We start from the raw sequence: 124339 nt of genomic DNA on the forward strand, positions 1-124339 counted from the left end.
TCCTCACGGTGCAACAGTTATCATCACCCATTAAAGGAATTGAAACCTTAATAAGTAGCAATGAACGAATAGGCTTCCAAGTCGGATCTTTTGCTGAAGGATATCTAAGAGAGGAACTGAATATTCCAAAATCGAGACTCGTTCCACTTGGCTCACCGGAAGAGTATGCCCTTGCCCTTGAGAAGAGAAGAGTAGCCGCACTAATCGATGAGCGACCATATGTGGACCTCTTCCTGTCGAATCACTGTAAATTCTCGGTTAGAGGCCAGGAGTTCACGAAAGGCGGATGGGGATTTGTGAGTTCTCTCATGTCTATTTTCTTAAACATAGTGTTAAAAGCAGAGACAAATCCAGGGGTTGCAGGAGCCATGGCCACCTAAATTGGTAACATTGTTTAGAGGGATACCTAAATTGATAAAATTGTTGAGAGATCCCTCTAAATATTATTAATTTATAAGTTAGTACATGGCATAATTGCATGTTGGCCCTCCAAAATGATGAAATAGTTATTTAATCCTTCTAAATATTGTAAAGTTCGGTTTAGAGTTTAGAGTTTAGAGCCAAGTCGTGCATTGCATGATATTCAACTAGAGTTCTACTTGAGCTATAAAAAAGCGCAATCCAACTAATTATGGTGCTGTGATCTTTAACACCCCATTTTGATCATGTTACATGCAGAAAATGATCGCCTATGGTTTTTCTTTTTTCTATTTGTTTCAGGCTTTTCCTAGAGACTCTCCATTAGCCATTGACATGTCAACTGCCATTCTTGCTCTATCTGAGAATGGTGAACTTCAGAGGATTCGTGACAGATGGCTGTCGAAACGTGCTTGTAGTTCCGACAATACTGAGGATGATATCGAACAGCTCGACTTAAAAAGCTTCTGGGGGCTATTCCTTATATGTGGTATTGCATGTATGCTTGCTCTCCTTGTCTACTTTTGGTTGATGTTTCGCCAGTTCAGCCGGCAGCGTTCCGAGGAACTTGATACCACCAGCCCTGCTAGCTCCCGTTCCGCTCGTCTTCATACATTTCTGTCATTCGTCGATGAGAAGGTAGAGAGATCCAAAAGCAGCTCGAAAAGAAAACGCGAGAGTATGTCTCGAAATGGATATCATATAGATGATGAATCGACACGGAGATCAGTGAGGATGGAGAGGAGCATTTCCCATGAAAGGCAGAATGGTGAGACTTGAGTTACTAAAGATGTATTCAGTTCCAGCTGTGCAGTACTCTCACATTCGTCTCCATCCTTGGGTCGGAAATGAATCGGCTTTTTCCGGTTTCGGTCAAAAATTTTCCTCCTTTTCTCTGGTCTATCAGTTCTCCTGTGGTTTATGCTGAATTCAATCAGGTATACAAAGGCATTAACTTACAAATGTAGCATATTGATCAATAATTCTTAAGAAACAGTGCAAAGTTTATGGTTTTCAGCTCCGTTTAAACATTTCAGACTTCAGAGTGTATAAAATTAATTACTGCAGTTATTTCTTCAGGTGGTGTTTGGTTCAAGGATTATGGGATTCCCATGGGATGGGAATCCCACATTCCCATGTTTGGTTGGCCGGGAATCTCATTCTCGGTAATGTTTTATTACCAATAGTAGATTTTTTGGGGTATATTACCTGGAATGTCATTACATCCATTTCCTTAGGTATTGTAACATTATCGGCGTTTTGGACTAAAATGCCCTTAAATTTTTATTTTTTTTTCAAAAATATCCTTATTCTGTCATTGAATAATAAAAATTCTACGAAGGTTAAATTATAAATTTATCTTTAAATTATTTTAGATTTATAAAAAAAATCTATAATTAAAATTTTATATGAAGTTTAGGGGTTAAAAAAAATTTACCCTTTCATTAAACCTTTTTTATATTTTTAATTTTGTAAAAAAAAATTATATAAATATTATGAATTTAATTTTTTAAAGAAAATATATAAATATTTTACAATTTATAATATTATACAAATATATAATAAGGACAATTTGGTCAAATATACATTTCAATAATCTTTTATTCCTTTAACCAAACACGATAATCTTATATTCCTGTTAAACCAACAAAACACAAAATACAACATTCACAGTAATCCTATTCCCTGGTAATCTTTTATTCCCACTGGTAATCTTACATTCTGTGAATCAAACGTACCCTTAGAGTTTTATCGAATGAGGTTGGCCATCCCTATTTTTTCACGAACGTGGGCTTCTCTCTACCGAGCTCGGTGTTTCTTCTTGGAGTATGTCTCAAGTTGTGTCCGAACATATAATTTCATTATTTTAATAAATATAAATATTTTTAAAATAAATTTAAAATAAAAATGTTGTTTTTATTGTTGAAACAATAACCGAAGATGAATCAATTCAAAATAAATAAATAAACTATTGCTTAGATTATCAGATGATTGAGTCTATCTAAGTAAAAGTTTATGGGTTAAGAATTTTTTATAATCAAATTTAGTTTCTCTCCTTAATTTTTAGAATTATAAAAGTTAATTATTTTAAAAATGTATAATTTATTTTGTGATCTCTGTAACTATTAGAGTCTATGTTGCAGTTATGAGTTTTATAGAGATATTGAGATATTTTTTTGAAACGTATAATATAAGTTGTGTTACGATGCATTTTTAATTGTAGAAATTCTCAATAAATCCAAAGGTACTTCAGTGAATGTTATTTAAGAATTAGAATTGTTAAATACATATAGGCGTTTCTCTAATAGATATTTGATTTATATAAGAATTGTGGTATTGAAGATTTGAAGCCTAATGCCTCATGGAAATTTGTCTAAAGGGAAAATTTGTTATATATCGACTAAAATTCTATTTGATAATTAAATTAGATTTTATTACAATTATGTATGAATTTGTTACAATTTACTGACTAAAATTCTATTTGATAATTAAACTAGATTTTGTTACAATTGTGTATGAATTTGTTACGATTACAAATATTATAACAATAAACAAACTCGTACAATAAAAAAAAATGGAACACATAACGTGGCCGAATTGATTGGCCCAATAAGGCATTCAAACTTTTAATTTGAGATATACGACAATTGTAATAGTGCCCATGGAACTTGTAACGTCGGCGTGACGAGTTTCATGGGATATAATTTTTTAATAGGCCGTGTCAGGCGGGCCCCTCATTCAGAATAATTTTAATATATATTGAGGGACTCGTCACCCCAGCGTGACGAGTCTCAATAAATAAATATTTTTTGAATTTTTTAAAAGAAAAGTAAAAAAATAATATTTTTAAGCTCATGGAACTCGTCACGCCGGTGTGACGAGTTCCAACGGGTATAAATTTGACTTTTTTACCGTTGTTAAACGGTCAATTTTTTTAAAAAAATTCAATAGAACTCGTCATGTCGGTGTGACGAGTTCCAAAGGAAAAAATACGTCTTCCCTTTAAGTTGTGCGCATCATCTTCAATCTCTTACATAACACACTCATTTCATCTTCAATATCTTACACAACAAACTCATTTCATCTAACCAAAAGCATTTCAATCAATGAGCAACAAATTCTTCAAAGTTGTCCATTATAATGGCGAAATGCTACAAACTGATGTTGGTGTTGTGTTTAAGTCACACATGCCCATCAATATGAGGTTCCATATAGATGTATCTCATCGCCTAATGAAGCAAAAAATTGAGAGAAAACTTGGAGCTTATGTTTCATGTTTAAGTTATCGGAACCTGATCTCCTCAAATCCAATGACATATGGAAAAGTTCAGCTTGATGATGATGACGATGTTGGTGTTATGGTTGGACTTCATCAATCATCAAATAATAATATGGTGGAGATGTACGTCAAAACCTCGAATACAACTGATATTTCGATGTCATCATTATTAGCTCGAAGAACAGAATAAGCAGGACCCTCTGAACTACATGCAAGTTATGGTGATGATAACCTTGTTGGACGGTTCGGTGAAAGCCTTGCTGAATTTAGCGAGGATGATGAAGATATTATTCCGTTGGTAGACGATGACGACACACCATTAGTCGATGAGTCTGATTTTTTTTAGGCTGCTTCAGAGGGACAAGGTTTAGATGTTGAGGCTGATGTATTGGAGGCAGTTGTTTCACGATGTCAAGGATTATAGAATCCTCTAAATGTTTGGGTAAGGACAGACCCTCAACCTGAAATATCTCATCATGATTTGCCTCGGTATCATCATGCAGTTGCAATGCACGACATTAACTACGATGCTATATGAAATCCTGAAATATTTGATATGCCAGAGTTATGTGCTAGCCACTGGGTTCTTCTGACGAGCAATCATCTGAGTTGGCTATTGGGTCTCAGTTTGAAACAAAAAAGAGGCACAACTAGCAATCAAGGAGTACTGCATCAAAGCTCATCTTTAATTCTATGTCACGGAGTCGGATCAAAAGACTTATTTCGTAATGTGTATACACCATGATGTTGGCTGTAAATGGAGGATACGAGTATCATACCTACAACGGAAGATGTTGTGGGAAGTCACAAGGTTCAATGCAGAGCACGCATGTACAATGACCTCATTGACACAATACCACAAACATTTAGATTTGTATATGCTCTTATGTGAAGATGTTGGTAGAAAAAAATCCAAGAGTGCCTGTTTCTGTGTTAGTGGCATCCATTCGGAATACATTTGGTTATATTCCGACTTATTACAAGGCATGGATGGCTAAACGGAAAGCAGTGACCTTATTGTATGGTGATTGGGATTAGTCATATAATGAGCTACCACGTCTGCTGTAAGCAATGAAATTTTTCATCCCTGGAGCCATTGTTAGGTATTATACTCATCTTGCAGTCACGCATGAGGGAGACTTTATCCCCGGGAAGAGAATTTTTAGTGGTTTGTTCTGGGCGTTTAAGCCAGCTATCGAAGGGTTTAGATTTTGCAAACAAATGATTCAAGTCATGACACTTTTTTGTATGGGCTCTACAGACACGTCTTGATGATTGCCATTGCACAAGATGGAGACATAAATATTTTCCCCACTGCCTTCGCCATTGTTAAAAATGAATCAGAGGAAACTTGGAATTTCTTTCTCTCCAACTTATGTTCCCATGTTGTCACTCAATAAGGGGTTTGCATGATCTCAGATCGGTCGCCTGGGTTGTTAAGCACAATTGGTAGACCCAAAAATAGATGGACGCCACCGCACGCATATCATGCATATTGTATACGTCATATCGCATCGAATGCAATGAAGAGGTTTAAGCATAAAAAGATCAAAAAAGAAGATTATCAACATGGGTAAGTACCTTAGCATTTGTCATTAATTATTTATGCTTCATTATTATTTTTTTTCAATAACATTTAATTTATTTCTTTTTAGGGTATACTTTACTTCAACCAAACTTCCGTGCACGACTTGAAAATTTGAGAAGATACGGAGATGATGTGTATAAGTTCAGAGCTGAAATACCTAGGGAGAGATGGTCACAAACATATGATGTTGAGGGTCGACATTACGTCCATATGACTACCAACCTTGTTGAATGTATCAACTCAGTGTTGAAAGTGACTCGACATCTCCCGATAGAAAGTATTGTTATGGAGACTTACTTTAGGTTGGGTAAAGTATGGGCAGACAAAAGTGCACAAATTGATGACATGATCAACGATGGGAGAAATTGAGCTCCAGATTTGGAGAAGACAATGCAAAAGAATCAAACACATGCAACATCAATGTTTGTCCACAATTTTGCCAGACTTGATTCTGATTTCGTTGTTCAAGCACTAGTTCGACCACATGAGGGAGCCAATTCTACAACATACACTGGTTAATTCTACAACATACACTGGTAATCTGAATAGAAGATGGTGTGATTGTGGTCGATTTCAAGCTTTTAGGTTCCCATACACTCACGATGTTGCTGCATGTATGCACATCAATGTTAACCTATACTTATATGTTGATGACTGTTATAGTTTGCACACTATGCACAACATTTACAGTTGTGACTTCAAATACCTCCCAAATGAAGCATATTGGCCTACATGCACAATTTATGAGGAATGATTGTCAAATCCTCAATTGCATAGGAAGTTACGAGGTCGACCTGAATCTAGCTGAATTCATACCGATATAAATGATCCTCAAAGAGAGCCAGGTCAACCTAAACTTTGTGGCCACTGCAGAGGTGAAGGTCATAACAGAAAACATTGTCCACATATTTCAAAATATCGAGCTGGACGCTAAAATAGGTGTTACAAAATATTATGTATTGTAAAACCTCTAGTTCCAAACTATTAGTAAAATTTGTTCTTTCTTTTTCAAGGATCAAGAGTAACCTTTGGAAAACCCCTAGTTATTCAATGATTATCGGTACGATCTTTGTAATTTTTAAATAAATCTAGTTGTTTAAGACCGTTGGGTTGGACAGTATCGGTACTCCTCTTTATGGTATCGAGACTATTGTGTAAAGTAGTATTGATACCCTCATGAGTATCAGTACCTATTTTGCATTTTGGAATTTGACCCATTTGGAAAATACTGGTAGTATCGATACTATCAAGTGAGTATCGATACTTCTTTTACCTTTGGTATCAGTACCAAATGAACAGTTTCGGTATTGTTTTTTAATTGAAAATGGAGATGTCAAATTTGTAATTGATAATTTAAATTTAAAACTTCATTAAAGTTTTTTAATTGAGAATTTACATAAAATTAATTATTTTGATAACTATAACTTCCCATTTTAATGATAAATAAAATTTTTAATTTTAATAAGACAATAATTAATTAATAAAAACAACGACATACATCAACTAAAACCATACAAATCAATATTTGAACACATGTTATTTTTTATTTTTTTTACATCTCTCTATAATTCGATCTTCCTTCGTCTTCTTCTTCTCAATTTCTATACTTCTTTTAATTTTTTTCTTCCCTCTCAACTAGTCGTTTGCTACGCCGTTTCGGTAAATCTTCATACTTCATCTTCTTCTCCTCTTTCATTTTCATTTTATTCTTCTTATGCTCATCAACTATGTACTTTATTTCCTCATTTTCCCACTCTTCATCTGAAGAATAGTTTGAATCCAAATCGTCGATCTCCGAGTTAGTGTTGTGAAACCATAAACACCATTAGCCAAATCAATCCTAAATTTTTCCCACGACCACATATTTGATATTCTCAATTTTTTGTCACTTCTCATACATTATAATCTTCACCCTAAACCCTTATTTATACTAAAATTAAAAAAAAATAGTAGTTAGAACTCGTCACACCGACGTGACGAGTTCCAATTAATTTCAAAACAATTATCGTTCCACAACAGTCACCCTAACTGTAACACCCCCACCCCGTACCCGACCCGATACGATTCTGAGGTGTCACATTGACTTTTCAAACTTTGACTCTGGACAAAATTCAAATAAAATTTAAAACTTCCATTAAAAAAAACGATTTATCTACATAAATTGACCAAAATAACCAAAATCGATCAGACATATTCAACTCAATCAATTAGTACATGCCAACTATATTCAAATTAACCAAGCACATTTAAATCATCTATTTTTTGATCTGAAATTTTGTAAGGGAGATGCTGACCTGTTTTGCTCTTCTTCACTTCTCTTCTCGCTTCTGTAACCTACGTGTGAAACAATCACACACTGAGTCTATGACTTAGTGAGGCAAATAAACATATAATGTAAACTATAACTTGTAATCATGCATGAACTATTACTACTATCACTCATACCCTTATTCATGTAACAAATCCCAATAACACATATGTAATATATCATTACATGTAAGAACATATATACACACATATACTCATCATTTCCATCATTAGCTTCATTCCATTATCAATATCATTATTATTTATCTCACTTCGTACATATCCTCTTGTACCTAGTATTTTAACCAACATTTGACTCATTTAATCATACAATCCATATATCATCATATAAATCATATAATACAATTCATAGCACAAAAGCATACAAGTCACATGTAATATGTTTGTTGTTACTTCTTTATTAGCCCATGTACACAAGTGAGAACTATAGATATGTGAGTATATAGAGGTTATGCACAAATGCTGTCACCACAGCTCGTATAAATGCACCGAAGTGCCACGTAGAATTGCACCGAAGTACCGTGAAGAATTACACCGAAGTGCCATATAAAATGTCCCTAAGGACCACGTAGAAAATTCCTTAAGAATCATATACATATACAAAGGATCAAGTATGTGTCTCAAAAGGCATCACACATGTTCCAAGGAATACATATATGTCCCGAAGGACCGCGTAGACCCTCGACTCTTGGCATGCCAACTATACCCCTAGCTCTCATGACACATAACATGGGCATTATTATTTATGGCATTTCATATTCACACATTCATAACATTTATCTCTTATCGCATGTCTGATCTCTTATAATCATGTAATCACATAGCTCATGTCATTTCTTGTGAAATCATACATATCATGTAAGATATATCAGACATGTTCACACAAATCACTTCTATATAATTCACATGATTTATTATCTCGTAGATCATATCACATTTTCATACAATTTCACAAATCATTATCATATATGGATATCACATAGATAATGTTATATAGCACTAAAATCCCACAGTTCCTATTTCGTAGCTTATATATATTGTTCTTATATCTTTTTTATAGACATATAAACACCTAGATCATAATTCTCTAATTTATTGTACATAATCATATCATCATTTATATTCATAACCCCTAACTCATATTTTGTTCTCTTATGCTTACATAGATCTTATAACATATATTGTAGCATACTAACATATATCACTTATATAAATTCATTTATATACAAATTTCTTATATTCTCTTAATTCAAGTTTACATTACTATTATAACCTTTTCCTATGACTTCATAGATCTTTACCATGTAATTTCTATATCATAGCTCATCTAAGCACATTTATCTTTCTCATACAGCTTATAAGGTTCACATATAGTTACATATTTCGTTTCCATATAACCCATATCATATAAATTTACACCTCATAACATATAATATGAACAAAGCATATATATACATAATACAAACTTAATCATGCTTCTATTCATGCAAACATATAAAATATTGGAAACAGACTTATCACAAGTCTAATTTCCATATATAATATACACAATCTAATAATATGCACTCACCTTGGCCTCACTAAGTTCCAATCCACTTTTATGATTTCCTCTCTTTCGATTGAATCTTAACTTGATAATCGTTCTGGAACTTGTTCATGTTCGATATCTACATAATCATACATTGATACATATCAATATTTAATTGATATACCCTAATCTATCATTTCTTAGACCAAAATAAATGTCTATTTCAATTTCCCCTTGAAGTGCATCGATGCATTCTACAGTGTATCCATGCATCCCTTAACATGTGCATCGATGCACTCCTTATGCATTAATTGCATTCGATGTTTCCATTTTAAGGGGGTGCATCGATACACACTGAACAATTTATGGAAATTTACCCTTGATGCATCAGTACATGATGAATGTGTACCGATGCACACTAGCCCAGAAATCCAATTTATGCCCGAAAATCCACTCTTTTCAGCTTAATTACTTCATACATCCTCCCCTTTCTTATTCTTAACTTACATACTCATATTCAAACTCATTTTTATTCATTAATCACCTCTTTAACATCAAAATCCTATTCTCCATAAGTAATTCAAGAATCATACTCAATTTCTAACATGTTCCAAATCAAATTTTATTACTTCATATCTCTTAATTATATTGATGACAAGTCAAATTTAACTTTCAATTCTAGTTAAGAACTCTATTCCAAGATTTCATCCAAGAACCTCAAATCTTTAATCCCTCCTAACTCCATCATACTTTGATTTTAAGATAACGTAAGTTTTCCTTAAGCTTGTTATCATCTAATAATCAAAACTCAATCTTAAATTTAACCAAAAACTTAATAATCAGAAAACTCACATTTGGCTCTTGGTTTTTACGCATGAAGGAAGAAGAAAGATGAAGAGAATTATGGAACGTGTTAAATATATAATCATATTTAAATATTTTCCTTGCAAATGACCCTTTTGCCCTTCAATTCACCTTATAATTACTAACATCTTTTAGGCAATATTTCAAAATAAATCATTGAACTATTTTATTCTTTTACTTTAGTCACCAAATTCTAAAACTTTACAATTTATTCACTAACCCGATATTGCAGATGTTACAAATCTCCCCTCATTTTTAAGAAAATTCATCCTCGAATTTTCACTGAACATCTTGATAAAGCATATCTTCTAATGTTCTCATATTGCTTCATTTACTTAATCTTTCTTGTCATCATCAGAAAACCTACTTTTCAATCCTTTAGCTTTTCAATTACCTTTTTCCTTTATACATTCATATCATGTCACTTATCATTTAAACAACAACCAGTAACTTCAATCTATTTTCATCACTCAACATCATAAATCCATCTCTAACTACCTTATAATAATGACCAGATTCGTTTTCCATCATCATTTAACCAAGAACACGACATTAAATCTTCTTTAAATATGATTCAACATACACTTTAAAGAATATTTTAACATCACCCTGCACACTTTTTTTACTTTTATATCAAAATTATCATATATACTTCCATATAACCTTTATCGTGTCTGATCCTTTAACTCAATCCCTTTCATTTTTTATTACATTCTTCCTTTATTTATTCCTTATACACAAATCATATATTTCCTTTCATGTTCACATACTCTTGTCTTATCACCTATACTCATCGCTGTGTACCAATCTTCATTGCATCCTCATAACTTTGATAACTCATTTCATGTACAGAACTTCATTCTTTATCATTTCTTATACTTGTATTTTTCTTCCTTAAGGTTCCATGCAAATACTTATCTCCTTTTTTTTACATCATAGCTATCTGATCAGAATACACAACTATATTCAGATTCACATCATAATTGATTAACTCAACTTTATCTTTTCCTCCAATCTTATAACTCTATCACCTTTACTCTGATAGTTAATCAATAACATCTGTTCAATCTAGGGCACAAGCCTAGTCAACCAATCATATACATCCTTTCCAATCGAAATTATCTCAAAATTAGTTTACTTAACTTATCAATTTCACCTCTATTCTCATACATCCTGAAATTTCCGTTATTCAAACTCAACATCACGACTTCCTTTGTCTTATAAACTGATCATCGATATACACTTTCTCAAACTCTTCTTATCAATCCTCAGCTTTACTCAAATACACAAATCCTTATTTCCTTTACTATATCACCTTACTATAATCCAAATATACAACTGTATCCAGATCCATTTTATATTTGGTTATTATATCCTGAAAATATCTTATAATCTTATACTTCCAGTACATTCCCATCACATATTCTTGTTAGCCAACGCTAACTTTTTCCTTCTAGAATGCAAAACAGTATCTATATCACTTGATTCATTTAAAATACTTCTTATTATTCACTTTGTATAATTCCTAGCAAAACTCTGAAGTCATCCCTCCAATTTGATCTTTTAACTTGGAATACCACCAATTCCAACCAAGTTAGTAGTTGAAAATCATAATCTCTATCTCTCTTCGATAGTGTTGATTTATGAAATACTAGTTCCCTTAATCATTCTGAGTTCTCTCCAGAACCTTAACATAATAACCACTTTTTGAAAAGGGAACCATTTCAACACCTATAACACTCCTTTTAATCTAGGCACCAGCCCTCTACACATCACTTGCATGCATCATTTTCATTTAAATTAGCTTCACAACCTTTCACTCTACTCATCAAACTATACTCTTATCCATACACATTACGATTTCCCTCTATATCAAACTCATAAACTCTAGCTTCATATACCTTATACACTTGTCACTGATGCACTTATGCTTGAACTTTTTTGAAATTCTAACCCAATCATTTGATCTCTTAACGTCCTTATGGTGACACTTGTTCACCATATTCTATCTTATTCACTTATAAAAAAACTTCTCCATATCACTTTTTCGATTCGAAATAGTGAAAACCTTTTATCACTATTCAGATATGATTTCAATTTTCTGAAATCAACCTTTAATCTTATAAGACACTTTCTGAGGTTTCTGCTCTTCATCCTGCCTGGCCAGGGCAGGTGAATAGCTATCACCATCAGATTTGTCAGCTATCGATTCACTTTGTCATTTCTTATAATCACATTTCTATTGTATTCTATTAAACTTATTCTATCAGCAAGACAACATATTCCTTATAATTTTATATCAGAAATTTTCTCTATTTTGTTGGCATGTATACATTATACGGCACTCTAGACTCCATTTTATGCCGAGAATCGACTAAACCGTAGCTCTGATACCATTAAATGTAACACCCCCACCCCGTACCCAACCCATATACGAGTCTGAGGTGTCACATTGACTTTTCAAACTTTGACTCTGGACAAAATTCAAATAAAATTTAAAACTTCCATTAAAATAAAAGTGATTTATCTACATAAATTGACCAAAATAACCAAAATCGATCAGAGCATATTCAACTCAATCACTTAGTACATGCCAACTATATTCAAATTAACCAAACACATTTAAATCTTCTATTTTCTGATCTGAAATTTTGTAAGGGAGATGCTAACCTGTTTTGCTCTTCTTCGCTTCTCTTCTCGCTTCTGTAACCTACGTGTGAAACAATCACACGCTAAGCCTATGACTTAGTGAAAAAAATAAATATATAATGTAAACTATAACTTGTAATCATGCATGAACTATTACTGCTATCACTCATACCCTTATTCATGTAATAAATCCCTATAACACATATGCAATATATCATTACATGTAAGAACATATATACACACATATACTCATCATTTCAATCATTAGCCTCATTTCATTATCAATATTATTATTATTTATCTCACTTCGTACATATCCTCTTATACCTAGTATTTTAACCAATATTTGACTCATTTAATCATACAATCCACATATCATCATATAAATCATATAATACAATTCATAGCACAAAAGCATACAAGTCACATGTAATATGTTTGTTGTTATTTTTTTATTAGCCCATGTACACATGTGATAACTATAGATATGTGAGTCTATAGAGGTTGTGCACAATTGTTGTCACCACAGCTCGTATAAATGCATCAAAGTGCCATGTAGAATTGCACCGAAGTGCCGCGTAGAATTGCACCGAAGTGCCATATAAAATGTCCCTAAGGACCACGTAGAAAATTCCTTAAGAATCATATACATATACAAAGGATCAAGTATGTGTCTCAAAAGACATCACACATGTTCCAAGGAATACATATATGTCCCGAAGGACCGCGTAGACCCTCGACTCTTGCCATGCCAACTATACCCCTAGCTCTCATGACACATAACATGGGCATTATTATTTATGTCATTTCATATTCACACATTCATAACACTTATCTCTTATCGCATGTCTGATCGCTTATAATCATGTAATCACATAGCTCATGTCATTTCTTGTGAAATCATACATATCATGTAAGACATATCAGACATGTTCACACAAATCACTTCTATATAATTCACATGATTTATTATCTCGTAGATCATATCACATTTTCATACAATTTCATAAATCATTGTCATATATGGATATCACATAGATAATGTTATATAGCACTAAAATCCCACAGTTCTTATTTCGTAGCTTATATATATTGTTCTTATATCTTTTTATAGACATATAAACACCTAGATCATAATTCTCTATTTTATTGTACATAATCATATCATCATTTATATTCATAACCCCTAACTCATATTTTGTTCTCTTATGCTTACATAGATCTTATAACATATATTGTAGCATACTAACATATATCACTTATATAAATTCATTTATATACAAATTTCTTATATTCTCTTAATTCAAGTTTACATTACTATTATAACCTTTTCCTATGACTTCATAGATCTTTACCATGTAATTTCTATATCATAGCTCATCTAAGCACATTAATCTTTCTAATACAACTTATAAGGTTCACATATAGTTACATGTTTCGTTTCCATATAACCCATATCATATAAATTCACACCTCATAACATATAATATGAACAAAGCATATACACATAATACAAACTTAATCATGCTTTTATTCATGCAAACATATAAAATATTGGAAACAAACTTATCACAAGTCTAATTTCCATATATAATATACACAATCTAATAATATGCACTCACCTTGGCCTCACTAAGTTCAATCCACTTTTATGATTTCCTCTCTTTCGATTGAATCTTAACTTGATAATCGTTCTGGAACTTGTTTATGTTCGATATCTACATAATCATACATTGATACATATCAGTATTTAATTGATATACCCTAATCTATCATTTCTTAGACCAAAATAAATGTCTATTTCAATTCCCCTTGAAGTGCATCGATGCATTCTACAGTGTATCGATGCATCCCTTAACATGTGCATCGATGCACTCCTTATGCATTAATTGCATTCGATGTTTCCATTTTAAGGGGTGCATCAATACACACTGAACAATTTATGGAAATTTACCCTTGATGCATCGGTACATAATGAATGTGTACCGATGCACACTAGCCCAGAAATCCAATTTATGCCCAAAAATTCACTCTTTTCAACTTAATTACTTCATACATCCTCCTCTTTCTTATTCTTAACTTACATACTCATATTCAAACTCATTTTTATTCATTAATCACCTCTTTAACATCAAAATCCTATTCTCCATATGTAATTCAAGAATCATACTCAATTTCTAACATGTTCCAAATCAAATTTTATTACTTCATATCTCTTAATTAGATTGATGACAAGTCAAATTTAACTTCCAATTCTAGTTAAAAACTCTATTCCAAGATTTCATCCAAGAACCTCAAATCTTTAATCCATCCTAACTCCATCATACTTTGATTTTAAGATAACGTAAGCTTTCCTTAAGCTTAGTTATCATCTAATAATCAAAACCCAATCTTAAATTTAACCAAAAACTCAATAATTGGTAAACTCACCTTTGGCTCTTGGTTTTTACGCGTGAAGGAAGAAGAAAGATGACGAGAATTATGGAAACCACTTTGTTTCCTCTTCCCTTCCACGTGTTAAATATATAATCATATTTAAATATTTTCCTTACAAATGACCCTTTTGCCCTTCAATTCACCTTATAATTACTAACATCTTTTAGGCAATATTTCAAAATAAATCATTGAACTTTTCATTATTCTACTTTAGTCACCAAATTCTAAAACTTTACAATTTAGTCACTAACCCGGTATTGCGGATGTTACACTACCGATCCAATTTTTGAATTTATATCCGTTGGAACTCGTCACACCGGCGTGACGAGTTCCATGTCGTTTTTTTTCTTCAGATTTTTTAAAAAATTCTAAAAGTTTGATATTATTTTTAACTTCAAAATTTTAAAAAATTAATATATTTTTTTCAAATTTGTTAAAAATTTCTAAAAGTTTGATATTATTTTTAACTTCAAAATTTTAAAAAATTTAATATTTTTTTGATTTTATTAACTACACTAAATATCAATGAACTTTAAACAATTATAAAATTTTATAATTTTAAAAAAGTACACTTTATTTAATTCTAATTTAAAAAATAAACAAATTTATTACTTAACAATGAATTTTTTATACAATTAAATATTGAGTACAAAAACTTAAATAAATAAATTTATTACTTGTATTTGCACAATTCTTGCCTATGTCGAGACATGGTAAAATGTTAATGATGTGGTGCTCGTCGATTTCATCGTGGTCGTCCACCTTCTTTATTTTCCTCTTCTTCTGATTTCAGTGTGTCGAACACTACTCCACCACTTTGATATACATCTTCAGGTGAAAACGATGTAGTACTCAAGGTATTTGACGCCATCATTGACGTCATCGCCTTAAATTGAGATTGTCCGTGAAGATGAAGATGATCTCATGGACCTCTTTCTTCCGGTTCTGAGGAAAATTGTTGTGAGGGTGGCACTTGATCCCACTCACTTCATTCCCACGCCGCTCGACTCTTCATCGATGTTGATATGCACCATATCCACCATAACTTTCTTGCGATGAATAACAATTGGCGGAAGCATAAGATGAAGATATTGCTGAAGATGATGATTTTTTCCATATTTTGCCTTCATTATTTCCCACTCGGACCGCTCCTCCGACATTGTCAAGTATGATTTCCCAATTTCTTCATAATTTTAGAGGTAGGAAGAACCATTGAAATCAAAATCTTCGGGTTGTACCTCAGAACGATTAAGTAATCGTAAATGTCTATTTTGCCATTGATATATGAATATATCATGCTTCCTCGACCAATCTTCGGTATGCTTCTTACGTGCATCTATTTTATGCAAATCGTCAATGTCATATATTGACATTTCTATCAGTTTGTGAAACCCAAATTGTCGTAAAACTCTATCGGCGACATGGATCTCAACAATTGCGAAATGGAGAAATAGTGTTATGACACACTATGTCTCCGCTCATTCAAAGAACATTGGCGGTAGACACCGTTGGATATCCAACTCATATTAAGGCATCTAATTAAACTGTCAAAAGTATTATGTTAGTATAATTAAATAATTAATATTATAATTTCAAAGTTAATGCAAAAAATACTAAAATTTACCGCATGTCTACCGGCGATATCAATCTTCATCCGAATATCTACTTTGGTTGCACCCGACAACTTTGTATCGATTATTTGGTGTCACCATCTAAAAAAAATTACGTTATTTATTGTCATTTTCAAAATATTTAAATAAATATTATAAATTATCAAAACTTTAAATATATAAATTTACCTTGCGACGAGAGGAAACTCCATAGGAGCGGATGTAATAGGCGTCATAAACGGGATACGATACCAAGCCCATGATTGGAGCAAAACTAAACAACCCGTTATATCCACTTTTTTTCCTCTAACGACTACGGTCGCCTTACATAGTTCACGATATAAAAACGCCAAAATTGCATAACCTCAACTATATTGGCGACATACAACGAAAGCCTCCATTACCGAAAGATATTGGGTGTGCACCAAATTTCCCGATTTATCCAGTAGCAATATCCCTTCAATCAACGTCATAAGATATGTTCAAGCTGCATATATCACATGTTGCTTCGTTGATTGTTCATTTACTCTAAATTCTCTTTCCAATCACGACATCCGTACCGGCAACCCATCAATGACATCGGTTGGAGCCTCATTTCCCAATAAATTTGAAATAACAACATTTACCTTATAAGTGTAGCGAAACACCAATGGCATACCATTAATCAGAACGCTAAGTTGATACGCGACATCTTCCAAAGTTATCGTCATTTCACCATAAGGTAAATGAAACGTATGCGTTTCGGGCCTCCAACGCTCAATCAACGGCAATATCAGTGTCGACATCACCTTAAATCCGCGAAGAATGTCGCTCGATATAATCCGTATTGTGAAAGATATATCACCATCCGCTCATGTTGCTCTTTATTCGTCATTCCTCGATGACGAATGGCTCGTTATTCTCACTACAATTTGAAAATAAATTATTTAATACAATTACATAAATAATTATTATTAATACTATAATTTTGTCAAAACTAAAATGAAATAAAACAAATTAAATTTACCGTTGTCAACTCGATTGACGAAATATGAACATATCCAGACGTAACATTTCTTCTCTTGAGGCCATTTTAACACAAATTCTTCAACACAAAAGTTTTTGCTCTCAGTAGAATGTTTGATTACAAGTGAAAAATCAATCCAACTCAAACATCTATTTATACTACTCTACGCAACGGCTAGTTTTTCAAATTGAAAATAGTCGTTGGAACTTGTCACATCGGCGTGATGAGTTCCATTAAAATTAAAAAAATCGACTGTTGAACAACGGTCAATTCAACGGTAAAAAAAGTCAAATTTATACTCGTTAGAACTCGTTACACCGACGTGACGAGTTTCATGGGCATTAAAATATTTTTTTTTTACTTTTCTTTTAAAAATTTTAAAAATATATATTTTTTATTGGGACTCGTTATGCCGAGGTGACGGTTCCTCAATATATATTAAATTTATTCTAGTTGTGGCCCCACTTGACACAGCTCATTAAAAATTTATATCACATGAAACTCGTCACGCCGGCGTGACTAGTTCCATAGACACTATTACATTTGACGTATATCCCAAATTAAAAATTTAGGTGTCGTATTAAACTAAATAATCCACCCGCCCAATTTGACCCACATAACGTAACATTCCAAAATTTCTTATGATCAAGAAATAACTAAAATAATCTAATTTACAAAGTATAATAAATATTATTGTTTTATCACTAACTTATTTATGATGTATAATAAATATTTTTTGTCTTATCACACCTTAAAAGTCTTCTTTTTTTAGAATAAAAATTATGTTTTCATTAACTGAAAAACGTAGAATATAACAAAGGTAACAGAATCTAAATATGGAAAATAAATAAAGCGAACAAAAATAAAATTAAAATATTTCTTTAAATATTATAATAATAACAATTCCAATTAAATTATGATGATAATGATATATAGCCTACCTCTCTATAAAATTAGAAGGAAAAAAGTATTTGTAAAATGTTTTTTTTTTGCTTTCTATTTCAATGATTTTTTTTATTAATCTATTTCGATCTACATAGCACATTTGATTATGGTGAGTGAACTTATCAACAATGATTTTTTACATATATAAGAATTTGAACTCGATATCTTACTTAAACTATATAAAACTACTTACCACTTAAACTAATAAACACATATTTCATCTAAGTAATTATATAAACTTAAATTTTTTTATTGAAAACAATTCTCCCTTCTTAATGTTCATCCATATAAACATTTAGCGAAATACAGACATTTTTACTTCAAAATCATATGAACAGTAGTACTTATAGTTAGGGGTAACGTGGTAAAATGGGTAGAAGAGATTCTATTAGGGCTTCCCGGGCTTTCCTCATTAATGGCAAGATTCACTTTTTGGTAAACCAGAAAGCGTCCCACAATTGGTTTTTGGACCTTGTATTTTGGAACTGTAAACGTGGAAGCATTACCAGCAAGAAAACACAAACCAAATTACACCAAGTTTTTATTCTTTCAAACCTCTGTAACGTGCAATCAACGCACTCCTTCCTTGCTTCCTTCAATGTCTGGGCATTTTGCTTATACAAAGCTGATCACACAAATGTGGGTTTTTTCCTGACTATTGCACTTTGGGTTTGGAAGTTAAGAGTGAAGGAGAGAAATAGAATAAAAGATGAAAGGGGTTGAAAGGAGGTTTTGTGAGGAGTTTTCACCTGGGTATTATGGGATTTGTACTTTTGGAGGAATGCTTAGTGCTGGGACTACTCATCTTGCTGTTACACCTCTTGATGTCTTGAAAGTAAATATGCAGGTGGGTTTACTTTGATTCTTCTTCTCCCTTTCAAACTGTTGAATATGATCATCTTTTGATATTTTGAATAATGACGGCTTCCTTTTTTGTTTATGATTATATTTGAATGTGTATCACTCACTTGTTTTGATATTCTGAATGATGATGGCTTCCCTTTTTTGTTTATGCTTATATTTGAATGTGTATCACTCACTTCTTTTGATATTTTGAATTATGATGGTTTCTTTGACTACTCATTTCTTGCATATTGTGTAAGTTTAGCAACTATTGAGAAGAAAATCAGACTCCCAAGTTGTCTTTCTTTAATTATTACTTAGAAAATAGTGTTAGGGATAACTAGAAAGATGGAAATTCTTCAAGAGTTTTAAACAGAAAGATGGAGCTTGTGAAGATTTTTAAACAGAAGGCTAACACTCGTCAAGAGTTCTAGCTCATAAAGTTGATCCGTAAGCTGCTTCGACGCAAGTGGCAAGTTGGAATTCAGCATGTGTTGCGTCAAGGAAACGTGGTAGCTGATTTATTAGCTAAGATGGATCGAGATAAAACTATGGAACGAGAGATCTTCGACACGCCCCTTCCCCAGCTGGCTGTGTTGGTGCAGGAAGAAGCTATGTTAGTTTCACCAAATTAAGTGTCCTTGTTAAATAAAAAAGGAAAAAGAAAAAAGAAAGATGGAAATTCTTCCCTAGTTTGAGAGAGAAGGATGTGGAGAAAATTTCAGCCCATAAGGGGAACCATCAACGGACGAGTTGTGTGGCAAGTGTGCTTGCCATGGTAGAACCAGTTCATAGAGCAGTAGAGAAATAAATTTCCTATATGTTGTGTTTTACCTTTATGGCATTTTGACTGTCATCAAATATGGAAACAATAGGTGGGTTTTAACTGTTCTATGTAGTTTCACTGTACTTCATGATCTCCTCAGCTTCCATCCATCTTTTGTTCTTTTAAGTTTGCTTATGTAATTATTTGATTTTATTTAGGTGAATCCAATCAAGTATAGCAGCATTTCATCAGGATTCTCCGCCCTTTGGAGAGAGCAGGGGCCATCTTCTCTTTGGAGAGGTTGGTCTGGCAAGTTGTTTGGATATGGTGTTCAAGGAGGCTGCAGATTTGGTCTTTATGAATACTTTAAGGAGCTTTACTCCAATGTTTTGGTTGATCAAAACAAGACCTTCATATTCTTTCTCAGCAGTGCATCTGCTCAAGTATTTGCCGATGTGGCTCTCTGTCCTTTCGAAGCCATTAAAGTTCGTGTTCAGACACAGCAGACTTTTGCTAAGGGTTTGACTGATGGATTTCCTAAACTTTATAAAACCGAAGGGCTTGCAGGGTACGTGATGCCGATGCCCGAATCTTTTCTGCTTTTCCTTTGTCAGTAATGTTTTATCTATCTCAATTTGATTGCAGCTTTTACAAGGGACTTGGTCCACTTTGGGGCCGCAATCTTCCATGTAATGTTAATACTTCACTGCACTTTCAGAATTTTCAGTTGATTGATCCTAGTAACAAATTTAAGAGGTTGTTTACTGGTGGTTATTGGTACTTGAGAACCTTCCTGTCTAACTTGACATGCCCTCTATTAGTTTGCAATCTTATATTGGACAAATTCTGAGTTGCAAATTATTCTAATGATTTCTTGGTTCAGTATTCTCTATGATCAGTAATTATCTAAAGAATGTCTCGCAAGTACTCTGTCTATTTGTAGTGGGATCATTAGATAATTTTGCTAAACAATGAAGATAATAATATTGACATTGCATGTTTGCTGGTCATCTGTTTGAGGAATTCTTAGAATCACCTTTGTCTCTTTTTCTGGATCATGCAGTTAGTTCTTCTGTGACATTTATGTGTTGCATCGTTGCATGTTTGCTGGTCATCTGTCTGAGAAATTCTTAGAATCACCTTTGTCCCTTTTTCTGGATCATGCAGTTAGTTCTTCTGTGACATTTATGTGTTGCATTGGGTGCATAATTACGGTAATGTCTTCTGGGAAACCAATCTTTAGGGTAAAAGATATGCTTTTTATCTCAAATAGATAGATGATCAATGTACTCGCATCAGGGAAGTGTACAGAAAGCTTATGATGACTAATTTACCAAAATTGTGCTTGTTTTCTGCCTGGCTGGATCATGAAGTCTGGGTTTGAGCTCACGGAACTTGTAATAATCTTGCTCTGATATAAGATTTTGACGCTTTATGTTTCCAAATGAAGTTTAAAACCAAGTTAGAATACTTAGACTTGTAGGCAAAAGGATATTTTCTCAGTTAACATTAGTTTCTGCATGGTCAGCGGAGATTTTAGTGTATGTCAATTCATACTGCAATTTGTTTCTAACCTTGTTTGATATTCTGATGGCAGTCTCGATGATAATGTTCTCAACGTTTGAGCATTCAGTGGACTTCATCTATGGAAGTATTGTTAAACAGAGAAAAGAAGACTGTTCTAGAGCTCAACAACTCGGTGTTACATGCTTAGCAGGGTATGCAGCTGGAGCAGTTGGTACTGTCGTCTCTAACCCGGCCGATGTCGTTGTTTCTTCTCTTTACAACAAAAAGGCTGAAAATGTCTTGCAGGTAGCACCTATTAGTAATGCTTTTTTTTGGCCAAATTTAAGTACAAGCTAAAATGATATAATCGTGTTTTCAATATCATAACTTTTAGGCTGTTAGAAAGATCGGGCTTGTTAATCTTTTCACTAGAAGTCTTCCTGTACGCATCACACTCGTTGGACCTGTCATTACCCTGCAATGGTTTTTCTATGACACCATCAAACTTCTATGTGGACTGTAAGTGTTTTCTTGAGCTCCAAGTTATGAATTCATTAGAAGAAAGACTAGCGTTAGGCTGCATTCACTTTGCTGCATTCACTTTCAGACATGATAAATTCCAATTTTCTGCTTCATGGAATTTATAACTTTTTATCCCACGCATATTGGGATATGGTCATAGTCATAGAGATATGATCCTCTTCATCCATAGAAAAACTTGGAAAAATTGAACAAATTCATCTCAAACATATATTCGTACTTAGCACTGATCACATTCCTTTACGCTTATCCTCATTGTTTGAAAAATGTGAATTTCTCAGGCCTGCTAGTGGAGGATTGAATAGACAACTTCAAGAAGCCAATTTATTAACTTAAGCTGTTGGACACCGGAGGAGAATCTACGAAAGTTCCATCAGAACAAGGTATGGAAACATGAAAAGTTAAAAATCCCTGCAATGTTGGCGTATAATACCTTATCGTCCTGATCATCGATATGCCGGAATGTTAGTCGCTCATGAATCTTCATAAAGGTTCAACAATGTCTTAAAATTCTTCTATCTGTCTCTTGAACAATCCCCTAACTTTTGTTTGTAGCTTGAGGGGTATCATAGCTTGTTTAGTCATGAGAGAATGTCACGAGTTCTACATTTGCAGACATGACAGATTAAAAATGAAAGTAGTCGATATTGCACGATCGTGGCTGACTGCGTTCTTTGGCACATAGGTCATGTATCTTGTGTTTTTTTTAATTATATATTTGGTTCAAGATGAAGTGACTTTGCCAATAGGTGTGCATGCAGAAAGACGTACGATTTTATTTCAAGGGATGAATTTCTAAAGTATTAGAAAAAAATGAACGTATAAAGTTCTAATGATGCAAAAGTGGATTATCAATGAAAAAAATAAAAAATATCTAAAAAATTTATAAAAATTTAAGAATTTCAAGGAATGACCGGAAGGCCTTTATTCATCTCTTTGTGCATGACATAGAAAGTGAAGTGTCAATAGGTTTTTTACGAGAAAATTTTCGTCCCATCATTTTTAAAAAATCTATAAAATGGATAATGAAGGATGGGTGTGAAATAAAGGTAGTTACAAATAATAATATTTATTTGTTGAAAAATGTTTTTTTAATCCTTTTGCTATTAGCACTAAAAAAAATCTGAGACCGAAGCACCCGATTTCTGGGTTTAGAACATAAACTAGATCATTATAATGAAGCATAGTCGGTAAACGTTCCGTCTTTATTTGATAAAATAACCTACATGTAACTTTCAGTCTTTTTCAAACGATCCATTGCATATCTTGCCAATGGCATAAGCTTCATTTCTTCGTTGTTGTTGGGTTCTTTTTCTTTCGAGCAAATGAAATTTGGGCAAAAAAGAAACTAAAGGATAATCAACGTTCATTTACTGGGTCATACATTAGCTCATTTGGGCAAAAAAGATGCAAGCTTCTAAGGAGCCAGGTTAAAGCTGTCAAAATTAGCTCATTCGGCAGATATGAAGATGATGAAAGTTAGCCCTAATATATCATTACCTTTATTAGATTCTAAATGCAAACATCTATTACGACTGAAACTTTCAACTTCCGTAAGTCATCTCAGCATGCAGGGCGAACAAAATCCCCCACGAATCTCAGTTCTTGTTACACGTTGAGATGTAATTGTTCTTTACAAAACTTCAAACCCTGAGAATATAGCGATAGAGTGTCAGACAAATGAATGGGGTCTTCGACTTATGAGAATTCCACATCTTAGTTCAGAGTTCAGAGAGAGATCACATATGCTTATCATTCTATGGCAATGGAAAATTTTCCAGCAAGAGATTCAATTTTCTAGAAACAACAAAACAATGGACCCAAAACATGAATCTAGTTGATCATGGAACGGATTCTGATGGATTCCATATCAACAAAAACTGAAAACATAATAAGCCAAGTAATGACAAAGTGACCATCATGGCAAGCGTATCGTAATTAAGATCAGGACGAAATCTGGAGGCAAAAAATCCGAGTTGAATCTCACAAAGTGCCCAAGAGAAAGAAAGAGAGAAAAAAGGTGCATATTACCATTGTCTCTTTGACATGACATATCAAAAAAATTGCTAAGAAATAGTGACCGTCTCAAATATAGGATTGCAGCTTAATTTTAATATATAAGCTACCTCCCATTCATTTTGATTGTAATTTAATTTTTCTATCTAGAAACCTCATTTATACCTTTAAATAAGATTTAACCGCAAGATGCATTACTACCTCTATGACTTACCAAAATAAGCAAGGCATTAGGATCAAACACAACTCTGTTTTCTATTGCCTAAACATCTACTCCCTTCTACACAAGTTCTTTACAGGTTATCCTCAGGCACTGAGGTATGATGACTGGTAATGAAGTCCAGTCTGATTAGCTTATAGGTTGAACCAAAAACCGGATCCCTCTAAAGAAAACCATCACAACTCCTAACTATAAGCAACATTAATCTCGACAATCAGGAAAAGAGACTACTAACAAAACAAAGGAAATCAGTTAAAATATGCTAATAATATATGCATTTTAAGTTAAACCCAAGGAACAAAACAAATGCTATGAATCTTTCTTATTTTGGTAAGTCTCTAGAAACACTATTATTCCAAGAATCAAGATAAAATGATGAAGCAATAATTAACAAATAAAAGCAGGAGAGACAAATGGTCTGCAACATTAAATGGTCTATAATAATGAAAGCAATTTGCTATGCCAAAACAAAGATACGCAAGTACACACCAAGAAACCTATTCGCTGATATTCTGCATGGAATTTTCATTGTCTTCGTCCTCATCGTCTGTCTCCTCCTCCTCATCATCCTCTTCCTTCAACTTTGCAATTTCTGCTTGTGCCCTATCCAAAATCTGCTTCTTTTGTACCTCCAACTCCTCCTGAAAATCCATTCTCATCTTCTCTAACTCCTTCATATGCTCCCTCTTACTACTCTCAATCTTCCCATATATCTTACCAAACCGCTGCACCGAGTCGGCCAACATCCTCATCGAATGCTCATCGTGTACTTCGGCTTTCATGCTTGACTCTCCATCCTCCTCCTCCTCCTCCTCCTCCTCCTCCTCCTCCTCCTCCATCTCTGACTCAGTGGGACTATCCCTCATCTCATCAAAACCATTGGACCTATCCAAATAAACCTGCGGATTCATAAACACAAACTCCCCGGAATCCACTCCACAAGCCAACCATGATTCTTGTTGCTTATACGAAGAACCCAACCCCATTAACATCTCCATTTTCCTAAAAAACACCCATTTACTCGAATTCAACCCCTTTCTCTCGGCTTTCGACTTCTCTTTCTTAAACTTCCTCTTCAACCCATCGATCATACGCCTACACTGGGCTTCATTTTTCACACTCTTCAAAGCATCACTAACTTTCTCAGCTACATCAACCCAATCTTCACCCCTCAAACTCCTCCTCCCCAATTGCAAAAACCTATTCCCCCAAACTTCTAACAGAACATAAATCTCTTGCTGCGACCAATCATATGCAGTTTTGAAGCTATCTCTATGGTCGGGTGTGTACTGGAAGCTGGGGACTGAAGTTCTCAGCTTTTTCCGCTTTGGGTACCTTTCAAAACGCTCGCTTTCTTTAACACGACGGTAATAAACATCTGGGTCATCATCGTTATCGTCATCTACGTTGTTGTATTCTTGTTCCAATTCTTCTTCATCATCGAGCTCTTCGTCTGGTCCGTAACTGTATACGTGGCGAGTTCTGGTCGAACGAGGATATTGAGGATGGCGATTAAAAGAATAGGGTTCAAGGCCATCCATCACCCCTTTAATGGTTTCTCCTTTTTTTTTTCCTCTTAGGTTTTGATTTTGGGAAGATAGCGATTGGTTTGGTTCAGTAAAGAAAGAAAAGTAATGCTTCTCGGAAATAACAAAACCCTCAATTGAAAATTCTAGGGTTCGGAAACGTTCAAGAATCGAGATTGAGGACGAGGGTGAGTGCAGTAATCTGCAAAGCAACTCGAATTCGGGTATTTCGGATCTTTGATTTTGGGCCTTACTTGGGTTTAAAGAGTTAAGCCCTGAAAAGATTCATCGGTCTATTTTTAGGATAAAATACATATTTAGTATCTCAACCATCACTTTTATTTTATTTTAGTCATCCAATTATTTTTTGTTTTAGGGTGATCAAAACAGAACAAAAGTAATAGTTGAAATATTAAACGTGTATTTTATCTTTTTTTCTTAGTATGAGGTGATTCATTCTCTTAATCAATTGATAATGAACACACTTTAAAATATGTTTTGCATTATATACACTACACAGCCAAATATATTCACAGACAAAACATATTTTGAGAACTTACTACAGGATTACCAGAAAATAAATATAAAAATTCTGCCTTAACATGAAAATTAAGCACATGGTGGTGGGATTTGGGTGCCAATGTATTTAGCCCTAACATTTTTACAAGTGGAAGTGGCTTGTTTCGTCTTGATGCCATCTCCAAAGTGAACATCTTCAAGGTAAATATCCTGATATGGAATCCCTTTGTTATATTCTAGTGCTACTGCCACTGCAGAGGATGATGTTTCATTTATTTTCTTGAAATATATGTCACTCAGTTTCACTTGAGATGGTCCCTGCACTCAACTCGTTTAGTCACTCAGTTTCTTTCCTGGTATATGACAAAGGGTAGGTATTTTCATGGCTTTTATCATTTGGAGAACTTACCATTGTGGAGCAAGATGTGAAGGGATAATACGCTTGATTGATTTTAATCGGATTAGTCACGTTTTCCATGTTGATGTTTTCGAATGTCATGTTGGTTGCAATACTTTAGCCTGGCGAATTAGCCCATGTTTTGATTTTAATGTCGTTTGAGGTCCCTGCCATGGTGCAATCTTTAACCACTAATCTAGTTACATCACCTTCATCCTTGTATCTTCATAGACTTCCTACGTTGTTAAACGGTGTTGATAATGCTCATTATTCCACTAGTATTAAATAGTGGTTATCCCACTAGTATTGGATAGTGGTTATCCCACTAAGTATTGGATGATGGTTATCCCACTAGTATTGGATGATGGTTATCCCACTAGAATTGGATAGTGGTTATCCCACTAGTATTGGATAGTGGTTATCCCACTAGTATTGGATAGTGTTTATCCCACTATGTCTAATAGAATTAAAATATGTTTTGGAAATGGCGATTTTGCCCTCACCATTTAGCCTATAAATAGTGTGCAATTTTATTCATTTTGAGATATCCCAAGCAAAACATTTGGTTTGAAACACTCATCTCTTTTGAGTGTTGTTTGAGTTGAGAGAAGAGCAATACCACCAAGTTCACTCCAATTTTCGGGTGTACGAATTCTTGGAGAGTCGTGTTAACCTTGGGGGAATGATCTGCCTACTGCAGCGATTACACACATCAGGGCGAATTCGTTTCTAAGCCAGTGGTTTTACCACGACACGGTTTATGAATATGTTTCTTTTAAATTACTATTTATCTTTCTTGTCAGTGCTAACGGTGTGATTTTGCAGTCCATATTTCCAACAATTTAGAAACGAATTCCTTTATACTGCAATTATGACATCACATTTGAGTAAATTAATTCCTAATCTTTCCAAGCTCGATGCACTTGAAGGAAAGAATTATCGATGGTGGTCCCAACGAATCCTTATATTCTTCGAGTAGCTTCATCTTGATTATGTGCTACTCAAGTCACCACTTACCATGCCGCCAACCCCATCTGCCAAAAATAATACGAATGCAGTTCTGAATGATGATGCCTTAGCAGCTGCCACTGTAACTCTCGCCACCTACGAGAAATATGAGAAAGGTAACAAAACGGTGCAAGGACATCTGCTCAGTCACATGTCAAATAAATTATTATATGTTTCTTAGAGAAAGGAATGCCAAGGTGATTTTGGAAACTCTAGAGAAAAAGTACGGTGCAGATGATGCAGGCATCAAAAAGTACGTTGTCGGTGAGTGACTTAAATTCCAGATGACAGACGATAAGCCGATAATGGATCAAGTTTATAACTATGAGAACTTGGTTGCTGACATAATCGCCGAAGGGATGCAAATGTGTGAGGTACTGCAAGCCAATGTTCTTATTGAGAAGCTGTCCAAGTCCTGGTCCGACTACCGCAATTCTCTTAAGCATAAGAATAGAGAAATTTCACTTAAAGAGCTGGTGAGCCATATGAAGATTGAAGAAGCCAATCATTTAAAAGATAAGGTTACTAATTCTCTGAGTAATTTATCTTTTAGCGCTAACTTGGTTGAGTCTAGATTCAAGAAGCGTGAGAATCAAGACAAGAAGACAAAATCTCAGAAGGCTACCAACTTCAAGAAGTCAGGAAAGGCCAAACCTGAAGGAAAGAAGATCAAGTGATGTGTTTATGGTTTAGCCGACCACAAAGCTTACGAATTCCAACACCGCTCAGACCGCCAGAATGACAACATTTCACAGATGCATGTTGTAGAAGAAGATGATGAAATCATTGCTACGGTGGTCTCATAAGTTAATCTGGTGGAAAACAATTCGGAATGGGTAGTTGACATTGGCGCTTCGAAGCATTTCTACACTAGAAAGGAGTTATTCACCGAATTCAAAAAATGGGAATATAGGTGAACGTGTGTACATGGGGAACTCTAGCAGCTCTGAAGTGCTAGGAAAAGGTAAGGTTTTACTCAAGATGACTTATGGTAAAACTCTGGACTTAAATAATGTTATGTATGTACCTGCTTTGCGTAGAAATTTGATAAGTGGTGGGCTTCTGAATAAGGCATGCATTAAGTTAATTTTTGAGATAGATAAACTTGTATTTTCTCGAAATGGTTATTATGTTGGAAAAGGTTTTTTAAACAATGGTTTATTTGTCATAGAAACTCAATTTAATGAAAATAAAGCTACCACTTCTGCTTAAATTGTTGAATCCATTGATATGTGGCATGCTAGATTAGGACACTTGAATATTCATGCTTTAAAGAAATTAATGAATATGAAAGTTCTGCCTAAACTAGATATAACTAGCTTTAACAAATGTGAAATTTTTGTAGAAACTAAGCATACTAAATCTCACTTTAAGACTGTTTCTAATAGAAAGACTGAGCTGTTAGAACTCATTCATACTGATCTAGCAAATTTTAGAAACACTGAAAGTAAGGGGGAAACTACTACATAACTTTTGTAGATGATTATTCAAGATATACAAAAGTTTATCACCTAAGAACTAAAGATGAAGTTGAAAATTTCTTTGTTATTTATAAGGCAGAAGTTGAAAATCATTTAGATAGAAGAATGAAATGGGTTAGATCTAATAGAGGTGGTGAATATGGATCTAATTTCTTAAAAGATATTTGTGAAAAGAATGACATAATTCATGAAACTTCAGCCCCCTATTTTCCTCAACAAAATGGTATAGCCGAAAGAAAAAAATAGAACTTTAAAAGAGATGATGAATTCTTTACTGATAAGTTCAGGGTTATCTGATAACATGTGGGGAGAAACCATTCTATCGAAAAATCATATATTGAACCGAGTTCATCGTAAGAAATTAGATTCTACCCCATATGAATTGTGGAAAGAATACGCTCCTAATTTACATTAACTAAAAGTGTGGGGGTGTCTGGAAAAAGTGGGTTTGCTGGACTTTAAGAAATCCACCATCGGACCTAAAATCGTTGATGCAGTGTTTATAGGGTATGCTACGAATAATGCTATATACAGATTCATGCTTTTACAAGATTATTCTATGTGTGAGTCAATGGATGCTGTTTTCTTTGAAAATACTTTTCCTTTAAAGGAACCGAGAATAAATATCGAAACACAAATATAATATATTACATCTACTTCTTCTAGTAGTCCTACTAGGTCTTCTGAACAAATTGTTTTTGAGCCTAGAAGAAGTAAAAGGCAAAGAGTTGAAACCTCTTTTAGACCATACTTTATTACTTCCTTTATTTTTGAGATTAATAATTTAGACTCCATTTCAGATCCTATAGCTCAAATTTTTCTGCTAGATGAGGATCCTAAAACTTTTGAAGAAGCTATAAGATCTATCGATGCTAGTTTCTGGAAAAGCGCTATTAATGATGAACTAGAATTGATAATGTTTAATCATACTTGGGAATTAGTTGACTTACCTAAGGGATTCAAACCAATCTGCAACAAATGGGTCTTCCGGAAGAAATTAAGGCCAAATGCTTCGATTCAATGGTACAAGGCAAGGTTAGTCGTCAAAGAATTCACTCAAAAGTTTGGTTTAGACTACTTTGATACATACTCTCCCATTACGAAAAATCTCAACGATTCGTGCATTATTTGCACTAGCCTCTATTCATAAGTTGCAGGTACATCAAATGGATGTTAAGACTGCATTTTTGAATGGGGATCTAGATGAGGAGATTTATATAGAGCATCCACTAGGTTTTGAAGCACTTGGTATGGAAGACAAAGTCTGTAGACTTAAAAAGTCACTTTATGGGCTTAAGCAGGCTCCTAAACAGTGGTATTAGAAATTCCATAAAACTATTAATAGTTTTGGTTTTGTTGTGAATGGTTCGGATGCTTGTGTGTATTCGAAGATGTTTGGCACTGAATGCGTCATCATAAGCCTATATGTTGATGACATGCTAATTTTCAGTTCTAACATTGAGTCCATTAACAACGTTAAAAGTTTCTTGTCCACAAAGTTTAAGATGACAGATTTGAGAGAAGTCGATGTAATCTTAAGAGTCAAAGTTACCAAAATTAAAAGGGATTTTCTTTAAATCAAGCACATTATATAGAGAAAGTACTAAAGAAATTTGACAGTTTTGATGTCGTCCCTATTCAAACTCCTTATGACCCTAGCATACATCTCTTTAAGAATAAAGGAATTAGCGTTTCCCAAACATAATATGCTAAATTAATCGAAAGCTTAATGTTCTTAATGAACTATACTCGACCTGATATTGCTTATGCTATGAGTATATTGAGTAGATATACTCATAATCCAAGTAGTGAACACTGGATTGCTCTTAAACGCTTACTGAAGTATCTTAAGGGTACTTTGGATTGGAAACTTGAGTTTGTTGGATTTCTTGCGGTACTGGAAGGATATTGTGATGCCAACTGAGTTTCTGATAATGATGAGGTAAGCTCTACGAGTGGGTATATTTTTACTTTAGGCGGAGCAACAATCTTGTGGAAATCATCAAAGCAGACTTGTATTGCTCATTCTATCATGGAGTCAGAGTTTATAGCTCTTGACCTAGCTAGGCAAGAAGCCGAGTGGCTCAGAAGCTTGTTAGCAAATATTCTGTTGTGGGGAAGACCGACTCCTCCAGTTTCCTTGTTGCGTGATTCACAAGCTGCGATATGTGTGGCTAAAAACCAAGCTTACAATGGTAAGAAAAGACACATTCGCATAAGACATGAATCAGTTAGACACTTAATAAAGAATGAAGTACTCTCTTTAGAGTATGTGAAGTCGGAAAGGAACCTAACATATCCACTTATCAAAGGATTAAGTAGGAAGCTGGTCCTAGATTCGCCGAGGGGGATGGGTCTAAAGCCCATTGGTTGAGAAATTCATGGTGGATACCTAACTTAGTTATCTAAGTTCCATATGGTTAAACGAAACCATGGAAAGACTCATAGTGCACATTCCTACTGCCTATCCCTATGATGAACTTAATTGCTCTTAATAAATTAATAGCCTAGACTTTGGGTGGTCTTAGTGAGAAAAACTTGATGAATTTACCAATTTTTTGGCTGAATATCTATTCTTAATAAGTTCATAACCCAGAGTTGAGTGGGTAGTTCTAATCGCAAAGGACTAGATGAACTTACCGCTTAAGAGGATGAGTTTTATTAAACTCTTAATGAATTCAAACCCAAGAGTTTGGGAGTTCCTAGTGAGAAGGACATATTGAATTCATCGAATTTTGAGGTTGAATATTTATTCTTAATGACTTATTATCCCAGAGTTTGGGTGATTCATTAATAATGAATTTGAAGAAAGTCAACATACCCTTTGTGAGGTTGAGCTATTATAAAAGCTCTTAATTATTTCATATCCCTGTTAAGGGTGGTTTATGTCGAGATAAACTTGATGAAATAACTTACGTAAGTGAGAATGATTATCCACCTTCTATGAAAAACGTTGGGTCGTTTTTCTAGTACACTTATTAGAATTCTAAGGAAAGAGGGCTAAACATATATACGTTTTTGTATATACTCTTTGTAGACACATCTAGGAATTTGGTGGATGTAGGGGTTAGTTGTGTGTTATGAGTTTACCCCCATCTTAGAAATTTCAAGACTAGTTTCACTTATCTAATAGAAGGATTGCTCATCATCACTATGTACTAGTTCCAGATACGTTCACTAGTGCTTAAGCAACTAATCTCGCTATTGCTCTTCTCGTGTTTCAACTTTATTGCTCTCATATTTTAGAAGAATTCTTTCGCATTAGTGGGGGAATGTTGATAATGCTCATTATCCCACTAGTATTGGATAGTGGTTATCCCACTAGTATTGGATAGTGGTTATCCCACTAGTATTGGATGATGGTTATCCCACTAGTATTGAATGATGGTTATCTCACTAGTATTGGATAGTGGTTATCCCACTAGTATTGAATGATGGTTATCCTACTATGTTTAATAGAAATAAAATATGTTTTGGAAATGGTAATTTTGCCCTCACCATTTAGCCTATAAATAGTGGGTAATTTCATTCATTTTGAGATATCCCAAGCAAAACATTTGCTTTGAAATACTCCTCTTTTTTTAGTGTTGTTTGAGTTGAGAGAAGAGCAATACCACCAAGTTCACTCCAGTTGTAACACCCCAACCCGTACCCGACCCGAATACGAGTCTGAGATGTCACATTGACTTTTCAAACCTTGACACTTAAAGAAAAACCCCGGGGAATTTAAACCTTGTTTAAAACAAAATACTTTAATTTACATAAAAGAGACCACAAAATACAAACTTGATCAGAGTACTCATAATTAACGACTTATTACATGCCAACACTCTATACACAACAAAATATATACTTTGTCGATTACTTCTGATATGATCTTCTAGTAATAATATTGTCCTTGCTACTTCTATTCTTGCTCTTCACGTTTCTTGGTACCTACGTGTAAATCACTTACACGCTAAGTCATAGACTTAGTGAGGCAATAAATAAACATGTAACAATAGATTCATGAATATGCATTCTTACTATTTGATCATGATATTTCAATATGCATGGATATATTTCCTATGACATATATAATCAAGTCATGCACACATGAATCTTAACTTTTTGCCTCACTTTCACTTTAATTTATATTTTAATTGCTGTTGTTGTTGCCCATGTATATTATTGAGAATAGAGGTATGTGAGTACATTGAGGTTGTGCACTAATGTTGTCACCACAGCTCGTATAAATTCCCTCATGGGGCACCAAACATTTGTTCAGTATTCGTCCCGAATGACTGCTATATATGTCCCGTAGGACCACTACATCCCGAAGGACTACAATACCCTCGACTCTTGGCATGTCAACTATACCTATAGCTCTCGTATCATATACTATGGGCATTTATTATGAATATATTTCTCATCACTTATTCTTTCTCTTCTGTCACATACCACATGTATGTGTAACCATATATTTCATATCATATCACATATTGCATATTCATATGTCATTTCATATATTCACATAGCTTATTTCATTTCACATTGGTCATATCTCATAGCATATATCACATATGCTTATAATCATGTATATCATATCATATATCTTATGTTTCATGCTCTTATGTTTATGCATATCATGTATTCATGTACATATAAGAGTCACATATCAAATAACATTTTAGGAGTCACTTCTTACCGTAATAACTCCATCATTGGCTCATCGCAAGCCAATGTTCGTTCAATAATATAAGTACAATTAAAATTGCACTCACCTTAGCCTTGTTTGATTTGAATCAATTCTAATCCTTTGATTATTCCAGAACTTGTTTAGGCTCAATATCTACATAAATATAACATTTCAAAATAACTATCAGAAGCCTAAACTTTAAACTTGATGTTAATAACTTAAGTCGGTTTAATGAATCAAATTCCATTTTTTCATTTAGGGGGAATCGATACCCCCCTAGGGGGAATCTGTTCCCCCTGCATATACTGGAATTTTCGTCCAAGAGGGGAATCGATTCCCTTTATAGGGTATCAGTTCCCTCTACCCAGAAATTGTATTTTAACCCCGAAAATCATCAATTCTTCACTTAATTCTTCTATTTTAAACCCCTATCATGTCATTAAACTCAACTACCATTACTTAAACCAACTTATATCCATGAAAATCATCTATAACTTCAAAATCCTATTCTTCATATGTAATTCAAGAATCATACTCAAATTTCAATATGTTCTAAATACCATTCTAACACTTCATATTCCTTAATTAGCATGATGACAAGTCAAATTTAACTTCAAATTCAACTTATCAACTCTTTTTCATGATTTCATATAAAAACTCGTTTTCTTAAATCTCTTATAACTTCTTCATCTTTTGATTATAAGACAACTTAAGCTTTCCTTAAGCTTAGTTATCATTTAATGATCAAAACCTAACCTTTAATTTAACAAATAACTAACAAATCAGAAAACCCTTACCTTTACCTAGCTTCCACGGTTGGGAGAAGAAGAAAGGAAGAAGAAAGAGTTTTCAGATAACTCTTTCCCCCACCCCCACGTGATTCATTCATATTATTGGGGGAAAATATCTTTCATGCTAAATGACCATTTTGCCATTTAATTCCTTTGATAATTACTAATAACTTTCAGGAAACATTTCCGAACAAATCATTGGACTATACAAATATCATACTTAAATCACTAAACTCTGAAGTTTTATGATTTAGTCACTAACCCGTATTTTGGGACGTTACACTAGTTTTCGAGTGTACGAATTCTTGGAGAGCCGTGTTAACCTCAGGGGAACGATTCGTCTACTGCAGCGATTACACACATCGGGGTGAATTCGTTTCTAAGGCAGTAGTTTTACCACGACACGTTTATGAATCTGTTTCTTTTAAATTACTATTTATCTTTATTGCCAGTGCTAACGGTGTGATTTTGCAGTCCATATTTCCAACAAACGACACTCAAAGGAATTAAGATTTCTTTCATTTTGTAAATCAGAGTAAAGGTTAATGGGTTACCTGATGCCATGGCCCGGTCTACAGCTGATACGTGTTACGGTGACTTGAGAATTCCGTTGTCCAATTGAGATGCAGTCATCACCTGTACCTATAAGCGATTTCGAAATGTCGATACCGGAGCTCTGCTGAATGTGGATACCATCAGTGTTGGGACTATTTGCTTATGCAGAAATCTTAATCTCAGTGCCCTTAAACCGTTTGCATTCAACAAGAGCCATATGGAAGAACTTGCTGATTACTGATGTTATGCCTCTTACAATAGTCCGATCCATCACCAGAAACTTCACATTCTGTTCGAAACAAATATTTTCGTCATCGATTTGGATCCTTATTCTTAGCCGCACAATAGAAAACCATGGACAATTTTCAAATACGTACGAGCTAATGAAACGTACAGTTAGAAGAAGCTTGCAGTTAATGTCGTTGGAGCAGCTATTGTAAGGCTAAGCTTTGGCACCTTGACCATCAAAGGTCCCTCATCTGGTCAAGGTTAGCCTTTCGACCGATCGAAATCCGACCTAACTGGCACCATCTCCAAATCTAGACAAGTTTGTCGTCACCTTGAGATAACCCTGAAAGCTTCTTTCTCGTTCATGGTCAAAGTACTTATGTGTGAAAAATGCAGAACAAGATGAAGAAAATACCTTCAGATGGACTGTTATTTTAAGATACATTTATGCAGGGGCCTGCAAATTCAACTGGACCAACTAAATACGTCCCTTTCGGAATCACAATGTGTACCTCAACAGTAGCCTGACATGCATTTTCCCATGTTGATATGAAGGCCTGCCAACAAGTTAAACAAAATTATATGCAGCTGTTTAATTAATGGAGGGAGAAAAAGAAAAGAGAAGGAAACAAAACTTTGCTGTCGTCGGTGAGCCCATCGGCTCGAGCACCGAATGTGTTGACATTAAAGAAATGAGAGCTCCTTCCTCCTGCAGAAACGCCATTGAAGCAAACGGAGGAAACCATCAAGAAGAGCAAGTTCATGGGAATGTCAAGGCTCATGTTCCACATCCTTTGCTGAGTGAATGGTGTTAACTGAGTTGGTTCGAGATCACCATAACTGATGTTTACTCCCCCCCAACACTTTTGAAGTTATTAACCATGTTTTTGATCATTTCCAATACATAAACTGGAATTTGCTTTTAACTCCCAATTAACTCTTTTTTGGCCGAATTTCGTCGGATACTTCTAGTACACAATCGTTTGACTTCGAATCTGCTATAATTAGAAGTTAAGATGGTTGATTTTTCTGGCATAATGATAAAAAAAATTCTAACGTTTAGGTAAATAATATTTTCGTCTTTATTTTTTAAAGTATTTTGACTTCATTTTGATGTAAAGATGTTTATTCGTGAATGAAAATCGTTAGTTAATAAATAATTAATACTCTAAAATATAAGTTTTTTTGTCCTAAAATAAAATATTGGACAAAAATACTCTAGGAAAAAAATTAAGATTTACTAACTATTTAGTCAAATATTTCGGACTTTTTAGCCCGAAAATGAAATGGTATAGGTCAAAATACTAAATCATATAGACTAAAATGTTTATTTAACTAAACGTTAAAGGCATTTTTTGAACGTATACTTTTTTTAATTAATCATTGGTATCTGATCTATCTATCGTTTAATACAAATTAGATTTTATAAATACTTATTATGAGATTACTCTTTTAACCTAATTGGCTTCACATTTTCGATTCACATATAATATATTAGAATAAAAGACAAAAGTAATTGGAAAATTAGAAAATTGCCTTCAACAAAAGTGGAGAAATATATTTTGGGGCGATCAAACTGAAATTAGTATAACAATAAAATTTAATATTCAATATATTTTTTAATTGAATTTTATTTATTTATTTATTTAAATTTGGTTTTTAATATTATTATTTTTAGTCAAATTATTTTGATTTGAATGAAAATATGATTGAATCATTTAATACTTCATAAATTAATTTGGCAATTTGCATGACAGTTCACGCATAATTTATTGTTGATATAATAATATTTTATTGTGTATGTGATAACTTTGTCTTAAAATTTATATATTTTTTATAGTTTAAAAATTATTTATTAATATGGATACAATAATATTTAGTAATGACACGCATCCGCCGGCTGGGCTGCTAGCCTTAGACAAATCAAAATAGCCTCCCAAGAATTAGTCATTTGTCCAAATTTAGAAACAAAGGCTTTTTCTCTGATTGCTTCTCTTTCACGCATTTCAAGTTCTGATGCCTTCCTGTTTCAACCAACATCCCGGTCAGATTCCACAGATCTGGAAGTGAAAACCGATCGCCACTGATGTCAGCTCCCCAGACGCTCGGCGGTCCTTCCCGGTGCGGCCGCGTTCTGGGCCCATCTCTCGACAAGATCATCAAAAACGCCTCTTGGCGGAAACACTCTCACATCGTTTCCTCATGCAAATCCGCCCTCGAAAAGCTCGAGACCCTCTCTGATAGGGCCTTACCCGATCCCACTTCTCCTCTACTCGGCCTTTCCGTTTCCGATGCCGAATTTTCCCTCAATCCTATCATTCTCACTCTCAACTCCAATCACGCCAAACTCGCCGACCCCGCCCTCGAATGCGTCTTCAAGTTATTCTGTCTTGGCTACGTTCGCGGCGAGATTGACAGCAATCTCCCCAATTCGATCCTCTTCAAAATTGTCGAAAGTGTTTGCAAAGTCGATGGCATTGGCGACGAATCGATAGAGCTTGCTATGCTCCGAGTTTTGCTGTCCGCCGTTGGATGCCCTTGCGTTTTGGTCCGTGGCGATTGCTTGCTTCTCGTCTTTAAAACTTGCTATAATGTGTATTTAAGTGGTTTAAACGGAACCAATCAGATCTGTGCTAAGTCCGTTCTAGCTCAGATTGTGCTCATTGTGTTCACCCGGGCAGAAGAGGATTCCATGGATGTTTCTATCAAAATAGTTCCGGTTAGTGAGCTTATAGAGTTTACTGATAAGAATTTAAACGAAGGGGGTTCAATTTTTTATTGTCAGAATCTTATTAGCGAGGTTGTGACTACTAGTGAAGGGGTTCCGGATTTGAAGTTTTCACAGCCCAGTATGAGTCCGGAATTGCAGAATGGTGAGTCGAATGGGGAGAAGGAAGAAGTTGGCGAGGAAGAGGTGAAGGAAGGGATGGAATCGAGTTCCATTGGCAATATTAGTAAAATTAGGGAGGATGGATTTCATGTTTTTAAAAATTTGTGTAAGTTATCCATGAAGTTTTCTTCACAGGGAAATCCTGACGATGAGATCCTTTTAAGAGGGAAAACAGTGTCTTTGGAACTCCTCAAGGTCATTATGGATAATGGGGGTTCAGTTTGGCTCACAAATGAGAGGCAAGTCATCATACTATGCTCACGTATGATTCTGATCTTTTATTTCCTTGAAATATCGACTTATTATCTTATATAATTAGTTGTTATGGTTGTTGCATTTAGTTTGGGCTTTATCTTTGGTAGTTATTATCAGATCTTTTTCTAATGGATATTGGCATACTTAGTACTATGATATGATTGTTGTGTTAAGAACTCTAAAATGGTAGTGAACATTTAGGTTTATGTTTACTAATCTTATGAAGATACTGATATCATATAATGGAGCAAATATGAAGATATTTAGGTTTCTTATTCCTAAACACTGGCAGGATACGTCCAACGCCTCAACATGGACATCGTTTGGGGTATTGCTCCTCCAAATATAAACGTAAGAAAAACCTATTGAATTTGTGGCACACAACTTTTTCCAAGACTCAGTCACCCTCTGCCTATTCTGTGCCATACGAAGCCAAGTAAACCCTTTTATCAAGGGCTTATACTGGGTAGTGCAATTTTCATGAATTATCATATATATATATAGGTAGGATCCAATTACACAATGTAAAACTAAAATTTACACTGATTTAGGACCATTGGATGTGTGTACATTGATGGCTGAGATTAATAGTTGAAAATAGGAGATTTTTACGAAAAAGGAAGTGGATAATCTCAGCCATCAATTTGCACTCATCCAATGGTTATTAATCAGTGTAAAAAAAATTTACACCATGTAAGTGGATCCTACCCCTATATATATGTGTGTGTGTTGTGTGTGCACAAAAAATGAAAACCGCTCTAAAACCATTATCTGTTCTTCGTATATATGTTTGTACTATTTATTGTTTATCATGCAAGTTTTGTATGTTATGTACTACTGATATATAATTTGCGTGCTTTTTTATGGTTTTATGTTACATTTATCCTAGTGTTCTTACATGCTGTGATGCGTCATGCAGGTTTCTTAATGCAATTAAGCAGTATCTCTGCTTATCATTGTTAAAAAACAGTGCTTTGTCAGTGATGTCAATTTTCCAGCTCTCGTGTTCTATTTTTATGAGCCTTCTAACAAAATATAGATCAGGGTTGAAAGCTGAAATTGGAATATTCTTTCCCATGTTAATCCTCCGAGTTCTTGAGAATGTTCTCCAGCCAAGTTTTGTGCAGAAAACGACTGTCCTTAATATGTTGGAAAAGATTGTTGAGGATTCACAGATTATCACTGATATATTTGTGAACTATGACTGCGATGTGGATTCACCAAACATATTTGAAAGGTATTTTTTTTCTCCCTAATAATTGTTTGTACAAGTGGTTGACATGAATGCTGGTTCTATGTCCTCAAGTTCGTTGTCAATTTTCACCGAACATATCTGACAGGTATTTTTTACTAATAATTGTTTGGACAGATTAGATATCAGTGCTGATTCCATGCGCTAATAATTGTTTGTACAAATTTTAGATGTTATTCCATGCCCTAAAGTTCGATTACCATGTCAAGTTTTATTTAGAAGTGTCCAACTAATCATATGTGAAATCCTGTATGAATTTGATACATGTTCTCAAGTTCCACAAAACTAAATTTGGTCAACATAAAAAGTAACTCAAGAATCTGTTATTGGTTAATATTCTCAGAGCATCCTTCTGCTTCACATCTCATTATTTTCATTTGGATTTCTCATTTTTTTTAATTTATTATATTGCACTTTAGTTAAATATATTAAAAGGTTAATAATCAAGCCAACTGTTATGTCGTATATGATTTGAAACCTTCTGCAAAATTGCAAAAAGCAGATCAATATAAGAATTAATTATTAGCCAAAAATACAGGAGTTAACTTGAGCACCATTCGTTTGTGATGATCTCAGAGCCTGCTTTAAATTCTTTACTAGTGTTTTTTTTTCAGTTACTCGTTATCTTTCATTTCTTAATGCGTTGCAATTTAGTAAAATGTATTAAAACTCTTATAATTCCATCAGATATTTGCAGGATTGTCAATGGCCTTCTTAAAACTGCTCTAGGGCCTCCACCTGGTTCAACCACAACTTTGTCTGCAATCCAGGATATTACTTTTCGGCATGAATCAGTAAAGTGCTTAGTTGGCATCATTATATCAATGGGAGCTTGGATGGATGGACATCTAAAGATAGGTGACTCCAACATACATAAGAGCTCTGAGAATGACACTTCAGCAGAGAGCTATTCAACCCCGACTGCCGAAGATGGAATTTTTCCTGACTGTGAGTTGCATCTAGAAATGAATTCTGAAGTATCAGATGCTGCTACACTTGAGCAACGCCGAGCTTATAAAATTGAACTCCAGGTTAGTTATTGTTCTGAGTGGGGACAGAGCTCTACTGGTTCTTCGAGTAGCACACTCATTTGGTTCCATATTGTCGCCGAGGCTTGCCTTAATAAGTCATGATAATATGTCATAATATTATTAACTTATATTATTTCATTTACTTTTATGTAATTTTATTGTATGCTAGTTTTCTCCTTTTCTTCACAAGCTTAGTTTTTAGTGATACTTCTACTGTGTTACATGCAGAAAGGTGTTTCATTGTTCAACAGGAAGCCATCCAAAGGCATTGAGTTTCTTATGAACTCTAAAAAAATTGACAACACTCCAGAAGAAGTGGCATCTTTTCTGAGGAAAAACACTACTGGACTGAATGAAGCCATGATTGGTGATTATTTGGGTGAAAGAGAAGAATTTGCTTTGAGAGTCATGCATGCTTATGTGGATTCCTTTAATTTCAAATCTATGGATTTTGGTGAAGCCATTAGGTTCTTCCTACGTGGCTTTAGGTTGCCAGGTGAAGCACAAAAAATTGATCGCATCATGGAAAAGTTTGCTGAGCGCTATTGTAAATGCAATCCAAACTCATTTACTAGTGCAGATACAGCCTATGTACTGGCATACTCTGTCATAATGCTCAACACTGATGCTCATAACGACATGGTCAAAGATAAGGTTTGTTTTTCCAACCTGTTTTTGTCTCTTCAGCACATCACTGGATTGTGAACTTTTACTTTATATGCTTGCTTAGACATGTTCATGTCTCTTCTGGTCTATTTTGGGGTTTGTAAGCCTTTTGGGTGCTTCAAATTTTTCCCGTCAACAATGTGGAATTTTCTTTGAACTATTGTGAAATGTTTTCATAGATAAACTCACAATAGATTTGATTCTGCTCACTTCTGTTATATGTTGCTTCTGCATTCAGATGACTAAGTCTGATTTCATCCGAAACAACCGAGGAATAAATGATGGCAAGGATTTACCTGAGGAGTATCTTGGTGCTCTTTATGACCAGATTGTGAAAAATGAAATTAAGATGAATGCTGATTCTGCTGTTCCTCAATGCAAGCAGGAAAATAGCTTAAACAAGTTATTGGGTTTGGATGGTATACTGAATCTGGTTAGTTGGAAGCAAACAGAAGATAAGCCATTGGGTGCAAATGGGCTTCTTATAAGACACATTCAAGAACAGTTTAAGGCAAAGGCGGGAAAATCGGAGTAAGTTTTTTAATCTAATTCTTATGTTTTGCTCCGTGGAAAATGATTGGTGTGGCAAGGAATAGAAGTGTGGCACTTGTTTAGGTTATATGTTTTTTTTTTTGATAGGAATAATAGGCCTCATTAAAAACCTCCTTCTTGGTTACCTCTTGACAGAAGTATCTATCGGAAGGAGGAAAAGAGTGCCTTAGTTTTATAAATAAAGAGAGTATTACATAACATTACAACAGAGACCTAACAATTAACCTATCCCTTCCTTAGCTAACTTATCTGCTTCCCAATTACAGCCCCTAGGAATCCATCGAATAATAACCGCCCTCCCCCGAACTAAGGCAACAATATCTAAGATCAGGGAACTGAAAAAATTAGGAACAGAAATAGGTGACAATATCCATTCTACTGCAGATTTGCAGTCACTTTCCATGATCAGTCTTCCTTTCTTAGCCCAAACTGATGAAACGAAAAGGTCTAGGCCTTTTTTAATAGCCTTCAGTTCAGCCAACGGTGGAGGTCCTGGACCAATACTAACAGAGAAAGACGATAAAATTATACCATTTATGAGCTGCTTTAGGTGAATTTTTTTAGGCGTATGAGTTAAGATTTTATGGTACATTTTGTTACATGCCCTATGTTGTGACATGTTGGGAAAGGAAGTCATTTAATCTTAGTTGATTCTAGCATAAAAGATTGTAAATGAACTTGCGTCATTAGAAAAAGAGAATTCAGTTCTTGCATGTTCTTCTATATATGTTCCCTCCTTATTGCTTCTATTTTAATAAGATCTTTGTTCTTTTATCATCCCAACATCTCCGGAGGTATATTTGTAAAAAATAACCATTTTAAATTTGTTTTTGCAGGTCTGTTTATCATTCTGTTTCAGATGTTTCAATCTTGAGATTTATGGTGGAGGTCTGCTGGGGACCTATGCTGGCTGCATTTAGTGTTACTCTTGATCAAAGTGATAATAGACTTGCTACTACACAATGCTTACACGGCTTTCGACACGCTGTGCATGTAACTGCAGTACTGGGCATGCAGACACAGAGAGATGCTTTTGTCACATCTGTGGCAAAGTTCACTTATCTCCATTGTGCTGCAGACATGAAACAAAAGAATGTTGATGCTGTAAAGGTTCGTGGTATTTGTATGCTCATGATAACCAGGAATTGTAATGTTCTCCCTTGGCATTCTCTCATAAGCTATATCACAGGAAGTGTTATAACTGCAGCATTGGTCAATTTGAATGTTTTTCTCTTACAGTCTCCCACCAGAGATACCATAAAGTTCACTTGTGTTGTGTCATGTGTGCATTATTCTTTTATGCCTTTTTCTTGACATTAGCTTGTTTCTGGAACATTGATAATCTACTACTTAGAAATCAAGTTCAAGGAGATTAGACTATGTTTAGTATTTGGTTGCTTTTGTGATCTTTGTTTTGACTTTATGGTTTATAATTTTAGTTGTTGTTAGCAAGCATAGGGAATCATAGGCATGATGCTTTTTACAATGAATACAATTATGAGTAAATTTATTGGCCATATGCCTGATAATTGTTTCATCATTTATAAACAATAAATTGAAGTGGGCAACCGTTGCGGTTAAGGGGTTAGTCATGGTATTGCTTGAAGAAGGCAACCTTATGAGGGTTGTGTTTTACGCACCTATGATACTGTGCATAGATAATATCCAGTTACCTTAAACTGTGATGGTTGGATGATAGAAATTCCTATTGTCTGTTGGTAAAATAGATTTAAAATTCAATGCATTAAATTTAGTAATGCCTGTTTCATTTGTATGATATAAGTTTCTTCTTTAAAATATTCTTTTTATATCTCACTACTTGAAACATTTTACTTTATACAGGCAATAATATCTATTGCCATTGAAGATGGTAACCATCTTCAGGAAGCTTGGGAGCATATATTGACCTGCCTGTCCAGAATTGAGCATTTGCAACTGTTGGGAGAAGGTGCTCCAACTGATGCATCCTTTTTAACCGAGTCAAACACTGAAACAGATGACAAGACGCCAAAATCTGCCGATCTTCAATATTTGAAGAACAAAGGAACCCTCCAGAATCCAACTGTAATGGCAGTTGTCCGAGGAGGTTCATATGATAGCACTACTGTTGGAATCAATAGTTCTGGACTGGTATCTCTGGAGCAAATTAATCACTTCATTGCTAACTTGAATTTATTGGACCAGATTGGAAATTTTGAGTTGAACCATGTTTTTGCACATAGCCAGAGGTTAAACAGCGAAGCAATAGTGGCATTTGTGAAAGCCCTTTGCAAAGTTTCTATATCAGAGTTGCAGTCTCCTACAGATCCTCGGGTTTTTAGCCTCACTAAGCTAGTTGAAATTGCGTAAGGTTCTTGCCTATTTTTAGAAAATTTCCTATAATGCTAGTTCTATCAGAATCTCAATTATTTACCTTCAGATAAATTTGCCCTAGCTCTCTCTGGCACATATGTCTCCCTCTGTTGTCTACCTATGAAGAAAACTTATTCTACAATGTCCTATTGCAGGCACTACAATATGAATCGCATCAGATTAGTTTGGAGTCGCATGTGGAATGTTCTTTCTGATTTCTTCGTTTCGGTCGGATTGTCTGAAAATTTATCTGTATCAAGTTTTGTGATGGATTCATTGCGGCAACTTGCTATGAAATTCTTAGAACGTGAGGAGCTTGCAAATTACAATTTCCAGAATGAATTTTTGAGACCTTTTGTGATTGTTATGCGGAAAAGCAACTCTGCAGAAATAAGGGAATTAATAGTTCGATGCATTTCTCAGATAGTCCTCAGTCGTGTCAGGAACGTGAAATCTGGATGGAAAAGTGTTTTTATGGTATGCTAGTGGCTCATGTAAGATTTCTATTATTATGCAGCGCCAATATTTTCTTTTTCACACAATTATGTTCTTTTCTTAGGTGTTCACAGCAGCTGCTGCGGATGAGTATAAGAATATTGTCTTGGTTGCTTTCGAGACAATGGAAAAAATAGTGCGAGAATACTTTCCTCATATAACTGAGACTGAGGCTGCTACATTTACTGATTGTGTAAGATGCCTCATCAAGTTCACAAATAGCAGATTTAACAGTGATGTTAGCCTTAATGCTATTGCATTTCTACGGTTCTGTGCTTTCAAACTTGCTGAGGGAGGACTTGTTTGCACTGATAAGAGGTTGGATGATGGTTCATTTGTTTCAATTGTTAAAGAGGATGATTTAGATGTGCAAAGTTTCACCGACATTGATGATCCTGGATCATATTGGGGTCCTCTGCTAACAGGTAAGCAGTTAATTTAGTTCCTTGCAAATCCTCTAACCTTGTTACATTGTTTTTTTTATAGGAAGTGGAGGCCTCGTTAAAACCCCCCTTCATGATTAACGGAACACCAATCGGTGTTCCTTAATCAGCGGAAGGAGGAAATGAGTGCCTCAAAATTCATTAATAAGATTACATAATGTTTAAAACAAACAACCCCCTTACAAAAACAACCCGAAACACACCAAACAACACATCTATCACTCAATTAAACAACATCCTAAACCAACCAACAATAACTACCCAATACCAGCCTTAGCTAGGCTATCAGCTTCTATATTAGCTGTTCTGTCAACCCATTTGATAGCACCCTCCAATACTCTTATCATGACAATATCTTTCACTAGATGAAGAAAAACACCAGGGAAGCTATCTAAATTCTTAACCCAATCCACAGCAAGTTTGCTATCGGATTCAACAATCCACCGATTCTTAAACGTCTGAAGAATAGGCTCAAAGATAAGTACACCCCTCTTGTTACATTGTTATGCAATATGGAATGCATTATAGGTTTTTTTTTTTAATTTTTTTTATGGTTGAATCCTTAGCAATCAAAACTAAGCCTTGATTATATGGTTCACATTGTTTTTTGATTGATGGATAACATACCCTTATAACTAGTAATTTTTTTTGATAGGAATAGGAGGTCTCATTAAAAACCTCCCTCTTAGAGGATCTTACCCATAAGGTAAGACCCAACTAGCGGAAGGAGGAAAAGAGTACCTCAATTTATTAATGAAAGCCAAGTTACATAAGACTTAAAAACACTTTTACAAACAACATAAGACTTCACACACTCCTCTAGCTTCTAAGCTCAGAAACAGACACCAACTGAAACAGACAAAAAAAAAAAAAAAAAAAAAAAAAAAAATCACCCGATCCCCTCTTTTGCTAGCTTGTCAGCCTCGCAATTACAAGACCTTGGAATCCACCTGACAATAAAATTTCTAAAAGAAACAATAGATACAATTTCCTTAACAAAATTCGAAAGGGAAATAGGAACCAAAGCTTGATCTTTGATCCAATCCACGACCAGCTTGCAATCACATTCAATAATGAGTCTGCCCTTCAACAACCATTCTGAAGAAACAAAGATATCAATGCCTCTTCTTACAGCTTTCAATTCTGCTAAATAGGGATAAGAAGGACCAACATTTTCTGAAAAAGAGATGAGTGTAACCCGATTCCAATCCCTGAGAAGACCCCCTATTCCAGCCACTCTCCCAACTCTACTACAAGCCCCATCCACATTGAATTTAAAAAAATCAACTGGAGGAGGAATCCACCCGCACCCTGATCTGTGAAGTTCCTTAGGGGCAGAGATACTATCTGCCAAGGAAGGATCACCAATTAAAGAATCCACCTTAATATAGGAAAGAGGATATTTTGCTAGAAACCATCTTGCTAGCCTTAAGCGAACAGTGAAAAACAGTGAAAGCTTGTCCAGTTTACCATTATCAAAGATAATTTCATTTCTGATTCTCCAAATTGACCATAGCACTACACCCGGAATAAACTTCCAAATAACCGAAGAAGGCCTCAAATCAGACCAAGAACTAAGTAAGGAAGGAGGGTCAAGTGGAAAAGCTAAACTAATACCCCAATAACAAATTAATTTATTCCACAGCTCCCACGAAACCTGACAGAACAAAAAAAGATGCTGGACAGATTCTTCACATAGATTGCAAAAAGGGCAGAGAGTATCCTCCCCTAAAGTAACCCCCCTTTTCATCAATTCCATTCTAACAGCAACTTTTTGATGAGATAGCTGCCAAAGGAAAGTCTCCACTCTAGGAGGGACTAATCCCAGCCAAACACAGTTTCTCCACTGAAATGTATCCTCATAAACAGAGTCTAGAGATTTCCTGCACTCTTTGACAGAAAACAGCCCGTCCCCCAAGCCATCCCACAGCAGGCAATCCTCCAAAGATTCAATCAGTTTAATGTCTTTAAGGCTGTTCAATAATTCAACCAACTGCAACACTTCCCAATCACAAAGATTCCTCCTTGTTTTAATATTCCACTCCCATCCATTCAAATCAAAACTACCAAAAGCAGCCACATTGCCACCTTTGTTAGTAGAAAGTGCAAAAATCCTAGGAAAAAGTATTTTTAATGGACAATCCCCAAGCCAAGTATCCTTCCAAAAAGAGACAGATTCTCCATTCCCTATTTGAATTTTTGCATGAGATCTAAGGCACCCTCCAATGAAGTCATTCTTTGAGAAGTTATTGACAATTCCCCTCCAAATCCACGAGTCTTTATGAGATAGGGCCTTAGTGATATCCAAGGAATGACAACTCACATTATGTTTACAACAAAAGAATTTCTTCCATATCGAGTCTTTCTCATTTGCAAACTTCCATACCCACTTCCCCAACAACGCTCGATTGGTAAGATTCAAATCAACAACTCCTAAACCTCCACCACTCAACGGCTTACAAATCTTTTTCCAACTAACCCAATGCATTCTCTTTTTCTCACCCCCTCCACCCCAAAGAAAATTCGACATCAAAGAATTTAACTGTTGAGAAATAGTAGATGGCATCTTGAAAATAGATAGGTAAAAAATGGGTAAAGATGAAAGTACCGACTTTATAAGCACCAATCTGCCAGCCATGGATAAAGATGAAGCTTTCCACCCCACCAATTTTCTACTAAAGTTCTCTATGACCGGCTCCCACAACTTCTCTGAATTCTTTTTTGCCCCCAAAGGGAGGCCTAAATAAACTGTCGGGAAAGAGAGAGAGAGAGACGAGAGATATCTATTTTTGTTGTTTAAATCATTGCACATTATCTATTTTCCATTGTTAATCCATTAAATTACTCCGAGTTCAGGTTAGGCTCTTATCCACATGTTAAATGCCAAAAACAATTTACTACCTGCTTTGACTAAACTGTTCTCTCTGAAAGGAAACATGATTGCCTATCAATCTTACTTTTTTACATTGCAGAAAGTAAGTGCCTTTGGTTTTGAAGTTTGAGAATTTTGTTATGTTTCAGGTTTATCAAAACTAACATCTGATTCGAGATTAGCTATCCGAAAGAGTTCGTTGGAAGTGCTTTTCAACATCCTGAATGATCATGGTCACCTTTTCTCACGAACATTCTGGCTTGGTGTTTTTAGTTCTGTTGTTCTCCCCATATTTGATGGTGTGTGTGAAAAGAGTGACAAGGCTATAAAAACTGAGCAGGATTCACCAACTGCTGAATCTCCTCATCGTGATGGAAGTAACTGGGACACTGAAACTTCTACCGTGGCATCTCAGTGTCTAGTAAATTTATTCATTAGTTTTTATGATGTATTAAGGCCTCGGCTACCAGATGTGGTATACATACTGACAGGATACTTGGGAAGTTCAATACAAGGTCGCGCAAGCATTGGAGTTGCAGCGATGTGTCGTTTGACGAGAGAGTTAGGAAGCAGACTTTCAGAAGAAGAGTGGAGAGAAATATTTCTTGCTTTTAAAGAAACAGCCACTTCAACTTTGCCTGGGTTTAAGAAGCTTTTGAGAACCATGGATGACATCAAGGTGCCTCACAATTCTCAATCCTATTCTAATACCGAAACAAGTTCTGATCATGGATTCACCAATGATGATGTTGAGGGTGATAATCTGCAAACCATGGCTTACGTGGTTTCGAGAATGAAGAGTCATATTTCCATCCAGCAACACATTTTACAGGTTCTCACACCGCACACTATTTCTTGAATGCTAATGGTGGTTCGTTATAATTCTATAGAAACTCATGACATAATCATAATTGTTTCTCATTGCATTATTTCAGGTTCTAACTGATATATACAAAACACACATGCAATTCTTGTCGGCTGCAAATACCATTATCGTTGTCGAGATATTTTCTTCCATTTCATCACATGCTCTGGAGCTGAACTCTGAGACAAGAATGCAGCAGAAAATACAGATAGCGTGCTCAATCTTGGAGCTCTCTGAACCTCTCATGCTTGGCTTTGAGAATGAGGCTTATCACAATTACCTCAACTTCCTCCAAGAGTTTGTTGAAAACAATCCGTCCATCTCCAAAGAGATGAATCTAGAATCACTACTTGTAGAAGTGTGTGAAAAAATATTGCAAATATACCTTAACTGTACCACTGATCACCAGAATATGCCGGTGACCCATTGGATTCTTCCATTAGGTTTTGCCAAGAAGGAAGAATTGGCAGCTAGAAGTCCATTACTTGTGTCAGCATTGAAGGCATTGAGTGGTTTGGGAAGGGATTCCTTTAGAAAATACATATCAAATATCTTTCATCTGTTGGTCGATCTTGTCCGGAGTGAGCACAGCTCGGGTGAAGTTCAACATGTTCTCCGCAACATATTCCAGTCATGTGTAGGTACAATAATCATGCAATAATTTTAATTTTTTGTTTTAGAATATATTACATTTAGATGCATTATGTCACAGTTTCGATCACATAGTTGGCTTGATGATTAGCCAAGATATAGCCTTTTATGAGTTCTTTTTCTTTTGTTTCATATAAAAATAGTGTACATGTTAATCGACATCTTGATGATATGAATTGAAATTTTCTTCACTTACTGATCTTGGATGCATATGATCCATATGCTGGTAGATCGAATCACTTAAATTGACTTGAGTTGGTACGATTATCCATCTTGTTTGGCCATAGTTTCAATTTTATTTTTAAAAAATCTATTTATCTCACATTTAACTGTAATTTTTGTTAAAAAACGAGCCGGATATCAGATCCTGGTTTTGGTTTGTTGGTGCAATTTGCATCATCTATTGTGGTTTTGGTTTGTTGGCAGCGATGGACCGAGGGGGACGGTTAGGGTAGATGTCATGAAAATTTTAAATTATTATATATTTTAATTTTTTTTATATATTTTGTATTGATAATATATTTTTGTTCTATGTAGATGCAATTGTTGAAACTTTAGATTTGTCAATTTTTAAGGGAGAATAATATTCCTGAGGTCACTCGTTCATAAAACATGATGTATATGAAATGAATATAGCCTTCACAAGATTGGTGGTAAGCCATATACATAATTATACTAAGATTTGTAACTCCTTAAGATATAGTCACCTTAATTTACCAACATTAATTGTGATTCAGAATTGACTGAGTACTTGTTAGAAGTGTACAAGGAAATTTCAAAATTCATGCACATTCATAATTTAGTAAGCTATTTTTTTTTATTCAAATGGTATTTTTTTAATCCCAAAATATTTTAGGAAATTAAACGTTCAAATTTGGAGACTATAAAATCAATGGGATAAATAGAAATGTCCAAATTACGGGTCGAACATGGAGTGGTGCATTAGAATAATGCAGTGCTGTTTTCTCTTTGTTCTTGATAATAATGGTTATACCGTGGTGAATTGAAATATGAACCCTTTCGGTTTGACTCCAAATCTAAAAAATAATAGGGTAAATTTTGTATTTGTTCATCCAACTATTTCTTCGATTTTATTTTAGTCACTCAACTATTTTTTTTAAATTATACCTAAAATCATATTTTGAGTTCGTTTTGGTCATCTGTTGTTAAGCAAACAGAACTACTGACATGTCAATTTTTTATTTTTCAATGCTGAAGTGTCATTATCTCATGGTGACACATCAGCATTACTATTAATTTTTTAACATGAGACTAAATATAACTTTATGTATGATTTTGACAAAAAATAGTTTAGTGGCCGAAATGGAAGTACGAGAATAATTGGGTGACTAAATACATAGTTTATCCAAACAACATTACAAATCTTGGAACATGCATTGCCTACGTCAATATATTGTTTCTTTTCCCCTTACAGCTCTTCCTATAAATACTGTTGCTCCTCTACTCAACTCTGACTCAAACTAAGAAATCTGGTTTTTCCACAACACCAACAGGACTCTCCTCTCTCACTCTCTTTTATACTCGCCGCCGGTTCCCGCCACGAACACCCACCCGTTATGGAGGTCCGCCGGCGATCATCGGCTAAACCGGTTCAATCTCTTAAGGCAACGAAAACCATTTCAGTAGAGGAAGATCCCACCAAAGCTTCCCACGCATTACCGCTTCCGTCGTATCTAACAAATGCTGTCTTCTTCACACTATTCTTCTACGTGGTTTATTTTCTTCTTTCCCGTTGGCTTTAAAAGATCCGCACTTCCAGGCCTCTCAGCGTCGTCACCTTTTCCGAGATCGTGGCCATCCTAGCTTTCGTAGCTTCCTTTATTTACCTTCTGTGTTTCTTCGGGATTGACTTTGTTCAGTCTCTGCTTCTTCAACCGTCGACCGACGTTTGGAACTCCGAGGACGATGATGAGGAAACTGAAGATTTGCTTCTTAAAGAAGATGCTCGTAAACTCCGTTGCGGTCAAACTCTTGATTGCTCACTTCCTTCTTTGCGTTCTCCGGCACCGATTGTAAATGTCCAGAAGGTGTTCGATGAAAAGCCTGTCACGGTTACAACCGAGGAGGACGAAGAAATAATTAACTCCATAATGGCCGGAACAACCCCTTCGTATTCTTTGGAATCGAAATTAGGTGACTGCAAGAGAGCGGCTGCGATCAGGCTTGAGGCATTGCAGAGATTGACGGGGAAGTCATTATCAGGATTGCCTTTGGATGGGTTTGATTACGACTCGATTCTAGGACAGTGTTGCGAGATGCCGATTGGGTACGTTCAGATTCCCGTGGGAATCGCCGGGCCTTTGCTGCTTAATGGAAGAGAGTACTCAGTTCCTATGGCAACCACGGAGGGGTGCTTGGTGGCTAGCACTAATAGGGGCTCTAAGGCTATTCATTCGTCTGGTGGAGCTACAAGTGTTCTACTCAAAGATGGGATGACTAGAGCTCCTGCCGTAAGGTTCGGTACAGAGAAAAGGGCAGCTGATCTGAAGTTGTATTTGGAGGATCCTGGGAATTTCGACACTTTGGCTCTTCTTTTAACAGGTTTGTGATTATAATAGACATATTTTTCCATTTCAGTTTGACACCAATCACTCTATAATTGGGGTATTTATACGGCGAGAAAAGATTGAAAGAGGATCCTCTTCACTTTCTTCTCTTTTTTCACCTTCATCTTCCTCTTATACTTCCATCTCTCACCACAAGAAATCACTGGTCAGCGATCGTTAACTCACCGATCGTGTCTCTATGTCCAAATCAAACTGTGCCCATCAACAAATGTAATATTTGGACTGGTTTACTGAAAATTGTTGGTTTTCTGTGTGGTTGCTGATCAAGTAGATTTGGCAGACTTCAAGGTATCAAATGTCCAATTGCTGGGAAGAATCTATATCTGAGATTCACTTGCAGTACTGGTGATGCTATGGGGATGAACATGGTTTCCAAGGGAGTCCAGAACGTTTTGGATTTCCTTCAAACTGATTTCCCTGACATGGATGTCATTGGCATCTCTGGTGAGCTTCGTTTGCTTAGATTTACAATTGTATTGTTCTTTTTTTCCTGGAACTAGATCACTGAATTTTATGGATTTATGATGGGTATAGGAAACTTCTGCTCGGACTAAAAGCCAGCTGCAGTAAATTGGATTGAAGGACGAGGCAAATCTGTTGTCTGCGAGGCCATCATTAAGGGTGATGTGGTGAAGAAGGTCTTGAAGACTAGTGTTGAATCTCTTGTGGAGCATAACATGCTTAAGAACCTTACTGGTTCGGCCATGGCTGGAGCTTTGGGTGGATTTAATACCCATGCCAGTAACATTGTGACTGCACTCTACATAGCTACTGGCCAAGATCCTGCCCAAAACGTTGAGAGCTCTCATTGCATCACAATGATGGAAGCTGTTAATGACGGCAAGGACCTTCACGCGTCCGTCACAATGCCTTCTATTGAGGTAATTGATCGTGTTGCCTGTCTTATTATCGAACACAAGGATTTTCATCGGAAATGTCACCTGATTATTATCTCCGTTGGCGTCTTATCTTTTAGGTTGGAACTGTTGGTGGTGGAACTCAGCTTGCATCTCAGTCAGCCTGTTTGAACCTGCTAGGGGTGAAGGGTGCGAGCAAAGAGTCACCTGGAGCAAACTCTAGAACGCTGGCAACCATTGTTGCTGGTGCCGTCCTTGCCGGGGAGCTGTCGCTCATGTCGGCACTTGCGGCCGGGCAACTAGTCAAGAGCCATATGAAGTACAATAGGTCCAGCAAGGGTGTTTCCAAGGCTGCTTCTTGAGGATCACGTGATATCATTGCAGATGGTCTGCTTTGTGAAGTTTGATTTTGGACACTTGTACGCGTGAAGTTTGATTTCATTCAATTTTTACAAATTATTATATTGTAATGGACGTATCATCATTTTATCACAAATAATTATATCCATCTAATATGAAAATAAATAAATAAATAGATTTATTTTTTTAAAATGCGTGTAATTCAATCAACAATTATACTAATATCAAAATTTTATATGTATAATTGTACAACATCAAACATTCTATCAAAGTTCATATGTAGTTTTGATACTTAACTCTTTTTATTTATCAATAAAAGTATGTAATTCTTTTAAGGGGAAAAAACATTTAAATGCTCAAAAGCTCTTGTTATTGTACTCGAAAATCAAATAAACCTATGATTTTTTCCTAACAAAAAATTAAGTTTTCATTAAATAAAAAAGTTAATGTACAACATAAATAATACAATTTCAACATTGAAACTCAAAAGGTGGGAAAGAAAAATAAAACCAAAACATTTCCTTAGATACGTGTTTCATCTTCCAAAATATTTAACTATCAATAATTTTCTTGTCTCTATTTGATCCTGGACTAAAATTGATATAAACATGGAGTTTGAAAGAATGAATATGACAAATTGCTTATGATGTTTTTAAAATCATACTTAATATTATGTTTTGGTTTCATTTTGGTCACCCACCGTTAAAAAAGTAATAGAACTGTTGACATGATGTTTTTAATTTTTTCAATGGTGACATGACATTACTTATGACGACACATCAACATCACCGTTAATTTTTCAACGGTGGTGACCAAAATAAAACTAAAACGTAACACTAAATATGATTTTGAAATGAAAAATAATTTAATGACTAAAATAGAATAAAAATAATAATTAGAGTACTAAAAATGTAGCTTACCTAAGAATCAGATACCTACCTTGTTTTGTACAATCAAAACGCTTTAACAAAGAATTTTCAATATCTACTGGTAGTAGTGTAGAAGCGTTTAGTGAGAGAATTTGCTCTCCCTTCTCTCTAGGATTCTTTTACAAGATGGGTCAATGGTCGGTCTCAAAGGTTTCTTCCATGGTTTCTCATGGATCACTGGTTGTCGAGTTCCTTGTTTGGAGCTCAAAACGGTTAGGTTTTCTCAAAATCCGGTTGTTTATTTTTCAAGTTCCTAGATCGTTAGGATTTTATTGTTATTATAAAATTATGAGTCATTCTCGGTGTTCTTCTTCAGCGAATGAAGTTGAAGGTAAAAGCTATCTTTGTTATCATTATGGTTTATTACTCGTGATTTATGTTTTGCAGGATCTTCTTAAGGGATGTTGGCAATGGAATGATAAAGAGAGAGGGAATGTTACTTTAGAGATCTTTCAATATTGGTTTGAAGGGAAGGAGTTTTTCGAGGTAGGAGAGAAAGTGAGGAAGAATGATTGGGTTCGGGCTAGGAGTATGAGAGCTATGGGAGAACTGGCAACAAATAAATATTTAGGGTGAAGTTCAGTGCCGGAAAGTGAAGTAAACTTTGATAAAGTTTTAGAAGAAGATGACCGGAGCCGGGCTTCCAAAAACATGAAGGGATTTGTTGAGGTGATTAGAGGATGTTACACGATTACTACAGTAAATGTTCGGAATCACAAACAAGATTGGGGGTGGTTTGGTTATGTTCAGCAAGAAGTTAAGGGAGAAAGTGTATTTTGGTTTGTGATTGAGATAAGTTACTATATAAGAAATTATCAATCAAGGAAAATCTGGAAATTAGTGATTGACGAGTCAAGTCAAGATCCCATCATTTTTCTGATATTAGATTGGGATTGGGGATTTTATTGGAAGTTCTCATTATGGAAATTTCTTAGAAGATTTTTGTATGATATGAGGTCTTGTCGTGGGGGAAGGAAGAGTTATTATTTAACTCTATGGAACCAGATCGTTCAGCAGGAAGTCTTTTTTCTACACGGGTTTGGACTGGGCTATGCTATGTTATGCTCGGTGCAGGCAATAGGTGGGATCGGTAGGGGGCTAATTTACTTATTATACTACTCGGTGCAGTCAGCAGGTAAGGCTGGCAGGGATCACGCAGGGGATGGGTGTCCAGAGTTAAGTCTGGCAGAGCAGGTGGAAAGTTGCGGCGGCTACAGTACGATCAGCCACTGTGAACACTGTTCGGACATTCCTAGTTGCTGGAAATACCGTGGGAGATTGGCTGTTTTTGGGGAAATGGTTCATTCATATTTATTTATTTTGAGTATTATAATGGAGAGTTTTTTTAAAAGTCTATTTGGTGTAGGCAAAGGGTGTAAGAGAAGAATGTTACATCAGAGAGGCTATTTTCAAGTTGGTGGGGTTGTCATATAGGTATGGGATAGGATAAGGGGAGAGAAGGTTGCTTTTACCATTCATACTCTCAAGAGAAAGTTTACTGCTTTTGTCTTAGTTTCCCATTGTAAATCCTTCGAAAGTTTGGATTCAAGAAAAGGGTGTAGGAGTGGCATTTGGTTTCTTTTCTCGGTTGTTCATTATACTAGTGAAATGTCAGAGGAGGTTGCGAACTTGATGAAGCATTTGAAATTCACTGAGGATGAGTCTGAGGACATCTCTCCGCCACGAGTCGTTACTGATGATGATATAATGGAAATGGATAAGTGGATCGTCGCGAGGATAATTGGATACAAGAGAATGGATAGCGAGGTGGTGTTGTGGGTCTTTCGTTCTATTTAGGGTCATGCTAGACTCTTGGACTCTAGTATCTTGAAGGATAACATGTTCCTTTTTAAGTTCAAGACGCTTTCGGATAAGCAAGCTATTATGAAACGCACCCCATGGAGTTTCGAAGGAACTTTTTTGGCTATTACTCACTTTGACCCTTCTCTGAGTCTTGAAGAATTTGATTTTCGGCCCCTTGGTGTGTGGGTTAGAATATATGAGCTCCCTCTGGGGTATATGAAGATTGAGACAGCGGAGAAGATTGGTAATAGAATCGGGAAGACTATTGCTATTGATACAAGATCGGGTGATGGAAGAATGGGCGATTACCTTCGTGTTCGTGTGGAGATTGATTGTACCAAACCGCTGCGAAGATGTGCTAAGATGGGTGTGCTTGCGAATGGAGAACCGAGGAAGTGTTTGCTAAAGTATGAATGACTGCCTTCGTTTTGCCATAGGTGCGGCATTATTGGCCATGTGCTCACGGAATATCCGGGTTTTTCGAAGCAACTGCAACAATCACTCCAATTCGGGGAATGGCTCAGAGTGTCACCTATCAAGAGACTTGAAGAAAGTAGCACCAGAAGAAGAGAAGGGATTATCTATGTTGAATGGGAGAACAAAGAAAGGTCGATGACAAGTTCAGCGAATAGCCCGCTCTCGAATCGTGTTGCAAGGAGTCCCCGTGGTAGACCATGGTTACCTGGAAGGGATCTGTTACATTCTTCCAACTCAAATCAGGAGGATAATTCTGATCCGACTGATTCTTTTGGAACGGATAACTCCCTTCCAAGAACGTTCCCGGGGTTTTTTATGGTCTATGAGCGAGAGCTGTTGGAGGAGACGCAACAGGATCAGGAACCAAGTGCGAGGGCCATGGTAGGATCTTCTAGCTCGGGGAAAAGAAAGATTGGGGAGCCGAATAAAGGGAAAAGGAAGTTTAAAAGGGCGAACTGGCAGACGGTGAATATTTCTGATTATACTTTAAACTTTAAAGTATGGACTAGTGTGGAGGAGGACCCAAGCGAATTACCAGAGGAGGATGCGGGAGTTACTTTTGTTGCGGCAAAGGCTGAGGTTCAGCCCCGCCAGGAGCCATGACGATACTATGCTGGAACTGTCGGGGGACTTGGGAACCCTGCGACAGTTTAAGAGCTTAGGAGACTGATCTCCGAAAAAGACCCGATATTGGTTTTTGTTTATGAAACTAAGTTGTGGAAAAATAAAACGGAGGCAATTAGATTGGCTACAAAGATGTTTGGTTGTTTTTCAGTGGAAAGATTGGGTCATTGTGTGGGATTGATGATGCTTTGGAATGAGGGTTTAGATGTCTCGCTTCAAAGCTTCTCAAATCTACATATTGATGTGGAGGTTTTTTGGAAGGAGCAGAAATTTCGATTTACAGGGTTTTATGGGCGCAGTGGGTGGTCAAATAAAAAGTACAACTGGAAGATGATTTCTCATTTGGCCTCTACCTCTTCTCTTTCTTGGTGCTTGGGAGGAGACTTTAATGAAATTATTCATCCGGACGAGAAGAGAGGAGGGTAGAAATCGATGAGGGTTCATATGGAGGAGTTCCAGCGTTGTCTTCGTGGAGCCGATGTGTGGGACATTAGGCCTAGGAGTGGTTGGTTTTCCTGGGCTAGTGGTACACGTGCTAAGACGTTTGTGTGCGAGAGAATCGATAGATTTGTTGCGAAGATTAAATGGAGACTCTTGTTCCCGGAGTATTTTGTGGATACGGTTCCGATGGCGTCATTCGATCATTCTGCGATCTCGTTGAGTTTAGAGGGTGCTATTACGAACAGTTCGCCTAGGAGGGATTATTTCAAATTTGATGCGTGTTGGGCTAATAAAGATCAATACCGAGATATTGTGCATCGGGTTTGGGAGAACAATGAAGACTCTTTTTCAGTCAAAGTGGGGAAGATAGGGTCTACGCTAGGAGACTAGCAGAGATCAAGAAGGAGTCAAGCCAAAAGGGAAGAGAAGCGTTTAAGGGGTTTTATTCTTAGGCTTTATTCTGGCCCGATCTCGAATGAGTTTTGTGAACTTCGGAGGAAAGCTCTGGCAGATCTTAAGGACGTTATGGATAAAGATGAGATGTTTTGGCTTCAAAGATTTCGAGTGGCGTGGCTTAAGGATGGAGATCGTAATTTCTCATTTTTCTTCATGCAAGAGTTAATGGGCGTCGCAAAAAGAATTGGATTGGGGGTTGGAGAGTGAGGGGGTTTGGAGTGACAGGTTGGAGGATATTTTTGGTGTTGCTACGAGCTACTTTTCCTCTCTCTTTCGTTCTTCCGAAGCGGCTCCCGACGAGGAGATCCATCAAGCCATTGATCGATGTGTCTCGCCATGTGATAACGAGATGCTTTGACGAGACTTTTCTGCCGAGGAGGTCACCATTCTTTTTCCCAAGTTAATCCCTCGAAAGCTCCTGGTTTTAATGGCCTTCCAGGTCAATTTTTCCGTTCTTTTTGGAATATTGTTGGATGTGATTTTGTTAATCTTTGTCTTAGCCTTTTGAATGGTACGATGGATTTTAATTATGCTAATCGTACTATTATTGTTCTTATCCCTAAGGTTACTAGTCCGAAATTAATGAAGCAATTTAGACCAATTAGCTTATGCTAGGTCATCTACAAAGTTGTGTCAAAAGCTATAGTAAACCGTCTTAAACCATTGATGCATGCTTGTGTTGCCGAGAACCAATGAGCTTTTTTCCCTGGTCGTCGTATATCTGAAAATTTTCTAGTGGCTCATGAACTTATCCATTATCTTAAAGGGTCTAAAAATGGTCCTAATAAGGGCGCTGCTATTAAGTTAGATATAGAAAAAACGTATAATAGAGTGGAATGGGGTTTTTTGTTGGATGTTATGCTTCGGATAGGTTTTAGTAGTTCCTTTGTCAATCTTATTTGAAAGTGTATTTCCAAAGTCTCTTTTCAAGTGCGTATTAATGGTGTGTTATCTGATTCTTTCATTCCTTAGAGGGGTCTCTGACAAGGAGATCCCTTATCTCCATATTTGTTTCTGTTTTGCGCTCAGGGTCTGTCTGCCTTACTCCTTAAGGCTCAAAGGAGGAACGAGATTAAGGGTATTATAGCTAGCATGAGAGGGCTGAGGATTACACATTTGTTGTATGCAGATGATAGCCTGTTGTTCGTGAAAAATTCAACTGCGGAAGTGCGAAAAGTCAAGAGCATCCTAGCTCAATATGAGAAGGCTTCAGGACAGAAGGTGAATTATGAGAAGTCCAGCATCTTTTTCAGTCCTAATACCCCCATTGTTGATAGGAGGACCTTTTTGAACGATTTAGGAGTCGTTGAGGCTACGAATCCGGGGAATTACATTGGTCTTCCTCTGGCAGTAGGGAAAGGCAAAAGGGCGGCTTTCAACTTTATCTGAGATAAGACAGAGAAGAGGATTCAAGGATGGACTAAGAGACTCCTGTCTTTTGGAGGACGAGAAGTCTTCATCAATTCGATGGTCCAGGCGCTTCCCGCTTATGCTATGAGATGATATCTCCTGCCGGAGGGGGCTATTGATGACATTAAGTCGCAAGCTAGATCTTATTGGTGGTTTGGGAAACAAAATTCCAGAGGTTGGGCGATGGTTACATGGGATAAGATTTGTCAGTCCAAAAAATTTGGAGGGATGGGGTTTAGGGACCTTAGATTGTTTAATATTGCGCTTCTTGGGAATCAGATTTGGAGACTTATTCAGGACGAACATTCTTCAGCTTTCAAGGTATTTAAAGCAAAATACTTCCCGTGCTCTTCGTTTTTGAGGCAAAACTTGGGGCTAAATATTCTTATGCTTGGGCGAGTCTCATGAAGGCCAAAGAAGCTCTCAAGGATGGCTTTTTCTGGAGAGTGGGTATGAATAGCAAGGCTCGTATATTTGAGGACAATTGGGGGGACGCTAGTCCTATTCGATGGAACGAGAGATATATGGATCATGCAGAACAACCGGTTAGAGTTGCGGATTTTATGATTCCAGGGTGTGCAAGGTGGGATGAGCCTAAGGTGGTCGGAGTGCTTCGGACGGAGGATGTCTCGTAAGTTCTTAAAACGTTGATAGCTCCGATATAGGGGGACATATTGTTACGGGGTCATCATAGTTCGGGGTATTACTCGGCTAAGTCGGGCTATAACTGGTTGAAAATTCAAAATAGACCGTCTATGGTTGCGGATGGTATTTGGAACGCTGTGGCTAAAGCGAAGGTTCTCCCAAAAATCAGAATTTTTGGTTGGCGTATTTGTCATGAAGCCATTCCCGTGGGATCTAAAATTAAGCAAGCAAATCTTGGAGATGGTGTCTATCCTCTTTGTCTTTGTGAGCTGGAATTGATTATGCACGCGATTAAATATTACCCTAAAGTTAAGACGGTTCTTTTGATGTCGGGTCTTTCCCCGTGATTGTTAATTGGAGTGGAAACTCTTCTCTCATGTGGTTGTCATATGTTCAGTCAAAGCTGAATGTTGAAGGTTTTGATTTATTTCTTGCCTTGCTTTGGAATCTTTGGAACCGACGCAATAATTTTGTTCATAATGGGGATTTTTAATCGGATAGGGACATCATTATCAACTCTTCGAATTTGATTGGGGAGTACAAAATTGCTTTGAATTCTTTAGGGAGTACAAGTGATGATGTAGTTCTTCGACGACTGCATTGTTGGATTAAGCCGACTCAGGATGAGGTTAAAATTAATGTTGATGGGGCTTATTGTAAGGATTCTCGAGTTGCGGTTGTTGGTATAGTGGCTCGGGATTCGCATGGAATGGTTATTGGGGGATTGGCTAAGAAGATCGATCCTCCGTTCACGGCCGAGTCCACGGAAGCAGTTGCTTTTATTGAGGGCATCCGAATGGCTTCCGAGAATGGTTGGAACAATGCTATTATCGAAGGCGATGCCATTTCGATTGTTTAAAGATTGTCTAATCAGGTTACTAAAAAGACAGGATATTTCTATAATTGGATTGCTGCTCAATGAGACTAGACGGATTTTAGCTAACCTTTCTTTTGTTAAAGTGCACTATGTGTGTAGGGAAGCTAACCGAGTCGCTCATACACTTGCTCAATGGGCCTTATCGAACAACAATCTAGTTTGGTTTTTTTTAGATGAACTTGATTGTATTAAGCAAGTTGTAATTGATGATGCTATTGGAATATAAGCTTTAATTCCTTTAAAAAAAACGCTTTAACAAAGAAAACGTCTTCAAATCTTCTTCCCATTGGTCTCATCAAGACACGTAGATGAGTTTGACTCAAGCTTTCTCTTTTGATATGATCAATAATAGTATTATTCTTTCTGCCATGTTAGCTTCTTACCAGACAAGTCTTTGCCTTCGTTTACAAAAAAAAACTAGGAAGATAAAAAAAAAAGCATAATGAGAAGTCTATTGGAAGGTTTTATTATTATTATTATTATTAAATTAAATTAACCATATTTCCCATCAGGCAAGACAAGGCCAAAATATGAAATTATTGCACGAGATTTGGCTTTGGCCGACACAAATACATGCTGTTCGGGTAATCAAGTTGCTCATTCGAGTTTCAAAACAGCTGAGATATATTTTCATTTGTTGAATTCTGAATAGCTTTTAAATACGCATAACGACAAAATTAATTCTTAATATTTAATAAAATAATCATTTTTTATTCTTATTGTTTTTAAAGTAATTTTTTTCAACGTTTTATTTTTGGATAAAATTAAAAGGTTTCTATCCAACCAATGTCCTAAATTAAAACGTTTGAGCTTATTAAAGTGTTTCAAAAAAAATTAGGAATCAAAGTGACTATCCATTTATCAAACATTAATGATTAATTTTTAACATGTTATCAAAAATAGTCTAACGTTTATCAAAATAATCATTTTTGGCCCATTATTTTTTAGGAGTATTTTAGCCATCAACGTTTCACCTTGGGAGCAAAAAAACTCTTTATAGACGAAATTATTAGTTAATACACGATTAACGCTCTAAAATAAGAATATTTTTAATCTAAAATAAAACGTTGAGGGTAAAAATGCCCCAGTAAAAAGGAAAACAATGATTATTCTGTCAAATGTTATGAGATTTTTTCCCATAAAATAAAACGTTAGGGGTCAAAATACTCCAAAAAAATAGAATAGGGATAAAATAACCATTTTGATAAACGTTAAAGGAGCTAATTTTGATATTATGCCTAAATTTTATAATTATCCCTTAATTTGACATAATGGGAGAAAGCTCAATCCACCGAACACTGCTTCCTTTATTCCTCTCGGAAGAATCCATTCAAAACGAATCCTTACCATAATTATAAACTTCTCCATTGACCCTTCTCTCATGTATTCAATAAAGTAAAAGAAGAAATCATCATCAACTTATGTTTCATCTTTTCAATTCCGATAAACTCTGTATCTAAAAAAAAAAAACTATAGATATTTAGATTCCAACTTTAAATTTATGGGTAAATTACACATTTAGTACCCAAGCTATCATTTTTACTCCATTTTAATACCTAAACTTTCAATTTTTTAAAATCATACCTAAAGTTTATTTTTTGTTTCATTTTAATATTTTTCGTTAAAAACTTAACACGTTTAGTACCAAAACTATCAGGTTTGATCCGTTTAAGTGCTTAAATTTTTAAAAAAAAATTCGAAACTTAAGTATGATTTAAGTACTAAACGTGTTTTGGTACCTAGACTTTCATTTTTTTTTTCAGAACTTAACGGCGGATACTAAAATAAAACAAAAACTAAACTTTAGGTATGATTTTGAAAAAATTGAAAGTTTAGGTACTAAAATGACTCAAAACTGATAGTTTAGGTCTAAATGTAGTTTACCCTAAATTTATTATATAGTATCATTCATTGAAGTATATATAAGCAATGCCTGTCGTCCTTACAACTCATTGAAGTATTTATAAAAAAAATCCAATGAAGATCGACGAGGGAATCTCAAACCCCTTCCATCCACACCACAAACTTAAGCTCGAATACACCGAGATACCATTCAATTGCGATGGCTGTAAGGATGCCGGCATCGGCCTCAAATACGGTTGCCGACATTGCGATTTTGACTTACACAAGGCCTGCGCCAAGCCCTCTGCAACCATCACTCACCCGTTTTATAAAAACTGCGAGTTCCAATTCTTCTATAACCCCCCGGGGCAACCTTTGAGGATATGCGATGCGTGTCGAAACGACGTTACGGGCTTCGTCTACCACTGCAGACGATGTGATTTCGATCTCCATCCTTGTTGTGCGAATCTCCCCCAAGTGCTGGATGACGGAGAACATAATCTTTACTTGTGCCTCAAGGTATCGAGCTCGTGCCATCAGTGCGGCGACAAAGGGCGCGGCTGGTCTTATAGGTCACAATGCAAGAGCTATAATCTTCATGTGTCGTGTGTTAAGGAGTTGCTGGTTGAAAGTTGGGAAGCTATGTATTTCAATGGTGATAAGAACAGGGTTAGAGAGTTGCAGACCAGGATCCCGAGCCTCGGCCGGACATTACGAAACTATGACGGGGGAAGAGGGAGAAAGGCAAAGAAATATTGTAAGATGGCCGGTGGGGCTGTTTGTCTTATCGTCTCCGCCGTTCTTGGTGATCCTACTGCTATAATTGGTGCCGTGGTGGCTGGCCTTATGTCCAAATAATACTAATTCCAGAAGAGTAAATTAACATCATGCTTAACGATGGATCGAAGAAAAGTGGTAGGAGGGATCCGTCCCCAAAAATTTTAAATTTCATCTTTTATAATTTTATAAATTCACCTTTTTTAAATTTTTTAAAATTCAACCACTAATATAAAATAATATGTCCATCCCTAACTATACTTACTAAATTGCTTAGTTTTACATGTAATTATTATCTCAAATTTGAGTGTTTCAAGTTAAGGGTTCTCTTTGTACGAGAGAATGTTAAAGCGTAGGTTTTCATATAAAGGGAAACTTATATGCTCCGGCTATTAGTATGTGTTTTAGAGTTTAAGGTTTAGGTTTTCGGAAGTTCTATATTAGTTTCTTGACGGAGAATAGGTATTGAATACCTTGTGTCTCCGATTTATAAAACAAATAGTTTCTTAATCTCGACTTTATCTTAGTCTGATTTATAATTTTCATTGTTTGATTAATGTAGAATCAAAATTATTTTTCTTCTTTCTAAATTCTTCACTACTTAAATTTAGAAGAAAAATATTTTTATTTTTATTATCTGATATTAAAAAATCAAGATATATTATTTTTCTTTTTCTTCTATTTCTTTTCACAATTCATATTTAAAAGGAAAATATTTTGATACCAATAAATAAATAAATAAACTTGAAATCTGAATTTGAAAAGAAAATTTTAAGATTTTTTATATAAATTAAACATTAAACAATAAAAGATAAATACTTTTTAAAAGTTAAATAATTAAAATAAAAAATAGGCTACTAGCTCAAAAAATAAAAACATAACATGAATACATTAATAATCAAGTTTGACCTGTCTTATTGATTTACTCGAGACAAATTATAAACCTAAGAAACTGGTTAATACTTACTACGAATCTTTAGAAGATATCCATGTCAATAGAATTAACGAGCACTCCATCATCTTCCCAATTTACCTCTTTGCTCTCACTTTCTTTCCCGATTAATTCAAGAGGCACCTCTAATGGCGGTGGACTCTGCAAACCACAAGAAGTATTAACAATTACAGCAACAATGGAGCTTGAAAACATGCAATTGAACCAGACTGTATGTACTACCATGCAGCGTATAAGAGGCCAGTTGATGCCCCGGAAGAAAGGATGCTCTTTAATCTCATTGGCGCCGGTACGCGACCCCAGTCGCCCGCCCGGCTCTCGGTTCAACAATGCATTAATCAGCTGCCTTGCTGCTAGAGTAACCTGCATTCACCAAAGCACTTTTCACTGATGCAGCTACAAGAAGTAAACCAGTGCATGACATTTGGTAGAAATCGTACCGGAATGCTACTTGGGAAGGTGAGATCCTTGTGCAAGATGTTGGAGAATGTCTTCTGCCGGTTTTTGCCTCGAAACGGCGTACGGCCGTAGAGCATCTCGTACAGCAAAATGCCTGAACTCCAAACATAACTCCATTAATGTTATGTCCAACACAAAGTTATTAACATGTGAATGAGAACTACTTACCTAGTGCCCACCAATCAATTGCACTACTGTGTCCTGCACCTGTAATGATTTCCTGAAACCAAGTAAAATATAACCATATTTAGTAACAAATAAGGAGTGTAGAGTCGCTTCGAATCTTGTTTTTCTTGAAGTATTCGTATCCGATTCATATTCTGGTCCGGAACTTAATAGAATAGGAGTGGGTGTATACTGGAGCAATGTATTCTTCAGTTCCAACAAATGAATTGGACTGTGTAGATGGTTCTGCAACAAATGTTGGAGGAGGTTGATTCCTGGATCTCCTTCTCTTGTTAGGCAAGGCGTGCTTTAAAACCTGTAAATATCATCAGCTTTAATATCATGCAAAACTATGTCATATTGTATCAAATGGTACATATGATGCAAAATTGAGATAAAAAAACTGACATACTTGGGGTCTACAGGGAGTCACAAATGATAAATCAAAGTCTGTTAATACAACATGTCCATCTTTCTGGAGTAGAATATTTTCCGGCTTCAGATCTCGATATACTATTCCTATCACAAACCATTAACAATGAATGCTTGTTCAGCAATATTCGATTCGATTTCTCTGTAGATATCTGTCATCGGAATCTGAAGTTTATCAACATACCTAGACAATGAAGATATTCCAAACCAATGACAACCTCCGCTGCATAAAACCTGAGAAAAAACAACATAAACTTAAACACCCTAGTAAGAATTGAACAGGATGAAATCTGTTCTGCCAAAAAAAAAAAACCAAAGTAGGAACATAGGACAGTGATAATTAGGCAATAAATTGGTGTACCTTGCAGAATCTTCTTTGAAAAATTTCATAGGTTGCTTATCGAGCAAGTTAAATAGCTCACCACCATGGCAAAAGTCTGTTATCAAACAAACGTGTGTGGGAGTCTGAGGACATGAAGAAATCATTAGTGTATGTCAATTACAACTTAAGAATCCAGAAAACTTGTAAATTATAGGATGAACTAAGAATTCGACAGCAAAAACCTGAAAAGACGCGTATAATGAGGGAAGGAAAGGGTGATCCAGGAGTGAGCTGATTTCTCTTTCAACGCATGCTCGATGAACCTGTACAATTAACTCGGTGAGTCAGTTCAATGCTCAAATGCAGTTTGTTTTAGTCAAACAATTTCTAATGCTTACACTCATATATATAATCCACAATTAACCCAGATTCGGGATGAGAGTTGATATATAGAAGAAATTACTCAATAAGCAAACCTTGTTACGGTTCAACATCATAGACTTCTCCATTGCCTTCATAGCAAATAATTCTCCAGTACCTTTCAGTTCCACCAGATGAACACTGCAATCCAATAACTTAGATTAGACACGGAAATGAAGCAAGAATTCATGCCATATATAATGACTTGAGGTAAAAGCAAACAGTGGCGTGAAAGAGCTACCAGCCAGTGTCACCACATCCTAAAGGTTTTACGGGTTTAAAATGATGCAGCCCAATTTTTTCACCGCGAGATGTGATCTGTATTACATATAAACATCAAAGACTGCATCCAAGAAGAAACAATGAATAGAGAATATGGAAAAGGTTACCTTCTGAATTGCTAGCCAAGAAGGATAATCTCTTTTATGAGGCCTTGGGAAGACTGGTTGAGAGTGGAGCGCCCACAAATCTTCTGGTCTCTGAATATTTTACCAGTATGCATATAAAGTCTCATCAACTATGATCATATCAGACAGCTCATTGAATCCTTTGTTCAATGCAACTTGAAACAATATTACAATGTAAACATTGAAATATAGAGTTTCCAATGCAATTGGAAGAACATATTTGTTATCTTTACATCGATGACTGAGACAAAGCTTTTCATATTTCGAAGAGAAAGAAAGAATACCTTACCAAATTGGCATCAGGAAGTTCGCGAACTGCTTCATCAACATTTTCTGCAGTGGCTTTGACCTGATCAAAGAAAATGATATCCTAGTTGAGCATCAACTATGTTTGACAGACATTTCCGATCTCTATATAATTAAAAGAAGAAAATAGTTACAGACCAACTTAGCACTTTGTAGCTCTGTCTGCTCGGAGAGGCGGTTTCGTAGGGGTTCAACATGATCACTTCCATCAAGTTGGACGCCTATGAAATATTGAAGCTCACCCTGTAAATCACCAGGAACTTGTCACAAGAGTTTCTGAGGAGACTAACTAAAACAAGACACTAAAAAAATAGCACGAACATGTCAAAATTATCAGTGGCATGTAAAAAAACAAACAAACATGACATAAATAGATGGATTGTCAGTGGAACAGTAACCACCTTGTGGTCACGCATAGGTTGCAAATGAAATAAATTCCAGAATTTCTTGCCTGCAAGTCATACAAATTGAAACAAGTCATTCAAAGGATGTTTCCTTCAGTATTAATACAAACATATATATATTACGAACCACTCTTTGTGTAGTTGATCAACTGAACAGTGATTTCCCTTTGTTCTCTAATAGCATCTCTTATCTTTGAGACAGTTGCTTGATCAGTTTCAGGTCCTTGAAGAAACCTGTTAAAAAAATGCCATGTTGTTGGTTTGATATGATTGGAGAACAATTTATAATTGACAGTTGATTGAAGTAGTTCTATATCGAAATTAACGTTGTACAATTACTTACCTGCAGTTCCTTCCCAAGATTTCCTCTCGTGTATATTCAGTCAATTCAAGAAAGCTATCAGATGCAAATATCTGCAACATTGTAGTGATTTTTCAGGTACAATATATGTACTTTATCTTGTGAACTGAAATTCAGTCGGGTGAGGAAAATGATACTGAAAGGGTCTTCCTTACAATGGGATTATCAGGGATTCGAGGATCTGTGATAACAAAATTCTTTTCGATACGTTCCAACGTTGTTGCTAGATCGAATCCTTGGCGTATGTCCCTTTCTCTTTCAGCGCGTTCCCAACTGTCAGTTATTTCAATGTCTTTGGTCATTAACTCCTCTGGTTCAACAATCGGTTCTTTTTCTTGTATGGCTGAAGAGCTGGAAGACCTGCCTTTTACCCTGGGGGAAGATATCATGCATCATATATACCTATTTCAGATTCAAAATAGAAAAGTAACGGATACCTAAGAGAATTTAAGCCAGAATAACTCACCCCTTTAAAGAGATTCGTGCTGATTTTCGTTCTTTCTTGCTAGTATCCTGCATAGGAGTAGCAGCACTGAAATCGGACCGAGAAGTATATCTCCCAGGGGTACTACTGTTCTCAATTTCAGCAGATTTAGGCAGAACATAATCAAGGTTGAATTTTTTATACTCTTCAAGCTTGCTAGTTGCATCATTACATGTTGTTCGAATGTGAGATTGAGGGCGTTTCACAGTTTGGACAACCTCAGTGATGGAATCTAAAGCCTTATCCTTCTGACGAGCTGTTTCAAAATGTGGGATCATTACATATTAGAACTGAAATCACACCATAAAACATCCCCACAGCCAAAGCATAATTTACCATCGTAACGGATTAATGACTGTGGCAGTCCATTAGGCCTCAATGCCTTTTCAACGATACCTTCTGTGTATTTGCTGACCTCCACCTGCATTCTGCATCAAACAACATTCAATAACTATGCATGCTTTTGGGAACGAAAAAGGAATGATATAATTCGAAATTTGATATCCATATGAAGGAAAGTAAGGAAAACTAACCCAATGAATTTGATGGTTTTCCCATGATCATCTTTTATGGGAGTCACAGTAAGAAGATTCCAGAAAGGAGTTCCATCTTTCTTGTAATTCAAGAGCCTGCCGCAATAACTTTTTCCATTCTTAACTGCATCTCTGATCTTGGCAACCTCATTCTGGTCTGTGTCCTGTCCTTGTAGAAAACGGCTAAACGAAAAATATGGAGACGATAAAGATTACATTGCATATCAGTTACGGTTTTACAATATTTGAAATGATCAGTACTTCACAGCAAGTGAAAAAAATGATTATCTACAATCAATCATGTGTCATTGACTAGCATAGAAAATTGCAACGATTTTGTGCTGTAGAATGATTGCAGGTTGTGTCACGTGTTTAGAAGCAATAACTTACCAGTTTCTTCCTATGACCTCCTTTGCGAAGTAACCGGTCGTGGTGAAAAATCCGCTGCTTGCATACATTATAGGGCAATCGGGTTTTGTGGCGTCAGATACAACGAAAGTTTGTTGCAGGGTTGCCAAAGCATCCTTAAGATCCTGTGACACCCTAGGAATTTGATCCAATCCCTGACTTGATTCATCTGATGTCCTTGCTGATCCCACTGAAAATTTATCTAACGAGAACTTATTCGGGTTGCCTTCTCCGCTAAGCTTCTTCGTTTTGCCGATCACTTTGAAGCTACCGTCTCCAGAATCTGTCTGCAATGCAATACCCCATTCTGCAGTTCTTTCAGCTATGCTAGCTTCGGTTAAAATTCTATGAGAGGACTTTTCATTTGTATCTTTCTCTCCCCCATTCATGTTTTTTATGGAGTCATCAAAGCTAATGATATTGGACTTGTCGGCAGCCTCTCCTCCAAAAGCCATCCACTTGTTTCCAGGATCTTTCCTTGCTTTAGGAACGGCATCCATAGATGATCCTTCATGTTGCACTTGGGACACTGTACTGGAACCCTCAACTGTATCACTAGATTGTCCAACATTTCGAGAACCGGCTGATTCAAAAACCTCAGTTGATCTCTCATGCTCCCCACGGCTAGATTGAGCGTTTCCCGATGATGTCAAGAGATTAAAACTTGATGCAGATGACCCAGGCTGTCCCCCAGCCATTGGTCCCTGTATTTCCTACTTCTCTGGGGTGAATATTCGTAACGTGAAGCTGCATATAATACCAAGACAGAAAAGTGGTACTTATGAGGGGGGGAAAACTTCAAATCAATTAAAATGGCTCTCAGAATTCAGAGCTTGGACATGATTTCTTCTTTTTGGCTTATGAGTTCTTGCACAGTTACCATGATACTATACTAGGAAAAATGTAGAAAAAAGTTGCTAGTTTGATGCAGTTTTTCTCATTTATGCAACATAAAATCCTTTGTACTTTTAACACTTGGCAAAAAGTAAAAATCAAAGTGCAGAACTATAAATAAAATTATGACAAAAATAGATTTCTGAGCTAATAATTAACTGAAAGGATAGTAAAAAAAAAATTAAAGCAAGGACCTTTGCGGCAGAAACTTAGATGCAAGCAATCTCCAATGGTGGCTACTTTTTTTTTTATCAGAATTGAGTCCAAACTTGAACAACAATGGTGTCAATGGCACTGCTCCTCCATGGGGAGAATGAAGCTTCCAGGGTCCTTTAAACACTTTGAAGACTCTCTTTTTGATACACATGCAATCTAGCACGAAGAAACATATCTTTTTAAGTTTCTGGTTGTGGTTTCCGCAGGAAAAGATAAAAAGAAAACAGAGTTAAAATCAGGAGGATAATGCTCCATAAATAGAGACTTCCAAGTTCCAATGGCATAAACCTGCCCCCACAAATGGTCCAATACCTTTTAGTTGTATCGAAGCCATTCATTTGCTCATTAGCAGTCATTTTATCCCTTCTATTCACCTCTACTCGTCCGTCTCGATGAAAAAAAAAATCAAATTTTTCGATTTCGAACTCGGTTGTATAAAAGATTACCGTTCGTCGAGTTCAGAAGTGAGACACTTATCAAACATTGTGAGGCTACAAAGACACCAAATGCTAGCAATTTCTTGAAGATAAAACATCGCATTCACTTCAAGATATTTGTTCTGTTGTTTCGTCAAAAATAAAAGCATATGCTTGGCAGCCAAAATGAACACACATCAAGATCAAGGACCACAACTATAGCCATGGTGATGGGAAAATGGTACGGTTTTGTTAGCAGCCACGTTCAATGCCCCATCATCAACAAATGAATTACGACCATTTACTGAACCCATTGATAAGTGTTTCTTCGAGGATCAAAGTTTAAGCAGCTGTGTTACGTTATTAATAGACTAATATACATTCTGATTTGGTACTATCTTGTAATCACTCCAAATTATTAAAAATAAATTAAGATCATTTAAGGCATAAACCCCGAAACGATCTTTCAATTGTTCAACTATAATCATTTTGAGTGTCCACAAGTTTTCTTCTCCTGCAAATTAGCAAGAAAAAGAAATCATGTTCAGTCTATGTTATGGGACACGATTGAGAAAGACTGATCCCATTTACATTTTTTAATTAGACTGATCTTTCAGTCTATGTTTGTGGTTCGCAGTTTAATTTTATTTTTTAAAAATATTTTCTATAATAATAAAATTGTAAAAAATTGTTAATGTTTTTCATTTAGTACATAATTTATTTAAAATGTTTTATCCAAATGTTGATTCAGTGATCGTGAGGAAAAAAAAGTTTAATAATTTATTTAAAATGTTTTATCCCAATGTTGATTCAGTGATCGTGAGGAAAAAAAAAGTTTAAAATATAAAATTACTTGATTGGTTATTTTTTTAATTTTATACGATATGCTTATAAGGATTGCTCTTCAATTTTAACATTCATATATGATGCACGAATTAAGTCATCTCAGTAGTAAATAAATTATTAATATTCTTTGAGTTCCGAGTTCGAACACCATGATTATCAAGGGTGTGAGCGTTCAACGTCATATAGTTGGGAGTTATCTTTCAACAGAGATTACCTTGTGCTTATCTCATATTAATTAAAACGTTGATTTTGAAGGAAAAAAATAATTAGAAGATCAAAATGAAACTACACGAATAATTGTATGACTAAATACGTAATTTACTTTTTTTACTGGACTACACTTGTCAAATTGGCTGTATCAATCATATATTCATTGTGTTTTGATATTTAAATAATAATTATTTAACACAAAATATATAAATTTATTAATAATTTGTAAAATATCCTATTGAAGCCAGGCATGAGCCGTAGTTTAATATTTTGCATTTGTGGGCGTAGTTCAAGCCACCACAGCACTTGAGACGTCGAATTCACTTAAAAGGATTTTGGCGTATTAAAGGCCGACTAGTTGTTTTCTAATATTTATTTTATATTAATTATTTATAATTAATTAATTAAAGTGTTCCTTGCTCTAAAATAAAAAGATTTATCAGTTAATTAATTAATATTTTATTCAAAAAAAGTCCAAAATATTTACAGAACCGACTAAAAGAACTCATCATGGTCAGTAACTTGTTACTTGAACACATAAGTAGCAAGTTATTTGAGAATCCCTAAATGCTTCAGCATGCATCAAGGGTTCAAAGATGTTATCAGTCGGTAAACTTCAAATGTCTTAATCATTGTGCTTTACAGTGTGATTGATACTGATGATGTTGGACACAGTAAAATGGCAGCATTACTTGTCCCAAAATTGGATGTTAAGTAGCCTCTCAATTGGACACAGCATACAGACATGGAACATCTCTCTCCCCATGATGATTTGCTCAGGTCATTTGATAAATATTATAAGCAAGACCACGTATATACCTGTTTTAGTATGACTGCCTAAACAAGTGAATAGCTAACATATGAGAGTTTTCGAAAGAAACTGATACCTGATGTAAGACTCCTATTTGAACAATTCTCTTTTCCTGTTCGTTGGTGACACCAGCCTGCTAAATTTCGGACCTTCAGGGTTGTGAAATATTTAAAGTCATAAAGATCCCAAGGTAGGTAGGTAGCTATGTTGGCTACTCATCTCCCATCTTGAAGAAAAAGAAGCAAAAAACCCTTCCAGTTTGTTCATCCATACGTGAGAGTATACCTGGTGTGTGATTTACCTTCCCTGAAACATATGGGGCTAGTTAAGGATCCGGTGATCAAAACTCGACTCAAAACACCAAATTTTTCGACAAAACTCTACTCAAAAAATTTTCAAATTCGAGTAGAGTACCTCAACTTTGAGTGAGAAAACCTTTAAATTGGCATCAAATGGTATCATAACATTATAAATATTTATAATTAAATTTAAACAGAAACTTGAACAACTCAACTAGACTTGAATTTCATAAACTCGATCCGACTCGAAGAAGGTTCAAATAAAGTTTGAGGTATAGAATAGGAATCATCAGCTCGAATAACTCAAAATTTTTTTACTTGACTCAATCGAATATTCACCCCTAGTTAAGGATACTGACCATGCAGAGCCAATCCCCTTTTCCATGGCTGAATTGATGATCACCAAAGATTGAAATCAAAGTGCAACAAAATTTGTCATGTCAACCACTCTATATCATGTACGAGGGCCAGGCTTCATCCTCATTTCACGATTGACTTTACTGTGTCAAAATCAAGCGACTCTCTTGTAGCTACGGCTCTGCCAAAAAAAGAAAAGGCATATATACTCGGAAACAAAAAAAAAAAAACCAGGCCTACATGAAAGAAATTGAAAGTGGAAACATAGATTTGAAACCCCAACTTTAACTTTAAAAAGAGTTTGATTTTGTCACACATGATTACTTTTATAATTCAATATAAAATTTAAAACCCGCAATTCTCTATTTCTGATACTCTGTTATTTAAGATACAACTATCTATACCATTGCCAGAAGCCAAACTATGGGAAAGAAAGGTTAATTTACAATCATGTCTAACTTTAGCCTATTAAAGGGTCAGACCATTATAATTAATGAAATAATTAATAGAGACACATAAGCAGACCAAAGATTCAGTTATAAACCTGCAAGTTAGATTGATACATTCTCTGTCCAGAAGGCCAATTGGCTGTCCCCGACCGTCTTTTACATGACATAACTGGAACTTGATTCAGACCATGTTTATTCATTATCATTTCAGCAGATAGAATATCCATAGTAGGTGTAGCTGTCCATGGCACTTTACATTTTGCACTATCCAATGAACATATTTCAGATACCAAAAGCACCTGTAGCAAGGATTATTAATTAGTCAAAGATCAAAAGGTTGCAACTTCAGTGAATGGTAATAAGTGTGTGAGATCATATAAACGAATTGGAAACGTCTGGTTTCAGATTAGAAAACAGAGTGATTTTAACACATCTTTGGTATGGATGTACAACCAAGATGTTGATTTCAAGATATAGTAATATACTAATTGACTGGGATGACCTTTGGGATTAACTGAAGCAGTTGGGATGGGCTGGTGGTATGACTAGAGTTGGAGATTTAACTTCCAGTTCTACTATTGTACCCCAAAGAAAGAATACCCATAAAGATAAAATCCTATATCTAAGTTCATTTTAATCTATTTTGAGTTGCAATAGGAACTAGTTTAGTGTTTTCGTGAGAGGAGACATCTCTCGGTTTTCATCACTTCGTCCACCCTTATTTTCCAAGAGATCCCCAATCTTTCTTTGTTTTTCCTTTTCTTCCCTAGGGCCTTGCATATATATCGCAAACAAAGATGGGGGTGTGTTAGTAAGTGATACTGATGAATCCGCCGGCGATGATGGCCATAAAACCGACTCGACGGAGAAAAAGAAACCCGCGACGGCCGCATTGAAACCTGAAGATACATATAAAAAGTAAATTAGTTAAAGAGATCCAATTTCAAAATTTTACTGTTTAAAATTCGAAAACGAACCGGATGAGATTCCAGCAGCTGAGCCGGCAGCTAAGAGGGAGAGCTTGGTTTGAGGATTTTTATCCAAACTAGAATGGATTTCTTTAGCAATGGAGGAACCAATCTCGACGCTTGGACCTTCGGGTCCTAAGGAATTACCAGTCCCCAGAGTGAAACAGGCCGCTAAAACTTTCAAAACCGAACCCAACGCTCCTTTGGCGCTAAAACTAGCTTCCGATACGGCGTTCCTAGCGGCGTTCAAGACGCTGACGATTAAACCGATGCAAGCAGGCGCAGAAATGACACGCACCCAAACGGGGTCGAGAGGCTCCTCTCGCAACCAGGAAGCACCTCTAGAAGGAATTCTATCCCAAAAAAAGTTGCGAATCTCATGTACGCCGTTGTTGAACAAAACGACGGCGATTCCCGTAAAGATACCGACCAAGCAAGCCGATAGGATGACCCCCGAATCGTTGAAATTATCATCGACAGCAACAGAATCAGAAGAGGTTTGGTTGTCTGAGGAGTCGGGTACGGCATCGGGGATGAAAGTGGGGCGTTGATCTTGAATGGTGAAAGGAGAAACGGTTGTTGTTGAAAGGAAAAGACGGCGGCGGAGTTTTACAGAGGTGGAGATGGGAGGAGAAGAGAAGACGGGAAAGGTGTGGAGGTGAGGAGGGAAACAAGCGAAGCGCGCAGGGCTAAGCCATGATTGTTGCTTATCCAAATCCGCAACGAAGAGAAGGCTTTATTATTGGAATTTACCATTTATTTTATGGATAAATCACATAAATGATAATTAAAGTATGAGTAAATTTTGTTTAACATTAGAGTTCCATAAACTATCAAAACGGATATTAATATTATTGTTTTATAATAAATTATTAAATTGTTAATCGTTATTATCGTATTTTTAGTAGTTTGATGTGATATATTTAAACTATTGAGTTAATATGATTTAACCAATTATTTGATTTCTGTTTATAGATGTTTAGTTCACGAAATATAAGATTATAATTAGGAATAAGATTATTGGAATATAATATTATTTTAGGACATTGTATTTGTAACATCCTCAATACCGGGTTAGTGACCAAATTGTAAAATTTCAGAATTTGGTGATAAAAGTAGAATAGTTGAATAGTTCAATGATTTATTTGGAAATATTTCTTGAAAGTTATTAGTAATTATCAAAGGAATTATAGGGTAAAATAGTAATTTGACATGAAAGATATTTTTTCTCCCCTTTAATAGAAGATAAACACGTAGGGGGAGAGTGAGATAGAAAACTCTCTTCTTCTTCTTGTTTTCTTCTTCTCCACCGTGAACCAAGGGAGCAAAGGTGAGTTTTCTGATTTCTTGATTGTTTGTTGATTTTAAGTATGGGTCTTGATCCTTAGGTGATACTTAAGCTTAAGGAAAGCTTAAGTTGTCTTGAAAACGAAAGATGAAGAAGTTATGAAAGATTAAAGAGAATGAGTTTTTAAGAGAATTTCTGGAAAAGAGTTGATAAGTTGAATTTGAAACTAAATTTGACTTGTCATCAACTTAATTAAGAGATATGAAGTGATAGAATTGGATTTAGAGCATCTTGAAAATTTGGTATGATTATTGATTTTCATATGAAAGATGGAATTTTGAGGTTAAAGATGTATTGAATGAGTAGAAATTAATTTAAGTATATGTACTTGAGTTAAGAATATGAAAGGGAATGAAACATGAAGTATTGAAGCTAAAAATAGTGAATTTTCGTGCTTGAATAGTGATTTATGGGTAAAATTTACAGATTTCAAAAAGGGTATCGATACCCTAGGCAGGGTACCGATACCTCAGTTAGGGTAGTACCGATACCCTATAGAGGGTACCGATACCTATTTTAAACAAGAGATAAAATCAACATTTCTTTTAGTCTAAGGAATGAACAATTAGAGTATATCAATAAGAATATTGATATGGATCCATGTATGTTATGTAGATACTAAACGTAATCCTGTTCCGGAACAATCGAAGGACTATGATTGATTCAAAGGAAGCAATGCTAAGCTTAGTGCAATTTAATTGTACTTATGTTATCGAACAAACATTGGCTTGCGATGAGCCAGTGACGGAGTTACTATGGTAAGAATTGACTCCTAAAATATTATTTGATTTGTGATGTATGCATAACGTGATACATGATTTCATAAGTGATTATAGGAATATGTAATATAAGATAAGTGAATTCAATATAAATGAATACATGGAAATAATATATAATTAATGAGATATAAGTGATTATGTAAAACTGTGAGATAAGTATATAGCATTGATATATGGGCTATATGAAAGTATGTACATGAATAATGTTTAGTTAATCGATTGATGGAATCGGCCAAGATGGGGGTGAATTGGCAATAAAAATTTCGGTGGAAGCTTTTGTAGAAAATTGAAAATATTTGCACAGCGATTTAGAGTGGTTCGACTTTCTCAACCAAGGTCTACGTCCACTACTTTAGCTATCCACACTAAGGATTTTCCACAAATTCACTAATTTGTTTTTCTTTTGAGGAAAAAGAGTAACCTTACAAATCCCTCAAGAATTATACCCCAAATTCTTGAGAACACTCTCTCCCAAAGAGAACAATACAAATTTTGCAAACTTACAAAAAAATCCTCACAAGGCAAGATGTTTGCACAATTCTAGAACAAAGAAAGAACACTCAAGAATAATAAAATTGAGCACGATAAGTGTTCTTGAAAGCAAAAATGAATATTGAATGAAATAGGATTGAAAATGCTTAAACTTGAGGTTTTATGCTTTCTCTTTTATTCTCTCTTGAGTCTTGATGATTGTTACTTATCAATGGCTCCTAAGCTTGTTTAAATACACATTGGATCACTTCTGAACGTTGAGGATCATTAGTGGAGTCAATATAGCCGTTATTGTGTGAAAACAATTAATAAAACAGTTGGGAGCGAGTGTCCATCGATGCATAGGCTTTGTGCATCGGTACACAATGTGCAAAATTCAAATATTTCGACCGTTGAAAGACTTAGTGCATCGGTACACTGGGTAGTGCATCGGTACACTGGGGTGTGGACCTATGCACAAATCTGCTTCGATGTTTCAAAATAGCCAGGGTGCATCGATGCATGTCTTGTGCATCGGTGCACTGAATGCATTCGATGTTTCAAAATATTTAGGGGTGCATCGATGGATGGCTTGTGCATCGGTGCACTAAATGCATTCGAAATTCAATTTAATTAAGAGTGCATCGATGCATGAACTAGTGTATTGATTCATTCCTTTGAAAATTGAACTTTTGGCTCGTTTTTTATTCAAAATACTTTGTAAAAATTGTTTCAAAAATATTTTAAGATTAAAACACAATTTTACACTTTAGTAAGGATTAAATTTGGACTTTGAAAAACTTGGAGTAATATTTTGATATTCGGATAATTGTATCGAATATACTTAGAAAATCATTTGTAAAATCTTAAAATTCATTTATCTTAATTTGTTATATCGAAACATCAAAATTGTTGAAAACATTTTGATATTTCGATATAAAAAATTAAGTTAAATGAATTTTAAGATTTTCCAAAAAGATTTTCTAAGTATATTCGATATAATTATTCGAATATCAAAATAATACTCCAAATGTTTCAAATGTCATTTTTAATCCTTACTCAAGTGTAAAATTAAGTTTTAATCTTAAAATAATTTCAAAACGATTTTACAAAATATTTCGAACCATCTCAAAGCCAAAAATTCCAGATTACTCAGAGGGAACCGATTCCCCCCCAATGGGGTACCGATTCCCCCTAAAGGATTTGGCTCCGAGAATTCTAGTATGCTCGGAGGGAACCGATTCCCCCCCCCCAGGGGTACCAATTCCCCCTGTTCAACGGTCGAAATATTTGAATTTTATACTTAGGGAATCGTTTCCCCATTAGGGGTATCGATTCCCCCCACGCTCCAAGCTGTTGTATTAATGGTTTTCACACTTAAATGACTCCATTGACTCCACTAATCATCCCCAACGTTCAGAATCAATTGAGGGAGTATTTAAACAAGTTCTGAAGCCTTTGATCAAGGAGAAATCATAGAGAAACAAGAGAGAAAGCATCAAACACCAAGTTTGTGCAAATCAAGCCAATTTTCCTTTCAATATTCATTTTGCTTTCAAGAACACCATTTGTGCTCATTTGTAATTATTTTTTAGTGTTCTTTTCTTGTTCTAGAATTGTGCAAACATCTTACCTTATGAGGTTTTCCTTGTAAGTTTGCAAATTTGTGTATTTCTCTTTGAAAAAGAATGGGCTCAAGAATTTGGGGTATAATTCTTGAGGGAGTTGTAAGGTTACTCTTTGTCCTCAAAAGAAAGAAAATATTAGTGAATTTGTTGGAAAATCCTTAGTGTGGATAGCTAAGGTAGTGGACGTAGACTTTGGTTGAGAAATTCGAACCACTCTAAATCGCTGTGCAAATTTCTTTCAATTTTCTGCAAAAGCTTCCACCAAAATTTTAATTGCCAATTCACCCCCCTCTTATCCATATTCGTCAATCGATTAACTCAATAATTGGTATCATAGCCTCACTCATTTGAAGGTTTAATCGCCTCTTGAGTCGATCCGGGAAGAGTTAAATCAATAAAGATGGCGTCTACTTCCGGTTCATTCTCCATGGAAGAATCCAGACCTATTGACGTGCCTCCACAGTTCAATGGAACAAATTATCGTCATTGGAAGAGGTATATGATGATATTCATCAAAGCATTTGATATGGAAGCTTGGATGATAATCAAGAAAGGATATTCCTCTCCTACTAAGAAGGCAAAGAAGTGGAGTGTTCAAGAACGGAAGGAAGCTCAACAAAACTCAAAGGCTATGCACATGTTGTGTTGTGCAATTGATCCTAATGTATATAAAGGAGTTTCTTCTTGTTCAAGTACCAAAGAAATGTGGGATAAGCTTGAGGAGATCTATAGAGACAAGGAAGAAGAAGAACCAATAAAAGTGATGTCTCTATTAGCTCTCACAGAGCCAAAGGTATCTTCTAACTCAAATATATCAAATTCAAAATCTTTTAATGAGTTACAAGATGCTTATGATAAATTATTTTCGGAGTTTGAGACCATGAACTCCAAATACAATAAATTGATTTCTAAATTTATTGCTAAAAATGATATTCTTTTGAAAGCTAAAACAGACTTGGAAAATCAAAATGAAATGTTGAGAAATGAGTTAGAGCTTTCAAAAATAAAATCTGAAAACTTTGAAAAAGAAATTTTCAAATTAAACAAACTTCTTCTAGAAATGAAAATGGATTTTGAAAATCAAAATGAAATCTTGAAGAAGGATTTAGAACTCTCAAAAATGAAATTTGAAAGTATTGAAAAAGAAAATTTCAATTTGAAAGATAAGCTTGAATGTTTAACAAGAGAAAAAGAGATCAATCTAAATAATTCATCTAGTTCAATAATGACAATATGTTCACATTGTCATTATCATGGTTATAAGGAACATACTTGTCCTTTAAAGAAAGGAAAATGATTTAAAATTAGACAAGTATGGGTTCCAAAAGGAACAAGAGGCATTGAAACTAATGTTCAAGGATCCAAAGCAATTTGGATACCAAAATCTACTTAAATGTCTCTTGTAGGTGTGTGAGAGCAATGGTGATAAAGATGATGATATTCAAGATGCTCTAGCCATACATAAAAAGGGAATGAGTAACCTCTAAACTTAATGTTTTTATTGTTTGGTTGCTCATTTAGTTTATACATACATGAGGTTTTAAAATGTTGAATTATGTTTTATCTCATGTATGTTAAAAAAATAATAATATTGTATGATGAACATGGTAATTTTTTTGTAATGTTTTATAAACTCTAGTTCATCATATTATTTTTTGGTCAAAATTGTTTTTAAGATGTAATTGATATCTCTTTAACAATTGATATCGATTTTTCAAGAACTTTGGTTTTGCAAAATTTTGACCTGAAATTTTTCTTAATGTTTATGCATAGATTTTTGTTTAAATATTATAAAGTTTTAATGCATAACATTTTCAAAAACTTTATGCATGTGCTCTTAATCTCTATAATCAACATTGCATAATGTTTTATATATGAATGGGTTAAAAGCATAATCTTTTGAAAAATAAATATGATAAAAGATACAATGTTTTATTTTAAATGATTGCAAAATTGATTGACATTGCATCTATTTTCGATTATGCTTGTTGGTCATAAAATAGGGATATATACATGATGCATTTAGATTTTATTGATATGACTATTTTGTGCCTAGTTGCTAGGGATGAGCATGATAATTTGTTATGGCATAGGAGACTAGGACATGCTAGTATGAGTGTTTTGCAACAGTTAGTTCAAGGAGAATTGGTTCGAGGGCTGCCTAAACTAAAATTTGATAATGATAAAATCTGTGATGTTTGTGCTAAAGGAAAACAAAAGCGAGTTTCTTTTAAATCCATTAATGACGTGTCAACTAGTAGAGTATTACAATTGATCCACTTAGATCTTTTTGGGCCAACTAGGACTACTAGCTTGGGTGGAAAACAATATGCATTTGTCTTGGTAGATGACTATTCTAGATACACTTGGGTTCTATTCTTAAGTACTAAAGATGAAGCATTAGAAAATTTCATCACATTTTCAAAAGTAATCCAAAACGAAAAAGGTTACTCTATAACTAGTGTTAGGAGTGATCATGGAACTGAGTTTGAAAATCTTGGATTTACTGAGTTTTGTAATTCTAATAGTATTAGCCATAATTTTTTCAGCACCTAGAACCCCTCAACAAAATGGAGTTGTTGAGAGGAAAAATCGAACTTTAGAAGAAATGGCTAGAACCATGCTTTGTGAAAATAATTTGCCAAAATATTTTTGGGCGGAAGCCACAAATACCGCTTGTTATGTTGTAAATCGAGTAATGATTAGGCCAATTTTAAAGAAAACTCCATATGAAATTTTCAAAAATAAAAAGCCTAACATTAGTTATTTTCATCTTTTTGGATGTAAATGTTTTGTTTTGAACAACGGTAAAGAAAACCTTGGCAAATTTGATGCTAAAAGTGATGAAGGAATTTTTCTGGGTTATTCCTTAAATTCCAAAGCTTATCGAGTATTTAATAAAAGAACTTTGGTTGTATAAGATTCTATACATGTTGTTTTCGATGATAATCTCTTTCCGAGGAAGGATTCTTGTTTGAATAATGATGTAGATATTATAAATACAAATGACGTTAGACATGATGTTGGAGAATCATCATCAAAGGAATAAACGAAAGATGAGAAAACTCATGATCCTCTTGAGAATCTAATCATTGAAGAAAGTGAAGTATCTTATCCAATAGAGTACAACTATGTCAAGGATGGTGAGATTATAGGTGATCCATCCAAAGGGGTAACAACTCGATCTTCTTTTAGTAATATTTGTAATTATGTTGCATTTATTTCATGCATAGAGCCTAAGAACATTAAAGAAGCATTAAATGATGAACATTGGATTATGGCTATGCAAGAAGAGTTAAATCAATTTGAGAGAAGTAACGTATGGACATTAGTTGAAAGGCCTAGTAATAAATCTACTGTAGGTACTAGATGGGTATTCAGGAATAAGCTTGATGAGAGTGGTAATATAGTGAGAAACAAGGCTAGACTTGTTGCTGAAGGGTATACTCAAGAAAAGGGCATAGACTATGATGAAACATACGCTCCCGTAGCTAGGATTGAAGCAATTAGAATGTTATTAGCATTTGCATGTTTTCATGAATGTAAACTATATCAAATGGATGTTAAAAGTGCATTTTTAAATGGTTTTATAAAAGAAGAAGTGTATGTGGAACAACCTCCAGGTTTTGAAGATTCAAAATTTTCGGATCATTGACAAAAGCACTTTATGGTTTAAAACAAGCTCCTAGAGCTTGGTATTAAAGATTGTCAAACTTTTTAATTGAAAAAGGTTTTTCAAAAGGGAAGGTTGACACTACATTGTTTTTTAAAGCATAAAGGTAAAGATTTATTAGTAGTTCAAATTTATGTTGATGACATAATATTTGGTCCTACTAATGATGTTCTTTGCCAAGAATTTTCTAAGCTAATGCAAAGTGAGTTTGAGATGAGCATGATGGGGGAGCTCTCATTTTTCTTGGGACTCCAAATCAAGCAAAGAAAAGATGGCATCTTCATCAATCAAGCTAAGTACGTCAAAGATATGCTCAAGAAGTTTGGACTGGAAAATGGCAAACCTCATGACACTCCAATGAGCTCTTCAACAAAGCTTGACTTAGATGAAGGAGGTAAATGTGTAGATGTTAAATTATATAGGTCAATGATTGGCTCTTTGCTTTATCTAACTGCAAGTAGGCCGGACATTATGTTTAGTGTTTGCTTATGTGCTAGATTTCAATCATGCCCTAAGAAATCACATTTACTAGCTGTTAAGAGAATCTTTAGATACCTTAAGGACACTCCTAGTTTAGGACTTTGGTATCCTAGAGACTCTAGCTTTAGCTTGCATGCTTTTTCTGATGCGGATTATGGAGGATGCAAATTAGATAGGAAAAGCACCTCCGGTACTTGCCAATTCCTTGGAAATATATTGATTTCTTGGTTTTCAAAAAAACAAAATTGTGTTGCATTATCTACCACTGAAGCGGAATACATTTCAGCTGGTAGTTGTTGTGCACAAGTTTTATGGATGAAACAACAACTTTTTTATTATGGAATTGAAGTAGGTACCATTCCTATCAAGTGTGACAATACTAGTGCTATTTGTCTCACTAAAAATCTCATCCAACACTCTAGAACTAAGCACATTAAAATAAGACATCACTTCATTAGAGACCATGTCACTAAGGAAGATGTAGTTCTAGAATTTGTTGATACTTTGCATCAATTAGCGGTTATCTTTACAAAACCTTTAGATAAGGAAAGATTTTGGACACTTAGGAGAGAATTAGGTTTAACTGACCTATCTTCACTTAGTGTTTAAAAATAATTTTTAGCACTTTTAAGAATAAATGAAAAATGCTTAAAATAATATTTTTGATTGCATTCTTGTTATTAGTTAGGGGGAGTTTATGATTATTAGTGAAAATTAATTGTTTGTTCAAATGATGTTTAATGAAAAATTTGATTGTTTGAACATAGTTAATTTTCGAAATATGAGTTGCCAATACCACTAGGATTAATTATTTTAGCACTATTGGATGTTTAAAATAAAGATTTTTTAATATTTGGCAGAGGGAATCGATACCCCCATAAGGGAACCGATTCCCCCTATAGGGGAATCGATACCCCCATGGGGTTCTGGTTTTAACACGGGCAGAACCCAATATTTGCTCAAACCCTCTCTTCTTTCTTAAATGTCGTTCATCCTCTCTTTCTCTCTCAATCTCCATTTTTTCCAAAATCATCAAATACAAGTCGGAATTAGATCTTTCTTCAACTTCTAATCCTTGCAAACAACATCACATTCTCATAAAATCCAAATTTTCAAGATAATATTTCAAAATCCTCTATTTCATTGATTTTTGAACTTAGGATTAGTTTTGATTAGTTCTAAGATGAACATTACATCGGGTATTGGTTATATGATGATTTTACAACCAATTTCGTCAAAAACATTCAATTTTTCAAAATTATCTTTTAATTTAAAAAAAATCAAAAAAAGTTGTTTTAATTGATTTTTTGATTCAATTATGTTGTTTTCATAAAAACTATACGTATTATGATTTTCAAACATTATTTTCCAAATAGTTTTTCAAAATATTGCCCTTTAGTATTCGGTTTAGAGAAACTTGAAATATTGAGGACTCATTTGAGTTTTGGGTTTGATTATATTGTATACATGTGTTTAAATTTGCAGGTTGCATATTCTATTCCGATTCTTAAACCATGTCAAATCCTAAACGACCTAGGACAATGTCTAGTCGCTCAAGTCAAATCCGACCTCTTATTCCTCCACCCAATCCAAATAACCCAAATATGATAATTTTGAACTCTTGTTTCATGTACCTAGTCGTAGACAAGATCTACACCATATGTACCATACTTGTTTTGAGTCATACAAAATCCGGGAAGAACATATCCCTTCGATTCAAGCTATAGAAGATATGGACTTCCAATATTTTCCTACTCTTAAATCCTAGAAGTTTGATAAACTCTTTAAACTCAAACCTTTTGTTTATCATCAATTAGTCAGCATTTTTCTATTCCAATGTCGTATATGTCCAAAACGAGCGCCGATATGAAATTATAGGAATTCGATCCTATCTTTTAGGACAATTCATTTTTATTGACTCCGGCATAATCGCTACCCATTTTGGACTAGATAACTAAGGATAGTGAGAGAACCCTAAGAACTCATCATGATAAATTCCTTCATTATTTGATCTTTTGGTGGTTAGACCATCCGGAGGTAGGTACTCCTCCCTTAGGAACATAGATATATGGTGGTTATATTGTATCCAACATAAAAAGAAGATTAATCTGCCACATATCATCTTTAGTGAGTTTCCATAAACATTGTTCCTTTCAAGAATATAGAAACCTTGGTTTATGGTTGTCTCCTTAGTAATTTGTTTATCAAACTCGGTCTTTGGGTCAATGGGTTTATCGTCCCGAACTCAAAACTTTTAATTGTGAAACATTTTGATGTTCATGGATTGTTTTATTTTGGGTGTTTGAATTTGTTGGATAATTGGATATTTGAACTTACATGCTTATATATTTGGTTTGATTTTCACTTTCATTTTGAGCTTAATGTTTATTTTTGCATCATTTACAGTTGCATTATGACCAATTTTTGTCATTTCACATTGTTTATGAATATTGAATTATGGAACTAATGGCTAATCTTTCTCTTGATTATGATCTTAGCAGCTTACGCTATATTTAGTTATCAATTGGCTAATTGTTTTTCAAAAACTTGTTTAAAATCTTTTAAAGGTCTTTTTCATTTAACAAAAAGGGGGATAAGTGTTAAAGTAAGGGGGAGTAATTTTCAAAATCTTAAAATTACTAAAATATTTTGTTATATCAAAAAGGGGGAGATTGTTGAAAACATTTTGATATTTCGATATAACAAATTAAGTTAAATGAATTTTAAGATTTTCCAAAAAGATTTTCTAAGTATATTCGATATAATTATTCGAATATCAAAATAATACTCCAAATCTTTCAAATGTCATTTTTAATCCTTAATCAAGTGTAAAATTAAGTTTTAATCTTAAAATAATTTCGAAACGATTTTACAAAATATTTCGAACCATCTCAAAGCCAAAAATTCCATATTGCTCAGAGGGAACCGATTCCCCCCCAAGGGGGTATCGTTTCCCCCTAAAGGATTTGGCTCCGAGAATTCCAGTATGCTCGGAGGGAACCGATTCCCCCCAGGGGTACCAATTCCCCCTGTTCAACGGTTGAAATATTTGAATTTTATACTTAGGGAACCGATTCCCCATTAGGGGTACCGATTCCCCCCACGCTCCAAGTTGTTATATTAATGATTTTCACACTTAAACGGCTCCATTGACTCCACTAATCATCCCCAACGTTCAGAATCAATTGAGGGAGTATTTAAACAAGTTCTGAAACCTTTGATCAAGGAGAAACAATAGAGAAAGCATCAAACACCAAGTTTGTGCAAATCAAGCCAATTTTCCTTTCAATATTCATTTTGCTTTCAAGAACACCATTTATGCTCATTTATAATTATTTTTTAGTGTTCTTTTCTTGTTCTAGAATTGTGCAAATATCTTACCTTGTGAGGTTTTCCTTGTAAGTTTGCAAATTTGTGTATTTCTCTTTCAAAAAGAGTGTGCTCAAGAATTTGGGTATAATTCTTGAGGGAGTTGTAAGGTTACTCTTTGTCCTCAAAAGAAAGAACAAATTAGTGAATTTGTTAGAAAATCCTTAGTGTGGATAGCTAAGGTAGTGGACGTAGACTTTGGTTGAGAAAGTCGAACCACTCTAAATCGCTGTGCAAATTTCTTTCAATTTTCTGCAAAAGCTTCCACCAAAATTTTAATTGCCAATTCACCCCCCTCTTGGCCATATTCGTCAATCGATTAACTCAATAAAAATGTTTTCAACAAATACATGTATAGGTTTATATGTTATTCTATGTGCTATGTGATGTATATATGAACATATGTGAATAAGATATAACATACGTATTTACATAAACAAATGAGAAATGATATAAGCTATATGATAGATGATATGTGAACGTATTTAAATGACATATGTTATATGATATGAAATGGACGATCATATGCACATGTGATATGTGATAGAAGAAATGAGATGAGTACATGAATATATGAATCATAAGAAAAATGCCCATGTTATATAATATGAGAGCTATATGTATAGTTGGCATGCCAAGAGTCGAGGGTCTACGCGGTCCTTCGGGATATATACATAGGTCCTTCGGGACAAATTTCACATGCCCCTAGTGGGACCACATACGAGTTGTGGTGACAACATATATGCACAACCTCTATGTACTCAAATATCTTTAGTTCTCATAAGTATACCATGGGCTAATAAAGAGACAATAACAAATAAATATTTGTGTTGTATATGAGGATATAAAATGTGTTATAGGAATTATATGATGTTATGCGTGTTTCTTTATGAAATGATATATATGTTATATGATATACAGAAATGATAAGTACAAGATCATATGATAAATGAGTTACTGATAATGATAGAGATTAATGTTGATAATGATGATATATGAGTGTGTATGCATTATGTTATATGAAATGTTATATGGAGCTATTATATGTTTTTATATGCTTCACTAAGTCAATGACTTAGCGCGTTATTGTTTCACACGTAGGTTCCAAAAAGAGGAAGAATGATAAAAGTTAAGCATGACAGGTCAGTTCTCCTTTCCAAAGATCATATCAGAAAAGAAATGAATAGTTTGTATTTTGTAATACTAATTGTGGTTGGCATGTAAATAAAGGTTTGAATCTTATATGTTCTAATCGGTTTTGTAAAATCATATGATCGAGTTTTGTAATGTTTTAAAATGTATATATGTAAATGGTAATCTTTATGGTGATGAAAGTTTAATTTTTATGAGTTTTATTACTTTAGCAAGGGTATCAGTACACTGTAGCAGGGTATCAATACGCCTGTAGTATTCCAGAAAATTTTAGCATTCGATACTGTTCACAGTATTGTTCATTACTATTCATCGTATTGTACATTATTGTTCACGTTATTGTTCATACCGTATAGTACTATTCATAAAAACGTTTATTTCCTTAAATTTGTTATAACAAACATAATTCAACGGTATATTATCGTATTTTCTTAATATAAGTCCAAACATTTTGTTATTTTGTAAGAATATTGTTTTAAAAAGTCAATGTGACATCTCGAACTCGTATCCGGGTCGGGTACGGGTTGGGGTGTTACATTATTAACTTATTTGGTTTGTCTAACATGAATATAAGATCACAGTGTTTAGTTTGAGAAATATAAATTTATTTGGATGCATATTTTATCAAGTTATTCATGTAATATATATTTTTCCAACAAATTAAACTTTAATATTAAATTATAAATATTTGAATGAAAATTCATAAAAAAATATTTTAATTATTACATTGTCTAACTTTTTAGAAAAAGTACATTTAATGTATAATTAATATAAGGGTAAAGTATACAAATAGTCTCCCGACTAGGGTGATGCTTTATTGAGTCATTAGACTATTAAAAGTTGTAAAATTGTCAGTCGACTATAAGGTGTTGCTTTGTTGAGTCATCCGACTATTAAAAGTTATAAAATGGCCACCCGAGTATTTAGTATGTTCCAAATTTGTCCTTCTTCATTAAAAAAATTAACGACATTTTGAGCTAGATGTTAACCTGATGATTGAGATATGATAAAATTTGATCCCATAATCTAAAAAAGAAAAGACCATATCTCAATCAAGAGGTTAACATTCAACTCAAACTGTTGTCCATTTTTTAACGGAAAATGACGAGTTTGGAACATACTAAACAGTCGGGTGAGCATTTTGTAACTTTTAGTAGTCAGAGACTCAACAAAGTAACACCCTATAGTTGAAGGACCATTTTGTAACTTTTAATAGTCGAGGGACTCAACAAAACATCACTATATAATCGAGGGATTATTTGTATACTCTACTCTTAATATAATTAATATATCAAATTATATTTTTAAATAATTTTTTATAAGTATCATATTTATTTTTATATAATATAATTAGTATAAAATATTTATTCATAGAAATGGGCACATGCTCAAGAATAGAACCAAACCAGATTTATAGTCCGAATTCACTTTGATACCTACTTCACGTTCAGAAGCATAATAATTCAAGACATCAATATGAAACAATCTTAAAGGGTTGTTTGGTTAGGGGAATGTGCGATTTTTATGGGAATGGAATCCACATTCTCTGTTTGATTGGTCGGTAATCTCATTCTCAGTAATGTTTTATTACCAATAGTGGATTTTTGGGGTATATTACCGGGAATGTCATTACCCCCTTCCCTTAGGTATTGTTGGATTACAGTGTTTTGGACTAAAATGCCCTTAATTGTTTTTTCAAAAATATTATTCTTCTGTTATTGAATAGTAAAAAATCTACGAAGGTTAAATTACAAATTTATCCTTAAACTAATTTAGATTTACAAAAAATTCTATAATTAAAATTTTATATGAAGTTCAATGATTAAAATAAAATTTTACCCTTTCATTAAACCTTTTTATATTTTCAATTTTGTATAAAAAATTATATGAATTTAATTTTTTTAAAATATATAAATATTTTCCAACTTGTTAAAAAAACAAATATATAATAAGGATAATTTGGTTAAATATACATTCCAATAATCTTTTATTCCTTTAACCAAACACGGTAATTTTACATTCATGCTAAATCAGCCAAACACAAAATACAATATTCCTAGTAATCTTATTCTCTGATAATCTTTTATTCACACTGGTAATCTTACATTCTGTGAATCAAGCGCACTCCAAGGGTGAAAGGCGGCAACCGGCGAGCGAACTTTTGAACCATACATCTTTTGCATAATTATGCATGCAGTCCATGTACTCTGCATGCAGTCCATGTACTCTTTGGACTTTTAAAATTTAATCTTATATTTATTTACTTAAGAAATTGCCTCTCTACTCTTAAGACGTACAAAATTTAGTCCACCTACTCTAATTGCAGCAATTTAGTCTATTGATACAAGGACTTGGAGCATAAACAGTAAATAATACCTCATGTAAACGAAACATATTGGGGTGTTTGAGTAGCTTCAAGATGGAGATTTCTCTCTTTATCTGTAAAAAATATTAAGAAATCAAGAACTCGTCGAAGAATAGAATATATATATATATATATATGTGCATTTTTATATCGAGTATTTGAAATGACTTAGGGGAGACCTGTCGATGATGTTGAGTTGAATGAGTTGGACTTATCGAGGACCTTAATAGTAAAAAAGGATAGATGAATGACTATTGATATTTACCTTGAGTATCAATATAATTTTTAGCTTCGAAGATTCAATAGATTACTCGGGCATTGATATCCTATTATCGGTATCAATACCGCACAAATAATATTGATATCCTAATATCGGAATCACTTCAAATTATCTCTAAACTCTCTTGTTTAAGCCCTACTTAATTTATAAAGCTTATGCGGTTACTTAGGATCATTTAGCACTTTTCAAACACATGTTAAACAATAAATGACACAATTTGAATTCAATGCACGCATAAACACTTAAAATACTCAACATGGTCAACCAACAAAGCATCACATTTAGGAAACACAAGTAGGACTTCAAAATTCAATGTGTACTACATTAATGTTTAGAACCCAAAACGAAGCTCCTTGATCAACTTTCACCAAGTTTCTTCTTCCCCTTAGCATTAGATGGCTCTGCAACTTCTTGCACTTCACACGCAAGAGTGGAAAGTGTTGGTCAAAATGCAATGGCAGCCGGCGGCTTGGAATTAAAAAAAGGGGCTGCTAAAATATGGGATGCTAAATGACATGGGAAAAGTAATTTTAGTCACTAGACTTTAGGGTATTTTCAAAGATTAGTCCCTAAGCTTCAACTATAAATACCCTAGCTCATTTAGCTTCTAAACCATCCCAAATCATTTCTTTCTCCCAATACTAAAGAGTTTTCTTGTGAGTAGTGAGTGTTTTGTAAACACCTGTAAATTTTCTCTCCTAGTAAAATATATGCAGCAGTCCGGAGACGTAAGCAAATTGGCTGAACTCCATTATCAATTTCGGGTATTATTTTTCTGCTTTTATTTTGCATTCTCACTAATCTGGTTATAGGGAAATTTCTCGTTACTCGTTTAATTTTCCAACAACTGGTAATCAGAGCTTTTGGTTGTCAATTTTGTCAATTTTTTTGCGATGTTACTATTCATCACTATTCAAATGAATAGTGAATTTCGTGAATAGTAAAAATTTTGTTGACGATACGAATTTGTCGACGGAGGTGTTCTAATACACGGTGGTTCGCAAGAATTGTCAGAAACGATCCAAACGAAACTAGATTCGAGTGGGAGCGATGGTTGTAGACGAAGGGAAGGTGAAAATTGAAAAGTTCGATGGTGCGGACTTTGGCTTTTGGAAGATGCAGATTGAAGATTTTCTGTACCAGAAAAATCTATATCAACCTCTATCAGGAAAACAACCATATGGCATGAAGAATGAAGACTGAGCTCTTCTCGACAGACAAGCCCTCGGAGTTATCCGACTGACGTTGTCCCGCAATGTTGCTTTCAACATAGCAAAGGAAAAGACCACGGCGGGTCTTATGGCGGCTCTTTCCAATATGTATGACAAGCCATCGGCCTCAAACAAAGTTCATTTGATGAGGTGATTATTCAATTTGCGGATGAAAGAAGGAGCATCGATGGCTCAAAACCTAAATGAACTCAAGACAATCACAACCTAGTTGAGTTCAGTGGAAATTGAATTTGATGATGAAGTTCAAGCTTTAATTTTGTTATCATCTCTACCAGACAGTTTGAATGCTACTATTACAGCAGTCAGCAGCTCGTCGGAAAATGTTGAGTTAATCGATTGACGGAATCGGCCAAGAGGGGGGTGAATTGGCAATTAAAGTTTTTGTGGAAGCTTTTGCAGAAAATTGAAAGTAATTGCACAGCGATTTACAGTGGTTCGACTTTCTCAAATAAAGTCTACGTCCACTACCTTAGCTATCCACACTAAGGATTTTCCAACAAATTCACTAATTTGTTCTTTCTTTTGAGGCCAAAGAGATAACCTTACAATTCCCTCAAGAGTATACCCCAACTCTTGAGAACACTCTTTTTCCCAAAGAGAAGATTACAAATTTGCAAACTTACAAGAAAACCTCACAAGGTAAGATGTTTGCACAATTCTAGAATAAGAAAAGAACACTCAAAGAAAATTACAAATGAGCACAATAAGTGTTCTTTGAAAGCAAAATGAATATTGAATGAAAATTGGCTTGAATTGCACAAACTTTGTGTTTGATGCTTTCTCTCTTGTTTCTCTATGATTTCTTGCTGATCAAGGGCTTCAGAACTTGTTTAAATACACATTGAATCACTTCTGAATGTTGGGGATAATTAATGAAGATAATATAGCCGTTTTAGTGTGAAAACAATTAATAAAACAGCTTGGAGCGTGGGGGGAATCGGTTCCTCCTTATAGGGAATCGGTTCCCTAAGTGTAAAATTCAAATATTTCGACCGTTGAACAGGGGGGAATCGGTACCCCCTATGGGGGAATCGGTTCCCTCCGAGCATTCTGGAAATCTCGGAGTCAAACCATTCAGGGGGGAATCGGTACCCCCTATGGGAGGGAATCGGTTCCCTCTGAGCAATCTGGAAATTTTGGGTTTGAAATGGTTCGAAATATTTTGAAAGATTATTTTGAAATTGTTTTAAGATTAAAACTTAATTTTACACTTAAGTAAGGATTAAAAATGATTTTTGAAATATTTGGAGTAATGTTTTTATATTCGAATAAATTTATCGAACATACTTTAGAAAATCATTTTGGAAAATCTTAAAATTCATTTAACTTAATTTGTTATATCGAAATATCAAAATGTTTTCAACAATCTCCCCCTTTTTGATATAACAAAACATTTTAGTAATTTTAAGATTTTGAAATCAAGTTTTGAAATTACTCCCCCTTACTTTAACACTTCTCCCATTTATCATTTTAAAAACACACACTTAAACACACTTCTTCTCCCCCTTTTTGTTAAATAAAAAAGATTCAAATAAACGTGAAAAATATTAAGCCATTTGATTAGGTATATGTATGCATAAGCTGCTAAGATCACAATTAAGAGAAACGTTAGCCATTAGTTCCGTAATCAATATTCATAAATAATGTGATATGGCAAAATTGGTCATATTGCTAATAATGATGTAAATGATGCAATAACGAATAAAACACACCAAACATATAAGTTCACACTATCCATAAATCCAGAATCCAACAATCCACAAAATCAAACAATTCAAAATGTTGAAACAATATTCATTTTGTTCAAAGTTGTAAAGCTAAACACAAAATCAAGCATCCGGATCGGTATGAGGAAAACGGGCTCGCATAGCAGCCATTTCATAAGTTAGTTCATTAATACGAGCATTGGTTGCTTCATTGTTTGCACGCATCTCCTGAAGAATCTCTAATTGTTGAGCTCCCATTGTGGATAAATGAGACTCTATAGAGGAAAAGTGCGAATCCATTGTCGCATAACGGAAATCAAATGTCTCCATAAAGGATTGAAAATATGGAGGCATTTGAGTCGATTGTTGTGTGTGCTCCTCGGGTTGTTCAGGTTCTTCTTCAGCTTCATCGATATCCCTCATTAATTGTTCAAACTCGGGATCTTCGTCAGCTTCGGGTGGAGCTTGTGAAGAACTAGCTCCCGGAGTAGAAGATCGAACCCATGCACCGGTTTCCTTATTTTTGACCCATCCCGCTCTTGTTAAAGAAAGAAGATTGATTTGTTTCTTAAGAGGAAATGAGGCATCTAGACCAACTCGGAGTTCGGCTTTAGAAAAGAGATTACTAAGGATACAACCGTAAACTAGTGAAGAACAGAGTTTCTTATTTGGCACTAAGTTAACGGTTTCAACGATCTCAGCAAAGATAATCTCGGAAAGGTTTATTTTTATATTGTTTTCAAAACAATGCAACCACCAAAGGTCTAAAGCTCTAAGAGTAGAATAACGACCCCCGGATGGTCGAAACCACCAAGTGATCATAAGATGAAAAAAACGCTCATGGAGATCTAAAACACTTACACTATCATTCCGTTTATATCGTGAGCCTAAAACTTGTTTTTCGTTTGATAAACCTTCATTATCCAAGCCTAAGGCATTGGCTATGTAATCAGGATCAAGATGGAAATATTGACCTAGGAGGTAGGAACGCACTCCTATGGTTTTGGTTTTGTCACGATTTTTGATACAAACGGCATTACAGTAGAAGATACGAACAAGTTGATGATAGACAATGGGTTCAAGTTCGAAAAGTTTATCAAATTTCCATTCGTGCAAGATAGGGAGATATTTAAAGTTAATATCAACCATAGTTTGAAGAGATGGGATACGTTCTTCCCTAATCTTATATGAGTCAAAATATTGGTAAAACCAATAACGATAATCTTTAGGACCCGGTTGATTGAAACAAGAATTTTGGATAGTCAAGTTAGGATCAAGATTTGGAATAGGATTTTGAGGAATAGGAGGAGGATTTGTTTGAAGACTAGAACGACTAGATGAAGACCTAGCACGTTTAGGATTGGACATGGTTTAGGAAATCGGAATAGAATTGATAACCTGCAATTTTAAAAACAAATGTATGCAATTCAATTAATCCCAAAACTCAAATGAGTCCTCAATATTTCAAGGTTCTCTAAATCAATCCTAATGGGCAAAAGTTTTTGAAAAACTTTTGAAAAGTATGGTTTTGAGAAACAATATATGTATAGTTTTTATAACAACAACATAATTTAATCAAAACACAATAATTTGAAAATTAACATTTTTTTATTTCAAAAAATTAAAAATTTTTTTGGAAAATTCTTGTGTTTTTGATGAAATTAGTTGTAACATCTAGTTTCTAATCACTAAATAATCAATGCCCGATCACTATTTCAACCTAGAACTAATTAAAACTAATCATATGTTCAAAATCAATGAAATAGAGAGTTTAGAAAAATTTACCTTGAAAGATGAAGATTGAGGGGATTTAGATGTTGTTTGCACGATTTTAATGATGATTGCAAGTTTAGGAGATGATATTTGAAGTGATTTCCGATTAAAATCAATGATTTGAGGCAAGAATGAAGATTTGAGTGCTTAGAGGGTGATAAACGGCGGAAGAAGAAGAAAAATGAGGATTTTGGGGTGTTCTGCCCGATTTAACAGAACCCCAGGGGGGTATCGATTCCCCTGTGGGGGGAATCGGTTCCCCTTCAAAGGGGGAATCGGTTCCCTCATGGGGGGATCGATTCCCTCCGCACAAAAATGCTAAAATCCGACTTTTAAGCACATAAAATGCTAAATTAATCTTCTCTAGTGGTATAGGCAACTCATATATTGAAAAATAATTATGTTCAAACAATTAAATTAATCTTTAAACATTATTTGAACATAAAATTAATTTTCATTAAGAATCATAAACTCCCCCTAACTAATAGCAAGAATGCAATAAAAAATTATTATTATAAGCATTTTTCAGTATTTATTAAAAGTGCTAAATTATTTTAAACACTAAGTAAAGATAGGTTAGTTAAACCTAATTCTCTTCTAAGTGTCCAAAACCTTTCCTTGTCTAAGGGTTTTGTAAAGATATCCGCTAATTGATGCAAAGTATCAACATATTCTAAAACTATATCTTCCTTAGTGACATGGTCTCTAATGAAGTGATGTCTTATTTCAATGTGCTTAGTTCTAGAGTGTTGGATGGGATTTTTAGTGAGACAAATAACACTAGTATTGTCACACTTGATAGGAATGGTACCTACTTCAATTCCATAATCAAAAAGTTGTTGTTTCATCCATAAAACTTGTGCACAACAACTACCGGCTGAAATGTATTCCGCTTCAGTGGTAGATAATGCAACACAATTTTGTTTCTTTGAAAACCAAGAAATTAGCATATTTCCAAGGAATTGACAAGTACCGGAGGTGCTTTTCCTATCTAATTTGCATCCTCCATAATCCGCATCAGAAAAGGCATGCAAGCTAAAGCTAGAGTCTCTAGGATACCAAAGTCCTAAACTAGGAGTGTCCTTAAGGTATCTAAAGATTCTCTTAACAGCTAGTAAATGTGATTCTTTAGGACATGATTGAAACCTAGCACACAAGCAAACACTAAACATAATATCCGGTCTACTTGCGGTTAGATAAAGCAATGAGCCAATCATGGATCTATATAATTTAACATCCACACATTTACCTCCTTCATCTAAGTCAAGCTTTGTTGAAGAGCTCATTGGAGTGTTATGAGGTTTCCCATTTTCCAGTCCAAACTTCTTGAGCATATCTTTGACATACTTAGCTTGATTAATGAAGATGCCATCTTTTCTTTGCTTGATTTGGAGTCCCAAGAAAAATGAGAGCTCCCCCATCATGCTCATCTCAAACTCACTTTGCATTAGCTTAGAAAATTCTTGGCAAAGAACATCATTAGTAGAACCAAATATTATATCATCAACATAAATTTGAACTACTAATAAATCTTTACCTTTTCTCTTTAAAAACAATGTAGTGTCAACCTTTCCTTTTGAAAAACCTTTTTCAATTAAAAAATTTGACAATCTTTCATACCAAGCTCTAGGAGCTTGTTTTAAACCATAAAGAGCTTTTGTCAATTTTAAAACATGATCCGGAAAATTTGAATCTTCAAAACCTGGAGGTTGTTCCACGTACACTTCTTCTTTTATAAAACCATTTAAAAATGCACTTTTAACATCCATTTGATATAATTTAAATTCATTGAAACATGCAAATGCTAATAACATTCTAATTGCTTCCATCCTAGCTACGGGAGGGTATGTTTCATCATAGTCTATGCCTTCTTCTTGAGTATAGCCTTGAGCAACAAGTCTAGCCTTGTTCCTCACTATAATACCACTTTCATCAAGTTTATTTCTAAAAACCCATCTAGTACCTACAGTAGATTTATTACTAGGCCTTTCAACTAATGTCCATACTTTACTTCTCTCAAATTGATTTAATTCTTCTTGCATAGCCATAATCCAATGTTCATCTTTTAATGCTTCTTTGATGTTCTTAGGCTCTATGCATGAAATAAATGCAACATAATTACAGATATTTCTAAGAGAAGATCGAGTAGTTACCCCTTTTGATGGATCACCTATAATTTCACCATCCTTGACATAGTTGTACTCTCTTGGAAAAGATACTTCCCTTTCTTCAATGGTTGGATTCTCGAGGGGATCATGAGTTTCCTCATCTTTTGTTTCTTTCTTTGATGATGATTCTCCAACGTCATGTCTAACGTCATTTGCTTGTACAATACCTACATCATCATTAACAGAAGAATCCTTCCTCGGAAGGGGATTATCATCGAAAACAACATGTATAGACTCTTCTACAACTAAAGTTCTTTTATTAAATACACGATAAGCTTTAGAATTTAAGGAATAACCCAGAAAAATTCCTTCATCACTTTTAACATCAAATTTGCCAAGATTTTCTTTACCGTTGTTTAAAACAAAACATTTACATCCAAAGGATGAAAATAGCTAATGTTAGGCTTTTTATTTTTGAGAATTTCATATGGAGTTTTCTTTAAAATTGGCCTAATCATTACTCGATTTACAACATAACAAGCGGTATTTGTGGCTTCCGCCCAAAAATATTTTGGCAAATTATTTTCACAAAGCATGGTTCTAGCCATTTCTTCTAAAGTTCGATTTTTCCTCTCAACAACTCCATTTTGTTGAGGGGTTCTAGGTGCTGAAAAATTATGGCTAATACCATTAGAATTACAAAACTCAATGAATCCAAGATTTTCAAATTCAGTTCCATGATCACTTCTAACACTAGTGATAGAGTAACCTTTTTCATTTTGGATTATTTTTGAAAATGTGATGAAATTTTCTAACGCTTCATCTTTAGTACTTAAGAATAGAACCCAAGTGTATCTAGAATAGTCATCTACCAAGACAAAAGCATATTGTTTTCCTCCCAAGCTAGTAGTTCTAGTTGGCCCAAAAAGATCTAAATGGATCAATTGTAATACTCTACTAGTTGATACATCATTAATAGATTTAAAAGAAACTCGTTTTTGTTTTCCTTTAGCACAAGCATCACAGATTTTATCATTATCAAATTTAAGCTTAGGCAACCCTCTTACTAAGTCTCCTTGAATTAACCGTTGCAAAACACTCATACTAGCATGACCTAGTCTCCTATGCCATAACCAACTATCATGCTCATCCTTAGCAACTAGGCATAAATTAGTCATATCAATAGAATCTAAATGCACCATGTAAATGTTTCCTATTCTATGACCAATAAGCATAATCCGATTAGATGCAATGTCAATAACTTTACAACCATTAATTTCAAATAAGACATTGAATCCTTTATCGCATAATTGACTAATACTCAAAAGATTATGCTTTAATCCATTCACATATAAAACATTCTTAATTTGTATGGAAGAGGTATTACCTATTGTACCAATACCTTCAATGTGACCTTTTGAATTGTCTCCAAAAGTCACTTCTCCTCCATTTTTGGCGTTAAGCTCAATGAACCGGCTTTTGTCTCCGTTCATATGTCTTGAGCATCCACTATCAAGGTACCATGAGTTTGAATTTGTTTCTCGTGCCTTGTAGCAATGCTCCTTTCCCTACAAACATAGATTAATTTTTGATTTTTGGTACCCAAATTCTTTTGGGTCCATATTCATTAGTTTCCAAAATCCTAGTCCCCTTAGGTATCCATTTGTGTAGGATATTTTTATCTTTAGTAGTAATGAGTTCTTTAGGAACCCACATACTTCTAATGATTTTTCCATTAGAGGTTCTTTGGGGACCTCTATGATTGTAGTTTCTAAAACTTTTTCTAACAAAGTTGGATTTTGAATTTCCACCTCTTTCAAAATGTTTTGTTCCAACTTTATCAAAAGAAGTTTTAAGATCATCAATTTTCTTTTGATGATCATCATTGATCTTTGAAAGTAAATTTTGCAAATCTAAATTTTTCTTTTCAAACTCTTCTAGTTTGATTTGCAAATCTTTGATTTTACTTTCAAGATCGTTGTTGGTTTTGGATATGAGTTTGTTTTCATTTTTCAATTTTGAAACATCATTTTTATATTTTAAAAACAATTTCTCATAATCCAAAGCCAACCCATTGTACTCCTCAAATAACTCATCATAAGATAAATCATCAAAATCGGATGAGTTAGAGGTTACCTTAGAATCTTCCCCGAATGCCATCAAGCACAAGTTTGCTACTTCTTGTTCCTCTTCATCAGAACTTTCTTCATCGCTCCATGTAGCCACATGAGCCTTGTGCTTATTCTTTGATTGACCCTTTTTCTTCAATTGTGGGCAATCATATTTGACATGCCCCGACTTTTTTCATTCATAGCAAATGATTGGGTCCTTCTCTTTTGGTTCATTTTTGAGGCCTTCGTTTCATTTGAATTTTTTTCCTTGGTAAGGTCTCATCATTTTTCTGAACCGTTTGGCAAACAATGCCATTTCCTCGTCATCATCATCATTATTAGAATCACTCTCATCTTTTGTGGATTTGAGAGCAACTCCAATATTTTTCTTCTTCTCCTTTTCCTTTGGTGTCTCTTCAACTTTATCAATGTCCACCTCATCTTCGAGCATCATCTCATGAGTGAGGAGTGAACCGATAAGTTCTTCAAGAGTTAAGGACGATAGGTCCTTAGACTCGATGATTGCCGTCTTCTTTGATTGCCATGATTTTGGGAGGGAGTAGACTAACTTCCTCACAAGCTTTTCATTTGAGATGATCTCTCCATATGATTTGAGACCATTGAAAATCGTTGAAAATCTATCCGTCATAGCTTTGATGTCTTCATTTGGTTTCATCCTGAAATTTTCATAGCTATGCGTTAGAATACTAATTTTTGATTTCTTTACCTCATCTGTACCTTCATGTGTGACTTGAAGTTTGTCCCATATTTCTTTGGCGGTTGTACACGATGCAACTCTTCCGTATTCATCTGGTCCAAGAGCACAAAAAATAATATGGATGGCTTTGGAGTTGAGCTGGAACATTCTTGTCTCTCCTTCACTCCACAACCTTGGATGAGTGAGAGGTTTGATGTATCCTTCTTCTACAGCATTCCATGCTCCCATGTCACTTGCTTGAATGAAGTACATCATTCTATTCTTCCAATAGGCATAGTTAGCTCCATTGAAGAAAGGAGGCTTGTTGACGGGCATCGAATCGAGACCGGAGTCGAAGTTTGAAGCGGAGGCCATTGATGACTTTAATAATCGATATAACTCTTCCCGAATCGACTCAAGAGGCGATAAAACCTTCAAATGAGTTAGGCTCTGATGCCAATTATTGAGTTAATCGATTGACGGAATCGGCCAAGAGGGGGGTGAATTGGCAATTAAAGTTTTTGTGGAAGCTTTTGCAGAAAATTGAAAGTAATTGCACAGCGATTTACAGTGGTTCGACTTTCTCAAATAAAGTCTACGTCCACTACCTTAGCTATCCACACTAAGGATTTTCCAACAAATTCACTAATTTGTTCTTTCTTTTGAGGCCAAAGAGATAACCTTACAATTCCCTCAAGAGTATACCCCAACTCTTGAGAACACTCTTTTTCCCAAAGAGAAGATTACAAATTTGCAAACTTACAAGAAAACCTCACAAGGTAAGATGTTTGCACAATTCTAGAACAAGAAAAGAACACTCAAAGAAAATTACAAATGAGCACAATATGTGTTCTTTGAAAGCAAAATGAATATTGAATGCAAATTGGCTTGAATTGCACAAACTTTGTGTTTGATGCTTTCTCTCTTGTTTCTCTATGATTTCTTGCTGATCAAGGGCTTCAGAACTTGTTTAAATACACATTGAATCACTTCTGAACGTTGGGGATAATTAATGAAGATAATATAGCCGTTTTAGTGTGAAAATAATTAATAAAACAGCTTGGAGCGTGGGGGGAATCGGTTACTCCTTATAGGGAATCGGTTCCCTAAGTGTAAAATTCAAATATTTCGACCGTTGAACAGGGGGGAATCGGTACCCCCTATGGGGAAATCGGTTCCCATCGGAGCATTCTGGAAATCTCGGAGTCAAACCATTCAGGGGGAAATCGGTACCCCCTATGGGAGGGAATCGGTTCCCTCTGAGCAATATGGAAATTTTGGGTTTGAAATGGTTCGAAATACTTTGAAAGATTATTTTGAAATTGTTTTAAGATTAAAACTTAATTTTACACTTAAGTAAGGATTAAAAATGATTTTTGAAATATTTGGAGTAATGTTTTTATATTCGAATAAATTTATCGAACATACTTTAGAAAATCATTTTGGAAAATCTTAAAATTCATTTAACTTAATTTGTTATATCGAAATATCAAAATGTTTTCAACAGAAAACAACAAATTAAAATTCGACGATGTTAGGGATATGGTAATGAGCAAAGAAATTCGACGGAGAGAATCAGATGAAGCATCAACCTCTTCAACCTTGCATACGGAGTCCAAAGGGAGAACTTCAGAAAGAAATTCAAATCGTGGCAGATCGAAATCCAGAAGGGGCAAATCAAGAACATGAAAGAAAGATTTTACCTGTTATAATTGTGGCAAGAAGGGTCACTTTAAAAGAGATTGTCGAGCATTGAAGAAAGATACTGGCGCACAAGAATCTGCCAACATAACAGAGGAGGCAGGTGATTCCATGATTCTAAGCATCAACAGTCCAATTGAATCATGGATCTTGGATTCAAGGGCATCTTTCCACTCTACCCCATGCCGAGAAATCATGGAGAACTATGTCAGTGGTGATTTTGGGAAGGTTCATCTAGCTGCTGATGAAACCTTGAAGATTGTCAGAAAAGGAGACATTCGATTAAAGTTGCCAAACCAGACCACCTGGACGCTGAAAGGAGTAAGACATATTCCTGGCCTCAAAAGAAATTTGATTTCTATAGGACAGCTTGATGGAGAAGGATATAGCACAACTTTTTCAGGCTGTGAATGGAAGATCACCAAAGGAGCACTCGTCATTGCTCGTGGTAAGAAGACTGGTAGTCTCTATGTAACCTCAAATTTAGAGAATATCATTGTTGCAGCAGATGCTGATGGAAAATCAAACCTATGGCGCCAAAGGCTTGGTCATATGAGCGAGAAAGGGATGAAGACACTTTTGTCAAAAGAGAAGCTGTCGGATCTAAAGAGTAGATGTCGGACTATGTGAGGATTGCATCTTTGGAAAACAAAAGAAAGTCGGCTTTGCAAAGATTGGTAAGACACCCAAGGCTGAAAAGTTAGAGTTGGTTCATACTGATGTATGAGGATCATCTCCAGTTCCATCTCTTGCATGCTCATTATATTATGTCACCTTCATCGATGATTATACAAGGAAGGTGTGGGTTTATTTTCTGAAGAAGAAATCAGAAGTCTTTGATACCTTCAGAAAATGGAAGGCCATGGTGGAAAATGAGACTGGTCTGAAAGTCAAGCGGTTGAGGTCTGACAATGGAGGAGAGTATAGAAATAGGAGATTCAGAGATTTCTGCGCAAACAATGGGATCAAGATGGAGACAACAGTTCCCATGACACCGCAGCAGAATGGCGTAGCAGAGCGCATGAACAGAACTCTGAATGAACATGCCAGAAGCATGAGGTTACATGTCGGATTACCCTAATTTCTATGGGTTGAAGCTATCAACACTGCAGCTTACCTGATCAACCATGGGCCCTCAGTTCCTTTAGATGGCAGAATACCAGAGGAAGTTTGGATCAAGAAAGAAATAAACATTTCACACTTAAGAGTGTTTGGTTGTATTTCTTATGTATACATAGATTCTGTTGAAAGAAATAAACTTGATGTCAAGTCCAACAAATGCATCTTTGTTGGTTATGGTGGTGATGAGTTCGGTTACCGGTTTTGGGACTATGAAAATCAGAAGATCATCAGAAGAATAGATGTCATTTTCAATGAGAATGTGGTGTACAAAGACAAGTCAACTGTAGAATCAAGCAGCTCCAATACCAAAGCTGAAACAAAGGAATTTGCTGAGTTCGAGGAGATTTCTGGAAATGATGTTCAAATCAGTCCTGAAGTAGTTCAAGAAGAACCAGTCACACCAGAACTGAGACGCTCCTCCAGAATTCCTAAACCAACCCAACGATATTCTCCTTCTTTGCACTACTTATTGTTGACTGACAATGGTGAACCAGAGTGTTATGATGAAGCAATGCAAGTGGAGGATTCAGTCAAGTGGGAGTCTTCTATGAAAGATGAGATGGACTCACTTATGTCAAATCAAACGTGGAAATTAGCTGAATTACCACCAGACAAGAAAGCGCTCCACAACAAGTGGATTTACAGGATCAAAGAAGAGCACGATGGGAGCAAACGCTACAAAGCAAGATTAGTTGTCAAAGGCTTTCAGTAAAAAGAAGGTATTGACTACAATGAAATTTTCTCTCCAGTCGTGAAGTTGTCTACAATCAGACTGGTGTTGAAAATTGTAGCTGCAGAGAATCTACATCTTGAGCAGTTAGATGTAAAGACAGCTTTCCTTCATGGTGATTTGAAGGAATAAATATATATGAGGCAGCCAGAAGGCTTCATAGAGGCAGGCAAGAAAAACCTGGTATGCAGGTTGAAGAAGAGCTTGTGTGGTTTAAAACAAGCTCCTAGACAATGGTACAAGAAGTTTGATAGTTTCATGAGTAGCAATGGTTTTACCAGATGTCAAGCAGATCATTGTTGCTACATCAAGAGGTTCGACAACAGCTTCATTATTTTATTATTATACGTTGATGACATGCTCGTTGCAGGCTCAAACATATAAGAGATTATACACTTGAAGCAAGAATTGTCGAAGCAGTTTGATATGAAGGATCAGGGCGCTGCAAAGCAGATTCTTGGAATGAGGTTAAGAGAGACACAAATTCGGGGACTTTAATGTTATCGCAGGCTGAGTACATCAACAAAGTACTCTCCAGGTTCAACATGCTAGATGCTAAACCAGTGAGTACACCTTTAGGTATTCGTTTTAGACTCTCCAAAGAATAGTCACCAAATACGGAGGAAGGACATGCACACATGGTGAAGGTGTCGTATGCCTCTGCAATTGGAAGTCTGATGTATGCCATGGTTTGTACCAGACCAGATATTGCTCATACAGTGGGAGCTGTTAGTAGGTATATGAATAATCCAGGCAAGGTACACTGGGAAGCAGTCAAATAGATCCTCAGATATCTGCGAGGTACCACAAACAAAGCACTTTGTTTCAAAGGTGTAGATACGATACTGATAGGCTATGTAGATGCTGACTTAGCCAAAAATATCGACATCAGAAGAAGCACTACAGGGTATGTCTATACTCTAGGAGAAACTGCAGTGAGTTGGGTTTCTCAACTATAGAAGATAGTTGCTCTCTCCACAACTGAAGCAGAATATGTCGCTGTTACGGAAGCTAACAAGGAGATGGTTTGGCTCCAAAGTTTCTTGGAAGAGTTAGGCAAGAAACAAGAAAACAATGTCTTGTATTGCGACAGCCAAAGTTCTATCCATCTAGCAAAGAATCCGTCTTTTCATTCCAGGACGAAGCACATACAATTGAGATATCATTTTATCCGGTCTCTTCTGGAAGATGAGATTTTGAAACTTGAAAATATTAGTGGAGCTCAAAATCCGGCAGACATGTTGACAAAGACGGTGACTATGGACAAACTGAAGTTGTGTTCAACTTCAGTTGACATGCTAGAATAACAAGACTAGAAATGTTGCTGCATCGATCGAGGTGTGAAGACAAATTAAAATCAGTCTTCAAGTGGGAGATTGTTGGTCAAAATGCAATGGCAGCCGGCGGCTTGGAATTAAAAAAAAAGGGGCTGCTAAAACATGGGCTGCTAAATGACATGTGAAAATTATTTTTAGTTACTAGACTTTAGGGTATTTTCAAAGATTAGTCCCTAAGCTTCAACTATAAATACCCTAGCTCATTTAGCTTCTAAATCATCCCAAATCATTTCTTTCTCCCAATACTAAAGAGTTTTCTTGTGAGTAGTGAGTGTTTTGTAAACACCAGTAAATTTTCTCTCTTAGTAAAAGATCTGCAGCAGTCCGGAGACGTAAGCAAATTGGCTGAACTCTGTTATCAATTTCAGGTATTATTTTTCCGCTTTTATTTTGCATTCTCACTAATCTGGTTATAGAAAAATTACTTGTTACTCGTTTAATTTCCCAATAGAGAGGATCAACAACAAATCTAAGGACTTGAGATAAGTCTAATAAAATATTTAGGATGTCAAAATTGGACCAAAATGAGTTTAAGGTCCTTAAATCTCTTTCTAGCCATTTCTATCTCGTAAAGAGAATTTTGAGCTCAAATCCAAGCTCTTGAGATATAGATTCAATCAAGCTCTTATCTTCACTAAATCCGAAGAAATTTATAGTACAAGAAGTTGTTTTCTTTGAAAACTCAAACTAATGTGAACAAGAGGAAAAATGAGAGCGTGAGAGCTAGAAGGAAGATGAGCATAATATAAAGAGATAGGTCAGCTTTCTCCTCTTTTCTTGCTCGGGTGACCTCAGCAATTTTATTAGATTTCAACCTTTGAAATCTTAAAGGGTTTAATTACACAATAGATCCTCCCTTATTTGCTCACAACTCAAGAATCTCTTTTTTATGGTTATTTGTCTAATGATTTAAAGTACTTGTACACATGGGTTCGTAGACTTCTCAAGTCAACTCCGATGCTTTGACTCATAAATTCAGTGTGTAACATTATAAATATATGTTATAATTTTATATGATTTAATTTATTAAATAACCTTATAAATTTTACTTACACACGTGAAACATAATATGAAAAATGTTTATGTATATCTTATATTATATCTTTAGAGAACATCATTTAAATTGGAATCAATATATTTCATAATAGTATAAATAATTTCAATTAAATTTGAAGATAAACTCGAATAACTTGACTCGACTTGAAAAAAATGTAAATAAAGTTTGAATTATAAAACATGACTCCTAAACTCAACTAACTAGAATTTTTTTTACTTGACTTGATTGAATACTCACTCCTATATCTAATATTAAAAATGATAATTTATAAACTTTATGATTAAATGAGTCTTGCAGCTTAATTATTTTAAGGGTAAACTACATAAATGGTCACCAAACTTTTAGGACGCTTGCATTAACTTTTAGTTCGTTTTCAGTAAGATCCCTAACGTTACCTCCGGTTAGTTTTATATGACGTGACATGCTTATGATACACGCATCACAAGGCTCACATCAAAGGAAGAAGTAATAATTCTTCCAAATGATCCACTCGTTTGTCTTCTGGAAAAGAAGATCATACTAGCAGCAGACTTGCGACGACTTTTTGAATAGGATCCTGATCTTATTTGGTCAACATGTCTTCTGGATATACAACTATCTGTCTCTTATATTTCCAACGGTTTTTGAATCACATCAATCCAATATCGGGAACTCAAGATACGTTCATTTTAGTGAAGACAACATATGCATAAATTCATATACGAGATTAATACGTGATTTTGTAAATATTACGAATTTTCAATATTTATATTGGTTATTTGTAATATAATTTAATATAGGATGACGTATTATCTTTTAGGATTAGATTTATTATTTTATTAGAAATTAAGGTTAAGTTAAAACATTATTTTTAGTTATTATTATTTTATTAGGAATTAGAGTTAAGACATGTTTAGTTTGTTATTGTTTTATTCATTAGTTATTTAGGACCTTTAGAACTCATCCCCTATATAAAGGAGGTTTCATTCAACTTTGTAAAACATATTTATTTGATTAATAATACAACGAGAGTTCGTTTTTGCAAGTGTTGATTGTCTTGTGCCATCGAAGCTTCTTCTCATGAAGTTCTTTCAAGTTCTTGTGAGAGAGATTAATCTTCACACTCTAATTTTCCTTTTCATCGCGACAAGGAGGGTTGGTTAGAGTCATATTATCAAGTTTGCCTTTTCATTAAGACTAGGAGGGTTCGATAGGACACTTATTCATCTATTTTCCACAAATTCATCCTCACCACCATCATCTTTACTGTTCACCTTCTACTATTCATCTCCTTTGTTTTTCATCGAGTCTAGAGCTTTCGAGGTTTGATTATTCAACAAGAGCAACGTTCATTAACCAGCTACCGCTTCCCTATCAGTTTACCTCCCATTAATCTTCTTCTTCTTCGACGAAAGAACTTTTGAATATAACTCCTGATCTGCATAACATTCTTTGTTCCTATATGTTCTGCAAATGATTTGAAATATGATCTGAACAATGACCTGAAAAAAACCTAACTTTCAAATTTGAATGAACTAAACCTAAAAATGACCTTAATCTAAAATTAACCCAGCTCAATAGGCATCGAATGACCTTTAAAAAGAACTTTTAAGCATTACTTCTGATCTGCGTTACATTCATTGTTCCTATATGTTCTGCAAATGACTTGAAATATGATCTGAACAATGACCTAAAAAAACCCAAATTTTAAATTTAAATGAACCCAACCCAAAAATAACATGAATCCAAAATTAACCTAATTCAAAACCAACTCGATCAGTCCAATATATAGCTCTATCTCAAAGTAACCTATGAAAACCATTGATATATCATGTAAGCACAATCCCACCTTGACAATCATATTTGTAGAAGCAATGGAGCAATCCCATGCACGTTAAATAAAAAAAATCAAATAAATTAAGTAGCAAATCTGGAATGAATCAACTGATGCTATGAATAATTAATTAATGGTCGAGAAACCACCAATTTTTTATTGCCAGAACTCTTATGCTTCTTCATATCACTACATACCCATACGCATACATTCGGAAAACTGTTTACTATCAAAATTCCAAAAGGATGAAAAGCTATATTCGTGCTAAGAGTCCATGAATGAACAATTTTTTATATAAATTGGGTTATTTCAGTGTGGCTTCGAAGATGTCGAGAGCCGTTTGTGTTTGGTGAAGTGCATCCTTTTGCATTGTCTGAAGCATGTCGTTCTCGCCTACAATTTGCTTTGCCCTCTAACATGAAGAGAAAGGCAATGCAGACTGCAGACTTGAAGGTATATGAATTATGATGGAAGCAAGTAAAAACGAACCAGGAAGTGGATATATCATATATGAGTTTGTGGTAGTAATTGTATGACTAGTTTCATATGTTTCTTGCCTTACTTTGTATTTTGATCAAAGACTAGATTTGCTCGTAGGTCTCAACAACGTTTTTGTCTCTTGGTTCTGGAGTAGATGAACTTGAATTATACTTGTTATCTGCACCTTTCTCTTTGAAGCAAAGACATTATGTAAGTATGCATTTGTTTAGAATTTTTCGCATCTGCGCTACTTAAAGGGTCTGCCACACCGTCACTTTCTTGCTTTTGCACACAATCATTATTGTTAACAGCCGGAAAGCATAAGCAAATTAAGGTTTATCGTTAACAGATTTGGCATGGTCATCTTCTTCTTTCTCTCACTAAAACAAATGGAAGTATTACCAAACTATGGCATGGCCATCTTCTTCTTCTTCCTTTCACTAAAACTCTGATGAACAGGGGTATTACTACGAGGAGTAAAATCTGCACAGAAGCATAAAATATTTCGATGGGGGTAATTATCAGACTAAAATACAATGATGCGCGGCTCTTCTTTCATGATTTAGGAGAAATGGGTGTTAGGGTTTTGAGGAGGAGTAAAATCTGCTCAGAAGCATAAAATATTTCGATGGGGGTAATTGTATTACAAGTTTTATAAGTCGAGTGACCAAAATGCAAGATCCCTAAAACTTTAGTGACCATTTATGTAGTTTACTCTTTATTTTAATAAGTTTTTCGTACCTTTAAACTTTTAATATTTTTTTAGTCAACAATTAATAGAAAATATAATTACAGTAAATTTTTATAAGTATTAGTAACGGTAGAATGATAATACACCATGAATAATATTAGTAGTAAATCACTATAAATTAGTGTAATATGATTATTAGTAAATCACTAATAATGCACCTCTCAGAACACACATATATTATCAATAAATAAGAATCGCCCTTGTTAATTCTTGATTTAATAAAAATAAATAAATTATTTAAAAAAATTGTTTAGATCCCAAAATAATTCCCAAACACTTCTATTTTTCGAATAAAAAATCCCACCTGAATTATTTGGCCAAAGAAGAATATATTTATAAATCACTTTTAATAATTGATTTGAATTTTATAATTATATATTGGATAAATTACGTATTTAATCCCCTAATTATCATTTTGGTTCTATTTCAATAACTCAATTATTTATTTTAAAAAAACCATTAATGTTATATTTTAATTTCATTCTAGTCACTTATAATAAAAATTTACGAGGATAATGACATGTCATAAGGTAATGTGACATCATCATTAAAAAAATAAAAAAAACATCGAGTCATTCCCTCTTTCAAGAATAACTTAGCTTGTGTGTCATTTACTTTCAATCTTAAAGAATAAATTTCACACATCAGCGGCGGATTCAAAAATATGTTTCAAGCTTAGCATATATATTAATAACAAAAGTTTTTCGTAATAGATAAGCACAAATAAATTTCAAGGTGAACATCACCAATAAAATAAACTAACATGAAAAAATTCGGATTTTAAGGTGAGCACCGACCCACCCTGGACTCGTTTACATCGGCCAGTGTCGTAGAGAACATCCGGCAAATACGAGCAGCTAAATCATGCTCTCTTTCAGGTTGTTCCACAGCTTTTTAACTCACGTGTATATATTGAATTTTATAGTACAAAAAAGATAGTTAAAGACCAAAAAGAGCAAAGTAGAAAAAACTGTGCACCAGCAACACGTTGACAACCCAAATTAGAGCTTCAGCCTTCACAATGTATTAGAATCAGCGATCAGCTAAACGCCTTCGTTTAGTATGAAATTTACAAGCTGCGTTAGGGCTGGACAAGACAATATGCATGGAAGTTGTCGTTGATGTTTGACCAACTGAAAACTTACTCTCCATGGCAATAAAAGAATATAATGCATAAAAGCACCCAAGAATAAGCTAGTGCATGCATGTATGATTCTACACGTTGGTTCCCATTATGACACTTCTTGAAGTGCTAGATTCAATTCCTGGGCAGATTTTGCCACTGATCCCCCTCTTCTATGGAAAAAAAGGAAACAGAAAATAAATAAATAAAAATGGATATCTAAGGAAAGGTATGATTAAACCCTAAAGCGGTTAGCTACAGGTTCGTATTACCACCATACTCACCTGGTAACCATGGGCAGACAGCGCTTTACTTTTTCAAGTTCTATAAAGCAGAGGTTGCAACGTTCAAACCTAGGGCAATCAGCAGCATGATCTCAGTTAAAACACAATAACTGAACATTTGAAGATTAAATTTGCAGTTCCAAAGCAAGCGGGCAGACCTTTGCTCTGCCTCGATGTCTACACCAACAGGTGTTGAAGCGGATAATGTTGAATATATCATTGAACCAAATACTCTGACCAGCTTAAGCAGGACGTCGAGACTGATGCTCAAATGCCTGCATAAGAGCTGCAGTTAAATACTGAAATCTACTCTATTGGTAGGTACAATGCACCAGAGAAACTTATAAGGTAATGCTAAAATACCACTCATTTTAACAACTTTATGATTATTGCAGTTTAAAGTTGATCACAATGTACCAAAGACAACTAGTGAAAGCAATTGATGTTTCCAGAACAATTTGAGAGCAAAAGTCTCATGCTAAGAGATAACAAAAATGCTAGATCATGACACTGTTGTTACCTATCCATCTCACTTCCAAGGAGACTGGACAGAAGGGGCAGAAGACAAGTGCAAATGTCCAATGTGACAATGTCTATTTTCTCAGTGACAATGCTCAACACATCAGCAAGCACCTGCAATTCCCATCACCCAAACACAAAATACAATATGTTGAAGTTACACGAAAGTTCAAACCAAGATGCATGAATTGACAAACTTGAAAGTTCTTACAGCATGATCAGCCATCTTTTCCATTGCACTGATGGCACCCTTTATGTCATTCCTTTCCCAGTATCGATGAACAACCTATAACCAGTAATAAACAAGGCTCAGCAATCTTTTATGTTAACTTCAACAATGTCGACATTTTACTATTAAGTGAAAAACAAAAGCATCTAAACACTCCATATCATAACTTCCAGTTTGGTTAGGATCACCTGTAACTTAGATAAACGAGACTGCATGGAACCAATAAATGGGTCATGCTGCTCTATTACATCTGCAACAGCATCCTCATCACTGGCAGAAGGCATTTCCTTTTCCACAGAGGGATAGTATCCTCTTTGTTTATACTTCAAAAAATATAAGAACCGAATGCATAAATTAGCATTGGGAACATATTAAAACGAAAAAGGAGAAGAAAGTGAATACTTAGGCTAGTTTTTACCGAATTGAATGAAGACATATTTGCCATAGATGTATTCCCCCGAGCTATACCAAAAGTAGGTCCATCGTAATTAGGTCTCCCTCTTTTCTCCCAATTTATAACTACTGGGTGTGTTCTTCCTGTAGCATTGACCAAAGTTAGTTAATTCAGACTTTACGGAATTGTGCACAATATCAACCTGCTATGGAGAGATATACCACCTTTTTGGCTCTCTAAAGGATATGCTTCTCTATGTGTTTTTTGCACCTGTGAATCATCTGAAACAAAGAGCTCAGGTTCAGCATGAATACATAAACATTTCAACTTGAGAAATACTGAGGAACAGATAACAGTCTGCTTTAACCTTTTGGTTTTTTCTCTTTATTCTCATTTCATTTTTATTTTTTGCATTCCTATTTCTATTGGAAAAGGAAAAATAGATAAATTATCACGCGATAAGATTCTGATGACCGGAATCTGGCTGGTCGGCGCACGAATAAGAAAAAACCTCCCAAACCTGCCTTTTGAAATTCGGTAGTAACCCCTCTTACCCAAAACAGCCCAAAAATTGTTATGAATGAAAAACCCTAAAATTACTTTAGGATGTCTGATACCATGTAGAATATTAGGAAGAGAATGCTTTCTTTTGTATAATAGGTATAACAGTATCCTACTTTAATCACATAATATCCTACATTAATTACAATATTTATCAACCATAATATTTAGCCTACAACTCTGTAACATCACCAAACAGGATCAAGGTTCTGGTGGAACTTCTCCACTTAACCCAGTGGTTAACTTAGATGTTCACATCAAAATATCAAAGAGACTATAGTTCCCAATACTCCTTCAATGGCAGCTCATTGCTCCCTCTCAGAATCTGCGTGTAGAAGTCGTGTGTGTTTAGAAGTCTTCTAAGATAAGAAATTATAAGTAATCTTTGTAATCTCTATCTCTAGATAGAATTTTATCTTTAGCAAAAAAATCTTATTAGAAGTCAACAACTCAATTTATTTAAACTATTGTAATCTCATATTCAATAATTAGATTGCTCGGACATTACTTGTTTTATTCTTTCCCTCTCCTTCGGTTTATTTCCTTAGATTATAACACTCTCAAACAATGACATTTCTTTATGCAGCCAAAAGTACAGAGGTTATAATTTAAATTTATAGAAGTTACTCTTCATTGTTCCCTCCACCTCACACTTTCAGTTGTTCCTCGAGAAAACTCTCGGTTGCTATATAACACAATCTTTTACTTAAAAACATTTCAGTAGAAAGATTTTTCAACATATCCTAATTCAAAAATTAATATTTAGAAGCAAATAAATAGGAAAGGTGCAATTAAATTAAACAGTGAATTAAAAGTTTTAAGAACATACAATTTTCATCCAAGTAGTTTGGAGGCAACTCAACCACTGAGTTCGATTCACTCTTACCAGAACCAACAAACCTATCTTCTCTTGTGTTCCTTTTAACAGCTGGTATTCCTTTAAGAGATGAAAATATACTCTTGTCCAGAACACTGCCGGATTCATCCACCTTAGAACCTTCACTTTCAGATGGAGCAGAGATAGCTGGTCGGACCATGTTTTCCTTGCTATTTTGAAACCTCCGAAAACTAGATGCCTTTGACTGCAAAGAAAATGGCATTGTTCTTCCAACAATACCTAGTTCTTTTCTGGAATCAGCTCCTTGCTCTACAGTTCTACCAACTAGTCCAGCTTCTTTTCCAGATTCAGCATCTGGCTGGCTCGGTTCCAAACTTCTCCCAGAGATTCCAACCTCTCTTCTAGATTTGGCAGCCTGTTCCAAACTTCTCCCTGATATCCCAACTTGTTTTCTTGATTCAACGGCCAGCTCCAACCTCATATCATCTCTAGACACAATCACAGGTATGACATCTGACCTGTTAAAATTCGGAACATTGACAACTGAGCTAGTCCTCTTTGAAGCTGATCCACTAGCAACTGTTACTGAACTTGGTTGAGTTGTCTTTGAAGCAGTGTCTAAATTGACCCTCTGAGGGGTACAAGGTACATTTCCTGTGGCTTTAACCATAATGCAAAAACCAGAATAAGATAGAAAGATGGATAACAGCTGCACGCAACCCCTCCCCTGGATCCACCACAAGTACACCTATCTTATAACTGTTTACTATTTGGCTGAGCATGTATGCTTTTTCTAATCATCAATTAATCATTTTCCTAATTTTTTCCCTCTTTTTCATAAGTTGACCTATTACTACTGCCTGCTTACTAAAGCAACACCATAAAATAGATGAGTAGATAAAATATTTTGCAGATGTCTACCATACATGTTCTATCTACACATCAATCCACCCTTTCCCTTTATTTTCGATTTCTCAAAAAGAGTTGTGTAGTTAAGTTCAAAGTGATGGATTACTCATCTTTCCTGAGACCTTTTTCAACTAATATTTGTTATTTTTTAAGGGTAAACTGTACAAATGAAAACTAATTTAGAAGTATATTCAATGATACAGTTTATAAAGAAATTTGTTAGAACCAGTAAACATTAAGTAATGTGCATGACCTATACCCCAAAACAAAATCAAAGTAAAATGTAACATACATGCCAAATTTTTGGACTCCTTAATGGGATCTGAGCTTTGTGAAATGGATAACCTTCCCAGGGATTTTGTTTCCTTCACTGAAGTATCAGGATTTTGTGAAACTGATAACCTTCCCATACTAGCTTTTTCCATGTTCTCATTCAGTACAGAGAGGTTTCCACCGGAACAAGATTTACGTTCAGAATGACCATTCACGTTATTAGCATTAGGAACAGCAAAAGGCTCTATGCGCTGTACCAAAGACCAAAATTTAATGTTAAAATCTTTAACATAATAACTGCCAATAAAGAAAGATGGACAGATAAAATTGTAGAATACTGAGCAATACCGAGATGTCTACAACCCAAACTCCAACACAGCTTTGATTATATGAGCAGCCAAGAAGCTTTCCTTCATGAACATTAAGATCTGACAATCTAGACCACCCCACATCCACACCATCATGACATCTTATTGGTTCCCATGAGAAAACCTAAAAATTGCAAAGAAAAATAAAGTGAAAATTGAATAGCATAGAACACTCGCGTGTAAATCATTATAGATTGATGAAAGTTGAACTGTAAAAGACTTCACCTTCAGACTTTCATGCAATCCACAGAGCACAGTCCTCCCATCAGGATTGAAGGTCAAGCAATGGATTCCAGTAGTCTACAGTATAGAGAGAAAATCATGTACAAACTCCTCCATAAAAACAGGTAAATAAAAGAATCTGTGATCTCAGTATGGAAAATAGATCTTATGATCTTCAATACAATCTCTAACTCCACTAAGAGAACCAACTACAAAATCCCAAAGACCAGCTAAAGTACCTCAGGCCCAGTTGAACCAATAAGCTCAAAGGTTTCTAGGTCCCAAAATTTAACAGTCCGATCAGCTGAACCTATAAAGGCAAGAGAATATATAATGAAAATCAGATCAGCACACAATACAATTCCCTTGCACAATATGATAGATATTTGATTAGAACTTAATTTAGGACATCATAGAATTCTCAATTGAGGAATAATTCAGCTCAGTTGGTAGACACAAGGTTCTTAACCTTGAGATCGTGGGATCGAGTCCCACGGAGGGCATTTCATAATTCGGAGGTCTCTTACGGAAGCTGCTCTCAACCTGGTGTTGGGGGTAGCCTACTATCTTACCTCCCCCTTACCTCATATATATGGGAAAAAGGGACAGCCATTTTTTTTCTTTTCATAGAAGGTAATAACCAACCTGTAGCAAGTAGAAACTCATTGGGATGACAATCTAAACACTGAATTTGGCCTTCATGATACTTGAAATCATGCAACAATTTTCCAGCAGTCAAATCCCAAACCTGTTAATATATAAAACATGAAAAAGATTATTGAAAAAGTTATCCTGAATCAACATCTGAACTCAAAAACTAAAATGTGTATACATTCTATATATAAATGTGCATTTAAATTTGTTCATAAGGTGAAAACATTTTTATCAAAGAAAACTGCACCTATGGAGCAACTCATAAGCTGGCAATCTATATGCCCATGCCCATCTGACAGTTTTTATCATTTATACAATGAAATAGCTTGCAGAAATTAAATTCCGATGTGAGAATGCCAAAGAACTGCACCTATGGAGCAACTCATTGATATATAACAGAACAGCCAACGTTTAGAAGTTGAGGCACTCAGATAATTAAAAACAATGTGAAATAAAAGAAGGCATGTAAGTTCATTCAACACCCTCAGCACTGCATAGCCTCGCTCCAAAATATCGATTCCAGTTCCCCACAAAATAAGAGTGAGGCCATGAAACAGACTACCACTAAAAGAATTGAAAACCCTTCTATGTTTATTCACCCTACAATGCCCACACAGATTCCAAAAGAAAAAGAAACATGTGTACAATCTAGGGATCACATTCGTACAAAATGACTGGCATCATGAACTAAATTACAGCAAATTCTGACCTTCACAATGTTGTCCTCACCGCCAGATACAACCCATCGGCCATCTGGTGTAAACCTGATTGCATTGACTCCTCGACTATGGCCCTTGTATGTATGGATGCACCCTTTTTTTCTGATATCCCATACCTTGAGATTTGTATCAAGAGAACCAGATGCAAAAAACTCACCAAAGGGATGGAAGTCCACAGAGATGCAATTGGATCTATGACCAGTCAAAGTCCGAACAACTAAAAAAGCACAAAAAAATATCATAAACAAATAATTAATGTGACATATATTTAAGACCGGGATTTAACATACAGCAACATGCATATTTAGATTATTTGTTCAGGGGGAAAAAGGTCTACGAGCATACTTTTTGCCTCCTCCAAATCCCAAAGCTTGATGGTACCACTTGCAGCACCTGCAGCTACCAAGACTTCTGCAGAATCAAAGCTCACTGAATCTATTCCACTCGTGTGTCCTGACAAACTCTGATATAATGGTTCACGTAAAAATTGTACGGAATAAGAATTCATTGGTCTCCAAATTGAAATTTTATCAGAATTACAACTGTTTAATCCTACTACTTGCTATATCAAATATTATTTTTCTCCCTCGGTGAGGAAGTGATATTAAAACTAATTACAGCAAATAAGTGACAGGGAAAAAGGGCATTTGAAAGGAAATGCATTGAGCGAATATAGAGCGAGAACTGACCAGTATGGCGTTCGGTTTACCAATAGCCCAGAGATTAACCTTGTGATCTTCTCCTCCAGTGACAAGAACCCTAGACGTTTTCCTTCCAATCTTCAGGCAATTCACAGTTGAAGAGTGTGCCACAAATTCCTCTGTTTATAATTATTAAGGCAATACAAATAGTACTTAAAGAAAAAAGATCTGTTTGAGGTGATGGAGGCAACTGTAATGAAAAACCCAGATCAATATTAACATAGTTTAACGAAAACCCTAAAAAAAGGATACGTAGCTTGTAAGCACGTTTGGTAGTCATGGCGGAAATGAAACTAAAGACAAGACCCCTGCAATGGCTATAGCCAACATTCAAATCTTTTTAAAAGCAAAATTTTCTTCACAGTGCCGTTGATCTCATCCTCATTTCATTATTTTAACCATCTCCAACGACTGCATAATCCAAATTTTAACCGTTAGATCGGAAACATTAATATATATATATACACTTAAATTTTTTATTGAAATAAGTTACCGACATTTTACGGAAAACCAAAGACTTACAAAGAAGACGATAGTTCGAGAGGTCTGCTTCATTTTTTTACCTTTTTGCTTGAGCTTTTCCGTTAATGTAGAAAGAAATTAATGAGAAAGTAAGCAGAAGAAGAAGAAGAAGAAGAAGAAGGGATTTAGGTTTCACTTTCACTGCTGCTGCTGCTGCTGCTTGGGTTTGATATAAATTTGTTTCATTTCTACTGATTAATAAGCTTTGGGTTGTTTTAGTTTTCCAAAATGAATGTAGAATTGCGAGTGCAAGGGAGGGAACTTAATGGAAAAAGAAAAATTCAAAAAGAAAAAAAAAAGAGAAGGGCCCAATCCAAGAAGGAAGAATCCCTCCATCTGCAACTCAAAATGTGAAAAAGACATGGCAACCATACCCCACCAGCCCACCTTCATTCTCAAAGAATTGAAAACTCGGCTTACCTTTTTCCTATGACAATTTCATTTTCTTCTTTCTCGCATTCATGTCAATCATGTTATTCTTATTGCACGCCACCTCTCACACAAAAATGGCTATGGAAATCTTCATTTCATGATACCCGTTTATTTTTCTTCCCCAAGCAAACAGATAAAAAGGCAAAATTTTTATGGGATTAAGTCTGTTTAATGTTTCATAAATTTTACTAAATTTTATTGGTGATAAAGTTGGTAAGGCTTATATTAGAAGAAGCTGAGACCTGAGTTGCCGACGAGAGAATAAGGTGTTTCCATATTTAAATTCATGAAGAGAATATCATGTCATGATTTCAATTGAATGTCACCTATTATTTGCTTTTGTTACAAATTTACTGATTTATTAATGAGAAGTAATTCTATTTGAATTTTGTTGATAAATGATGGCACCCCTTCAACTTATTACAAGAACAGATGACAAATTAGTGTTGACTTGCCATTTTCATTCTTTAATTGTAAATTTACATATATGGTCTTTAAACTTTTAGGGGGATTATAATTTTGTCATCAAACTTTTAGGACTTGCACTATAGTCACTGAAATTTTGATTCGTTTTCATTATGATCACCTTAGTTAATCGTGGTTAAGAAAATTTTAACGTGACAAGTTAAAGTCTTCGTCCCCAACAAAACTCTATGTTCTTCTTTCAAATTAGTTGTCTTTCAAATTAGTTGTCATGGCTTTTTACCATCGTTTATGTTGTCGTTTAGTGATTTTTCCTCTTCCTCTAATTTTTCGGTGATAAATAAAGACGATGAATAGTTCGTTATCTCTACAGTTGTGTTATTGTAGTTGATCATCTAGTTGTTGTATTCCGAGAGACAGACGAAGAACGATCTCGAGCACCAAAGAGTAGACGAAAATATGTCTTAAGGAAACTGTGTGTGATTGTCATCTCGGATTGTTATACATCCAACAATATGTTCGGATCAGTGTGCTGGATTGTATCTTCGCTGCTCTGTTGATATTTCATGGTGGCTCAAATCTGGTGTGTTTCTTCGATGATTGATGGCTTTGGCTATTGTTATTTACCAGTGTTTTTAGTAGATCTTGTTGGGTGTATGGTTCCATAGTTAGAGGGTATGGAGCACGAAATGCAAGGTTGAATGCGTTTTGTTGTGGGCAGACTCCTTTCGTGGTGTGGGGGTGAACAGGTTGGCTTCTTTTGTTTGATCTTAATTAGACCGTTTATGTAATTTTGGTGACTTGTAGAGCACTGCCAGGAGTGAAAGTTGAATTAAAAATAAGAATCTTGGACCAGATCTACATTTTAACCAGTACAGTAATTATTTAACCCACTTTTTTTCTTCCTTCAAATTTTCAAATCCGACACCTGGTGAAGCATCAATGGTTCAACCACCGAAATATTAATTAAAGTTTCAAAGTAAAATCATGATTGCCACCACTATGGAAAGTTTGAGGTTTTATAAAGGAGAGTAATAAGAAAACATGTACTTCAAGACACCGGCGGATATAGATGAGTGGAGATTAGAGAGGTGGAGCAAACAATTAATATGATCTGCTCCTAATGAATTACAGGTATCCATCTTTTGAACAGAAATAGCTGTGACAAAGCATAACAAATTAGTTCACCGCCAAAACAAGTTCATGGGAATAGATTGTAGCCTAGTGTTTTGAAACTAATAGATTGTAGCCTAGTGTTTTGAAAGCACACAACTGGAAACTAATAGAAAGGTATAATGCTAAAAATTATCCTTTTTAATTAAATAATGATATAATGTTAAAAAATATTTTTAACGTTTGACCAAGTGGTTACTTTGGTCCTTATGTTTTTTTAAAACTATTTTGGTCTCATCGTTTCATTTTGGAGTAAAAAAGTTCAACCGTAAAATAAAATTGTTAGTCAACAAATGGTCAACGTTCTAAAATAAGAGTCTTTTACCCTAAAATGAAACGATGAAGGCCAAAATGCTCTAGAAGAAAATAATAATGGTCAAAGTGAATATTTAGTCAAATATTAAGGTATGGACATTTTATGCCCTAAAATGAAACGTTTGGATATCAAAATGTTCCAAAAAGAATAGAAATCAAAATGACATTTAAGTCAAATGCTAGAGGTATTATTCATTTATTTATTTGCATTGCGCCTTAAATAATCACTTTAGCCCATTTTTTGAATTGTTTAAGCTCCATAACGATTCATTTTTGGGGCAAAAAAATATTTATGTGGATGAAAATAGTTGGTCAACAAACTATTGGGGGACTAAATTGACTATTTAGTCAAATTTTATGGTGTTTTTACTATAAAATAAAACATTAGAGATCAAAATGATTTAAAAAAATTATAAATCAAAATAAATATTTAATCATGTTAAAGAAAACTTTTTATATTATGTCATAATAGAAATAGAAGCCAACAGTAGCCTGGTAGCATTTGAAGTGCAAAAGAATAAAAAGAAGGAAAAGTTCTTATGGAGACAGGTTCCTGATGGCATTTTAGGTGCAATTACGAGGACCCATTTTGCCAGAAATCCAAAAAAACAAAAACAAAAACAAAATGCAAAGTATAGGTTCTCACAATATTTTTTTTTAATAATTAAGTGTGATTATAAGATAATATTTATTTAGAATCTTTCGTAGTCATTAACAACGCACGTACCCACAAACGTAGATGTTTGAACTTAAAAACTTTAGAGAGAACAACAGTTTATTTAACCACTAAGATTACTTGATGGGTTCTGTAGACATCAATTTTTTCATTTTAAATTTAAATTTATTATTATTATTAAAATTATTATTATTATTATTATTATTATTAATATTTATTATTTATTAAATATTACAAAACCCAAATCAGAGGCCCAATAATCCCGGAAGCCCAGATTTGATGACCCAATAGTAACCCTAAACCCATTTAGGGTTTATTTCATCACCAACAGCCGTCTCTCCAAGCTTCTAGAAGACCCCAGCCGCTCCACGTTGACGATTCAGCTTCCAGCCGCCTCGCCAGAAACCTCTACGTCGTTCTGTTGTTGCCACGACGCCAACAGAGGACTCCAGAAGGCCAGCTGCCCTCCACACGTCGCGGCTATGGGGTGAGTCACCACATAGCTCGGTGACTCACCGAACTTCCCCCTCTGGACCGGTCCGAGCATGGCTCTGTGGTGGCTATAAAAGCCACCGGATCCTGCAAAATAGATGGCAAGACAGAGAGCAACAAAAAAAACAGAAACAAGAGAAGGGAAAAAACGAAGGAAGACAGAAAGCTACCAACGATCCCAACCAACAACACAGCAACCAGAAGCCAAAAAAAAGAGAGAGAGCTTACTCGATCATCGGAGACTTCGAAACATCACCGGAAATCTTCGAACTTCGAAGGTAAAATCCTAGATCTAGGAAATCCTAAGGGTTTTTAGGATAAATAAAGGTCTTATTCGGAATTAGAAAGTGAAGATCTAAGTTTTGGGGTATTTTGTAAGTTTCCGGCCACCGTTCATGGTGGCCGGCGGTGGTGACCGGTGTCGGAACACGGCTGTCGGCCGGAATTTATCTCCATCCGGTGGAGGGTTTAGAGAGAGGCCAGAGAGAACTCTGGTTCTCTCATTTGAGAGAGAGAAGAGAAATGAGAAATGAGAGAGCTGGCCCTTCGGGCCAGCCGTTTCGGGTATAAATACCCCTTCCCAAACGACGCCGTTTTGGGAGGGGTATATCTGTAATTTCGTGCATGGCCAAACCCTTTCCGCATCCATCCTAGTTTGTAATCCTTACGTTTTAGTCACTAAAGCAAATTTTAGATCCTTTTAATTCGGTATTCGAATTTTACATAGATTCATTTTAGTCCTTTACATAAAACAATATATATTAGGTAAACTACTGATTTAATCCTTTAATTTTAATAATTAATATTTTAATCCTGAATGCATGTTTTTAATTATTTTAATATGATATTCGAATTTAATATAGTTTTATTTTAGTCCGTAAATTAATAAATGAGTAAAATAACATGTTTAATCCCTGTAATTTTAAATAATTAATTATGAATTAGGTATTTAATTCTATTAGGTTATGATTTAGTCACTAATTTCAATTTTTATTTATTTTTTACAAGTTTTATTTATTTTAATATATAGTTTTAATTTTATTCATTGTTTAGTTATATGTTAATTTTATATGTTTACTTTTAATTATTATTACTATTATTATTATTTAGCCATAAATATATATATTTATATAATAAATAATATTTATTTTATTTATTAAAATCTTATTACTTTTAACTTATTTTAATCCTGTTTTAATATTTATTTATTTTTCAATATTAAGAAAGGGCAGTCTTAAAACAACTGGATGTCCATTTTCTGATATTTTTAAATAAATAAATATCCTATTTTATAAATTATATATTAATTGTTTTAATTAATTATTTATTTTTTAATATCGAAGAAAAGAGCTGTCTTAAGGCACCTAGAAGTCCTTTTCTGATATGTCTAAATAAATAAATATTTTATTTATAAATATATAAATTAATATTTTTTTCATAATTATAATTTTGAAATAATAGGATTATAAATTAAATATATTTTTGAAAATTTAAATTTCTAATAATAGAGACAATTTATAATTAAAAAGTACCAATTTTGGGCGTTGTAGGGGTGCTAATCTTTCCCTAAACGTAACCGACCATGAATTCCTTTTTATTATTAAAAAGAACGATTTTTTGGTTAAATCGCAGACTAGATTATCTTTTAAATGATGTTTTCTTAAAAACTCTTTTAAAAGATGATTTTTTAGGTATTCGACCTACCTGACTCAAAAGGCCGATGGCGACTCCCAAAATATTTTTTTTAAAAATCAAAATCATTAATTTATTCACATCACTTTTCCCGCCAAATAAAAAATTCTTGCGCGGACGAAAACCGGTTACGACAGCTTGGCGACTCCGCTGGGGATTGTCAAACTTTAAAATCAATTGTTAAATTGTCTCTATCAGTTAGAAATTAAAAATTCATGTATTTAATTTTTAATTCTTTTCTTTCAAATTTTTATTATTTATTATTTTTATATATTATTATTTTATTATTATTTTATTTATTTATTTTATTCAATTATTAATTATTTTATTTGTTTATTAGAGGTTTGAACATTTTTCCTCACACACAACACTTGCATTGCATAACATAAGCTTTCTAATCAAGCTTGTCCCTTTTAAGTGGGAGTGAAAGCGACGTCTTCGTGAGAATTTATTCTCCGTGTCATACCTAGCAAGTACCTTTCGGGGTTCATATGCTCTATATCTTCGTGAGAATTTATTCTCCGTGTCAGACATAAAGAAATGTGTCCCCTCGAATTGAACTTGATCCGCTTAAGTCTGTAATGGACTAGGATTGAGGGTTGACAGCCCAAGGGGGCATCAACAATGACAGTTTGAGTACCTTTACTCCTAGAACTGAAAACCTGCATATAATAAACCCTAAAAACTCTCCCGATCTTAAACCATTCAGTATGTATACACAAAGGAGAAATAAGCTCTAGCTTTTAATTTATTTTATTTCCTTTTCTTTTTCCTGAATAAATGCATGTGAACTAGAAATCATGTGGTTAGGTTAATTTTTTCCAAACAAAGCATGGAACAAGAAAACATGAGGTTAAGATTTATACCTTGATAGATAGATTTTTTTTCCATTAGTTGGTACTAACTATTCTATTTTTTCCTTATTTCTTTTGTTTGCATTGCAAGATCATAGCATAACCAAAAGGTGTTTACTTGAAAGACTGTTCATCATATTGGAAAGAAATTGTAAATGGACAAAAAGTTTTATGATCAAACAAAATATGATGCGGCCAAGAAATGACATCCTAAGGAAACTCCAAGGATAGAAGCAAGCTATGCACCCAAAGATCGTATGCCCATTGAAGAGAAAAAGGAGATACGAGAAATAAGAGAGCAAATGACCAGGATGATGGATAGAATATCTGTTTTGAACAAAGGAAAAGAAATTCCTGCTTGGAAAGAGAAAGAGCTCAATGAACTTAACCCTGCAATGTCAGATACGCAAGGGACTTCGGATCTTAACCAACTTGAGAAATTACAAACAATCATCATTCATATTCACAAATCGTCTGGAGATACCAAAGAAATGATTACCACTATAAAAGCTTTTAGATATGAGAAAAAATCATGCAATTTGAAATCGT

At 34.9% G+C, this 124339-nt stretch overlaps 8 protein-coding genes and 2 pseudogenes across 13 annotated transcripts in view; 5 read left to right on the plus strand and 5 right to left on the minus strand.

Moving 5' to 3' along the window:
• The window catches only part of LOC120120336 (glutamate receptor 3.2-like), a 5228-nt gene extending 3769 nt beyond the window's left edge, over nucleotides 1-1459 (plus strand). For 2 of the 3 annotated variants that reach the window (XM_039139995.1, XM_039139996.1), the window contains 2 exons: nucleotides 1-296; nucleotides 721-1459. The exon at nucleotides 1-296 is cut by the window's left edge and continues 99 nt beyond it. In XM_039139995.1, the coding sequence (XP_038995926.1) occupies nucleotides 1-296; nucleotides 721-1197 (773 nt within the window). In that variant the 3' untranslated portion in view covers nucleotides 1198-1459. The remainder of the gene's footprint in view (nucleotides 297-720) is intronic. The other variant, XM_039139994.1, reaches the window with a different exon arrangement.
• Nucleotides 1460-19109: 17650 nt separating this feature from the next.
• LOC120120337 (mitochondrial phosphate carrier protein 1, mitochondrial-like) lies at nucleotides 19110-22963 on the plus strand. The gene is made up of 6 exons (XM_039139997.1): nucleotides 19110-19498; nucleotides 20479-20828; nucleotides 20906-20949; nucleotides 21858-22072; nucleotides 22161-22285; nucleotides 22588-22963. The coding sequence occupies exons 1-6, from the start codon at nucleotides 19361-19363 to the stop codon at nucleotides 22640-22642; spliced, it is 927 nt and encodes a 308-aa protein (XP_038995928.1). The 5' UTR covers nucleotides 19110-19360; the 3' UTR covers nucleotides 22643-22963.
• Nucleotides 22964-23783: 820 nt separating this feature from the next.
• LOC120120338 (trihelix transcription factor ASIL1-like) lies at nucleotides 23784-26237 on the minus strand. The gene is made up of 2 exons (XM_039139998.1): nucleotides 25032-26237; nucleotides 23784-23956 (listed from the first exon to the last, which is right to left on the minus strand). Exon 1 carries the CDS (start codon nucleotides 26081-26083, stop codon nucleotides 25040-25042), a length of 1044 nt encoding a protein of 347 aa, XP_038995929.1. The 5' UTR covers nucleotides 26084-26237; the 3' UTR covers nucleotides 23784-23956; nucleotides 25032-25039.
• Nucleotides 26238-26677: 440 nt separating this feature from the next.
• LOC120120422 lies at nucleotides 26678-36507 on the minus strand (annotated as a pseudogene).
• A 1197-nt stretch (nucleotides 36508-37704) lies between these two features.
• On the plus strand, nucleotides 37705-50248 carry LOC120120339 (brefeldin A-inhibited guanine nucleotide-exchange protein 1-like). 2 transcript variants are annotated; one of them, XM_039139999.1, is made up of 11 exons: nucleotides 37705-38854; nucleotides 39790-40107; nucleotides 40820-41153; nucleotides 41382-41807; nucleotides 42058-42350; nucleotides 43208-43481; nucleotides 44214-44716; nucleotides 44879-45200; nucleotides 45283-45643; nucleotides 48683-49365; nucleotides 49469-50248. In XM_039139999.1, exons 1-11 carry the CDS (start codon nucleotides 37812-37814, stop codon nucleotides 50057-50059), a joined length of 5148 nt encoding a protein of 1715 aa, XP_038995930.1. In that variant the 5' UTR covers nucleotides 37705-37811; the 3' UTR covers nucleotides 50060-50248. The 2 variants fall into 2 exon arrangements, with proteins under 2 accessions (XP_038995930.1, XP_038995931.1); XM_039140000.1 differs by lacking the exon at nucleotides 37705-38854 and having other exon boundaries at nucleotides 39924-40107; nucleotides 40810-41153.
• A 1297-nt stretch (nucleotides 50249-51545) lies between these two features.
• Nucleotides 51546-53857, plus strand: LOC120120343 (annotated as a pseudogene).
• Nucleotides 53858-63476: 9619 nt separating this feature from the next.
• Nucleotides 63477-64299, plus strand: LOC120120342. Its single transcript, XM_039140004.1, has one exon. It carries the CDS (start codon nucleotides 63494-63496, stop codon nucleotides 64214-64216), a length of 723 nt encoding a protein of 240 aa, XP_038995935.1. The 5' UTR covers nucleotides 63477-63493; the 3' UTR covers nucleotides 64217-64299.
• A 775-nt stretch (nucleotides 64300-65074) lies between these two features.
• On the minus strand, nucleotides 65075-70982 carry LOC120120341 (phototropin-2-like). 2 transcript variants are annotated; one of them, XM_039140001.1, is made up of 23 exons: nucleotides 70877-70982; nucleotides 69771-70535; nucleotides 69381-69563; nucleotides 69184-69275; nucleotides 68830-69103; nucleotides 68519-68735; nucleotides 68346-68416; nucleotides 68130-68236; nucleotides 68000-68049; nucleotides 67737-67841; nucleotides 67582-67641; nucleotides 67275-67364; nucleotides 67127-67203; nucleotides 66942-67026; nucleotides 66708-66788; nucleotides 66505-66608; nucleotides 66328-66377; nucleotides 66124-66230; nucleotides 65905-66027; nucleotides 65715-65766; nucleotides 65528-65640; nucleotides 65310-65450; nucleotides 65075-65228 (listed from the first exon to the last, which is right to left on the minus strand). In XM_039140001.1, the coding sequence occupies exons 2-23, from the start codon at nucleotides 70484-70486 to the stop codon at nucleotides 65112-65114; spliced, it is 3015 nt and encodes a 1004-aa protein (XP_038995932.1). In that variant the 5' UTR covers nucleotides 70487-70535; nucleotides 70877-70982; the 3' UTR covers nucleotides 65075-65111. The 2 variants fall into 2 exon arrangements, with proteins under 2 accessions (XP_038995932.1, XP_038995933.1); XM_039140002.1 differs by lacking the exon at nucleotides 65075-65228 and having other exon boundaries at nucleotides 65426-65467.
• A 2824-nt stretch (nucleotides 70983-73806) lies between these two features.
• Nucleotides 73807-90324, minus strand: LOC120120423 (chloride channel protein CLC-e-like). The gene is made up of 5 exons (XM_039140071.1): nucleotides 90260-90324; nucleotides 75264-75988; nucleotides 75109-75185; nucleotides 74382-74585; nucleotides 73807-74018 (listed from the first exon to the last, which is right to left on the minus strand). Exons 1-5 carry the CDS (start codon nucleotides 90322-90324, stop codon nucleotides 73992-73994), a joined length of 1098 nt encoding a protein of 365 aa, XP_038996002.1. The 3' UTR covers nucleotides 73807-73991.
• Nucleotides 90325-110638: 20314 nt separating this feature from the next.
• Nucleotides 110639-117535, minus strand: LOC120120344 (katanin p80 WD40 repeat-containing subunit B1 homolog KTN80.4-like). 2 transcript variants are annotated; one of them, XM_039140006.1, is made up of 18 exons: nucleotides 117464-117535; nucleotides 117200-117330; nucleotides 116856-116973; nucleotides 116501-116727; nucleotides 115783-115885; nucleotides 115377-115447; nucleotides 115141-115215; nucleotides 114896-115039; nucleotides 114567-114798; nucleotides 113357-114025; nucleotides 112191-112247; nucleotides 111991-112109; nucleotides 111761-111895; nucleotides 111555-111629; nucleotides 111345-111457; nucleotides 110983-111099; nucleotides 110825-110893; nucleotides 110639-110710 (listed from the first exon to the last, which is right to left on the minus strand). In XM_039140006.1, the coding sequence occupies exons 1-18, from the start codon at nucleotides 117489-117491 to the stop codon at nucleotides 110650-110652; spliced, it is 2544 nt and encodes an 847-aa protein (XP_038995937.1). In that variant the 5' UTR covers nucleotides 117492-117535; the 3' UTR covers nucleotides 110639-110649. The 2 variants fall into 2 exon arrangements, with proteins under 2 accessions (XP_038995937.1, XP_038995936.1); XM_039140005.1 differs by having other exon boundaries at nucleotides 110639-110713; nucleotides 117464-117534.
• Nucleotides 117536-124339: the final 6804 nt, after the last annotated feature.

This window comes from Hibiscus syriacus, unplaced genomic scaffold, assembly GCF_006381635.1.
Source record: "Hibiscus syriacus cultivar Baekdansim isolate YM2019G1 unplaced genomic scaffold, ASM638163v2 tig00110338_pilon, whole genome shotgun sequence".
Lineage (NCBI taxonomy): Eukaryota > Viridiplantae > Streptophyta > Magnoliopsida > Malvales > Malvaceae > Hibiscus > Hibiscus syriacus.

Bases quoted from the DNA above. Each gene is read 5' to 3' on its own strand.
- LOC120120337 (XM_039139997.1), top strand. From the start codon at position 19,361: ATGAAAGGGGTTGAAAGGAGGTTTTGTGAGGAGTTTTCACCTGGGTAT. The intron at 20,829-20,905 runs GTACGTGATGCC...ATTTGATTGCAG, and splicing joins AAAACCGAAGGGCTTGCAGG to CTTTTACAAGGGACTTGGTC. The intron at 20,950-21,857 runs GTAATGTTAATA...TTCTGATGGCAG, and splicing joins TTGGGGCCGCAATCTTCCAT to TCTCGATGATAATGTTCTCA.
- LOC120120338 (XM_039139998.1), bottom strand. From the start codon at position 26,083: ATGGATGGCCTTGAACCCTATTCTTTTAATCGCCATCCTCAATATCCT.
- LOC120120339 (XM_039139999.1), top strand. From the start codon at position 37,812: ATGTCAGCTCCCCAGACGCTCGGCGGTCCTTCCCGGTGCGGCCGCGTT. The intron at 38,855-39,789 runs GCAAGTCATCAT...TGCGTCATGCAG, and splicing joins GTTTGGCTCACAAATGAGAG to GTTTCTTAATGCAATTAAGC. The intron at 45,201-45,282 runs GTATGCTAGTGG...TTCTTTTCTTAG, and splicing joins GATGGAAAAGTGTTTTTATG to GTGTTCACAGCAGCTGCTGC.
- LOC120120342 (XM_039140004.1), top strand. From the start codon at position 63,494: ATGAAGATCGACGAGGGAATCTCAAACCCCTTCCATCCACACCACAAA.
- LOC120120341 (XM_039140001.1), bottom strand. From the start codon at position 70,486: ATGGCTGGGGGACAGCCTGGGTCATCTGCATCAAGTTTTAATCTCTTG. The intron at 69,276-69,380 runs GTTAGTTTTCCT...TGTTTGATGCAG, and splicing joins AAAACCATCAAATTCATTGG to AATGCAGGTGGAGGTCAGCA. The intron at 68,050-68,129 runs GTTCGTAATATA...TATGACTTGCAG, and splicing joins GATCAACTACACAAAGAGTG to GCAAGAAATTCTGGAATTTA.
- LOC120120423 (XM_039140071.1), bottom strand. From the start codon at position 90,324: ATGGTTCAAAAGTTCGCTCGCCGGTTGCCGCCTTTCACCCTTGGAGTG. The intron at 75,186-75,263 runs GTTCGTTTTCGA...ATGTATCTTCAG, and splicing joins AGCTGCTGGAATCTCATCCG to GTTTCAATGCGGCCGTCGCG. The intron at 74,019-74,381 runs GTTTATAACTGA...TTTTTTTGGCAG, and splicing joins TGTATCAATCTAACTTGCAG to AGCCGTAGCTACAAGAGAGT.
- LOC120120344 (XM_039140005.1), bottom strand. From the start codon at position 117,491: ATGACTACCAAACGTGCTTACAAGCTAC. The intron at 111,896-111,990 runs GTAAAAACTAGC...TATTTTTTGAAG, and splicing joins ATATGTCTTCATTCAATTCG to TATAAACAAAGAGGATACTA. The intron at 111,100-111,344 runs GTAACAACAGTG...GCTCTTATGCAG, and splicing joins CTTGGAAGTGAGATGGATAG to GCATTTGAGCATCAGTCTCG.